Raw genomic sequence first — 132,762 nt, 5'->3', positions numbered from 1 at the left:
TCTTTCAAAAGAGAGTGTCTAGACTTCAATCACTTCTTTCGAAAAGGTGAGACACTTTTTCAAAAGAGAACACCCAGGCAGTCTGAATGCTCTTTTTCAAAAAAGTCCTGTTTGCATTCAAGAAAACCTTTTTTCGAAAGAGCACTTTCGAAAAAAGGCATTCTTCCTCGTAAAATGAGGTTTACCGTGGTCGAAAAAACTGCTGCATTCTTTCGATTTAATTTCGAAAGAATGCGGTGGCAGTCTAGATGCAGGGGAAGTTTTTTTTTTAAAAAAAGGCCACTTTTTTCAAAAAAAACCCCTGGGCTGTGTCTAGACTGGCCAGTTTTTCCAGAAAATCAGCCACTTTTCCTGAAAAACTTGCCAGCTGTCTACCCTGGCCGCTTGAATTTCCGCAAAAGCACTGACTTCCTACTGTAAGAAATCAGTGCTTTTTGCAGAAACACTATGCTGCTCCCGTTCAGGCAAAAGTCCCTTTTGCGCAAAACTTTTGCGCAAAAGGGCCAGTGTAGACAGCTGAGATTTGTTTTGTGCAAAAAAGCCCCGATCGCGAAAATGGCCATCGGGGCTTTTTTGCGCAAAAGAGCGTCTAGATTGGTCACGGACGCTTTTCTGCAAAAAGTGCTTTTGTGGAAAAGCATCTGTGCCAATCTAGATGCGCTTTTCCGAAAATGCTTTTAACGGAAAACTTTTCCGTTAAAAGCATTTCCGGAAAATCATGCCAATCTAGACGTAGCCCTGTAGTTTAGACACACCCTTGGTGTAGGCCAGGTTGGCAGAGCTCTCTCCTGACATCTAGTGATGAGCTGGGGGAAGGACTTCAGGAACAGACCATGTTTGCATAGACACAACTATTCTCTCTGGCTACATAGCAAGGTGGAACAGCTGTGCCAAAATGATCACTTTTAGTTTGTGGTGGGTAGGGTGACCAAATGTCCTTGCAGTGAAATGTTGCTGTCCCTGAACTACAGCCCTCCCTATGCCCCAAGGCCAGGGAGGCTGGGGCTGCACACGTACACACCCACCTACCCACCCTCCTCATGCTATCCCAGAAAGACACTGTGCCAGGTACAAGGAAGGCAAGTCTCTCCTGGAGGCCCAGTCAGGTGTGGAGGACAGAGAACACCAGGCAGACAGGGTTGAGTTGGTTGTTCACTCCTGTCATGTGAGAAAGGTGTATAGGAGTGTGTGTGTGAAAGAGACAGACCCCTCAATGTTTGAACCCTAACACCTTAAGGATAAGAAGATAACTAAAAAGAGTGCTACTATGCAGTGTTTATTTTTAACAGGGGCTCAGACAACTTACTGTTCATTTGTATGTTTGTATTTTTACCAGGTGTAATTTGGATTTATTCAGTATCAGGAAATATGGTCACCCTAGTGTCGGGTTACAAATAATTTTTACTGAGGAACAACCTATCCTAAATTTACAATTACTGAGGGATAATCTACATTCATTGCTATCTTTGCTTTCCACAAGCTACTCTTAGTATCCATTTTTATGGGTGATGTAGCTGACTATTTGGATGCTAATATTTAAAAGGTATCCTTAAATGTATTAACCTTAATTAGTGATATTGAAGATTATGTACTATACATATTTTATTACTTTTAAAACCAAACTTTTTACTTTTGGATAATTTAAGCATTATATTAAGATGTATAGCAACTCTTTTTAACCTTTGTATTAGATAATTTTAACATTAGCGTTAAAACAATTGTGCATGATCCCCAAAGCTGAAATTCTGATAAGCATGTCTCGGGGCCATGTGTAAGGTCTGGTGGAGGGACAGAGCGGAAAAGGAAGCTAACGCAGAGGCTGTACTGGTAGTGGCATGGAACCTCAGAACATGGCATCGCAGAAATGGCCAAAGGGGCATTGAGTGCCCAACCACGGCAACACGTGGCCAGCAGCAGCAGAGAAAAGCATCAGAGACAGCAGCAAACAGTCAGCTTTAGAAGCACACTGTGACCACATCTGACATCAGATGCATCTGACGAAGTGGATCTTTGCCCACGAAAGCTTATGCTTCAATAAATCTGTTTGTCTTTATGGTGCCACAGGACTTTTCGTTGTTTATGCAGATTCAGACTAACACGGTTACCCCCTCTGATACTTGTGACCACAGAGACATTACTTGGTGTCCCAACTTTCTGGAGTGGAAAGTGCAGCCCTGTGAACACTCCTCTGAACTCTGGGTCTTTACAATCCAAAGGGAGCCAATTGTGAGTGGGATGCAGCATGGAGCAGCATGTGAAATGGACGTACATTTGTTGGACTATCCCACTGCGTGGCAGGAAACTGAGGCAAAGGACACTGCCCAACACACCTCAGGATCAGGTTTTGCTCAGTGTTGTGTGGTTTTGAATGTGATTGTGGTGTTTTCCTCAGACTAATCCTTGGTTCTCTTTTCCTTGCATGATAAGTTCTCCTTTCATACACAGAATCAGTGCTTGTGAGAGAGGAAGTGTTAGTTTTTCCATATTATTGGCTGGGAGCTTGAGCCAGTTCTGTTTTGTGTTGTTAAGAGGAACCCCTAGATATTGAATCTGGCCTTTGTTGTTGCTGACTGCCCCTGGCAGAAGAGTGACATTAGTAAAAGTTTGATCCCTTTCTCATTCTCTACCTTATTGTTAAATGAAATCCAAGGTCACTCCAAGTACACCGTCTGCTGCTGTTAAAAAGGATGCAAATTGTCCAGACACCCTCTGCTGGGTGGCTCACCTGAAGGTTCCTGGCTTTGCTTAGCTAAAGTGCAGGTGCTGCTGAGGAGGCTGATGGGCAAGAGATTACAGTGGTTCTCAGACTTTTTTCATTTGCAGATCCCTTTGGGTACATCCACACAGCAGCGTTATTTCAGAATAGCTGACGTTATTCCAAAATAACAAAGAGTGCGTCTACCCAGCAAGCCATTATTTCAAAATAATGGCGAGCTGGAGGACTTCTTACTCGGACTCCTGTAACCCTCATTTCATAAGGAGTAAGGGAAGTCAGAGGAAGAGTGTTCTTCTTTCGGCTTCCTGCTATGTAGACAGCACCAAAAGCTGAATCAAGCTATTTTGACTTCAGCTACACAATTGACGTAGCTTAATTTGAGTTTTGCTCTGCAGTGTAGACGTGCCCTTGGGAATGACAAAGGAAGGTGTGGGAATCCTTTGGAAATCTATTGTCTGTATATGTATGTGGAGGAATTCCGGTCCTTCCATTTTCAGTCTAAGTCTTTAGCAGGATCTTTAGACATTGCCTGCAGTCCCCTGGGGGTCTGCAGACCACAGATTCGGAATCACTGCTGTATAAGACCAATAGAAGTTTTTGTGGTTTATCATGAGGAACTGGGGCTACAAAAGCACTCACTTGTAGCAGCGTGTTAGTGTCTTTCAGTGCTGGTGTGTCTTCTGCAATAAGCTGGTATTACAGTGATATCACACTGGAGTAGCTGTGGCAATGAGACGAGGCCACATTATAGAAAAGCCCATCACACTTTACTGCTACCAGAGCCCTCACCATGCAGCAGCAGCATCCCCTAGAGCAGGCACCAGGTGGCGCCTCCCACCACAAGAACAGTGGGTTTCTATTGTCATCCCCAGCCTCTATCTCCAAGCATACACCTACCTACACCCCAGAGTCCCAGCCACAGAAGGAAGGCAAGCCACTACATATACGTTTAATTACACTGACATATCCCTGTAATTCTTACTCCCCATTTCCCTCCCACTCTCCAACCCTTGACTGTTCAGTCTAATTTAAGCCATCATCCTACAAATACCTATGCCTATGAGTAGTCTTATTGACTTCAATGCCTGCTCTGTCCCCTACATATCCCTTCTTTTCCTTCCTGTCACCTTCCGTCTTCTCTGTCCCCTCAGGCTTTCCGTGTCCCCTCTATGCATTCCAGCCTCCTCCCCTTCTACACTCTCCTGTCCCTCTCACGCTCTTCATACATCCAGTTGATACTCTCCACACACCCTCTGCTCCATGATTCCCTTCCTTTTCTCCCCTGCCCATATTTCATGACTCACCAAAGATACAGCCTCTTCACACCAGGTGTGTAGCAAGGCTACTGAGAGATCTGGTGCAAGAGTAAGCAGGGGCCCCCTCCCTGACTTGACATTTTTTCTTATCTTAGCCACCTTGGAAAACTAGAACTAGGCATCTTAGCCTTCACATTGTGTATGAATATTCATGGGTATCTTCACACACAAAAATTCTGTTTACACATTTATACAAAATGTAACTAAAATATTTTTTTCCAGACTTTTAATCAGCAAACACATCAGTTGTTTTCGATGTACCAGTACTTGTCACTTGTTCATTTTCTGCCGAAATCTTAACAACATTCTTATTTGCTTTATTCACATTTTCATAATAAAATGGTGAAAAGCCTCTCTTTGAGAGTCACATGGGAATGGTCCCACTGGTTGACAAGGGCTGGATTTTACAATAAAATATTTCTTTTCTGAGTTGAATTTCTGAAGTAAATTTTGACCTGTCAGTGTGATTTTATTTCCTCTAGAACACTCTGTCTGAACTTCCCCGAAATTGGTTATTAAGATACAGTATCATGGGTTGCTACAGATACAGTAATATTTTTATTCTAAACAGAGTCTGCTCCTTGAGTGCCAACCAGTTTAAATATCAAGACTATATCAAGATGAAAAATATTTCAGCACCGTCACTGACAAAATTTTGCATGACTGTCTCTAGTAGCTGAAGATGAAAAGAGGGAAGCGGTTGATGTGGTAAACCTAAAGTTTAGTATGGCATTTGATATGGTCTTTCATGACCTTCTCATTTACAAACTAAAGAAATATAAGATAGATGGAACTATTATAAAATAGGTTTATAATGGCTGGATAACCATTCCCCAAGAGTAATTATCAATGGCTCACACTCATGCTGGAAGAACATAATAAGTGGGGCACTGGGGAGGATCAGTTTTGGGATCGGTTCTGTTCCATAGCTTCATCAATAATTTAGATAATGGCTTAGTGAGCATGCTGATAAAGTTGCAGATTATACCAATCTGGGAGGGGTAGATAAGGATAAGATTTGAAGAATAAGATTATAATTCAAAATGATCTAGACAAACTGGAGAAATGGTATGAGATAAATAGGATGAAATTCAATAAGGAGAGATGCAAAGTACTCCACTTAGGAAGGAACAGTCCAATTACACAGATACAAAATGGGAAAAAGGAAGGAGTTCTGCAGAAAGGGATACAGAGGTCATAGTGGACCACATAGTGGACTCAGCTGAATATAAGTCAACAGTGTGGCACTGTTGCAAAAAAAAAATCAATCTGGGATGTATTAACAGGAGTGTAGTAAGTGAGACACAAGAAGTCATTCTTCCGCTCTACTCTGTGCTGATTAGGTTTCAAATGGAGTATTGTGTACAGTTCTTGGCACCACATTTCAGGAAAGATGTGGACAAATTAGAAAAAGTCCAGAGAAGAGCAACAAAAATGATTAAAGTTCTGGAAAACATGACCTACAAGGGAAAACTGAAAGAACTTGGTTTGTTTAATCTGGAAAAGAGAAGCAGGAGAAGGGACATGATAACAGCTTTCAAGTACCTAAAAGGGGGTCATCTGTAAACACTTGGAAAGTGGCAAGGTGCTAGGGAACAGCCAGCATGAATTTGTAAAGAACAATCATGTCAAACCAATCTGATAGCTTTCTTTGATAGGATAACGAGTCTTGTGGATAAGGGAGAAGTGGTGGCTGTGGTATACCTAGACTTTAGTAAGGCGTTTGATATGGTCTTGCATGATATTCTTATCAATAAACTAGGTAAATACAACTTAGATGTGGCTACTATAAGGTGGGTGCATAACTGGCTGGATAACCGTACTCAGAGAGTAGTTATTAATGGTTCACAATCCTGCTGGAAAGGCTTAACAAGTGGGGTTCCGCAGGGGTCTGTTTTGGGACCGGCTCTGTTCAATATCTTCATCAACGATTTAGATATTGGTATAGAAAGTATGCTTATTAAGTTTGCAGATGATACCAAGCTGGGAGGGATTGCGACTAATCTGGAGGATAGGGTCATAATTCAAAATGACCTGGACAAATTGGAGAAATGGTCTGTGAGGGACTCCAAGAAGATCTCACCAAACTGAGTGATTGGGCAACAAAATGGCAAATGAAATTTAATGTGGATAAGTGTAAAGTAATGCACATCGGGAAAAATAACCCCAACTATACGTACAGAATGATGGGGGCTAATTTGGCTACGACAAATCAGGAAAGAGATCGTGGACAGTTCTCTGAAAACTTCCACACAGTGTGCAGCGGCAGTCAAAAAGGCAAATAGGATGCTAGGAATTATTAGGAAAGGGATAGAAAATAAGAGCCAGAATATCTTACTGCCCCTGTATAAAACTATGGTACGCCCACATCTTGAATACCGTGTACAGATGTGTTCTCCTCACCTCAAAAAAGATATTTTGGCCTTGGAAACGGTTCAGAAAAGGGCAACTAAAATGATTAGGGGTTTGGAACGGGTCCCATATGAGGAGAGGTTAAAGCGACTGGGACTTTTCAGTTTAGAAAAGAGGAGACTGAGGGGGGATATGATAGAGGTATATAAAATCATGAGTGGTGTGGAGAGGGCAGATAAAGAAAAGTTATTTATTAGTTCCCTAAATAGAAGAACTAGAGGACACCAAATGAAATTAATGGGTAGCAGGTTTAAAACTAATAAAAGGAAGTTCTTCTTCACACAGCGTGTTGTCAACCTGTGGAACTCCTTGCCAGAGGAGGCTGTGAAGGCTAGGACTATAATAGAGTTTAAAAAGAAGCTAGATAATTTCATGGAGGTTAGGTCCATAAAAGGCTATTAGCCAGGAGATAAAATGGTGTCCTTGGCCTCTGTCTGTCAGAGGCTGGAGAAGGATGGCAGGAGACAAATCGCTTGATCATTGTCTTCAGTCCACCCTCTCTGGGGTACCTGGTGCTGGCCACTGTCGGTAGACAGGATACTGGGCTAGATGGACCTTTGGTCTGACCCAGTACGGCCATTCTTATGTTCTAGGCCCTAATGGTATGTCCATTTGCATACCATTGAAATTACCTGACCTAGATCAAAATCCAGTCTTCACCAACACTGCAACATTGAAGTATGTCTGATATATACACGCAGGCTATGTCTACACAGCAGTGTTATTTCTGAATAACTAATGTTATTTTGAAATAACAAAGTCCGTGTCTACACGGCAGGCAGTTATTTTGACATAATGTCGAGCTGGAGGACTTCTTAATCTGACCCCTGTAATCCTCATTTTACAAGGATTTAGGGAAGTCAGAGAAAGAATGCTCTAACTTGGACTTCTTGCTGTGTAGACAGTGTCAAAAGCCAAAATAAGCTATTTCGATTTAAGCTACGCAATTGGTGTAGCTCAAGTTGCGTAGCTTATTTCAGCTTTAGCCCTGTTGTGTAGATGTACTCGCACTGTTCAGATCAGGTTTGAGCCTACCTCCATGGGGCAAGGTTCACTGGTATGCTCAACTCCATAACAAAGGGGTAAATGTAGCTGGGTGAAGAACTGATTTCTTTGGTTCACCTGCTCTAAGGAAAAACTGGAGGATGGGGAGAAGAAATAGTTGCAGGTTGACCTGAAACAAAATGAACCTTTTTTTGTTTCGGATGAATCCATGTGGATCTTGTGATTTTCTAGGTGCCTAATGGTTAGGCCCTGACATGCAGTGTTGCAGCACTTCAGTATCTTTGTGAAGCTCAACAGTGGTGCTCATCCTCTAAGGCCTCCAAAGAAAATTGACTTGAAATTGTATTCTGATTCAGGCCCACATACAGGAATTTCTGTGGGGAGGTGAGAGCTGAGGGAGGGGCCGGTGGCTGCTCTGCCCCTGGCCTCTCTTCTTGGGGAGGAAGGAGGGAATCCGCCTCAGGATTCCCCGGGCCTACCAAAGCATGGGGGAGGGAAGCTGGGCAGTGCACTGCCTCTGCTTTTCCCAGACCTGCTGGAATCTGCCCCATGGACCATGAAGGACTGTGAGGGGTAGGGGGTTTATTCACACCCTTTGCCCCCAGCCTGCATAAGAGCCTGTGACTACCATAAACCTATGTATACTTTAAAACTGATCCGTTACGGAAGAAATTGAAAATGAAATGGGGAAGTTAGCAGAGAAAAAAAAAAGATTCTTAATTTTCTTGTTGTTTATAAATACTTTGAGATTGATGCTAAGATGCATTTGATCCAGTCATTATTCATTTCAATCTCTTGATTTTTCTGCTTAATGTACTTTATTGGGAGAAAAGGGTAGAAGTAGTGTCGAACTTTATTGACAACGCTGATTTATCTTTCTAGATCTTGCTGTACAATGGTCTCTCCCAGCCAGCAGTAATAAGAGAGCAGCAGATAAAGAGAAGACAGGGTGGCTAAGAGAGGATTTACACCCCTCGGCTGTATGTTCTGGACAGGACAATTGGTCAGTGCACTGAGAAGCTTTGATTGTTCAGGAGAACTGTTTTAGAGCTCTGCTATCTGCTGTCTGGAAAGGAAAAGAGCAGTTTTGGGGAATGGTGTGCAATCTCTTGCCTGCATAAGGTTCTAGCAGCCATTTCTGGACATGTCACAGGATCTCACTAATGCTAGCTAAGGGCAAGGTACAGCACTACAAGGGTGCAGCTGCACCACTGCAGCTAGATGGTTTTAGCGTATCTGGTGAAGATGCACTATGCTGCTAGGAGAGAGCTCTCCTGTTGGTATAATTAATCCAACTCAATGAGCAGTGGAAGTTTATGTTGGCATGAGAGCATCTCCCACTGATAGCACCGGTGTGAACATTGTGAAATTTGTATCACTCGGAGATGGGGGGGGGGCTTTTTTGCACCCCTGAGTGAGGTAAGTTAGATCAATTTAAGCGGTTGTATAGACTTACCATAATCAATTCATCTATGCCACAGGCTACTCTCCTGAATGTAGGTTGATAAGAGGGAAGGTAGCCTTTCTAGACAGCTGATATGTTTTCACTGGTTTTGATTTATTATTTCTTAAACTATGGGGGTGCATCTAGACTGGCAAGATTTTGAATTTGCACAAGAGTACTGACGTTCTAATGTAAGAATTCAGTGGCTCTTGCGCAAATACTTTGACGCTCCCGCTCAGGGATAAGCGCTCTTGCGCAAGAATACTTGTGCAAGAGGGCCAGTGTAGACAGGCACCTTAATTTTTTTGCACAAGAAAGCCCGATGGCTAAAATGGCCATCAGAGCTTTCTTGCGCAAAAGCGCGTCTATACTGGGCACGGATGCTTTTGCGCAAAAGCACTTTTTGCGCAAAAGCATCCGTGCCAATCTAGACACTCTTTTGAGGAAATACTTTTAACAGAAAAACTTTTCCGTTAAAAGTATTTCCGCAAAATCATGCCAGTCTTGACGCAGCCTGGGTGTGGAATGAGTCCCATAAGAAGAGAGATTAAAACGACTTGGACTTTTCAGCCTAGAAAAGAGGACACTAAGGGGGGATATGATAGAGGTCTGTAAAATCATGACTGGTATGGAAAAAGTGAATTAGGAAAAGTTATTTACTTATTCCCACAATATAAGACCTAGAGGTCACCAAATGAAATTAATAGGCAGCAGGTTTAAAACAAACAAAAGGAAATTTTTCTTCACTCAGTGTCCAGTCAACCTGTGGAACTCCTTGCCAAAGGGTGTGGTGAAGACTAGAATTTTAACAGGGTTCAAAAAAGAGCTAGATAGATTAATGGAAGTTAGGGTCATCACTGGCTATTAGCCAAGATGTGTAGGAATGGTGTTCCTGGCCTCTGTTTCGATGGAGGTGGGTGACAGGGGAAGGAATCACATGATGATCACCTGTTGTGATCCCTTCCTCTGAGGCATCTGGTATTGGCCACTGTCAGCAGACAGGATACTGGGCTAGATGTACCTTTGGTCTGACCCACTATGGCCATTCTTATGTTTTTATGTTCTTACGTTCTTAAACTGTGAAAGTGGGAACACGGCAGCATCTTTAATTAGACACAGAAACTTTTAATGTTAGATATCCCAGTGTATAGTGATAAGAATGAAAACTTTTAGACCCATGTAATAAACCTCAGCCGATTAAATTCTTTTCTGGCAATTGGCAAATCCATAAGAAAAAATGTCCATGCCAATCAAATAGCAGACAGCTGGTAACCCTATTTTGGTAATATCCATATGTCAGCTGCATGTCATGACAGTTGTATTATTACAGATGTTTTTTGTAAACCAGTGTGGCATCATCGGGAAGGATTTACTCTTTGAAGAGTCTTTTGCAAGTGCTTCATTGAACCACTGTCCATGGAGCATAAGGCAGCTACTTGGTAAGGAAACCGACAATCCTATCATAAGCTCAACATTTGTGGGCCTGGATGGAGCCCAAGTGAAATCAATTGCTAGCCCTTCCCAGATTTCCCTGGTGGCCACTCTGGGCACCACCAGGGAAACTCATATGCCCCCCTCCCGACCCCGGACCCCTTAAAGGGGCACAGGCTGTCTTATTCAAAGTAGGAATAAGAGATCCTCCGGAAAAGGGCTTTATTCCGGAGGATCGCGCCAGTCTAGACGCTTTTTTCCGGCTTTTCCCCAAGCCGGAAAAAAAGCGGCGGCCATGTTTATTTAAATCCCGCGGGGGATATTTAAATCCCCCGCGGATTTCCCTATTCTGAAGTTGGAAATTAACATGCCTCTTCCAGAGAAGGGGCCAATGTAGATGTAGCCCCTTGGGTTCAGAAGCTGATTTAAAGGATATGTTACAAACCACAGTTAATAGTTCTGCAATTTCACATCTGAGTTCTTTCAGGACCCTTGGGTGAATGCCATCCGGTCCCAGTGATTTGTTACTGTTAAGTTTTTCTATTCGTTCCAAAACCTCCTGTAATGGCACTTCAATCAGGGACAGTTCCTCAGATTCATCACCCATAAAGGACAGTGCAGGTTTGGAAATCTCCCTAACATCCTCAGCCATGAAGACTGAAGCAAAGGAATCATTTAGTCTCTCCGCAATGGCTTTATGATCCTTGATTGCTCTTTTTGTATCTCGATCGTCCAGGGGCCCCTCTGGTTTTTTAGCAGGCTTACTGCTTCTAATGTACTTAAAAAACATTTTGCTATTTTTTTTTGAGTTTTTGGCTAGAATCCTTATGATTCTGAGCCCTGCTAACACAAGTCTCTCCTCCAGGTAAGGACTTCCAGATGCAGTGTAAACCTACCCTTAAGAGTCTGTCTTATTGCTTCCATTGGAAGAGTGCTTATTGACTTTCATGAGATCTGTGACTGTCTTTATAATGAAGACCCATCTGAGGGTAACCATCAACACTTTGAAAACATAACAGCACCAAATACTGTGTTCTCATCAAAACATGAGGGATCCTGTACCTGCCTTGAAAACTGGCTATCACTTTAAATAGCAGCAAGCAAACCAAGCATATAACCATATGCAGTTTACTGCACAACAAAACATGATCCATGAGTGAATCCATACTGACACTGCAACACAGAAGCAAAATACAATGATGGCTACGCCCCAAATAGCTTCTTTGGTAGAGGAGGGTCCTTCACCACTCTTCAGGGGAGGGGCGTAGAATGCTGGCTTCTTGCCTTGACTCTAGCAAAGGAGCCAAGAAAAGGTGAGCTGTGGCAGGGGCAGATGATCATTTTGCGGGGCCCAAGGCAGCACAATTTCGTGGGGCCCCTTTTTGCCACGGCGCATGCGCGGGGCTTCTTGAAGTGCGGGGCCCGGGGCGGCTGCCCCGCTCGCCCTGCCCTATATCCGCCCCGAGCTGTGGTGATGACAGACGGAGTGTGACAGGGGAATGCTTTACAGACGTCACGTAACAATGGCAGAAAAGCAAAACTCTAAATTCTGAATTTATTTCTTTTAGGTCCAGGAAAGAGGAAGATGTTATGAAACTGGACCAATGCACCATGAAGTGATTTTTAACCTTCAAAAAAGAGAAGCCCAGGGATGGAAAAAAACACCATACCAACTCTCAGAGGAGTAGCCATGTTAGTCTGTAACCTAAAAACGACAAATGGTCCTGCAGCACTTTAGAAGCTAACAAAAAAAAAATAGATTTTATCACGAGCTTTCGTGGGCAAGTGTTCTTCCTCCTTTATGCCAAATAGCACCGTCGCTCCAATTTTGCCCTTTCAATCTCTCTGTTTGGTAATGCATCTGTACGGAATAACCACTCTGGTAAGATTGTGCTGACAGCACTGTATCAATGACTGAAAAATTACATTCATCCTTATCCTGAAAAGACCTAAGAATATGTCACAGGTCTTTTAAGAGGGAGTAGGGCTACTGCACTTGTGCCTCATTAGCTGTATTATTCTTTTACATAGGGACTGTCCAGTTTGGCCGATGTATATAGCAGAGGAACATTGTTGGCACATGATGGCATATATAACGTTAGTAGACGTGCAAGAGAATGAACCAGTGACAGGATGGCTGATTTGGTTAGGTCCTGTGATGGTGTTGCTGGTGTATATATGTGGGCAGAGTTGGCACCGAGGTTTGTTGCATGGATAGGTTCCTGAGTTAGAGTTATTATGGGGCAGTGTATAGTTGCTGGTGAGAATATGCTTCAGATTGGCGGGTTGTCTGTGGGAGAGGACTGGCCTGCCTCCCAAGGCCTGTGAAAGTGAGGGATCATTATCCAGGACAGGTTGTAGATCACTAATGATGTGTTGGAGCAGCTTTAGCTGAGAACTGTAGGTGATGGCCAGTGGTGTTCTGTTGGTTTCTTTAACCCACGATGTTCATGTTGTTTTGAAATTATGAATGAAAAAGCTATAAGAAATATCGGGGTTATTTTTAAACTTCATGTATTAGTGAAAGTTATGTTTCCCCATTTGTGACATTACCAGAAAATACTCTGAAGTGGAAAAAAAAAAAGAAGTTCAGAACAAAACTATAACCACTGAGAACAGCAAATGTAGGAAAAAGCAGAAGTTTTCTTTATTAACAACTAAAGCTAATGTTATAGCTTATGTGAAATTAAAACAATATTTCTAAAATGTGCAACAATAAGAAGACTTTTTCTAACTCTTTATATGTGTATCCTAATGAGAAAATTAGGGAAATTTCTACCTTCAGAATCAAATTTACATTGGTTACATGGCTATATATCATGATCACTGCCATCAGTGGTATTATCTGCCTTTATTTGGTAACTCTGAAATATCAAGGGCAAATGCATGTTTATCACCCCCATGTTTGCCTGCTTCATGTGCATTTTTAATGATAGCCCCTGGATAGTAAGTAGTGTGTTCTTACACTGAAAGAGCAAGTGGAGGAAATCTGAGAGTTTGAGTTTCACATTAAATGTAAAGCCAGAAGGACTGAAAATCGGGCGCCCAAAGGTATTTAGATGCCTAAAGATGCAGCTGGACACCTAGGCACTTCTGAAAATCCGATTAGGTGCCTAACTTCCATTTTATTAAGCAGCAAATACCAGTGACTTTAACTGAAGAGTGCCTTTCACAAGAAAAGTGAAAGTCAGTTTGGCGATGCTTGTTGGATGTATGTTAGGATAGAACAGAAACACACTAGTTTTTATCAAGCTGTAATTTTTGTGAATTATTTGGGCACAGGTTTCTGGTGGTCTGTAAGGCTATTTCTAAATATTTGTATAATGAAAGTGTGTGCCTATCTCCTCTTAAAAATTCACAGGCCCATCCCGGTCATTGCCCAGTTATTTTCCAATTCCCATTTTTGTGCAAGCAGGGATACACAAGTCTTTGGATGACTCCTGGAGGGAGCCTACAACCCTTACCCATCTCCTAAGGAGGGTTAATGAGAGTGAAGCAGTTCTCTCCCCTTCCGAATTGCTAACCGGTAAGGAGCTCTGAGGAAGCTTAGGAGCTACTCTAGAGAGGTGATACTTTGAGGGTTTGTATAGTTTAGTTTATTGCTTGTGGCAATAATCCAGCTAGAAACCATTGCCAACCTTGTGTCAGTCTGGATTTCAGGCCCTTCTGAAACGGTTGGTGTGTTAGCAGCAGGCCTAGAAAGGAGACCAACAGCAGTTTCAGCAGGCCCAGATAACAGTAAGAACCGTTCCAGAAGTGACTATTTCAGGGGCACATCATTATGGACTCCAAGCAGTATTTCCAGTTCCCCCCTGTCTAGGTCCAGATGCCTATCTGATCAAGTTTGAGTGTGTGGCTACCATAACCTTATGTGTGTCACTACCAGGTCTTGAGTGGTCAGACCTCATGGTCAGAATAGTAGTCAGGCAGAGTTGGGCACCAGGCCATCAGAATCTGAAACAGGCCAGATGGTAAAGGAGGCAGGAGATAGGCATGCTCAGAAGCTGGAGACTGGGCTCTCTCATGCTCAGCATCTGAAACAAGGCAGCCTGGATTGTTGTTCATATTGTTCCCTATTGGCTTCCTAGATTAAGTACTAATGCCAGCCAGTGGGCGGTGAGGAGCTACCACTCATGTCTTGCTGGATGGTATTTCTTACTAGGGTTGCCAGGTGTCCGGTATTGAACTGGACAGTCCAGTATTTTTGCCTCCTCTCCGGTAAAAAAATTCAGAAAATACCAGACACCTAAAATGTCCGGTGCTTTCTGATTTTTTTTCCCGGCAAGGAGGTGAAAATCCCAGGCTGTCCGGCTCAATATGGAGGCAGCCTGGCAACCCTAGTGCTTACTGGGTTCCTCAGGGGAACTGTCTGGCCCGGCGCAGGAGGTATGATGGCGGGTGGCCACCGGCAGGCTGTTAGGGCCAAAAAGCCTCACCACGTAGTTTTTAAAGGGGGCCCTGGTGTGTCTGTTTTGTTGGTTGTTGATTTTTTCCTGGCGTGGGTTTTTTTTGGTAGGTTTTTTTTTGGGGGGGGGGGGGTTCGGTATTTTTTCTGAAACCATCTGGCAATCCTACTTCCTGCTGGTCCCAGCCTCACAAGGTCCTCTGGCAAGAGTCCAACATAACCCTTCTGTGGCCATGTGGAGAGGTCAGTGGTCTAGCACCCCCTAAAATCCCCACTTGTAACCCTCCAGGTTCTTATAATGCAGGTATGGGGAAACTTTTTTGGGTCAGGGGCCACCGACCCACAGAAAAATCAGTTGGAGGCCACACACAAGTAAGAAGCGGGGGGGGGGGGGGGGGGGGGAGGGGAATGTTCACTGTGGCCTCCAACTGAGGAGAAAGACATTCCCCACACTCCCCTTGCACACCAGAGCCGGGGGGGGGGGGGGGCTAGCCTAGAAGATTTTGTGTGCTCTAGCCCCCATGGAGGGTAGCAGGGAGACTGGAGCACCAGTGTGCGCTCCCCAATGGGGGAGGGGGGAGTGAGCCTCAGGGGCTAGATCCAAGCAAGATGAGGGCTGCATCTGGCCCCCAGCCTGAGGTTACCCACCCCTGTTAAAATGGGTCACTGAGCTATGGGCCTGACCCCCTGAGTGGGGAGGCCAGAACTGCTGACGGGAATCCGCCAATGACTGATGGCATTATCGTTTGGGACAAAACCTGAGTGATACTGGCATAGATTCCTCTCAGCACTTATCTAACATCAGCAAATAGTTCAGCATCTGAGATGTGCATTAGGGCAGAATTTTGCCCTTTAATTTTAGTTCTTAATCACAATCAGGAATTGTAAGATTCACTCATTCATCTCTCACATATTTCTTGACTACCATTTTATTTAAATGATACCAGTAAAAACTCCTGGTTTCATAATCATTGAAAAAGAAAAATCACCTTGGCCTTCCCATGAATCAATGTGTAGCAGGCAAAGCAACGGTAGCATCACTCACATATGCTAGCAGTAAAAAAGTGACCTTTTATAACAAGATGTCTCAATTTTCTGATGTCCCACTGTAAGTGTCCTAGACCTGATATTCAGAAATGCTGATCACCTGCTGTTCTCACTGGCTCAGCTAAAGCTCTAGGTATTGAACATTTCTGGAAGAATCAGGCCATTGGTATCTAAGGTGGACTCACAAGCCCAACTTCTCAAAAGGGGTGTCCTCTAATTTTAAGGCAATAAACTATAGTTTCCTATAGTTTTCTTACTGAAATCAATGTTCATAAGAGCTCTTTTTAAGCATTAGAACAAAGGAAGTCATGGGTAGCACAACAAGTTTTACTGGTCCCACAAAAACTAGGAACAATGCTCCACATTGTTGCGTGCCCTCCACCTGCATGTTGTCTAGTAACAACTATTTGCATATATACAGGTGTGACGGGGCAGAACCGCCCCGCCACTCGCTAGCGGTAGCTGGGGCCGCCGGAGAGAGGGGTGAAGACGCCGCAGCGCCGGAGGACGCGAGGAACAGTGATGAGGAGGCCGTGGCGCGTCATCACGGCGCGCCCGGGAGCATGGCGGGTGACGTCACGGGCGCGACAACGGAGGGGGAGGGGGGAACCCGGAAGTGCGGGGGAGTAAAAAGGGGCCGGGGCGAGAGTGGCAAAGGAGGAAGCAAGGAGGAGGAGAAGCGGGCCGGGGGCAGAGAAGCCGCGGGAGGAGCGGTCTCGGACGGGGAGGCGGAGGACGGAGCGGCCGGATAAGCGAGGCAGCGGCCGGCAGAGTGGAGAAGGACCCAGGGTGGGTCGTGTAGCCCGGGAGCAGGTGCGTTTGGGGTGCTAGCCCCCCTGCTATCACCGAGAGGTACGCTCTCGGTGTTAGGGCCCTGGGTCGGGGTCCGGAGTGAGGGCGGGCCCGGACCCCCCACTCCGCCGAGGAGGTACAAAAGCGAGCGGTGCATTGCGCACAACTGGATTACTAATAGAGCGGGGGGCGGCGGACTGTGCCGCACCCCGTGACACGTGGTGGAGAATGTGGGCAGTTACGCCCCTGTGACTTAGGGTGCAAGGGTGGTGGGTGTTTGTGTCCACTCTATTTTACTGCCATCTTAAACAGGCGACGGCACTATGGATGCCGACAAAATCGTAGAATGGCTGGTGGATAGCCAGCGCCAGCTTCAGAGACAACAGACGGAAGCGTTACGACAGCTAACTTCCGAGTTTAGAGAGCAACAGAAGCAGCTGGTGAGGGAGCTGAAGGATGGGACGGGGCTGATCGGACCCACCAGTGCAGGAGAAGAGGATGCGGCGGGCCCAGCGCGACTCCCCATCAGGCTCACCAAGCTGGGGGCTGAGGACGACGCAGAGGCGTTCTTGGTAACCTTCGAGCGGGTGGCCACGGCGGCCCACTGGCCCCAAGAACACTGGGCTACCATACTCGCCCCCTACCTGTCCGGCCCAGCCCAGCTCGCCTACCGGAGTCTGTCCGACCGGGATTCGTTGTGTTACTACAAGGTCAAGGAGGCGATCCTCGACCAACTGGGCATCTCTCCCGAAACATACAGGCAGAGGTTCCGGGCGGCCAAATATGCGGCAGGCAAACGGCCGCGGGCAGTCGCCCAGCGGATCCGGGAAGCTGGATTACGGTGGCTGGAACCGTCCACCAAGACCGCAGCTCAGGTGGCCGATTTGGTGGTGCTCGAGCAATACTTGCAAGTGCTCCCCGCGGAGGGCCAACAATGGGTACGTCGACACCTGACCGGAACCCTGGAAGAAGCAGTGACGCTCATGGAGCACTTCTTGGCTGCCGAGACGCCGGAAGGACACGGCAAGGTAGGAACGGGGACCAGCCCGGTGGGTCGAGGAGGCCCTAGCCCCAGAGGGAAGGAAGGGCGGGACAGCGCGGGACCAAGGGCTGGAAGCCCCCCAGCCCGAGGACCAGAGCGACGTTTGGCCCCGGTATGGCGCGGAACTGAGGACCACGGAAAAGGGGAACCCCGGGCCGACACGGGGAAGAAGGTGGAGGAGGTGCCAAGGGCCCAGCCAAAACCGACGTGCTACCAATGCGGCCAGGAAGGCCACATCCGCCGGGATTGCCCCTTGATGGACTGCACCTACGGCCAATCCAGACCCCGGAAAGGCCCACGGCAGGAGGTAAACCAAGCCCGTATGATAAGGCAGGTACGCCTGAACGGGGAGGTAGTGGAGGCCGTACTAGACTCAGGATGCGGACAGACGCTCGTGCGGAGAAACGCGTTAGGGAGAGCGGGGCACACGGGGGCACCGGTTTGGATCAAGTGCGTGCACGGGGACACCCGGCCGTACCCGACGACCCGGGTGACGTTACACGACGAGAGTCAGGGCGGGGAACTGCGGGTAGCAGTGATGCCCCGACTACCCTACCCCGTGTTGCTAGGCAGGGATTGGCCTGGGTTGCGGCGGCTGCTAAGCGAACGGGGCCCTACCGATCGGAGGGGCACCCAAGAGGCGTGGGCCACCCAGGAAGAGGAGGAGGGGATGACGCCCCCGCAGGGGTTAGACGGGGAGGAGGCGTGGGCGAACCTAGAGGTCGACACCGGCGACTTCCTAGCCCTGCAGCGGGAGGACCCGTCACTACGGCACGCCTGGGAGAACGCGCTAGAACCCCGGGGAGAGAGCGAGGGGGCCCAGCAGCAAGGCGAACAGGGGCCCCACTTCGAGATCCGAGGGGACCGGCTGTATCGGGTCCCGGAGACAGCAGGCGGGGAGACCCAGTTAATCGTCCCGAAAGCATACAGGTGGCGGGTGATGGAGATGGCCCACGACAACCCCTGGGCCGGGCACTTGGGGACCGAGAAGACCCAGCAACGGGTGCTCCAACGGTTTTATTGGCCAGGGGTAAACCAGGACGTCAAGAATTTTTGTAGATCATGTCCCCAGTGCCAACGGACGGCGGAGGCCCGGGTTCCCCGAGCAGCCCTAGTGCCCATGCCGCTAGTATCAGAACCCTTCGAGAGGATAGGCCTGGACCTCGTGGGGCCCTTGGAGCGGACTCGGACGGGACACCAGTATATATTGGTGGTGGTCGATTACGCCACCCGCTACCCGGAAGCTATCCCTCTGCGCAAGACCAACGCGGCCACGATAGCCGACGAACTGGTGAAAATGTTCGCCCGCGTCGGGCTCCCGAAAGAGATCCTGACTGACCAAGGAACGAACCTGGTATCGCGCCTAATGAAAGAGTTGTGCGAATGGCTGCAGATAAAGAAGATTCGCACCGCAGCCTACCACCCCCAGACGGACGGGTTGGTGGAACGGTTCAACAAAACCCTGAAAGCAATGTTGCGGAGGCTGGTCCAGGACGACCCACGAGACTGGGACAAGCTGCTGCCACCCCTGCTCTTCGCAATACGTGAGGTACCGCAATCCTCAGTCGGGTTCTCTCCGTTCGAACTATTGTATGGCCGACGCCCACGGGGTATACTAGACTTGGTGCGGGAGGGATGGGAAGAGCAGGCATCCACTGCGCTGGGGGCGGTCCAGTACGTAATTAAGTTACGGGACCGCATGCGGACTATAGGCAGGTGGGCGCAAGAAAACCTAAAAAGGGCCCAAGAAACCCAGGCCCGCCACTACAACTCAGGGACACGGCTAAGGACCTTCAGCCTGGGCGACCCGGTGTTGGTACTGTTGCCGGCAGGGGAATCCAAACTACTAGCCAAGTGGCAGGGGCCCTAACGGGTGACCAAGAGGATCGGGGAGGTGGACTACGAAGTCCAGGTAGGGGGTAGGCACCGTCAGAGCCAAGTGTACCATGTCAATCTGTTAAAACGATGGGTACCCCGGGAGGAGCCCCCAGTGGAAGCCCTTAGCACGGAGATTGAGTTCGGACCCTGGGGCGAGGAAGAGGTCACGTGGGCGGTAGCCCCGTGGGGAGGGAACTAAACCATGTCCAACAGGCACAACTCCGGGCGGTACTACAACAGGCGGCAGCCAGCTTGACGAGCCGACCAGGGAGGACGACCATGGCACACCACGAGATTACGACAGAACCGGGGAGGCGGATAAGGGACCCGGTACACCCCATCCTCCGAAAGTTGTGGGACACGGTCCAGAAGGAGCTGCAGGACATGTTATGGTGGGGAGTGGTAGAAAAATCACGGAGCGAGTGGCGAAGCCCCATCGTATTGGTCCCGAAGAAGGACGGGGCCATACGGTTCTGCATTGATTTCCGTAAGCTGAACGCGATATCAAAGTTCGACGCGTACCCGATGCCCAGGGTGGACGAGCTGCTGGAGCGCCTGGGGCGGGCGGAGTACCTATCAACGATCGACCTTACAAAGGGGTACTGGCAGATACCCCTGGCGCCGACAGCCAGAGAGAAGACAGCGTTCGCCACCCCGTTTGGACTATTCCAATTCGTCACTATGCCATTCGGGTTGCACGGCGCTGCAGCCACATTCCAGAGGCTGATGGACGAGATCTTAGAAGACCATCGGGATTACGCCACGGCATACATAGACGACATCGTCGTCTTCAGCAGGACATGGGAGGAGCACTTACAGCAACTGGGAGCCGTCCTGCGGGCGCTCCAACGGGCCGGACTCACAGCCAACCCCAAGAAGTGCCAGTTTGGAAAAAGGGAGGTATCCTACCTCGGGTATACGGTGGGGAGGGGTCGGCTAAGACCACTATTAGACAAGGTACAGGCCATTAGGGATTACCCCACACCAAGCGACAAGTACGCCAGTTCCTGGGCCTCGCGGGGTACTATAGGCAGTTTATAAAGCACTTCGCCTCCCTGGCAGCCCCCTTAACAGACCTGACAAAGAAAGAGAAACCCCAGAGGGTGGTGTGGACGCCCCAAGGGGTGCGGGCGTTTGAGACACTCCGCCAGTGCCTGGTGTCAGATCCAGTGCTACGGCCCCCCGATTTCGAAAAGCCGTTTCTCTTGCAGACTGATGCCTCCGAAGTGGGGCTCGGGGCAGTCCTCGCGCAGGAGGAGGAGGGCGCAGAGTACCCCGTGGCCTACCTAAGCTGGAAACTGTTCCCTAGGGAAAGAAACTATGCCGTGATAGAGAAGGAAGCGTTGGCCATTAAATGGGCCATAGACTCTTTACGCTACTTTCTTACAGGCAATACCTTCACGCTGGTGACGGACCACGCGCCGTTGAGATGGATGCAGTCCATGAAGGATAACAACGCGCGGATAATGCGGTGGTACCTGAGCTTGCAACCTTTCCGTTTTGACATTAAACACAGACCTGGTAAAGATAACGTGAACGCGGACTGTCTCTCGCGGCTGCCGGGCGACGAGCAACCGGGGGGCAGACAGACCGTTGGAAGGGGGGAGGTGTGTGACGGGGCAGAACCGCCCCGCCACTCGCTAGCGGTAGCTGGGGCCGCCGGAGAGAGGGGCGCAGACGCCGCAGCGCCGGAGGACGTGAGGAACGGGGATGAGGAGGCCGTGGCGCGTCATCACGGCGCGCCCGGGAGCATGGCGGGTGATGTCACGGGCGCGACAACGGAGGGGGAGGGGGGAACCCGGAAGTGCGGGGGAGTAAAAAGGGGCCGGGGCGAGAGTGGCAAAGGAGGAAGCAAGGAGGAGGAGAAGCGGGCCGGGGGCAGAGAAGTCGCGGGAGGAGCGGTCTCGGACAGGGAGGTGAAGGACGGAGCGGCCGGATAAGCGAGGCAGCGGCCGGTGGAGTGGAGAAGGACCCAGGGCGGGTCGTGTAGCCCGGGAGCAGGTGCATTTGGGGTGCTAGCCCCCCTGCTATCACCGAGAGGTACGCTCTCGGTGTTAGGGCCCTGGGTCGGGGTCCGGAGTGAGGGCGGGCCCGGACCCCCCACTCCGCCGAGGAGGTACAAAAGCGAGCGGTGCATTGCGCACAACTGGATTACTAATAGAGCGGGGGGCGGCGGGCCAGAGCAAAGCCTCAGAGGTGCGGCACCCCGCTGCCGCTGCGGCTCTGCTCCCCGTATCCCTGGTCTGCTGGGGGGGGGGGGGGGCGCAGATAGTGTGCCCTCCCCCCCAGCAGACCAGGTTTTTGTTTTGGACCCTGGGGCAGAGCAGGTCCTGCAGCGCCGCTCTGGGCACTACTGGACCAACCCGGCAGCACCCCAGCTGCTCTGCCCCAGGTCCTGATTCAGCCGCTGCTGGTCAGTTTCAGCAGTGGCTGAATCAGGACGCCTGGGGCAGAGCAACTGGGGTGCTGCTGGGTTGGTCCAGTAGCGCCGAGGAGCGGTGCTACTGGAGCAACCCAGCAGCACCCCAGCTGCTCTGCCCCAGGCGTCCCCAAGTCAGCCGCTGCTGAAACTGACCAGCGCTGACTACAGGAAGCCCGAGGCAGAGTTGCTCTGCCCCAGGCTTCCTGGAATCAGCCGCTGATCAGTTTCAGCAGCAGCTGACTTGGGGACGCTTGGGGTTCTTAAGTAGAATCTGTATGTAAGTCAGAACTGGCGGTCAGTTTCAGCAGCGGCTGAATCTGGACGCCAGTTCCGACTTACATACAGATTCAACTTAAGAACAAACCTACAGTCCCTATCTTGTACGTAACCCGGGGACTGCCTGTACTCATTTAAATAAGAAAAGCTCATAACTGATCCATGAGCCTTTTCCTTCAGACTTGTATTACTGTAAAAATGGCAGAGAGTGAGTCAATGGGGACAACACAAAAAATAACTCCAGGGGAAAAGTTCTGGAAAGGAAGATAGAGAAGAGGGAAATGCAAACGCATCATGATGCGCATCATGTTCTGCTTCTATTAAAATCAGTGACTACATTTTGTTGATAGTCAATGGGTGACTGGATCGATACCTTTGCATCTTTTAGAATATCAGTTTGAAAATCCTCTCATTACTAATGTCCGTCTTCGTATTTTATCTAAAATATAAATTGGCACTAGAATTTGTCTAGTCTGAGAAGTTTTTGCGTAACTGAATCATTGTGGAACAGGCTCGTGTGTTGGGTAAAGAGTGTAGAATTCAGTGGAATTTTAAATGGAATTTAAATATCTTTTCAGAACAGTCTAAAAACTATATGGGTTCTGAAATCTTTAACTGTTCTTAAATATAAATAAATGAGTATGGCACACAGTTCTAGCTGGAATTATCCCAGGTAAAATAGTTGGTAGCTATTAACTTGCTTTTGAGACCTGGAATTTTAGCTAATTGAGAAATGCAAAAATTAAAATCTGTGCCTAATGTTCTATTAATGTATAATTCCATTTGTGATCATATTCCAGCTCAGGCCTGCACAACATACGGCTCACAGGCTGCATGCGGCCCGAAGGGGCTCACTGTGCAGCCTGTGATGACTTTTGGAAATAAATCTACGCCCCATTCATATTATAACTTGTATCAGAGTTATTTCTTCTCTTTTTGTGTGACTGTGAGTCTTTCCCTTGTGTGGGAACAAAATCTTGACACGCGTGGGGGTGTTGTTGTTGTTGTTTTGTTTTTTTGGCTCGACAAAAATTTTTAGCCCGCATGTTTGGTATTTTTTTGGGAGAGTTGTGCAGGCCTGTTCCAACTCTTTGTGGTAAATATGTAAAAGTGAAATGAAAAAACTAAAGTTGCACTTCTCCATTTGTGATGTGCATGAAACATTAAGATTTAGAAGAGGCATTTTCTACCAGTTGCTGTGAACATTCCATTTGTGCCATTTCGGCCCTCGCATCCAAATGGATGGATCTGGCTTTGACTCATACTTACTTTCAGACATTTATGGGTATCCGATCTATGAGAACACGAGTGATTTTAATTACTCTGGTAACTCTTGTCAAATGGATGATCTCCACACATTTGGTGCCCATCTCACCACCATCCTGTACTCTCTGGCTTTTGTTCTTAGCCTGCTAGGAAATAGTTTAGTGTTATGGATCCTAATGAAATATGAAAACCTTGTGTCGTTAACAAACATCTTCATCATGAACCTTTGCATCTCCGACCTGGTCTTTTCTTGCATGCTGCCCTTCTGGATCATGTATCATTTGAATGGATGGATTTTTGGTGATTTTCTCTGCAAGGCTGTGAATGCTGTTTTCTCTATCAGCTACTACAGTGGTATTATCTTTTTGACTGTAATGACTATTCTCCGGTACCTGGCAGTGGTGAATCCCTTGTCAACCTTTCGTACTCAGACACGGCAGTGTGGCATTCAGATGAGCTTGGCCATTTGGGGTGCTAGCATGTTAGTGGTGATTCCTGAGATGATTTTCACTGAAGTGCAATTTGTTGATGATTCTATTGTCTGTGATTATGCTGACTTGGATTGGAAAATGATAGAAAGTTATCAGCGAAATGTCTTCTTTCTCTTTTCCTTTGCTGTTATTGTATTTTGTTATGTCAGGATACTGAAAATTCTGCTCAGAACAAGATCTCATCGAAAGCACAGAACTGTAAGACTCATCCTTATCATTGTAGTAGCTTTTTTCTTGAGTTGGGCACCTTATAATATCATCTGTTTCCTGCAATTTTTGCCAGGTCAGATCATCCTTTTGACCTGCCAGATCCAAAAGAACATTGCATATGCCTTCTACATCAGCCGCAAAATTGCCTTTTCCCATTGTTGCCTCAACCCTGTGCTCTATGTATTTGTTGGAGTCAAATTCAGAAGGCATTTGGTGCACCTGTGCAGTTACTTTTGGCCATGCAGCAATAGGCAAACCTCCAGCCCCAGGATTTATTCTCATGGCAAATTCCACTATGAAGATGCTTCCATTTACTGAAGGCTTCTCTGCAGAATTAAGAATGAATGAAATATTCAGATTTTAAAACCCATTAATAATTGATTTTTGAGGCATTCACCTGAAAGACCCACAATTTTTATTCTTTGTGAATATGTGAGACATGAGAAAATAGTAGCAAAAGTATTTCCAATGGGGAGGGGTAACAATCTATTTTTGTAAATATTACCTCTATTTTCTGATCAAGGAGCCAAATTCTGCTCTCCCTTACATTACTGCAATTCCATAATATCTTTGAAGCAGAGTAAATGAGAGCAGAACTCACTCACTGTCACTACTGGGGTTTAAACCAGGTCTTATTAATTTGACAGAAGATACAGAACTCAGAATATCTGAAGTTTTCCAGGTAAACTTTTCACTGTTGCTTTGTACAAATGCTATTAATATTATAAGTGTAAGACAACCCCTTTTTCTGACCCTCAACAGAAAGTGTTGGTGGCTGATGCATGGTAAAGAAATTAAGTTAATGAGTGTGTTAATACTTGTGAAATCCTAGTAAATCCTAGAAAAGTTTTTCCAAACCAGTCTGCTTTTGATTTTGATACTGATGTTTTGTTTTGATACTGATGAATAGCTATTTGTTTAAAAAAAAAAGTTTTTCTTTAGAAAGCAAGAACAGTAAACCTTAACATAAATGCTTGTTTTGCAGTTCCAGATGATGTTTAAAATACTTCATCTATCTATAGAAGTGTCTGAATCTGTGAAAAGCAGGCCCAGTCAAAGTTAGGCAGGCACATTCTTTCCGTCTGCTTAATTGGTGCATATGAATATGAGACATGCCTATGCATCTCAGATATTTGCATCTTCATCTGGCCACGCTAGGCACCTACCTGTGTGTGTGTGTGTGTGTGAATACCCATTTGGTGTGTGAGCTTTTTGATTATTTACATGCAGCATTTAGGAATGTGCAAAGATTTGCATGCACCCTGCTTTGACAATCTAGCACTTAAAGGCATAAGACTCTGTTGCAATAATCTCTTCAGACTTCCTGCAACAATCATTTTAAATGAAAGTATAATTTTAAATTCTTCAGGGGGTAGCTGAGTTGGTCTGTAACAGGAAAAACTTTAAACTACAAATAGTCTAGTAGCACCTTAAAGAGTAGCAAAACATGTAGATGGTATCATGAGCTTTCATGGGCAAAACCCACTTCTTTAGATGATTATGATGATTAGCTGAAGAAGTGGGTTTTGCCCACGAAAGCTCATGATACCATCTACATTTTGTTAGTCTTTAAGGTACTACTAGACTATTTGTTGTTTTTTTAATTTTAAATTGTTTGTTAAAATACACTCTCATAATAAAAACAAGACAAGGGAATTCAATACAAAATTATATATTATTGTAATGGGATTCCTGAGATACTAGACACATAGGTTAAAAAGTATTAACTAAAGATTTTCAAGAGAACTGAAACTGCCACATTTTTAGCCTATTTTTGTTCCCCTCCAAGCAACGAGTGTCACATTCGTTGCATACTCCCAATATTACTGCATTACAGATGTGCTGGAAACCTGTGCTTGCAGTTCTTGGTGTCGAATCTCAAACATCAAGCTGAATTAAAATAATTCTTTTCAATAGACTGTGAACTAGTTTTTATTCTATGTAGCCAATCCCCTTTCCCAATAAACCCTTTTTCAGCATTCCTATGTGGCCTACAGGAAGCCACCTGTTATTTCCTGAGAACGGTACTATGCAAAGGTGGGAAAATGGGGCCCAATTCATTCTTAATGTAACTCCACAGAAATCAATGGGGTTATACCCAGGATTAATTTGATCCCCTGAGTGTTGCCACCATACTGTAAGCAAATATTTAATCTGCAATTTAATCTGCTCTATAGTTAACATGGACACTTAGTAGGCAACAGATTCTGCTGGTCTTAAGGTGGTTATTTTAAGAAAAAGTGTAATTGTACATTTTTAGCCATTGATTGAATCCATCTACCAATCAAAATTCACAGTCTTCCCATTTGTCATGTGAGTGAGCTTCTCTATAGGAATCCATCCATCCTGTTAAACATGAGTGAGTTTACCCTTTTACTGCAGCTAACAACTCTGCGGTAAGCTGAGGTATTTTGACTTGTGGTGGAGAATTCCAGCCAAAAGACTCATCCAAAGACCACTGAAATCAATGGGACTCTTTCTCCTTACTTCAATAGACTTTTAAAATCAGTATAAAAATGCCTTCAACTATGAAAATGAAGATTACCTAAAGGCGAATGGAACTACTTCAGGAGTACCTTCAGAAATAGCTCTATTGACTTCAACAAAACTACCCCAGTGTAAACAAGAATAAAATAAAGTCCTGTATATCTGCATCATTCAATAGGTTTTGAAAACTTACGTGTTGTTAGGCATCCTTTAACACTTTTGTTGTGGTATTTCATATCCTATGTAAGGCTGAGCAATATAATAAAGGGATAAGATTAACCACCTGGATTGTTTTGGGGGCTCTGTTTGAGGGGAGGGGTTAGTTTTAAACATTCTAGTTAAATTTGGTTTTAACTTGTGTGTGTTTTGTTTAGGATATTGGTATGTCTGAAAATGAATTGTGTAAAGAAAATTGAATCTTATAAATGCAGAATAACATTTACCATTATGTGCTTTTGATTAATTCTATTAAACCAGTAACTGAAGGATTTGCAGTTTGTCATGTTCTCTCTTGGGAATGAACAGTGTTCTTTGGTCTCTATAGGGTGATCTGCAACTGGGGTTCTTAAGTGCTAGTATAGCTCTTATTTTTTATTATTATGAACATTTCACCTAGCTGTCCCAAAGTGCTTTGCAAGGAGGTTAATATCATGGCCTTCAATTTACAGATGGAGAAACTAAGGCACAGAGAAGGGTAACAACTTGTTTCACCTTACAGGTTAATGACAGATCTAGGATTAGAACCCAGCTTTTCAGAGGCCTAGTCTACTTCTCCAGCCACTAGGTCACATCACCTTCCTGTATATACGTTTATTATCAATAATAAGAACAACATGGACTATATTCCACTACGCATAGCATAGCTCCTAATGCTGTTGAACTTTATTTTGCAAAGTATAGTACAGTGGTGAGATTTGAGGCCTATTAATTCTGTGTCTGCAGTCAGTGGCAATTTTTTGCTACTGACTTCCACAAGAGCATGATTAGACCCATTTTCTATGTCAGTTTTTGTCAAAGTGGTTTGCAAAACTGCTCTGAGAAAGCTGCTATCAGGCTGTTCTGGTTTGTTTACTTACCGGTTCCACAGCCACAGAGCTTTGCAACTCTTATTGGCTGTAGTTTGCCGTTTGCAGCCAAGGGGAGTTACTGGAAGTAATATGAGCCAGGCCACTGCTTCCTGCAGCTCCTCTTGGCTGGAAACTGCAAACCACAGCCAATGGGAGCCACAAGACTCCATGGTTGTGAAGCTGGTAAGTAAACAAACCGGAGCAGCCCATTTCCAGCTTTCACAGGCTATGCCTACACTACAGGGACCTATCGGAAAAAGGTACGCAAATTGCCGTCTACGCTGGGCCAAATTTTGGAAAAGCTTCCTCTTTCAGAAGAGCCCTTCTTCCTCATGGGAGGAGGAAGACAGGTCTTCTGAAAGAGCGCATCTGCTTTTCCACACAAAAAAAGTGGAAGAGCCGACACATTCCCTGGACATGGTGGAGGTATCCCGGAAAAACCCTATAGTGTAGACATAGCCGCAGAGCAAATCAATAGACTACTTTGAGAAACACTGCTCTATGTTCATGGGTCAGTTTTCCAACTAAAATATGGACAATCTGGGCACCAAATAAAAATAGCAATGTTTAGAGACAATAGGTGCAAAAGCCACAGACAGATGTTTTGAATCCTGTGTTATGATATATATGTCTCTGGTGATGTCTGATATGCTGTTGATTTACATAGAGGGATGTGATTCATGAACTGCTCCATCTGTTGAACTTAGACTATAGCTGGGTTCCACAGTTGGAGGCAGTGTCCCATGTCTGTGTCACTAGCTTTGCCCGAAAAGTAACATTATAAGTAGAACTAATCAGGAATTTTTCGTGAAACTTTGTCTAAAAATGTTGGTTTGTTAAAATCAAAGCTATTCATGGGAAAGGAAGGGTTGGTTTTAACTAATTTCCCATTTTGAAAAATATTTGAAGAGAATAATTTTGAAATTATTAAAATGATCAGCTCTGTCATTTTCTAAACAAAAAGTTCAGGTTAAAAGTTTAGTTTTAAAAATGTAAAAAATTGAAACGAAAGGTTTTGAAATTATCAAAATGAAACACTTCAACCGACCCAATGAAATTTTTTTCAGATTTTTTTCAGTAAATTTTTGAAAATTTTGACTCATGATTCAGGATAGGAAATTTTTCAAAATCTTGAAAAATCTTGTAATATCAGCTAAGTAGGACTTCATAAAATAGTGCTTAGTAGTTTGAAACCAAAAGTAGTTTGAAACCAAAATCAGGAATAACAATACTCATCACATCTCAGTACCAAACTTGGATTTTTTCCTCTAAATTTCTTTCAAAATATCTGAAAATGAATATAATTTGATAGGTGCAGACTGAAGGAATCATAAAACATATAAGAGACAAAAGAAAAGAGCATACGGTGTTAAAATTACAAGCTACCACTTTAAATGTGAAAGTAGTTTCCTCATCAGGTTTGCAGGCTATATGGGCCTTAAGTACTGTAATCAGTTTGCAGGCAGCCAGCCTAGAGCCAGCAGGGTTGAGCTATAGCTCCATACATTAGGGAGCAGCCTGCTTTGTCTCCCTCTGAGGGTTCTTGTGTGATATGGTTCTGAATTTTAAGAAATAATGTACATTGCAACATTTCAGAAAGACATATAAACATAAAATACAGCATCTTCTCTGTGTGCAAACTGTAAACATAATACAGACGGTAGAATGCTATAGAGACAAGAGGAAGAGCTCTGTGTAAGCTCAAAAGCTTGTCTCTCTGACCAGCAGAAATTGGTCCAATAAAAGATATTACCTCACCCACCTTGCATCACTAATACAATTAAGCTCTTTGTTAAAGTGAGAACAGCCCATGGGAAATACTAGTGGGGATTTTCTATTACATGTAAACAATAGCTACATATGAAAATAAGAGGAACATGAATCATAGCAATCCAAATGGACAGCTGCAACAAAGATTGCTTAAAGGGATTAAAAGCTATACTAGAATATAGCTATACTATGGAAAAGTATCCTAGAAATTTACCGATAATCCTCAGTCACAGACACTTGTGTGAAAGCTTCCTTAATGTATTTCTACTGCTAGTTTGGAGTGTGGTCATTCTAATAAAAATACTTTGTCAAATTTAGCCACACCAAGAGGGACTGATACCATACCTATACTTGAGGTTGTGGGGCTTTTCATACAGAATGTTTGAAGCAAAGACTGGTGCAGAGTGAAAGCAGAGTTGATAGGCCAGGAGACACACATTCTTGTGCATTACAGAGAGGAAGGCAAGACGGAAAACAAGATACATCCTTATGCCATTATACAAAGACATGGAGATGCACTGCATCAAGCACAGAGGAAGCCTACCAGAACAAGAAAGTACGAATTTTGGGTAAGTCCGAAGTGCTACCTAGATGAGCAAAGGTATGCACTGCTGACTCTAGGTTTAAGTGATGTGATTGCTGCATTTCCATTGGTAATTTCCATATAACTGGCTAAGTTGCATTATTAGTGTTCTCCAGTAGTTTATTTACCAGAAAGAGTTTTCTTGTTGCATGTCAGGTAACGGGCAGGGCAGAAGGCTTTGGAGCCACATTCACATTCCCCTCCATTCCTTTGTTTGTGGGAGCAGTGGCTCATGTGATTTCAGCGCTTCCTGAGAGTTCTGCCACTAATACGCAAGCAATCTGGAGAGTAGCATGAGTGTAAAAAGATTTTTCATTGTTTTGTATGTGAAAATAAGTAAAATCAGTTCTTAAGGCAAATGCTGTATCAATATACAAAGGCAGATGCCCCTTTGGAAAGTGGTCCATGAAACCACTTTGGCTACATCTACACTACAAGTTTTCTCCGCAAAAAACATGCTAATGAGGGGCTCATTTTCATGAGTTGTGATCTCATTTGCATATTTTCTGCCAATTCGTTTTTGCGCTAGGAGTTTTTGTGCAAAAACAAGCAGGCTATGTCTACACTCGCAGCTTCTTGCGCAAGTAATATGCAAATGAGGCTAAGCGTGGAATATCGCCGAGCCTCATTTGCATACCTAATGAGCCACCATTTTTTTTCTGAAGAGGCTTTTGCGCAAGAAGGAGCATCTATACTGCACCTTCTTGCACAAAAAGAAACTACAGGAAATATGCTAATGAGATCACGACTTATGCTAATGAGTCCCTTATTAGCATATTTTCTGCCAGAAGAACACACAATGAAGATGTAGCAACCTTTGAGAAACCTGTTAACTGATCATTTGTTTCCCATGGCTCCCCTTGGCTGCAAACAGCGAAACGGAGCCAATGGGAGCTGCGAGGATCCAAGGCCATGGTGCCGGCAAATAAACAAATTGGTGCAGCCAGTTAATAGGTTTCTCAAAGTAGTTTGACAGACTACTTTGAGAAACACTGGTCTAGATGGTGCTGTGAGGGGAAGGAACTGAACTTGATGACTTCTCAAAGTCCCTTCCAGTCCTATCATTCTATGAAACTTTTTGATTTTGACTTGTATAGAGTGTCTGTTGACTGATAGATTTTACGGATTTTAAAGAAAAGACTATTAGATCATGACTATCCACTTTGCTGGGCTTATTTTATATAGTCTGTCAATAGCATTTTCTCATTCTCTCTCTGCAGGCACCGCAGCTGTGAATGCTCTGTGGCAGAGCCCGTCTTGTTCTGTTTGTAACACATAGGGGACCTGGTCTAAGCCCCTGGTTTCTAGGCACTATGGTAATATTAATAAATAACAATGAATAATGATATGTCATGTAACAGGAGAAAAAAAAGAGGACAGATCCCATAAAGGCTGGCTGGAAAGAAAACAATTCTCAGAAGCAGTGTGGATTTCAGAGTCCTGGGAGCTAGTCCCAACTTTGCCGCAGACCTGCGGTGTGACAAGCCACTTCTCCTCTTTCAACCTCAGATTCCCCATCTGTAAAAGGGGAGGGTGGGGAGGGAAGAGTGCTGCTCACTCCCCTTTGGGATAAAAAAAAAAGCAGGCTGGAAGAGCGAGGTTTGCCTGAGGGGCTAAGGGGAGGCAGGGACAAGGGGCTCATGGGAGATGTAGGCTAGAGGGAGCATGGGAGTTGTAGTAAAACCTGCTCAATGTGTTCCTATGTAATGGCTGCCTAGGCGGAGAGGTAACGTACTTTCCCCCCCGCTGTGCAAAGACAGCGCCCCCCAGACTAGTGGCCTGGCTGAGGGGCGCGGGCAGTGCCTGGCAGGAGAGGGGCTGGGAGCTGGGCAGGCTGGGAGCTTGGGGCAGCAGGAGAAGTAACTTTTGTATTCTTTGCCACTTGCCTGCTGGGCTGGTTTTCTTTGCTACGTGCTGGGGGGGAAGGAGGGGTGTTTGCAGGCAGATCCCCCTCCCCAGCCGGGACTGCATATGTCCCAGACCCCGGTGTGCGAAGGGTAGGTCTTCCACCCCGCACAACTGTGCCCATCTGCCGCCCAGCTCTCCCCGTCCGTTTCAGGGCTCGGCTGAGGTCTGACTTCCACAAGTTGGCCGGGGTGTGGGATAGTATTTCCCAGCAAGTTTCCAGCGCGGTGGTGTGCGCACATTTGTTCCCATGCGTGGTGTAACTCTTCCCAGGAAGCAGAAAAAAACAAGCTGAAGCTGCCAGGCAAGCCCATGAGCACGCAGAATGCCACCTCAAAGCTCTCATGAGTTCCCCTGTCTTCCTGACCTGCTGTCTTCTGTCACTACCAACTATTCTTTGCTGCTGCTTCCTGCCTTCCTCTGTCCTCCCCTGGTCACACTCTCTCTCGGCCCCTGTATGAGGTGCTCTGTAGTAGGACAGGACTGTAACCGATGTTTGGATTGGAAGATATGTAGGGCAAGGAAGTGTTTCTCTCTTTCCCCCAAATAGGACTGTGAAAATGTTTTGTGTTTCTCCAAAGTTTAAACTTGTCCTTGTTCATAATCTTCTCATCGTTGGACCGGGGTCCGCACATTTTCTGGGGAGCAAAGTTGTTTAGACTTTTTGTAGAAAATGTGCACACCAGACCTCTCCTAGCCCTGTTTTTCTAAAATGCTGATGTAAATATTCACTGACAGTCCTTGTGTAGGCAAATCTCTACAGATGACAGGGAGGGTTCTGTCTGCACAAAGTCAGCATAGTGTTGATGCAAAACGTTTAAGGAGTTAGCTGCACCACTCCCACTGTTGTTTACACTGTTGCATGTACCTGTTAGACAGGTATAAAAAAGTGATAGTTTTATTAAATTATTATCTGTTTTTATTGGCATACGCTTTACATTCTCCTTGACTAGATATACCCCATCGTGGCCAAGCAGCATGGTTAAGAGTCGTGTTACATATAAGAAAAGGGGAAAGGAATGATAAATTCGTTTAGGGTTGGTCCTGCTTTGGGCAGGGCACTGGACTTGACCTCTTGAGGTCTCTTCCAGCCCTATGATTCTATGATTCATTGCACTTTTAACAACATGTAAGGAATGTATTGCCTGATTCTCCTTCCTCATTGTTTTACTTATCATGTAACTACAGTGACTATACTGGAATTACTCTTTTCACACTGGTATAAATCTGAAGTTATCAGGCCCTCCATTTCTGATTCTGGAGTACAGAGCGTGGATATTTAAGTTTTTCAACTCTGATCCTGCCTGTCACTTCACCACCACAGATTGCAATTAACTTTCCTATCCATGCACAATGATTAAATGTATATTGTGTAGGTGGACTCCAAGCAAGGTAGTACCTAAAACTATCTTTAACTCAAGTAATTTTTATTACATTTTTAAGCTGACAACATTCTTTTAAGGGGAGACTGTTGAGTACAATTTTATGAATCTCCTAGCCTTATCAACTAATTAGTTGACTACAAAAGAAAAATTATGAAATCCAATGTAATTTTCACTATTTTCTATTCATACTCCTTATTCCATGGACAATGAAAATAGGTTAGTTCTTGCGATTCCTTTTTTTGTTGCTAGTCGGTTTCATTTTAGGGTGTCATGAACTAACTCAGTTGGTTTTGGGGCTGCAAACCCTGCAGATTATTAATTTAAATCTAAACATTTTTTTAAATTCAACAAAAAAGTCAGGGCATGATGGGGGAGGGAGTTAGTGTTTACACAATCTAAAATGTGGTTGCTAAATGAGAGTCTCTTATTAAAATTGTTCAAATGGATCAGTGTTTACAAACTTTTGTGACACTGATCTGCATTTTATATTTTTCTCCTTGCTTCAGTCTTTTCAGCCATTGCAGTATGCTGTGGTTGCTATCTCTCTATCTGTCTAATCTAAGGTATTTATAGAATGCCAGTCACCATAGTGTATAAGCACCAGGGTAAGGTCACTTGCAATGTGCGAGGGATGTGTAGTGCAATGCTGCAGTGGCTGCTGCAGAACTTGCTTAGTTTACCAAAAGCAACTTCCCTTTTGACAGCTGACATACTAGATCAGGATCACATTGTACAATAGGAGCGGGCTGGCTTAATACAGGGTCCTGTTATCTCTGTGTCTGTCTGTTCAAAAAGGATTAAGTGGTAACCACTTTTATTTCGTACTTGTAGCTATCTCATGCATTCCGCAACCCAAAGAAACAAACAAAATGGAGGGCTAAAACAGGCCCCCTACTGCAAAACAGTACTGTAGGAGCTCTCAGACAGTACTTCCTAGAGCATCCCATAAACCAGTGGAGCTGTGGAGTGGGGAGAAAGAAAAACATGAGGGATGCTCAGCCTCTAGGCCAGGTGACAGCCTTCATCACTAGGTGAGGTGGCAACACGTCAGGCATCTCTGTCCGTTCTTGATTTAATTCAGCTGTCTTCTGTCTGCCCCACTTGTACTTTGTGATGGTTTCCACGTGCAGGGTCCAAATCTGTGTAATCTCTTCACTGTCCTTTGGTACTGATTCTGTTAGGAGTTGTGAACAGCGTAAGGCGGTGTTCCTCACAGTGTTCCACGGCCCCGCTTTGGGAAAGCCACTTGTGGGCTCGCACCACTTTGTTTCCTAACAGGTCCATAGCCACGGAGCCTCACGACTCTCTTTCACCAATTAGGGTTGCCAGGTGTCCGGTATTGACCTGGACAGTCTGATACTTTCGCCTCCTGGTCAGTACAAAAATTCAGAAAACACCGGACACCTAAAATGTGTCTGATTTTCTGATTTTTTCCCAGCCAGGAGGCGAAAATCCCGGGTGCTTACCTGGTTCCGCAGATGGCCACCGACAGCCTGTAAAGGCGAAAAAGCCTCAAAGGCATTTCGGAAAGGGGTCACATTGTGGTTTTTGTTTTTGTTTTTTGCTCAACATCTTTGGTCTCCCCTTTTTTTTTTTTCTCAACAGAATTTTTTCCCCGGTGGTTTTTTTTTTCTTTTTTGGGGTGTGTGTGTTCAGTATTTTTGATTAAACCATCTGGGAACCCTATTCACCATTTCCAGCTAAGGAGAGCCACAGGAAGCAGCATGGCCCGTGCCACACCACTTCCCGCAAATCCCCTGACTGGAAACAGCAAACCAGAGTTGATGGGAGCTGCGAGGCTTCGTGGCTATGGACCTATTGGGTAAGCAAAGTGGCACAGACCTGCTAGCATCTTTCCCAAAGCGGGCCCGCGGAACACTTTGAGAAACACTGGCGTAAGGAGTAAGGGCGAGGGCCCATAATGTTCTAGCTGCTGCTGTCATTGTGATGGTCTAGGTCCGGGGTGGGGAACCTTTTATGAGTTAGGGGCCCCTGACCAATAGAAAAGTCAGTTGGGGGCTGCACACAATTAAGAAGTGGGGAAAAAAATCCCCTCACTGATGTGGCCCCCAATTGAGAAGGGGAAAGACACTCCCCACATTCTTCTCCCACACCAGAGACTAGGGGGGACCAGCCTAGTAGATTTTGTGTGCTTCAGCCCTGTGGGAGGGGGGAGGTGTTGGAGCGGAAGTGTGGGCTCTCCAATGCTGGGAGGAGCATTGGGCCTTCGGGGTCAGATCCAGGCAAGGCGGGGGCCAGATCCAGGCAAGCCAGGGACTGCATGTGATCCCGGACCTTAGGTTCCCCACACCTGGTTTAGGTGATGTAAGGCTGTAGGCTGACCTTTCTAAGAGCCCATCTACCAATATTTGAAATCTATAAATAGGGGCACTTCTCTTGTAACACCACTGAAATTCACTGGATCACAAGAGATTGTTTGGAGGGACTGTCTGTGTGAAGAGAAGATTTTTGAGTAAAAATCATAATTAGGACTGCTTTTCTAAATAGAGACAATGGTTATTTATATTATTGCTACTTATTACGTTGCATTAAAATATGCAGAAGTATGTAAGCTTCCTCGCACAGGGCAATAGGCCAAAATCTCAAAACTCGTAGCACGAGAACTAGGAGTACGGGGCGTACTGCAGTATCCATCCCCTGTTTTACACAGGACCCCACTGCGAGCTCTGCTGCTGCGTCTGTACCCAGGATTCCATCTCCTGGTCCCGCTAGGCTCCTGGCCCTGTGACTGGGGCTCCACTACCGGCCTTGCACCCGTCCCCAGATTTGGCCCAAGCCTTGTCCCTCTTCTGGTCCCTGAGACACAGCTCTGTTCCTGGCCATGTTTGGAGACTAAGAAGGTGTAAGGGAGCTGCCTTTAAGCACCCCCTACTGTACACTGGTATCTTTTGTTTAAAAACAAAAAATGATCAGAGACTTTCAAAGTGGGTTTCTAGTTGTATTCTTGTATGTTACTGAGCTGCTGATATTCAGCCTCCTATGGCTACGTCTACACTGCAACACTATTTCGGGATACAGGAGTATCCCGAAACAGCTATCCCGCATCTTCACAGCAAGCCCGTTATTTCGGGCTTGCTATTCCGACATCCCTGTAAACCTCATTCTATGAGGAGTAAGAAACGTTTCAGAATAGCACTTTATTTCAAATTGTGGTGCTGTGTAGACAGTGCCAAATTACGATATATGCTATTTTGAAATAGCAACGAAATAAGATATGCAAATTGCTTATCTTATTTCAAGTTACGGTGCAGTACTCTTTGAGAATAATTGCCCATTCTACAAGATCCCAAGCTAATCCTATTGTGTTACAGGTTGAACCTTTCTAGTCCAGCACCCTCAATTTAACGTCTTTGGTTGAAATTGTATAAAATTTGTAATTTTAATAAGTTATTTGGCGAGAAACAGTCTTCCGTAGAGGCACATTAGCTTGTTTACATACACTTTTATATTTGAACATTTAAAATGGCAAAATGTATACCTTGGATGAATGCATGGTTAGATATTGTGAAAAATCTCATTGATTTTGCTAGGACATAGCACTCACTCTGTTGTACATTCATTCATGTGGAATCAGGCCCAGATGGCTATATTTACACTGCAGCCCTATTTCGGAAGGTATTCCGTGTCTTTTGAACATGCCCATTACTTTGAAATATAATAGGCTCACTATTCCGATGTCCCTGTAAACCTCATTCCACAAGGAGTAAGATGTTCCAGAATAGCAATTTATTTCGAAACAAGTGTGGCGTAGACGGTGCCAAATTTCAAAATAAGCTACTTCAAAATTTACTCAAAATAAGCTACGCAATTTGCGTAGCTCAAATTGCATAGCTTATTTTGAGTTACGGGTGCAGCATAGACACACCCGTTGTGAGCAACAATACTGTATGTTATTGTATGATTTTCTAATTCTGCAAAGTGTTTGGTCTCCCTGGAATGCAAGATCCTAGCCAATAGAATAGTGTCTTGATTTAGTGTTCTAAGTTACCGTTCCTCTACCACGATTTTGTATAACAATTATACTTTTGCATACCTCATCAAGTTTCTATTCATTGATATGCTATGGTATTGTACTTGCCATGAATTTTATGTTCAATTATTCTGCAGTTTTTTAAATAAAATAAGTGATACTACCTAAGCCCTAGAATGAGACGGCAGGAGGGGAGAGTGAATGCAAAATCCAGCATGCTTTTCAGCTCACTCTCTCATAGCAGGTTTGCTTTTGCAATATTAAATGGGTGTGAAAAGTACTGAAAACTCTTTTTATATAATGCTAGTTAGCAAATACAAGTGTCTCAAGTACATGTGGGGAAGATTTATTCAGTAAGAAGGTACTTCTAATCATGGAACCATACTTTAAGGCTCTGGGAAGTCTTCACTGACATTCAGACGTAAGGCTGCCTCTCCATTCTGAACACAGGTTGAAACTCTTCTAACCAGGATTCTCTCATCTGGTAACATCCATGGTCTGGCATGGGTGTTGCATGACTAGAGTCCTGGCAGAGGGCCAACAGTAAGGAACCCTGCAGGCTTGCAGGGCAGTGGGCTGTCCGCAGAGAGCTGACACCGGGGCCACCCAGCGCAGGGCTTATGGAGCCCTGGGTTGGTGTGTGCAGCTGCCTGGAGGTCCAGTGCTGGGCTGCCTGGCAGAGCCATGGCAGCAATGGCTTCCCAGTGGATTGGCAGGGCAGCGGGGCCAGTAGGAGGTGGGGAGCTGACTAGGGAGACAGGAGGGCTTGTGGCAGGGGTCCAAAAATGACCTCCCCTGGTCCAGCAAAATCCCTCATCAGGGACCAGTCAGGTCCCAAGGATGCTGGACCATGGAGATCCAACTGTATGCCCTATGTAGCATAGGTATTTTATCACGCATTATTTATCTGAAGAAGATGTGATGAAAAACCATAATGACCTTTTAAATGTTTCTGTAAAAGGGGTCATGTTACTTTCTCTATATTACTCATTTTCTTAAGCCTAGCAAACAGCCAAAGAACAGTCAGAATTTGTTTTTGTGAGCATAGCAGCTAAATGAGCCAGTAACGTGTGAACTGAGGCCAAGTCTACACTAAAGGGGAAGGTAGGATCAAGATATGAAACTCCAGCTGGAATTGACATACCTTGTCTTGAGTTTCCCCACTGTCCCCACAGAGGGAGGCTGATGGGAGCAAATGAGGGTGCACTCTGAGTTTTAATTTAGCAGGTCTTTACTAGACCCACTGAATTCAACTCCGGAAGATCGATTGCAGCATCATTGATCTTCCCTGGAGTGAAGACCTAGCCTGAGGTAGGATAGCAGAAAAATACATTGGAACTGTATGCTTCTTGTAGTGTCAGTGTGAATATTTAACTTTTTAAAAAAGTATTAAAGTCTTCCCAAATGTATTAGAAACAGCAAACATTTTGTTTTTTATTCTTCAGCAGTGCAGTAAAATTTCTGTTCAGTGACTCTTCTACATTTCTGGTACCTCACTTACCCATGGCTTCTGTTAGTGTATGCAGCAGTGTATACAGCAGTCGCTAGACTTTTTCTGTCACCCTCCAAAAGTGTGCTTTGCAGTTAGTGGTCCATGTGTTCTATTATGGGACAGATCTTGCTCACTTTATTCAAGGGAACAGTACCTTTAAAATCAATGGGACTACAGCAGCAAGGGGAGTAGGTGGGCCGTAGAGCAGTGGTGGGCAATCTGTGGCCTGAGTGCCAAATACGGCCCATCGGGGTTCTTCATACGGCCCACAAGGTATTTTGTTTACCATTGCCCATGAGCAGGGTTGCCAGACTTTGCTGGTTTCCTTCCACATGGTTTTTTCCTACCAATATTACTAGCGTGACATGCACATAAAGCCATAGCTCATGAAGTGAGGTATGTGCTGATTGCACACAACATTGACTGTGAGAGCTGTGCACTCCTTCTGCATCAAAGCGCTGCTACAGTTCAATCCACCTCCCCTCCCCCCAAATTCTAGTGACCTAAGCACAGTTAGCAAAACTACCCACTTCCTGGAGACCATCTTGGTTACAACAATCTTGCAGCCCACTGAGATAATGGAGGGTCACTCATGTGGCCCAGTCACTAGCCGAGGTTGTCCATCTCTGCCCTAGAGTGTTTTCAGCTCTCTGCTGTTTTCATACAGAGAGCTATTGTAACCAGGTATTGAATACTTAAAGTTATGTAATATTGGTTGGGGATGTGTGTGAGGTTCCCCTGCTTCTGTGCTGCTCCCTGGCCAAAGCATAGACTAGATAATCAAGTTAGCTTAATTCCCTTCAGTGATCACTGTAGCAATACATTTTGTCCAAGCAGTTTAACAGTTTTATGTAATGAAAGCAGTCTGTCCGGTATAATTTATATAGCTATCTATCATATCATTGATTTTTTGAGGGAGGTATTGGAGGAGAAGGTGAATTAAGGAGCTGTCTTCAGAGAATGGTTTTTCCATATAAAATATACTGTGCATTTCCATAGTTGCTGTGTAACTAAATACTAAGTGACCTATAAGCATTGCTCTGCTTTGTTATTTTAATTCCCCATTGGGATAAACCTTTTTTCTGTCCCGTGGAAGGGTCTGAGCTGATGCCCATCTGTTTCCCAGTTTAATCTCACGGCTCCCCTCCCTGACTAAGCAGATTCAATCATCCACATGCTTGTATTTCAAAAGGAATGACAAGAAATGCAGCCTCCTCCCAGACGGACTGGGCACTGCTGCGTGAGTGTATGGAGAGAGAGGGGACATTCTTTACCTCTCTCTTTGAAAATCGTATGCCGGATTTTCAGTTGGTGTCAGTGAGTGTCGTTCTGTTGATTTCTATCAGGCCTGCGGGGGAGGGGAATAGGCAGGTTTGGTTGTTGTCCTAGAAAATCCATAAGAGTGCTTAGTGCTGGGGCTGGATGTAGCCTCCCAAGTCAGTGGGTGTCCTCTACTCACCTTCCGATGGGCACTGACCACCCACTGCAGCACCTTCCACCCCCACATCAAAACTGTGAACTGGCCTGTTAGAAAGGGGGAGGGTTCTTGTTTGTTATATGAGGTGGGGTAACCAATGAAGTCTGCTTCATTATCTTGCTGACCATAATCAGGCCTGCTGACAGGGCCTGATTATGCAGCTGGTGGAGCCCCAGACCCTTTACATTTCTGACACAGCTCCTTACGGCCTAATCTGGGCTTTGCTGTGGCTACCTGGGGAAAGCTAGCACCAGCCACACCTATGGTTGCCAGATGGTTGAAACTAAAATACCGAACACCCTCCCCCCCAAAAAAAAACACCTGGAAAAAAATTTGTTGAAGGGGGAAAAAAGGAGGAGGAGGGGAGACCAAAGTTGTTGAACAACAACAACAAAAAAGGACTCCAGTGATTTATTAAGCCAAAATAAAATGAAACAGCATTAAAACAGTGTGTCCCCTTTAAGAGTGAGTGCAGGGATAGGAACAGGGGAGAAGTTGAGCACTAAGACCCAGGGGAATCTTGTGCCAGTAGCCTTGGGGAACCAGGTAAGCATGAGGGCTGGGGTTGGGGGGCCGCGGGAGCTCGGGTGGGTGGGAAACCGGGCACTGAATGTTTGTAGGGTTTCCAGGTACCCGGCATTTTCACCTCCTGGCCAGGGAAAAATTCAGAAAATACTGGACATCTCAGTATTCTCCGGTATTCTCTGAATTTTTTTACAGGACAGGAGGCGAAAGTACTGGACTGAATACCAGACACCTGGTAACCCTAGCCACACCCCTTTTTCCTGAGGCCATGCCTCTTCTGGGACCACTGCCCCCTGTCAACCCCCCAACCATAACCAAACTCAACTTGTGACCAAGAAACACAGCTGTTGTATGCAACCCCTAGGCAGAATTAGAGTAGGAATCATTATAACATGAGGCTAAAGAGAGGGTATCAAAAGGAAAGGGGGTTGATTCTGATCTATCTTCCATTGATTTTTGCTGGTGTAATTTTAGTAAAGTCAACCAGTGTGACATCAGAATTAGGGATGTCAATGCGTAGTCAATTACATGATTAACCGAGAAGCCTGTGCTTATTGGTTAATCCTCTTTACTACATGCACTCCCCTCTCCTTGCTGCCTTTGCCTCCCCACAAGCATTGGCTCCTGCCAGCCCCCTCTGCGTGTAAATGTGTAATTACTCAAATTTCCAGTGCTTATATGTTTACACAATTACACAATAGTTGACATCCCTAATCAGAATTAGACCAGGGTTCCAGAATCCCAATAGATGTCAGTTGGAATAGCTCCAGCCGTGCACCTGTTCCAATTCACAGCCACGAAACAGCTGACTCGGGTTTTTGATGGTGGCATTTCATCCAGTGTGCTGCCTTGAGAACAAGGGCTGCTTTTCAGTTGCAAAGGTACAGGTGTATTTTGAGGGTGTGTCTAAACTACATGGCTCCATCGATGGAGCCATGTAGATTAGGCTGATCGGCAGAGGGAAATGAAGCCGCAATTTAAATAATCGTGGCTTCATTTAAATTTAAATGGCTGCCGCACTGAGCCAATAAACAGCTAATCAGCTGTTTGTCGGCTCAGTGCGCTAGTCTGGACGCTCCCGCGCTGATCCGAAAGCCCTTTATCGACCTCCCCATTATGCCTTGTAGGATGAGGTTTACCGGGGAGGTCGATAAAGGGCTTTCATGTTGACAGGGGAGCATCCAGACTGCCCCTATCTGCCGACAAACAGCTGATCGGCAGAGCGGGGCAGCCATTTAAATTTAAATGAAGCCGCGATTATTTAAATTGCGGCTTCATTTCCCGTGGCCGAACAAACAAATCTACATGGCTGTGTCGACGGAGCCATGTAGTTTAGACGTACCCTGACTGTTGTTGTTGATGAATTTTTTATAGCAGCAAGTGTGTCCTGGGAGTTTCACCAAAAGAAATGTGCTCAGTAGGACAGGGAGATCTAGCACCATCTCATAACATGCCCAGTAGACATCACAGTATGGCAGTGGACAGCAGCACATTGTCTAAATTTGGGTGTGCAGAGTAGTGCATTTGAGAGAACAATGCCAGCCTTTCAGTCATTTGTCTGTCAGTCTCTTTGCTAAGGTTTATTTTAATTACCTTTGCCCTGTATCAAAAAGGCCAAGGATTTGGTGGTGACAGCACACAGCCAAGCAGCACATGGGCACACAAGATTTAAAGTGCCATCTCCATGACTCCTTTGGTCTCTCTCCAAAACCTACTTGAGTGCGTCTATGTAGTTATTTAAATACAGGTTGGATCTCCCTGGTCTGGCACCCTCAGGACCTGACCGGTGCCCAATGAGGGAAATTGTTGGACCAGGGGAGGTCTCCTGCCACTAGCCTTCCAGCCTGCCAACCATCCCCACTGCTGGCTCCTTCTGGCTCAAGCCCCAACCCCGTTGCCACCGGACTCGGGCTCCGCTGAGCACGAGCCCTGGTCCCGCTGCAGCTGGGCTCAGTCTCCAGCTGGTTCTGGTCCTGCTGCTGCTGGTCTCCAGCCAGAGCTCCTCAGGGCCACAGCTTCTCCCTGGGGATTCCTGGCTGTACTGCAGGACTCCTAACTACACCTCAGCCTCCCCCCCGGTATCCTCACCTGACTGTGGTGCCAGTGCCCCCCTCTTCTTTGCCCAGCCATGATGCCGCCTCCCCTTTGCCCAACCATGGGACTGTCTGGTCCAGGAACATATGTGGACCTGCCGAGTCAAAGAGTCCCAGTTTAGGGAGGTACAACCTGTAGACGCATCCATCTCTTCCATTTATTAATCTTTTCGCATCAGTGCTTGAAAAAACTGTGATCATCGCAGTTACATGCAAAACTGTTGGGCTATTTTACTGTATTAAAACTTAGACAAGTGGGGCCAGATTTTCAGCAGATTCAGCATTTTGAGTGTGGAGCTCTTTTCAAAATCTGCCCAGAAGTGTCACAAGTGGAGCGGCTGGGTGCCCAGGGATTTTGAAAATCTGACTTCTTTTAGGGGAGCTGAGCGCTTTTGAAAATTGGCCCCCAGTTGTAAGCACCAGGCCCTTGAAAGTTCGGCTTTTACTGTTTATCCATCTTTGTAAAATATTTTGAAATCTATTGACGAGAAGGGTTACTCAAAGGCTGGTTATTTATTACGAATTAACTTGCCACTGTGACTGGTCAAAAAACTGAATATGATCCCTCAAAAGCCCTAACTATAGTCTACTAGAGTATGTCTACACAGCAAAGTTATTTCGAAATAACAGCCCTTATTTCGAAATAACTTTCCAAGCGTCTACACAGCCAAACTGCTATTTTGAAATAAATTCGAAATAGTGGAGCGCTTATTTCGAATTTGGTAAACTTCATTCTACAAGGAATAACGCCAAATTCAAAATAGCCATTTCAAAATAAGTGCTGTGTAGACACTTATATCGAAATAGGGGGCCCCCCAGCCTTCCCAGGGTGCCCCGGTGGCCACTCCGGCCTCAACCAAGAACACTTCTCTCCCTCCCCCCTCCCCAGAGCCCTTAAAGGGCTTGACTCTGGCCACAGTGCCTGTGCCAGCTCCAAACCTGCCAGCCCAGAGCCAGCAGTCACTGCCTCTGACCCAGTGGCCCCAAAACATGAGCCAGCAAGCCATTGGCAGCCAGCCCTCCACCGCTCCAAAGGAGCAGTCTGCCAGCTCCCAGGAGCCTGCCAGGACCCGGAGAAGGTGGGCGTCTTCCTGGTCCAGGGCGGAAATCACGGACCTTATTCAAGTTTGAGGGGGATGCCTCCAATGTCCATGATCTCCGCACTAGATGGAGTAACGTGGCCGTCTATGGCAGGATAGCTGGCCACCAAAGGCCACATGCGAACCCAGGAGCAGGTTTTCATGACAAGCAAGTTGGTCCGGTGAGACCCTCCCAAACCCTGAGCCCTGAGCTTTCCCTACCCCTTGCTTCCCCCTTCCAGCTGCCTCCTCCCAGGTTTCCCCCTCCCCTCTCCCACCCTCTCTTCTCCCCTCTCCCGCCTCCTTTCCCCAGACTCACCAGAGTTTCATTCCCTCCCCGCCAGTTTTGTTAAATAAAGAGAGTTTGTGGTCATGAAAATACGTGTATTTTATTTGACATCAGGAAGGGAGGTTAGGGAGGGGTAAGTGGAAGGACGTGAGGGAGGAATGAGGCACAAGCCCCCAGGGGGGAGACCAGGGAGGCTCTTAGTGCTCCTCAGGGTGGAAGCTCTCCCTCAGGGCCTCATGAATATTGACAGCCCCCCGATGGACCTCCTGGATGGCAGCCTTCAGAAAGTGCAGCCAGGCTCACAGCAACGCATCCAAGAGAAGCACAAGAGTGCCCAGAGGCAGCTCTGGCTCTGTGTTGCAGAGTGCTATAGTGTCCCGAGTGAAGGCAACCAGAGCACGCAGAGACAAAATGCTTTGCTGTCCCTCATCGAGGTAGACAAGCAAGCAGGGAAACCTGAGAAGTGGCTGTCTAGGGGAGGAGGGTCTCTTTAAGCATAGACCTCAGATAGCCTCAGGCAACAGCCCTACACAGTAAGTCCTGACCCGATACCCGTCCGGAACTATTTTGAAATGCATTTTGTGTGTTGATGAGTTATTTTGAAATAAGCTGTTTCGAAATAACTATTTTGAAATAAGATATTTCAAAATAACCCCTAGAGAGGGATGCTCTAACCACATCAGAGTGAGAATATCCACTGATCTCAGAAAAGAGAATCAGTCAGTACCCATTCTAGGACGCTAAGAATCATTCCTTGTACTCTGGCTATTAAGACTGTTGCTTTCTGGAGTGAAGGAAGTGTGCTTGTAACAATGTTCTGTGTCTATATAGAAAAAGCACAGAGCAGAGCTCTTGAAGGGGTGCTTTTATGATATGATACTTTCACTCAGGAACAGAGGTTTAGTGATGTAGAATCCTAACTTGGATTGGGCAGTGAAACTAGCTTGTGTCAATGCTCCAGTGTGGGAATGAAAAGTTGTCAAAAATCAATATGCTAAATTAGGAAAGGCGGGGGGGAGGGTAGTAGAAGGGAACAGGGAAGCTTAAAATATAAAGAAAATAGTAGTGCAGGGCTAACAGGAAATAGTTCGCTATGGAGAAAAAGTATTAAATGTAATCTGAAGTGCCATTGTTCAATGTGTGTGTTTATGTGTATGCCTGCATGGGGATCTTCATACCAGATTATATGTAAATAGATTTTTCTTCTTTCAGAATTGCAGGTGCTGTAAAGGAGACTAATCTCCACCCATTGAATGGTCACCAAAGATGTGAACTCTGCTCTTTTTCCTTCTAGCAGGATGGAAAGTTGAACAGCACGGGCTTGACTCTCCTTTGGCTTTCATGATGGCAGCAACTAGTGGAGAAAGCCAGCTACAGAGGATTATCAGAGATTTGCAAGGTATGGTGCCTCTTGGCAGCTTCATTGTCCAGGCTGGAATGCATCCCTCCTGTTTTCATTGAAGGGGAGGTTATGGGTGTGTGTGTTCTCTGATGTTTGTGTATGGCATTAGTGAGGGAAAATTGTACTGTTCTGCACAGATGTGACTCTGATTTCTAATGTTACATAAAGTTTAGGAAGTCCTTTTGTAAGATTTTACAAATAAATAAAAATTCTCCCTGCTTGAGATCTACTCTTTCTGTAAACGGTAGATTGGATTAGGAATGTAAGTGACTAGCTTATCGGGTAGTCGAGTAGTGACTCAATTAGTTGCTTCCCCCCCTCCCCCCCTTGCTGCCTCTATCAGAAAGAGGCAGCAAAGGGGGGCAGAAGGAGCTGATGCTGGGGGCAGCTGTCTTAAAAGCCAGTTCCCCACAGCACCATCTCTGCAGGAGGTAGGGGAGGCAGATGCACAGCTGGGAAACAGTCCCCACTCGCCCCGTGTTCCGACTGCAGCGCTTGAGCCTTTGAAATGTAGCAAGAGCCCCATAAGGGCATGACAGGGTCATTGTTCACTCAGACAAATACCTTGTTTGTAGTACTATGCGGCAAACAGTGATGACAGGCCTCCATAGGAGGGAAGGAAAGGGAAGGAGGATGTTTCCTTGGTAATCATAGAATACTAGGGACTGGAAGGGACCTCAACAGGTCATTGAGTCCAGTCCCCTGCCCTCATGGCATGACCCAGTTACTGTAATCAAATATGCGCCTGAGGAGGAAGATTCAGGAAGGATGGTCCTTATGGATGTTATATATCTTGATTTTGAAACAATCCCACGTCATCCTCATAAGCAAATTAGGAAAATATGGTCTAGAGAAAACCACTATAAGGTAGGTGTATAACTGGTTGAAAGACTGTACTCAAACAGTAGTTATCAGTGGTTCACTGTCAAACTGGGAGTCAGTCCCGGCTCAAGTTACTATTGACTATTTTCATTAATGACTTGATTAACAAAGTGGAAAGCATGCTTATAAAATCTGCAGATGAGCACCCACGTCTGGAAGGGTTGCAAGCACTTTAAAAACATGGTAAGTATTCAAAATGATCTTGGCAAAGTTTGGTGTGAATTCAATATAATGAAATTCAATGTAGACAAGTGCAAAGTGTACTTAACTTGAGAAGGAAAATTCAAATGCATAACTACAAAATGAGGAATAACTGGCTAAGGGGTAGTTCTGCTTAAGAAGATCTGGGGGTGATAGTGGATCATAAATTGAATAAGAGTCTATAGTGTGGTGCAGCTGCAAACATGACTAATACCATTCTGCAGTGTATTAGCATCTATGTTGGACGTAAGACACAGGAAATAATTGTTCTGCTCTACTTGGCACTGTTGAGGCTCAAGTACTGCATCCTACTCTGAGCACCACAGAAAGAGTCCAGAAGAAAGCAACACAAATGTTAAGATTTAGAAAACTGGACACATGAGGAAAGGTAAAAAAACCTGGTCATGTTTAGTCTTGAGGAAAAAGCCAGAGGGGACCCGATACCAGTCTTTAAATATGTTTAAGGTTGTTAATAAAAGGACAGTGATAATTAACTGTTCTTCATGTCCACTTTAGGCAGGACAAAAAGTAATCACTTAATATGCAGCAAGGGAGATTTAGATTGTTAGGAAAAACTTTCTAGCAATAAGGGAATTTAAACTCTGGAATAGATGTTCCAAGGATGGTTGTGGAATGTCTATCACTTGCGTTTTTAAGAACAGGGTGGACTAACACCTGTTAGGGATATAGTCTAAGTTTTCTTTAGTCCTATCTCAGCACAGAGGTGATAAGTCTCAGAGGGATAACCATGTTAGTCTGTATCTGTAAAAACAGAAGTTCTGTGACATCTTAAAGGCTAACTGATTTATTTAGTCATCAGCTTTCATGGGTAAAACCCATTTCCTCAAATGAATTGGAGTGGAAATTACAGAGATAGAAAAGAAGGGCGTTACTTATCTAGTGTAGGATCAGTGTTAATGAGGCCAATTCAGTCAGGGTGGATGTGTCTCACTCACAACAGTTAATTTAGAAGTGTGATTTAGCAGGCTCTTAATACATTTAAAAGGCTAAAGTGCAGTGAGGGGACCCAGAGCAAGCTGGGAATCAGCTGTCCTGGTTCGCGCTGGATACCCCCCAATTACGCATTGGCTTTTTAAATGTATTAAGAGCCTGCCAGCTCTTAATACATTTAAAAGGCAGAGTGGCAGCAGGGTTAGCTCCCGCGGCCGAGAGCTAACCCCGCTGCAGTTACCCCGCTTATCGACTAGTTGATGGAAAATCCATCGACTAGTCGATTAGTTGATTAAACTAAATTTAACACCCCTAGTAGTAAGATAACCAATATAAATTCTTAAAAATAGCCATTCTTCTGCAAAATACTTCCAAACCAGATTATAAAGAGTAACAGCAGAACTGCAATTCATTTGCAAATTTAATACAATCAATTTAGGACTGAATAAGGATTTAGAGTGGTTATGGTGGGCAACAGCCTGGGAGACGGGCGATGGAGTTGGGGAGACTGACAGGTCGTTCCAACTCCTGCCACTATGGCGAGTGCAGGAGGCTGATCCCTACTGCTGCCTCATGCCAGGCTCCTCGGGTAATTCCCCAGACTACTCTGGGCCCCACGGGTTCTGTTCATAGGATGGTTGAGGCAGTCACTGTGGGGCCCCTCAAAGCATGGGGTTTGCGGTGGTCACCCCAAACCATCATATGGAAGGGACAGTTCTGCTATCAACAAGATCCTGCGCTGTCATTAAGGCTTGGTCTGCAGTACAGAGTTAGGTCGACACGAGGCAGCTTACGTTGACCTAATTATGTCAGTGTACACACAATAGCCTTGCTCCCTCTGATGTAAGTGCCCTACCACAGTGACATAATAGGCCTGTCTCCCTGAGGGGCCTATGGCTTATGTTGGTGGTATTACACCTGTGCCACATCCCTGTGGACACTGTGGCTATGTCTAGACTACAGGCTTTTGTCGACAGGAGTTTTGTCGACAGAATCTGTCGACAAAGCTTCTGTCGACAAAGAGCGTCTAGACTACATCCAGTTCTATCGACAAAGCAAGCCGCTTTGTTGACGTGACAGTGTAGACGCAAAGGACAGCGTAGATGCAATAACACCTTCTGTCGACAGAACTCTGTCGACAAAAGGTGTTATTCCTCATAGAATGAGGTTTACAGCCGTCGACAAAACTGCTGAGTTCTGTTGACGTTATGTTGTCAGCCGACGGTCAGGGCAGTGAGTCCCTTATGACCGGCTGAAGTTCTTTTAAATTGTGCTTGGTTCTGTTCCAGCAACTGAAGGAGTCAGGTTAAAGCTTAAACAGTTACTATTTTATTGTTATAGGATAAACTTAGTTGTTAATTGCTACTACTGTGTTACAGATAACACAGTCACTACAAAGGACAGGACAGAAATTACACTAATAAGTCACTTATAGGTACCATGAAACCCTTTTGGTTCTCTGAGCTCTTATTAAATGCATGCAAATAGACACATAGCAGGTATATATTCTCACCCCTGCGTTCCAGACTTGGCATGGCCAGCGTCTTTCTCTCAATCCCTCGGGAAGAAGTAGGACGAGGTTGGGTGTCCCACGGACCTCGGGAGACAATCAATACCTGCCAGCAGGTATAGATGATTGGAGCTCAAATGGGGTGGGCTACTAAACCCTCTTTATACCCCTTGGGTCACATAGGCTTCTTCCTGGTCTCAAGTGGCCAATTAGGAAAAATGGCTTTGAACACCAAGTTTCCCACAAAGGGTGCAAAGCATAATTCACACCTGGGAAAATGCAGACAATGGGCACCTCTGGTATATGATGGGCGAAGATTCCTCTTCTGGGACAGTGCAGGCGTGTCAATTACTGGTACTAGCCATCAGGGCGACAGGAGGCCCCTGGTCGTCAGCTAGCCAATTTACTGTCTGGTTTCTGTTTATGGTAGAGTCAGGGACAGGCAGCACACCTGCGTTCCCAGGGCATCAATGACTGCCTTTCTCTTGCTCTCTGGCGGGGGGGAGGGGAACAAGACGGGGTTCGTGTCTGGCTACATATGTCGACAGAACTCAGTGGCAATGTAGATGCAGCTATAGTTATGTCAACAAAAGTCCACTTTTGTTGACAAAACCCTGTAGTCTAGACACACCCTGTGTTATGTTCTTCAGCTGTTGGCTCCAAATTGATAAGAAGGCCAGGGGAGGAGAGGCAGGCAGTTCAGCCTCCTCTGTCCCATATTCTTGCTCAGGGAGGTGAGAAGCCCAGGTGGCTACTCCCAGCAGAGGTGCAAGAAGCCCTGAGAGGGCAGGTGGGTTCCCAGTGGGGAGCTGCCTGGAGCTCTCAGCCCCCCATAATATCTGAAGAAGTGGGCTGTGCCCACAAAAGCTCCTGATACAATCTGCATGTTTTATTACTTTATAAAGTGCTACTAGACTATTTGTTATTTTTTAAGTTTTTCCTGTTACAGACTAACTCAGCTACCCCTCTGAATCTCTTCAGTCAGTGAGGACACGCATCATCAACAAAGGAGAGTAGTGAGGACATCAGTCGCTGCAGTAATTACCAAAGTGGCTCTAAATTGATGTAGCGTAGGTCAACTTCAATTTATAGTGTAGACATACCCTTTAAGAGACTTTGACAGAAAGTGAATACATACACACAATGCAAAGAGAGACAGCCCATTTATTTATTTCAAAATGTTTGTGTATTCAGACCAAAACATCATCTATCTTTAGTCCTGTATTCTGGTGTTTTGTTTTAAAGATGCCGTGACAGAGTTAAACAAAGAATTTAAAGAAGGAGGGGAACCAATCACAGATGACAGCATCAACTTGCAAAAGTTTTCCTACAAACTTGAGTACCTTTTACAGGTAAGTGACAGAACAATGTACAGGTTGAACCTCTCTGGTTCTTGGGACCTGAGTGGTTCTGAACAGGAGAATTTGCCGGAGCAGGAGAGTCAGGCGTCCAGGCTCTCCTGGGGCTCCCTTCTGGCTGCAGCCCTGGGAGAACCCGGAGGCATGAGCTCCTCTGGCCCACCTGCTTGGTTCTGTTGCCCCCAGCCTGCTTGGTTCTGTTGCCCCCAGCCTGCCTGCAGAGCTCTGCTCCCAGGATTCCCCAATCCCGTGAAAGGTGGTAGCTGCTCCCAGGGCTCCCCCAGCCTTGTGCTGGCCAACCCAGCTCAAGGCGGCAGGTGCTCTCAGAGTTCTCCCAGCCCACATGGAGCAGCAGCGTCTCCCAGGGTTCTCTGACCCCAGCCACCTTGCCCCGCACAAGGCAGCAGCCACTCTTGGGACTCTCTGCCCCTGTCCCCCACAGAGTGGCAGTGTCTCCCGGGGCTCTCTACACCCGGGCCATTGGTCCTGCAGGCTGCACGCTGACCAGACCAACTGTGGCTCTCAACCTCTTTGGCCAGGGCTCTCTGGTCCAGCAACATCTGTGGTCCTACCGGACCACAGATGTTGCCAGACCACAGAGTCCCAGACAAGAGAAGTTCAACCTGCATAAGGACCTACCAAATTCACTGTCCATTCTGCTCAATCTCATGGTCATAGAATTTTAAAAATCATAAATGTCATTGTTTCAGATACAATACCATGGCATTTCATATTTAAGTAATTGTAGGGATCCTGGTCCAAAATGGGCTGGAGGGGGGGTCACTAGATTATTGTAAAGGGGTTGAGGTATTGCCACCCTTACTTTTAGTCTGCTGCTTGCCAGATGCTGCCTTCGGAGCCAGGTGTCTGGCCAGATGCTCTCTCACCACCCAGTTGTAAAAGCAGCGCATAAGCAGTGGTGGCAATACTGCCACAACCCCTCCCCATAATAACCTCGCAACAACGCCCCTTCTCTCCTCCCCATGGCCCTCTTTTGGGTCATGGCCTCCAGTTGGAGAAATGCTGTTTTCCCCATGACATCTATATAGCATAGGGTAAAAGCACACAAAAGACCAGATTTTATGGGGGAGACCAGATTTCATGGGCTATGATAACTTTTAATGACAATAAATTTGATAGGGCACTAATTCTGAGAGAGCTGGACTATCCTTCATCCATAGTGTTCTCTTATCTTTTCAGTTCAGTATTCAGTTTGGATGTTAATAAAAAAATCAGAATGTATCATAACTAAGTACTATGCAGACCTCTTTCCTTTAGTTATTGGGCTTACATGTGTCAGTACTTGTTGCATGTATTTCAACAATATAAATATACTTATATTAAAAAGCAGTGTATTGTAACTAGTAGGTGGGCTTTTGAAAACACTAGAATTGTTGAGTTATATGGGGAGCTTTTATAACTTGACTTTGAAACATGCCATTTTTATTGTCACAAAGGCTCTTTGGTAATAAGAATGATGACATGTTTTAAGGGGAAAATAATTGTTTATAAATATAATTACCTGTATAATATATAGGTTTTTGCTGAACATTATTTTGCTTTGAAAAATAGTTTTATAACATCAAAAATATAATACAAAAAGTAGCGTTTCTAATTTAAATGTCTGTTTTTTTATTCTCTATCAAAAACCAAGTAAAAAGAAAGTTATTTTGCTGTGAATACCGTCAGCCTGCTTAGAGAGACAAGATAGTTGAGATAATAACTTTTATTGGACAATCGTCTGTCAGTGAGAGAGACCTGCTGAAGAGCTGTGTGTGACTTGAAAGCTTGTCTCTCTCACTAATAGAAAATGATCTAATAAAAGAGATCACCTCACCCACCTTGTCTCTAATATCCTGGGATCCACACAGATACTATGAATAGTTATTTCTGAATCATTGGCTCCCAGATCACTGCTCCATGAGATCTGGATTCATTTCATGATTCTGCCAATGGTTCACTTGTGACTTCAGGAAAGTCGCTTAACCAGTCTGTGCCTTAGTTGGTCTGTAAAATAGAGGTAACAGTGTGTGTATACCCTCCTTTTTTAAAGCATTTTGAGATCCATGTTGAGTTCATTGTATGGATTTAGGTACCCATTTTTCAGTACCTTGTCTTCAATATATTGACCTACAATAGTGCAATGCATTGGAAGTGCTGTAAAACCCAGGGATCATTTTGAAAATCTGAATAGATTTTAATGTCTATTCCTTAATTAAGCTGACAATTGATATTTTTCTTTTGAACTGTAGAGTAGCATTTAAATCCATCAAATTATATGTGCGCCCAAATCTCCTGTTCATTAAAATGAATAGCCACGAATGTGAATATCAGCAGGAGAAAAACATTGTTTCATTGGCTTAAATTTTTTAAGTGTTTATTCCTTTTGAAGTTTGACCAGAAAGAAAAGACCACACTGCTGGGGAACAGAAAAGACTACTGGGATTACTTTTGCGACTGTCTGGCTAAAGTCAAAGGAGCTAATGATGGGATCCGCTTTGTTAAGTCTATTTCAGAAGTAAGTAAATCAGACTGATTATCATTGCAGTAGGCGGTTTGTGTTTCTGCATGTCCATTAGGAGAGCTACAGAACTCAAAAAGAAAAGTGCTGGGGTTTAAGGTAGAAAGAATGGGACTTTTTGGTCCGTCTATGCAGAATGTAAAACCAAAAGGTAAGCAACGTTTATTATTCATCACATTTCTCAGGGTTAGATTGTACAATCTATATGCATGCTGGTATAGTCTCTTTGACCTCGTCAAGTCCTGAATTATTTTAAATTACATTGTCTTATCAGTTACACTTTAAAAATATGATGAATGCTAGGTAGGGTCTTTGTTTACAGTTAGGCTGTGTCTACATTGGCACCCCTTTCCGGAAAAGGGATGCTAATGTAGACTTCGGAATAGCAAAATCCGCGGGGGATTTAAATATTCCCCGCGGATTTTGCTATTCCGAAGTCTACATTAGCATCCCTTTTCCAGAAAGGGGTACCAATGTAGACACAGCCTTAATGTATATGATTTAACAATGGGGATAAAACTGATATAGAATTAAGGGGGCAATTCCAGCGCCCGTGTGAACAGGTTTCTTGAGGGCAGGATTTGATCCAATTCCAGGGGAGAAAATAGTAAGATTTTACCATTCTTGTCACTTGGTCTATGGAGTTGATTGGGAGTCACTGAGCATGGAATTTGGTTCCCTATCTCTACTCATTTAATGCTTGTGCAGTGTGTTGGAAATACAATACCATATGACTATTGAGAATTATGATTATTGTTATAATCTGTGGTGAGCTGACATGAAAGAATACAATGTGATATGGTTCTTGCTGGGCTAAGCAAAGTACATTTTAGTAAGTAACAATAATAAAAACTAAAACCACTATCAACTGAGAAGAAAGCCTTAGTCTCTAAATCTATTAGTCAATGTGGTAAGCACTGCAAAAAGTTTTTAAGGTTGATCCTTTCTGAGTCATTAGAATAAATATAAATCACTTAAATAAGGACTTTTGGTATGGTAAGTGGTGCGCTGTTGTTGGCTATGCTGGTTGTTGCCCTGGTATTTGGTTTTGATGATTACAGGGCTATTTATCATCTAGTCTATCAGGACTTCCAGGTAACACCCTTACTGCTGCTATCATGCAGCTTCTCTGTACGATTAGAGAGGCAGCCATGAGACTAACATGGCTGCCACTAGCGCACCCAGCCCTTGTGTTCCCCAGCTTTCTTCCTTCTCCTCATCCCCTTCCTTCAATCTTCCATTTTGTTTTAGGGAACTCCCCCCACACTCCACTCTGCTTTCTCCCTTGGTTTTGTGGTATGAAACATTCCTTTTTCTCCAGCTTCTTCATTTAGCCCCAAATTGATCATCTTCCCTTTGGTGCTTTAAATAAAATCTCAGTGTATTTATATTGTACAGCTAGATACACATCAGATTTTGATGCATCTGGTTTTGCTGCATATAGTCCATGGGGCAGACACACCAGATACCTTCCATCTCCACTTGTGTAGCCCAGGGGTTCTCAAACTTTGTGATACCACGACCCCCTCTAAGTTGCTTGTGACCCCCCCAGAGGGTCGGGACCCACAGTTTGAGAAACGCGGGTATAGCCCAATGAGCCCAGTGGATGCATCGCGTTTTCCAGGCCTGTGGTACTAGTTCTTGAATTTTGGTTTGACAAGAGACAAAACTAATTATACTTCTCTCTCCTCTCTATCCACCTGATATGAAAATCTTTCTTGTCTGCCTGAAAGATTTTTGTCTTTTTTTAAAAACTATGTACAACATTCTTAAGTGTCGGCATTCAAAAATATGTATTATTTTCTTTAATTTCATAGGAAATGTATGGTGTTATGATTTGACTGTGTCAGAAATTTCCTCTTTCACTTTCTGTGGAGCCACAGAAATTTGCAGGAGGAATGAGTTTTTAAAATAATTTTGTTTACTTGTGGTTGTACCTTTGGGTACTTTGCTATTAAGATATTTAGAGAAGGTGACTCTCAGGGTCACCCCTCACGGCTGGGGAACCTTTTTTGGATTGGGGGCTTCTGACCCACAGATAAATCAGTCAGGGGCTGCACATAATTGAGAAACAAAAAAGAAAAACCAAACCTTCACTGACAGGGCCCCCCGATTGAGAGAGAGAAAGACTCTCCCCACATTCCCTTCGCACACCAGAGCCTCATGGGAGGGGGGACAGGCTAGTAGATTGTGTGCTCCAGCCCCATGGTGGGATGGGGGGGATCAAGGGGAGGGCTGGAGCACCAGTACAGGCTCCCCAGTGCTAGAGGGAAGCCCCGAATCTTGGGAGCCAGATCCAGGCAAGCTGCAGCCTTAGGTTCCCCACCTCTGCCTTATATCATTTCCAAGAGCCCAGTTGCTGTACAGGTTCTTGATATGTGTGCCCAGAAATATTAATAACTGGTTTGTCAGTGTGCCATTGACAGAAGTTTATAATGAGTGTCTAAAGTTTATCTTCCTGTGGTTTGTTTTTCCCAGCTGAGAACATCTCTTGGTAAAGGAAGAGCATTCATACGTTATTCCTTAGTACACCAAAGGCTGGCAGACACCTTGCAACAATGTTTTATGAATACCAAAGTAACCAGGTAAATGCAAAGGTACCGTTGTGATGCATGGGAGATACCTGGAGACAGACAAACAGTGAAACTGGGACTGATTCAGCGTCCCACGAATTAAATGGAAAGCCTTCCACGTGGTTGTCTCAGAACACTGGTTGTAGGGAATAAAGCCTGTGTAATCTAGGTCACAGTTTTGCACCCATATTAGGTCAGTAAATATGAGCAGCTCGTCATAATGCAATTCCTCCTCTTAGACCAGGGTCAATACCAGGGCCGACTCTAGGTTTTTTGCCGCCTCAAGCAAAAAAATGTTTGGCTGCTCCCCCTCCCTTTTTTATCTGGGGAGGGTGCGCACACAAATGCAGCTTGCACGGCTTGCTGGAGGTGCGTGCGCAAATGGAGCTCGTGCGGCTTCCTGGGGGGTGGGGCGTGCGCTTCAGGGGGAGCCCAAACCCTGGGGCATTTTCATCTCCTAGGATAGCACCAGGGACTCTCCACGTGAGGACAATGGGAGGGCAGGTTCACCCACAGCAAGTCAGTTAAAGACTTCCAAAGCAAGCAGCTGTTCACATCAGCTAGTGCTGGAGTCCCGGTCCCACTCCTCACTCTGTAAAATCATAGAATCATAGAATAATAGGACTGGAAGGGACCTCGAGAGGTCATCGAGTCCAGCTCCCCGCCCTCAAGGCAGGACCAAGCTCCGTCTACACCATCCCTGACAGATGTCTATCTAACCTGTTCTTAAATATCTCCAGAGAGGGAGATTCCACCACCTCCCTTGGCAATTTATTCCAATATTTGACCACCCTGACAGTTAGGAATTTTTTCCTAATGTCCAATCTAAACCTCCCCTGCTGCACTTTAAAAAAAGAGGTTTTATTATTGGAAGCCTTATAATCACTCAGACTCCAACCCCAACACATAAGCTGTCCAACTCTTGGTGTCCATGGACAAGAATCAGCCTCACTATACAATGAGACAGTTCAAAGAGATTAAGAAAACTTTTGTTTCAATTCCCTAGCTCAACTGTCCAAAAGAAGACAGGCACCAGACAACAAAACCCCACTAGCCTAGGACCTATTCCATGAGCGCAGCCCTGTGCTTTCTCCTTCAGGGACAGACCAAACAGCCTCTGAAGCAGGGTGGATTGATTTAAATAGCTTTGATTTAAATCTCTAATTTTAATCATGATTTAAACCAGCAAGCAGAAAACCTTGGTTTAAATGAGCAAATAATCATTTAAATTATACTTTTAAAATATTTTCCTAAAGGATGGTTGAGTCTTATTGATTAGCAACCTTTAAAACATGTTGATTTACAACTAAATATAACCTTTATGCCAAATTTGGTGCTTCTATTTACTAACCAGGAGAATACACTCAGTACAGCTACCAACTAAATAAATGCCTAAATAATTGTGTAACTTACATGTAATAAGATTCTTAATTTTTACATTTTTATTCTATTACAAAATGGTGTGTAATAGGAACACTTAAGAGACAGGTTTTATCCCATTTATTATTTGCTAAGTTGTGGCTACCTTTTTAAAAACATATGATTTGCATCTGCTTCTGTCTGGACAGAAATTCTATTTAAAATAAACAAATCCAGCATTTAATTTTTTTATGAAATAAAACTACCTTAACTGTGAAGGACACATAACAAAAAAGTATCCAAACACATTTTGCATCTAAAATTCATTTATTAAACAAAGGAAATATCCATAGTGAATTTAACAGATCGAATCTAGTCATCATGTTCTTCAAGATGTTAGAACGCTCTCATAGCCAGTTTTTTACTGAGAGAAGAGGAAAACAAGTTTTTCTGCTTCGTCAACTCTCAGTTTTGCAGCAGTGAACGAACTAATCATTTAATAGAACTAGCTGAATAAACCAAAGTGATAAAACCATTCTCTCTTTACCTGCAGAAGAAGCTACTGCTGATGTAAACACTGGTTCTGGGTACTTACATTAGTGAACTGGTAGAATTTCTTTAAAAGATTACAGGAGATATGTTCTATGTAATTTTTAAATTTAATTCATAAGTTATTTAACTAGGTTATGATAAATTTAGGCCATAACAATTTTTAATTTAATTTTAAAGGTATATTATTTAAAACAAAGCCTCTTTAAATGGGATCACAATTCCAATTTTAATAAAGCTCTCCTGCCCCAGACAGGAAGGGACTTCGGGACACAGGCACTGGGAACACCAGAGTTCCCCTTCCTCAGACAAAGGGAGAGGGAGAATCACCTGGGTCCGAGGCAGGGGTGAGGTTGTCAGGACCCAGCACAAGGGGACTGGGTTACTGGGCAGGTGTGTGTGTAGGAGGGGAGGGATCAGGGCCCAGAGTGTAGTGGGAGGAGGGATTGTTTAGAGAGCCAGACAGGAGATGGGGATCCAGATGGGAGGTGGGGCGGGGGGAGAGAAGAGGAGACAGGGTCCCAGCAGGGTTGCAGTGGGCCAGGAGGTGGGGTTGCTGGGCAGAGACTGAGCTGGGGGAGGAGAAGAGAGGAGGAAGGTGGGGGATGGGTTGCGGGACAGTGGGCAGGGGCACACAGGCGGGGAGAGGAACAGCCAGGCAAGGGAGGTTCACAGGCAGGGGAGTTGTGGGGGAGAGAACACAGGCAGGGGGGGATGGGGAGGGGTGTGACGGCACGTTGGGGGTTCCCCGTCTCCTGCACCCCGAAATGGCACAAACAGACTGCACCAGCCGGTGGAATTGAGGGTGGTTTATTGCTCCTCCAGCACAGCGCAGCACAGATGTAATCTGGTCACAGGAACTGGGCTAGGATGCCTCAGGCCCCCTTGAGATGGGGGAGACTGGGCCCCTAAACTCCAGCTCCTCTCCCTAGGCTGTCTCATCCATGCCCCCCGACAGCCAGCAACCAACTCCCTAACTTCCAGCCCTGCCCCCCAGCCAAGGCAGCATTCCACCTTCCTTTGTTCCTCTCCATGGGGGGTGTCTGGCCACTGGTTTGCATAGTGACTCATCCTGTTTTGCTGGGTCGTGGTACCCACAGCAGCCAGTGGGGGTTCCCCCAGAGCCAGCAGCATAGAAACCAGCCAGGTACCCCCACTACGTCACAAGGGGAAGTTGTGGGGAGGGCGCACAGGACGGGGGTGGCCGGCCAGGGGGGGCCCACAAGCGGGGGGGGGGCCGCACTCACGAAGGTGAAGCGGCTGCCAGGCTCAGCCTTACCAGCCGCGGCCACCCCATGCCGCCCTCCAGGAAGCATCCTGTCTCGGGACTGCCCACGCAGAGCTCCCTGCGCCCCGGGGCCAGGCACAGGCTTTGAGCAGCTGGGCGCGGGGCTCCTTGTTTGGGGCGGCATCTGTGGGGCTCCCCAGTCAGGGGATGGGTCCCCGCCACGGCAGAGCCCCAGCGCCCGCTGAGCCCCTGAACTCTGGGAGCAGCCACCATGACCATGGCCTACCCTGCCTGGCTCAGTGTTACCAGCCGCAGACGACCTGCGCCGGGGCCAGGTGCCCCGCCCTCCCAGCGCCCCATCCCACCCTGCCCTCCCAGCATCCCAGGTCCAAGCGCAGGCTCTGAGTAGCCGGGCACGGGGCTCCCAGCTCGGGGTAGCCTCTGCTCCGCCGCCCTGCTCCTCCTCCAGCCGGAATGCCACCTCTGGCAATGTGCTGCCCCAAGCACCTGCTTGTTTGCTGGTGCCTAGAGCTGGCCATGGTCAATACTGCAAACTATTGTTACAACTTCTACATCTTTATTAGTATTCTCAGTAGAGGGGTCAAGGAACATTGAAACTAAACTAACCCTTTCGTCTTCTAGAGGCGTGAGGGTTGAGGCAAAATCGCAGGGGAAGTTGGCTTTGCTGCTGTCCCTTTTTATAATTTCTGAAGTATGGTTGTCTTCAAGTCTATCAAAATAGCATCTTTATAAAAGAAAGAAAATCATTGGCATTTAATACCCAAACACTTGCTCTGGGACTTGTTCTTCTAAGTTTTCTGCCTCTCCATATTTGTTGGTCAGAGCAACGTAGTCCTTAAACATTAGACTTTTGCATCTATAACTCGAGGAACCCTACAAAGAGGGTTTTGAACCCCTAGTTCACTATAAAGCAGAGTGTTGTATGCCAGAAACATTTAAAAACTATATGGTGTTTTGTGTATGGAACTTGCACTCCTTAAATTTTCCAATCTTTACCAGTGCAGGGCACCTGGATTCATATGTGGCTACAATTATATGTGGAACTGAAGATGGGGGTGGTGCACAGAGCCCCAAATGATAGTTCTGTATAACACTATCACACAGTGTGGTATAATGTAACATGTTGTCTTTCTGATCAAGAAAAACAAAAGACTGGAATAGCATGAGAGAGCTTTCATAGAGCTTTCACAGAAAAGTGTTCAGTTTCTATCTTCCTTTTCAGTGTATCTAAGCCTCCATCTTCCCTGCACGGCTATTTCAAAATAGAGCATCCACACTACAGGGAAGCCTCAAAGTTAGTCTGTGGCAGGTTACCCTAATATAGATGTACAATCTCGATTTAGAGCCCCAGGAGGCATTGGGGAGGAATAACTTAGAATGGCCAGGAGCTATTTTGAAATAGTAGCAGTGGAGAGTCCACACTGCAGCTATTTCGAATTAGCTATTTCAGAAGAGGAGCTATTCCTCGTGGAATGAGGTTTACCAATGACAGAAAAAGCTGTCTGTTATTTCGATTTTCTTTCAAAATAACGCAACTGCTGTGTAGATGCTAGCATTCTTTTTCCAGAATAATGGCTGTTATTCCGGAATAACAGTGCAGTATAGACGCACCCTAAGTCTAGCAGCTGCTGCCCACCATTCATTGTCATGAGCATTCAGTTTACTCATATTCCAAATAAAGAATTTTTTAGAACATAAATGTGAGCTTGCTGAATACCATGTGATTATCCATTATGCAGCAAATCCTTCACCTTCTCCAGTCACCTATGCGAGCCCAGAGTGAAAATGTTTTGTATGGAATCCTTAAGCTTCATTAGCTCCTACTTCCACCAGGAACCATCCTCGCTCCCATCAAGGAGGCTGTAGGGGTGGGGGGGCAGTGGATCTGACTGATGTTAATTGCATTTGTAGTGAATCCTTGTAGCTTTTCTGGGAAGTAACAAATAATGCTTTGTTTTCTTGAGAGTGTTGCACGCGCTCACCTTGTATTGATTGTTTCATGCAATCTGATTCTTCTTTTAGTGACTGGTACTATGCAAGAAGTCCATTTCTGAAGTCTAAAATGAGTTCTGACATTGTGGGTCAACTGTATGAGCTAACTGAGGTTCAGTTTGACCTGGCCTCAAGAGGGCATGACTTAGATGCTGCTTGGCCAACATTTGCCAGGTAATGTAATACAACTTTATTGTTTATATACAGCTAGAGCCATAACACACATTCTGAGACTTTCAAAAACTTCTGCACCTTTTCTGTTTAAGTGTAAAAAGGAGGCGTGGGCCTTCACCTTGTAGCCCATCTGGATCTTCATGGTCATGACTGTGTTGACCACCAGGAATCCGACCTGATGCTCATTCAAGTCTGAAAAATCTTTCCACTAACTTCAGTGGCCATCAGCTGAGACCCCGCAGGGTTGGCTCCAAAGTCTGTGGTCCCTCGCAGCTGAACTCACTGTGAATCTCTCTCCTTTGAACAGTCAGATAATTCATGACACACACCTGTTTTAGCAGGCCTGCTGACAGAGGGTAACCCTGCATGTAGGGCCTGATCCAACTCCATTGAGGTCTATGGGAGTCTTCCCTTTGGTTTCAATGAATGTTAGATCAGGCCCCATGAATGCTAGCATTGCCATATAACTAATAGACTCATTCAAATCAGAGCGGACTATAATGCGCGTGTGTGTAGTTAGCCATTATTAAGATGTCTTTTTTTGTTTGTTTTTGTTTTTTCTTATGGTTTACAGGAGGACGTTGTCCTCATTTGGCTCTTCGGCGTATTTGTGGAAGCCTCCAAGTCGAAGTTCAAGCATTAGTAGTTTAGTGAGCAACTATTTGCAGGTAATTGAATGACAAGGAAGTGCATGCAATGTAGATCATACTTTCTTGACACCAGAGGTCTGAGAGCTGTATAACACCTGGTGCCTTCAGAGGGAAATTACAAAAAATTACAATAACTATAAAGGAGAATTGTTCAATAGCTGTGTGATGGGGTGGATAGACGTCACACTGATGAGGAAGGTGCCAGAGAAGACCCTGTATTCAGAGCTAGTCCCACCCATCTGTCTCTGTCACTCATGGGTAGTAGGGAGAAAGCCTTTAAAAAGGAGGAAGCAGTAGGCAGGAGGGGTCACCCTGAGCAGAACACTGCCGGAGCCATTCCTGATACCACATGAGGAGCTCCCAACCAGAATATCTCCACCCTGGACCCTGTGGGAAGTGCAGCAAACTCCCAGTGTAGGCCTGACAGAGTGAGCCCAATTCAGTGGCCCAGACAGCAGGACTCCTTGAAAACTGCTGCATGGACAGCATTGCAGCAAGAAAGTGCTGTTTGCCTTTTTCCCTTTCAGTTGAATCAGGGGAGAAGTTATTTTTGGGACGCTGAGATATTTAATTTGCCTATCCTCCACCAGAAGAGTCTTAAGAAGGCCTGCAAAGGGTGGAGTCTTCTCTTTGCAAGGAGTAAGAAACTGGAACATGTGTATAAACCACTAGGTGTGGCCAAGGTCTCCCATGATCATCTGGGAGAGAAACCCAAGAGGGCTCATTCTACAGGTTGATTAAACCTAACTTTTAAGTCTTCAAAAAAAAAAAAACCACCAAAGTTCACAAACTCTCATGAATAGAAAGGTTTTCATTAGTGTCATTGAAAAGAGCCCTCTTTCCTTAAGTTTTCCCTTTGCAGTTTTGTGATCCTAAACCCAACAGCGCTGTGCTAGCATTGGAGAAGCAAAAAGTGAAGTTTATTAAAGACCCCCAATACAGCAAAGCACTTTAACTCTGTATTAAAGTCAACCGGATGTATGTGTGCACTTAAATGCTTTGCTGACTTGGTCCATGAATGCAAGCTGATCTATCATTGCTGGCAAAAGAGCAGAATTTACAAAAAGTAAATCAATAACTAATAGAAGTAAATTAGAACTTTAGGTTTTTTTAAGACGTCAGTCACAGGAGTGCTGATCCTTATAGAAATGCTTATAAATGAATACAAGTCATTAATAAGCAAGAGGACTAACAGTAGCATGGATTAGGATCTTTTTACACTGATTTTTATCTTGACAGCATCCCTTAAATATTCCTTTTACTGATATCATGTTTTAATCAACAAAAACAATTAAGCTATAGAATCGTAGAATACTAGAACTGGAAGGGATCTCGAGAGGTCATCAAGTGCAGTTCCCTGCCCTCACGGCAGGATCAAGGACCATTCATAATCTTTCATGTATATAAATATAACTATTTCCAATTTAATTTTTTTATTCTTCCCTGTCTTCACCTCTCCCCTCTCTGCCAGACACAAGAGTTCCCCTGTAGCCCTGATGCACATAACTCACTAAATGCTGAGCACCTGGAGGGCTTTGAAGAGCTGCGCATGGAACTTGACCAGGGAGAGCTGAGGCAGAAGGAGCTGCGGGATCGGATTAATCAACTAGAGAAGGAAAACCAGGCGCTGCAGGAAGCCATTAGCCTGCAGAAAGAACTGGTGCAAGTGGAAAAGGAAAAGAGCAGCAACTTCAGTGAGGAGAACTCCCGACTGACCAAGATGATAATGGAGTTAGAGAAACAGTGTGAAGTTTCCCACTCCACTCAGAGCACTGTCCATGACCTACGGAAATGCGTGCAGGCATTAGAAGTGAATGCATACGAGCAGCAAAAGGAACACCACACAAGGCTTGAGCAACTGGAGTCCTGTAAGAAGAACTATGCCTTGAATCAGGAGCTCTTGAATCAGGAGCTGGAAACCACCAGGGCTTCCATCAGCATGAAGGATCAATGCATCAGTGAGCTCCAGACCAAGCTGAGTTCAATGGAGCAAAAGAATCTGGAGCTCACTGCAAAAGTCGATGCTGTCTTGGATGAAAAAGGGCAACAACCCTCCACACAGTATGATCCTGCCCTAGAGATCCAGGAATTGCAAGAGAAACTTCACCAGGCAGGAAAGGAAAAAGCTGACATCCAGAAACAAAATAATGAACTGCTGTCTCAAGTCAAGGCCGCGAGAGAGGAAGTGCAGCTGAAAGAGGGTGCATGGAAAGAACTAGAATCCAGATTTAATTGCCTTACCATAGATTCAAAGAAGGAGAATGAGAAACTGCTCATGAGCCTGGAAATGATGGCAAAAGAAATGGATACAGTCCAGGAGGCACTGACTGCCAAGGGGAGGGAGGTAGCTGAGCTCCAGGTGCAGCTGAAGGGCTCACTGGCTCGTGTGGGGTCGCTGGAAAAAAATCTTGAAGAGAGCAGAAGAGAAAAAGAGGCATGTGAGGAAGAGTTGAGTGGCAGGGAAGGGACACTGAAGCAAGAAGCCAAAACCTTGGCAGAGCAGCGCGAGCTGCTGAATGATCAGTTATCAAAGCTGAGTCAGAATGTGCACAGCCTAGAGGAGCAAAACCAGAAACTCCTCTCCAGCAATGGTCATCTCCTCCAGAAGGTAAAGGACATGGAGGAGCTCACAGGGCAGCAAAGTGCAGAACTGAACGAACTTGGTGACGAAAGCAAAAAGCTGAAATCTGAGAACGCAAATCTGCACCAAACCAAGGAGAAGATGAAAGAGAAGCAGAAAAACTTGGAGGCATCTAAAGGCTCTTTGGAAGCTGAGGTGGCCAGGCTGAGGGCATCGGAGAAACAGCTCCAGAGCCAGATTGACGACGCCCTGGTTTCGGTGGATGAAAAAGAGAGAAAGCTCCGGGAGCAGAACAAACAGTTGCACGAAGACTTGCAGAATGTCACGCGGCAAAATCAAATCCTGGAAGAGAAGCTACAGGGTCTGCATTCTGAATACCAAGAACTGAGGCAAAGAGAAGATGCCATCAACGAGTCTTTAGCTGTACTGCAAACTGAGCACAAGAGAGCCAAACAGCATGGTGTGCAGATGGAAAAGGTTCTGTTTTCCTTGAAGGAATGTGAAGAGTCTCTGAGGTCACAAGTGGCAGAGAAAGACCTGGCACTGCAAAACGTAGAGAGCCAATGCAAGCAGCTACAGGGAGAGATTGAGAGGTACCAAAAAAAAGCAGAGTCTCTTGAGGTGGAAAAGCTAAACATGGAAAAAACATGCCTGCATCAAGTAAAATTGATTGAATCCCTTACTGGCGAGAAGGCCTCAGTGGAGAATGCCCAGCTGGAGCAGGCAGCGTGTCAGGAGAAAGAGGCGCAAGAGCTGGCTTCCAGGCTAGCTGTGTCTGAAAAGCAGCTGCACATCAACCAAAGCGAAGTCTCCAGGTTGCAGGCGGAAGTGATTGACCTGCGAGCCAAGCTTCAGCAGATGGCTGACGAGAGAGAGGGGATGCAAAGCAAGCTGGATGTCACAGAGGCGGTTCTGGAAGAACAAAAGACAGTGGTCCAGCAGCTGAAAGAGCAGAGTGAGTCACTCAACAGAAACCACGTGCAAGAGCTGGTGCAGTGTAAAGAAAGAGAGGAAGCTCTGAAAAAAGAGCAGGAATGGGAAGCCCATCAAAAGGCTGAGCTGGAGAAGAACATGCTGAGTCTCAGGGAAGAACTGTCTCAGGTTAAGCAGTATTTGGAGACTGTTAAAATGGAAAATGTAGAAACCAAGGACCTCCTCCACAGAACCAACACTGATATGGCTGAACTCGGCATTCAGATCTGTACCTTGACCTCTGAGAAGGGGGCTGCAGAAGAGAAGCTGGCCCAGGTCTCTGAGAGGCTCCGGGAACTGGGTGAGCAGGCAGCAAAGGAGCAGGAGAGGCTGCAGCTTGACATCACCATGCACCAGCAGGAAAACCAAAGCCTCCAAGAGAAACTAAAGGAGTCTCAAGTATGTGCTGCTGCTGTTCCCAGCCTGCAAACGCAGCTGGAGGTGGCAGAGAGACAGGCCCAAAGCTTCCAAGAGACCAGCAAAGAAGAGCTGTCTGCAATAAAATTTCAAATGAGCACAGAGATTATAAATTATCAGACAAAAATCAAGGTAAATTAATATATTCTACATGCTGGGCTGGACAGTGGGTCAGATAACCGTAATAGTCCCTTCTGGCTGCCAGTATATTCATGAATTTAGAGGGGGGTTAGTTCCTAACAACAACTGAGCCTGCTTCTGCAGTGTGCTAAGCAACCTTGATCTCCATTGACTTCTAACACTGAATCACTTACATCCTTTTAACACTGCTTCAGTAGAACAAGGCTATGGATGTGTGCCTCCCCCTTTTTCCGCAAAATATTGAGAACTTGAGTTTTCAGACCCAACTTGAGTTTTCAGGGTGCTCGACTTTCATGAATATTATTTGTCAACTTACAATAGTTCAACTTACAATTTGCCATTTTTCGAAAATACCTGTGATGCAATAGGACCACTATTGCAAGATGCTGCATACCTCCTGCACAGGGGTGATTGCCCTCAGTTCCCATGGATTCCCTGCTAGCGGTAACACCCATTCTGGTACTCTCCCAAAATCCAGGTACAATCCAATAAACACCCACTCCTGAAAGCAAAAGAAGTTACTCCCAGTAGATTGTGCAGCTCTGAGCATATGATGCCATCCCATCCCATCTGGAGTGGTATTTTTATTGTACCAAAAACAGCTACCGAGATAAAAATCTAGTTTCAGGAAGCAGTCACGAGTCACCCTGATTCAGCTTCGATCATGTGGGGAGAAATTCCTTAAGGATAAAGAACTGTGTGTCTGTTAGTGCAGCTCCGAGACTAAGGCTGCCAGTTGATCAGTCGTACACACTTCTGTGTATGCTGGGAGTCTTTGAATGTCAGAAAGTTTTGGTGTGTTTACTTTGTACTTTGTCCACAGAGTATCTCCTAATTCCCAGCATGATTTGTGCTCCCTTTGTACTTTCAACTTAACATATAGGGTATGTCTAGACTACAGGGTTTTGTCGACAAAAGTGGACTTTTGTTGACAAAACTAAACCTGTGTCTACACTACCGCTGAGTTCTGTCGACATAATGTCGACAGAACTCAACAGTTTTGTCGACGCTGGTAAACCTAATTTTACGAGAAATAATGCCTTTTGTCGACAGAGTTCTGTCAACATAAGGCATTATTGCATCTAAACTGTCCTTTGCGTCCACACTGTTATGTCAACAAAGCAGCTTGCTTTGTCGACAGAACTGAATGCAGTCTAGACACTCTTTGTCGACAGAAGCTTTGTCGACAGTATCTGTTGACAAAACTTCTGTCGACAAAACCCTGTAGTCTAGACGTACCCTTATACGTTGAGCAAATTGGGCCATTTTTAATGCCCATAGTAATTGCAGGAAAAATATCATCTAACTACCACAACATGGGACATTTTCATGAATTAGGCTTTCCTGGGATGCCCATGTGAATTGGTCTGCCATCAGCTATGCAGACAGCCAGATGTATGCCCATTGTAATTCCATTATAAGCAGTGGATTCATTTAATCCAGCATATTGTAACTGTCCATGCTGCATCAGCAGGAGACTTCAAAACTGGGTGATGATGACTTTTAAGTGAACACTAACAAAGGTTTTATTGACTCCTCCAGGCTGTCAGTGAAGAATGTGCAAAAGTAAAAGAGCAGCTTGAGGAGCAGAAACGACAGCTGTGTGCTGCAGAGGAAGAGATTGCAGAGCTTCATGTAGGTGGCTAATCTGATTAAAATAAGGAAGCATGCTAAAGATCTTGAATCAGTAGTTCCTTGTGTTAGAATTCATAAGATACGTGATTTGGATGGGAGCTTGATAATGCACATGAATAAATAAAACACAGAGGCCAAAACTGTCAAACCAGAGGGAGAATTCCAAGGACACAAATAGCAGCTAAACACCAAGGTTCTTACCTCTCGAACCAGTCAACTTTTACTCAGGTGCCTGAGTACAGATATAGGAGAGTACCCAAGTCAAAAATTGTTACCTCTAAAGTTTAGCTATGAAAGGTATTTTTTTCACTTCCTTTCACATTGAACTCAGGGTATGGCGACATTATGCAACTTTTAGCAACATGGTTGTGTGGCTCCATGTCGCTAAAAGGCACGCAAGGTAGATGCCGTTTGTTGGTAGGGAGAGGTCTCCTGCCTACAAAAATCTTCCATCCCCCTTTGAGCAGCAGTGGCTTTGTGTCAGCATTGAGAGTGCTTCTGGTGACAGCACTGTTCACACTGGCATTTTTTGTTGGTAAAACTTTTGTCGTTCAGGCAGTGTTTTGTTAAACACCCCCAAACAATGAACGTTTTACAGTTGAAGTGCCAGTGTAGACAAAGCCTTAGTTTTAATGAAGAAGTCATAAACTTGACATTTTCCCCTCACCCTCACAATAATTTAATTTATTTTAAACTTTTTATTTTCCTATTAGAGTATTATTTCAGATTGCAAAGTAGTTTTAAATACTTATATGGTTTATTCTTTCGTTGTTGGCTTTGGGGCTTTATTCTTTGATAATGACACAAAAGCCATTCAAAACCCCTATGCCATGGCTAATAAGAATTACTGGCATGGTTTAATGCTGTTTTACTTTTCAATTTATCCCTTATTCAATGTGACATAAGTAACCAATCCCCAGTACACAATTAATTAGTATCTGATTATTCAATAATAATGTTTTAATTAATGGTTAGACTTTTTTAACTCCCCTTTCAAAGCGTTGTATGGGTGAATAGCAGCCAAGTTACAGTCAATATAGTGATGGGTTTTGTATATGAAATAAAAATGTTTTCTTATTTTGCTAGGTGGTAAACACGGATCTGTCTAGTAAACTGGAGCATGCAACAGAGAAATTGACTGAATATGAATCCACGAGGCTAAAAAAAGAGGAGGAGGGAATGTTGCTGAAAAAGCACTTGGAGAGGTTTGCACATTGGTTATTTCACTTCAATTGTTTGTAAGAAGCCAAACAGGAGAAAAGCCACCATAGTGACTGTAAACCATGTTGTTTTGTGCCATATGTGAGGCAGGGGAGAGAATTCATAACTACCGGTATTGAGTAAGAAGCACTGTGTGGCCTTTCAGATGAAAAATATGGAAATTACACAGACTACAACTTCCCTTTGCTCTCTTAACTGATGTTCTGTCTTCATCGCAATTCTTGCTTCCTTTGTGAAACTAGTCTATATGGTGGTAGGCTATGTGTTGGGGGTTGGATGCAACATTCAGATTACAAAAGTGTTAACTACTCTTTAAAAGAGGATTGGAAAGTTTGCACTGTTTTACGCAGCGGGCATGTTTTAATTTAGTCTCTCAGTGGTGTCTCAAAAGCAAAGTGAGAATTGCTGTTGAAGGGGACAAATCCCACAGTTCTTGCTCAGGCAGATATATTGAGTTCAATGGGCACTTTGCCTAAGTAAGGACCTGGTGACACATACTAGCACTAAATGGCTTTGCAGCACAGACCTGGCAAAACCAGTGCAGCCTGGCCTGACTCCAGGGCTGTGGCTTACGAAGGAGAGCAATCCTTTCAGACACAGCTGCATAACACCAACATGGCCATCAAAGGAGTCTGTGGCTCTGTCTCATTGGGCTGTGTGAGGTGTCTCATTGGGCAGCTGTGGGAGGGCAGGTCCCCATGGTTTTCAATCAGCTAGATGAGTAGAGAGGAGAGTCATCTATGGAATAGAGCTTTCAGCTGAGGAGCACAGTATCCATCAGGGCAATTGTCTCTCCATGGAGACTGGAGGGAAGGCTGGCAGGACACAGGACTTTCCAGAATGCCTCGCACCCCAACAAAAGGACAGATATTGGGCCTTACGCTCAGCTGGGATCAATCAGTGTGGCTCCATCGGGGACTGAGTCTGCAGACTCGGGATCCCACTACAGCACTAAAAATAGCCATGGAGACATTTGGGGGGTTGGAACTTGGACTCTGAAACCTGGGGTGCAGGGTGGGCTTCAGATCCTCAGCCCCAGTCCAAATGGCTACACAGCTATAGTGCTGTATTGTGAGCCCCACGAGTCTGTAGACCTGAGGTCTAAGATGCGCTGCCAAGGGTTTCTGCTTGCTTTGTAGATGTGTCCTCAGGAACTTCATTTACATGGAGACTCTGCTTCTCAGCAGCTTGATGAGTGCTGGGCACGGAGCAGATCTGCACTGGGCCTCAGCATCCTTGGGCAGAGCTGTTTTGGAAGTAAGGTGCTAACGCTCATCTTGTTCCCAATGTAAATGAAGTTTGGGATATTGGGCTTGAACGAGGACTTCAGAATCAGGGCCTATAATTATTTTTTTAGATTTCTGTTTCTAGCCACTCTACTTTCTTACAACTAGGTGTGCACTAGATTTGTGTGTGTGTGTTTAGCTCTAGCCAAAAGACAATGCCCTTTGGGGAAAGGGAGAAGATGTCCTTGGTGATCCATCTTGTCAGTAGTGCTGGCTACTTGCTCATCAGGTATTAACTGAACTGAAATTAGTGGACACTGATTTACAGTAATTGACTGTCTGATCCTGTCAGTTCATCCCTTGTGCCAACTGGGAGTCTGTTGATTCAGATAAGTAGATTGAAGGCTGTCAGATTTACCAGTGAGACTGTGAGTAATTCTCTACTTTCATGTTGCACTGTTGACTGAATTTAATACAGTAGAAATCAAGTCAAACCTCATTAAGTCTTTTCCTCTGTCCACCTAAAATCTGAGGCAAATTTGTCCGGCTGAGACGCAAGTGAAGAAGTCATAATAGCGGGGCTTGTCAATATTTTTGGTTTTAGAGCCTTTGTTAAGGGATTTTTGTTTTGTCGTACTGCAAATAATGAATGACATGCTTAATAGACATGCTGTGAACATGTAACCCACTGATCAGTGTGTGCTAGAGATCTTCCTGTGCGCCCAATCTGAAGGGAGGCTGAGTCTTTAAAGACCCACCCGGAGAATCTTGGCTCTCAGCGATTCTCAACCTGTTTGTTGCTTGGCCCACAAAGCATTACCTCAGCCGCAGGTTAAGAACCACAGTGCCCCTATCCATAGCCCCCTGGTGCCCAGTACCTCCTGCTCTGAGACCCCTCCACAGAGTGGGGTCAGGGTTGGAACCCTGGGTGGGGAGAAGAGCTTTAGGGACTCCAGACTCCACCATACAGGGTGTTTGGCAGCCCCCACGTGGACCCTGGACCTCAACCCCGTTGGGGAGCCTTCAGATTCTGTGAGGCCAGCTAGCAGCCCTGGATCCTGGGGGCCTGTCAGCAACCTCTGACCCTGGATTCTGAAAGCCCCAGACTCTTTGGGGCCTCACAGCAGCACCAAACCCCATACTCTGTGCGGTGGGAAGCATCCCTGGCCCACATGAGGCCTGCCAGCAGCCTAGGACCCCACCACACGAGTCTGGCTGGCAACTCTGACCCACCCCCACTCTCTGGACCACCTGAACCTGGGTCGTCCAGGTTCCCAGCTCAGCGACCAAACAGCTGGGAACCTGGCCTGGCAGATTTCAGTATACAGCTGGGTGACCAATCTGTGCTAATTGGGTGGTAAGCAGCCCATGGGCCGCAGCTTGAGAATTGCTGGCACTGTAGCAGCTCATGCTGCCTGGCTCAATCCCTGGTGTGCAATCCAAAGGGCAGACATCACAAACACAACTGTGGAAAGGGAGCAGGAAATAGGGCCCCCATCCCCAGAAGTTACTGAGGTACCCACAGGTAATGTATCTAGGCACAGCTACAAAAGTGTCAAAAACCTAAAGCCCATGTGCTATAAAGTACTGTGTTTACACTGAGAGAAAATTCACTCAATCTACAGATTTCATCAAGATACATGGCAGATGTGGCTTCTTCTAAGAACACTTAATTTGCATTTAAATAGGACCCAAAGAGAAGCTGACAAAGCAAATGAGCAAGTCAAAGAGTACGGTGACAAACTCAACAAAGCGCTAGCAGAGAGGGACAGCAATGATCAGAAGCTGTTGGCTGAGCTGGACGATCTAACTAGAACAAAGCAGTTCCTTGAAGAACGTTTGATAGAACTTCTCAGGTTGGTAGTAAAAGAATCTGTTTTGTGTACATTATTATGTTGCGGAGGATTTTAAGTGGTGCTGCATGGAGGAATTTATCTCCTATTAATAAAATAAATATACTGGCCAAGTTCTGTGACACAGCATTGACAATGAGGTTCAATTGTTAAAAGACATTATGAAAAGTAAAATAGCCAGAATGCCATCTAGTTCTTTTCTTAGCTTGCATCTGTTTTGCAGAGTCCATGGCATTCTATAGATGGCATATGTTCTTCCCCCTCTCCCCCAAAAATGTTTCAATCCTTTTTTCTAGCAAATATTTCTCACCAGTATCCATCGCTTACAGAGAAGCTTTGCATTCTGCCCTGGATCTGGGGCTCAGATGGGACCAGATTGTTATTCAGAGACCTATGCTGACTGGTGCATTGTGGGGAAATGAATAGTGAAAATGTGTTAGAGGCTCTACCCAATTGCTCACTCATGGCCAATTCACCTGTATGGGTGTAGGTGTAATGGCTTGGCAGCAACTGCCATCCCACCTATATTCTGATTCATCACCTAGGTAGCCCACGCAGGGGAACATCTCATCTCCGCCTTCCCCTAGTCTCCTGTCCTGGTCCAGAGGCTGGCCCACAATTATGCCCAGTGTGATCAGTTTTCCAATAGCAAGCAAACTCAACAGACAGATTTTCTGCTGCTGTGCATTGATGCAGGTTCATTAAATGAATGGGTGATGACGTCTCTTGAAAATCTGGTCACAAGTGTCACAGTGGGAGCTACTGGATGCCTCCCTTTAGGAAATCTACCCCTTATTTAACGACCAAAGAAAAACTTAGCAGTTTTGAAGAGGTGGCTCCAAGTGATTTGACCAAGGTCATGCATGCAATCTAAGCAAAGCTGTAAACTGAACTCAGCTTTCTTGAATCCCCATCTTGTGTCCAGCTGAGCCGAAAGCCACCACAGGCCGTGGGGGAAGGTGTGGGGGGTGGCCAACTCTGTACCCCCAAAATGGGCGGAGCTATGGGCCGTCAGCCCTTAACACCATCCAAACCACAGCTTGCTCCCCCCTGACTCTGAGAGCTGCACAGAGCAGTGCCCCAGTGGCATTTCAAATGGGGGGCATCCAAGACTTTGAATCTCTAGCCCTGGAGCAATTGCTCCTCCCCTGCCCAGGCCTGCCTGTGTTTTAACTACAGAAGCATCTTTCCTCTTGAAGGCAGACTCCTGTAAGCTGTGTGTATGTATCATAACAATTCTGGAGTGAACAAGACAAATACAGATCGGGGTTTATGTTAAAAAATGGAGGATTTTGGTTTTTAGTAAGTCTCATGTTGGATCTTATATAACTTGCAGATATGCAGCAACTGTGGTTAATGGTGTTAAATTACGCTGCCATTACAACACACTGACAATTTGTTAAGCAGCGGTAAGGCACTAACTGTGGTTCCTGACACCTGGTCTGTGTATTCTTGCCTTCACACAAGTGTGGATGTGCTGCAGAAACCTCTTCGTCTTTTCTAGACATTAGCTTTAGACATTAACTATTCATCAGAGGATCCTTCTACAAAAAGGTTCCTTTGACTGGGTTGTTCCTTTCCTGGGCAACTCTATGTACTTGAAGCTTTGTCTACACTAGAAAGTTGGAAGAGCAGCCACGGCAGCACTTTAAGGTGGCCGTGTGGCCATGGTAGGAGTGATGGGAGAGCACGCCATGTAAACTACCTCCACAAGGGGAGTAGCTAACAGTGCTAGGAGTGCAGCTTCTGGAGCTATAGCCTGCTTCATACTGGCGCTTTTCAGCACTAGAACTTGCTGTGCTCGAGGGGAGCGGGGGGGGGAGGGGGAGATTTACACTCCTGAGCCAAAAAATTGAGCACAGTAAAGTGCCAGTGTAGACTTAGCCTGTGTCTGGTTCAGGAATAGTGATAGAAATGTAGCTGTGTTAGTCTGGTGTAGCTGAAACAAAAAACTGGACTATGTAGCACTTAAAAGACTAATAAACCATCTTGTTAGTCTTTTAAGTGCTACATAGTCCTGTTTTTTGTTTCTGGTTCAGGAATAGGAGCTATTACAGTAGACTTCCGATTATCCGGAACCTATGGGACCTAAATGGTGCCGGACTATCAGATATGCCAGACTATCTGGAGGTACTATAAGCTGGTTATATATATACTGTATACATTATATACTGTATATAAAATGTTCTTAACTCTTTTTATTGTACATACTGTATATAGTATACTATAATGTTTTATAGTAATAGAAATGTAGCCGTGTTAGTCTGGTGTAGCTGAAGCAAAATACAGGACTATGTAGCACTAATAGTCTAATAAACCATCTTGTTAGTCTTTAAAGTGCTACATAGTCCTGTATAATGTTTTAGTTTTTTTAAGCCTTTTTTACTCTTTTTGCTCCGTTCAGCTGCTGCCACTGTTACCTTGTGACTCATTTTTTGCCGAAGCTCACTCACTAGGCTCTTAACATTTTGTTGCCGGACTATCAGGAGTGCTGGACTATTGGATGCCGGACTATTGGAGTTTTACTGTACTTGGATTCTCGCCTCATTTTAGTCTGAGAAACCTATGTCAGTCATTTCTCTTTGAATACTGTCAAAACTTTTAAGAGTTGATTAGCTCATTGGACCCAGTCAGGGCATTAGCACATTCTTCAGGAGGCACACACACTTTTGGTATTGTTCAGTCAGACAAGAGGAAGTGGGTTTTCTTATTGATGTCGGTTTTCTTAGCCTTAGTTGTGTTTTTAAAGTGCATGAAGGCATAAATCTGTGAAGTTGCTGAAAAAGATGAAGCCCTTTTTTATTACTTTTTATTGCCTTTCCTGTACCTGGTGGTGTTGGTGACTAATCTTTCCCACTTGATTCTGGTTATGCATAAATGAAGACTTCCTTATGCAAGTTTAGAATCCCTTTGCTCTCCTTATAGCAATTTACAGGTGCCTAAGAGTCTACATCGGTGTATCTTATACAGTGAGGAGCTGGAAGAAGATGTAATCAAGGGTAAAGTTTGGGTCTCATACTTAGCTCTTGATATCACTTGATATTTTCAAAGAGTGTCTAACCACTTACGCAATCCTCATTAACCCTGTGCGGTGGTTTAGTATTACCATATTTATTTTACAGAATAGTAAATTAAGAAACAGTGATTAAATTATATGACCAAGACCTTGGTGTAATTTAGTGCCAGAGCAGAGACTAACTCCTAACTCCTTGTCCTTCCCTTTTTCAAATATACAGTGGAACCTTCCTTGGAACTAGGGCATAAGTTTCTGCTCCTAAGCCTAGCTGCAAAGTTGAGCTAAGATGTCAGGTAATGAGGGGTGACATGAGATGGTTAGCTCTCTGTTGTTAGCCTTTGTGGTTTGAAGTTACACTTGACAGTTTCCCTCAAGTTCTGCAAAACTTTTTTTGCTGTTGATGCACCTCCACTTCAGCCTGAATTCCATCCTCTTCTGACCTTTAAGGGTAGGTTAATGCCAGCAGGAGCAGGGCCGTCCTTAGGCATACTCGGAGTATGCGGTCGCGTAGGGCACCACACTTTTGGGGCACCACTCTGCCAGCCCGGCGTGGAGGGGAAGCATACATGTACGCTCTGCACCGGAGCCAGTAGGGGCGCTGACAGCACTTACGGCCCCACCAGAAGACCCCACTGGGCTGAGGGACTCTAGCGAGGCAGCCAGCAAGCTGGGGAAGGGAAGCTGTCAGCCCGGGCAGCAGCGTCAGGAGGAGCCAGGGCTGCACTGGGGAGCGGGGTCACACGCGGACTGGCGCTGCGGCACCGTTTTTAAAAATGGCCAAGCTGCGCTTCTATAGGAGACGTGCTGAGCGGGGCGCAGGGGAGCAGAGTCTCGCTAGGGCAGGACTGGCCGTGCTGTGATGGGCCGGGGCTGCGAGTGCAGAGCGGCCCAGCTCCAGGTCCGGCACGTGGTCTGAAGCCCAGGCTGTGGGGACTTCTGGGGCCCGATCGCAGCAGACTCCAGCCCTGCAAACGGGAAGGCAGAAGGGAGGCAAGGCAAGGCGAAGTGAGGGGGAGGGGTGGGAGAAGAAGGGGCTTGTGCTGAGTGGGGGGGAGAGGGAGCAGGTCAGGAGAAGAAAGGGGAAGGCACCAAGGGACAGGGTATAGGAGAGACTAATGCGGGGGGCAAGTGGAGACAATGAGGAAAAGGGCAGGAGGGGAGGTGTCAGTGGGAAGGGGGACAGGGTGATGCTGGGAGAGGAGAAGAGAGAGGAAGGGCATTGGGGGCTAGAGGGGAAGGGGGAGGCTTAAAAGAAGGGGTGGGCATGAGAAAGGTGGGGATGGAGCACGGCATGTGTGAGGGCACAGAGGGGCAGGAGGGGAATGGGGCAGAGAGTGGTGAGGGGGTGGGCATCAGGGAAAAAGGGGGCAGGGGCAGTAAGGGAAGGGGGAGACACCAGAAGGGTGCAGGGGTAAGGGAAGGTCCAGGTGCCAGGGGATTCTGGGGGTGAAGCAGAAGGGCAGACACCTGCAGGGGAGAGACCAGCACCAGAGGAGATAGGCAGGGCAGGTGTGTAGAGGGAGGTGTTAGAAGAGGGGATGAGCAGGGGTAGCTCATGTGATCAGAGTGGGGCTACTGGAGGAGTGGGCACAGGGGGGAGAGAAGGGCTGGTGGAGGGGGGCAGGTCTCAGGAAGGCTGAGGACAGTGAGAAGGGCAGGAGTCAGGACAGCAGAGGAGGGTGGGGGGTTGGGGGCAGCAGGCACCTGGGGAGCTGATGGAGCAAGGGGAGGAGACATCGCAGCAGAGGGAAAAGGTAGAGGTTTATAAGATATTTATTAATAACTTGGGTGCCACAGTGGCACATCCAAACAAGCCACATGAACTCAGTACTGATGCACAACACAAAATTCATTTTGCTCATGGGAGGAAACTCTTAGGCTACGTCTACACTGGCATGATTTTGCGCAAGAACTCTTTTGCGGAAGAGTTTTTGTGCAAAATCTCTTCCAGAAGAGAGCGTCTACACTAGCATGTGCCTTTGCGCAAGAGATGTGCTTTTGCACAAGAGCATCCATGCCAGTGTAGACGCTCTCTCGCGCAAGAAAGCTCTGATGGCCATTTTAACCATCAGGCTTTCTTACGCAATAAATTCATGTTGCCTGTCTACACTGGCCTCTTGTGCAAGAACAGTTGCGCTAGAGGACTTATCCCTGAGCGGGAGCATCAGACTTCTTGCACAAGAAGCACTGATTTCATACAGTAGAACGTCAGTGTTCTTGCGCAAGAACTCGTGGCCAGTGTAGACAGGCAGCAAGTTTTGGAGTAAATGCAGCCACTTTTGCGCAAGATTGTGCCAATGTAGGCACAGCCTGAGATGGAACACTTCCCCCAGCCTCTCCGCCCCCCGAGTTAATGTCACACACATTGGGTTGATGCAATTGCAGGATAGTTGCATGAGTGGGGTTTGATGAGGGCCAAACTAATCCCTATTGGTAGGAGGATGGTGGGAAAAGTCCTTGGGGGGAGGGGGAGTGTCACATGACACCTTTTACTTTTGGTTATGTGTCCATCTTGCCCTGAGAGTGTTGCCTCCAGAGGCATGGCTAACGGGGGCCAGGGGTATGGCTAATGGTGGGGTCAAAGAGTACATTTTAAAAAAATTCTTTGGGTGCATACCCTAATGAAATATGCTGCGCATGCCTATGACAGGAAGCAGTAGAGCATGTAACAGCAAGGCTGGGTCCTAGAGAGCTGAATGCACTGTCTGCAGCACAGTCTGAGGGAAGGGATTGGCTGCTGGGGTTTCTGGGAAGGGGAGGGAGTAGGGGTGGAAGAGCATGTCAGTCATAGGGGCACCAGTTTAACAATCTCGCGTAGGGCACTATAAATCCTAAGGACGGCCCTGAGCAGGAGTCTCCACTATATCCTTTTAAATGATGACAGATCATTTCTAGTAACATGCAACCTCCCAACCTAAGCCCCCATCAGAATTCTGAGTGGGTCAGCTGCAGGGCAGCTCTCTTCACTCCCACAGAGCATGCTAGGGCTTATAGTCACAGCAGGATCCAAAAGTGCTTCTGGGTCTTTTTGGTAGAACTCAGTGCAATAAATGCCTTCATCTGAAGCCTTCTCAGCATTGCTCAGTGATTGCACCACGGGCTCTGATTCAGGAAAGCACTATGACATGTATTTAAAATTAAATATGTATTTAAGTTCTTTCCTAACTAGGCATGCTTTCCTGAACTGAAGCAAGGGTACTGATCCAGTATTGCAATACTTACATTTTGAGCATCTGTCAGCAAAGGGCAATCACACCTTTTGGTGGTGGATGTACATTTGTAAATTCCAGTGTAAGTTACTTTAAAGTGCAGGGGTGGCCTATTTCAGACTGGTGTGCTCCAGAGTTAAACAACAATGCTTTGAGTTTTCTTCTAGAGGGAGAGTTGAGATTAGTTAAAGACAAGCAGTGATGTTCTTATAATGTATTGCTTTTCTTTGCATGTGTCTCTGTAGGGATAAGGATGCCCTTTGGCAGAAATCAGACGCTCTGGAATTCCAGCAGAAGCTTTGTGAAGAGCAAAGATGGCTCGGTGACACAGAAGTAAATCAGTGCCTGGGCTGTCAGAGAGAGTTTTCTTGGATGATGCGCCGACACCACTGCAGGTCAGTTTGTTGAACTATGACAGGATGTGAAAAACATGGAAATAAATATGGTAGGTTCCATTGAAAACATCCAGGCTACGTCTAGACTGGCCCCTAATTCCGGAAAAGTCATGCAAAGCAGGTAAGTCAGAATAGGGAAATCCGCGGGGGATTTAAATATCCCCCACGGGATTTAAATAAACATGTCCGCCGCTTTTTTTCCGGCTTGGGGAAAAGCCGGAAAAAAGCGTCTAGACTGGCGTGATCCTCCGGAATAAAGCCCTTTTCCGGAGGATCTCTTATTCCTACTTGAAAGTAGGAATAAGAGATCCTCCGGAAAAGGGCTTTATTCCGGAGGGCTTTATTCCGGAAAAGGGCTTTATTCCTCCGGAAAAGGGCTTTATTCCAGAGGATCGTGCCAGTCTAGATGCTTTTTTCCGGCTTTTCCCCAAGCCGGAAAAAAAGCGGCGGACATGTTTATTTAAATCCCGCGGGGGATATTTAAATCCCCCGCGGATTTCCCTATTCTGATTTACCTGCTTTGCATGACTTTTCCGGAATTAGGGGCCAGTCTAGACGTAGCCCCAGTGTTTCAATATTTCACACTGTTTCCAAGAATGCATTATTAGAATATGTGTGTTGAATGCTGTCTGCACTTGAGATGCTTGCTTTAAAAATTGTTCAGTGTGATGGTACAATTATTATTATTATTTTATTACAGTGCTGAAGATTGATGCCCTATTGGATTAGGTTCTATGCAGTCAGAATTTTCACTAATTAAAAGATATGTTGAGAAATAGTGACATTAAATAGCAAGTTTTTATTTTGATGTGGCCTGTTCAAAAATATGACAGCTGATTGAATTATTTGCTCTACTTTTTTACCCTTTTCTGTTTGTGAATTAATAGTTACATGTTCATGATTTTTCCAGATATAGTCACAAGGTTTGGATGAACAAATTCCAGGCCAATGGGACGGGGTGTGACTGTGGGTTCTTTATTCATGATATGGGATTAGTCACTTAAGTCACATGGGACTGTTTCTGTTCTCTGAATCAATGACATTTTAAAGTTCAGACTATTGTTTGGTGATTAGTTAATAGCTAATAATTCACACCCAGTATAATTTTTTTAAATGAAGAATGATTTCTATTAATATTTGTGGAACTTGCAAATGTTTTCATCAATACCCAGTGGTTATCTGAATAATTCTGCAAAACAGCTCGTATTAAACTGACTGAATGGCAGCAAACTGCACTGGGAGGATTCTTTTCATCAACAAACTATTAACACATCAATTTAAAAAATGATTTGACTGATTCTAATAATGACCAAATAGCCTTGTGTAACTTTCTGATGGCACAGAAGCCAATATTTCATATTGCTGTTTCTTCCCCTTTTTGGAGGCTGGGCAGCTTATGTGGTGAAGGATTTAGGTTAGGAATGGTTTGAGTGACTATAGATATGTGGCCTGTTTTTACTCTCATTAAAATCAGTGGGTGTTTTGCCATTGACTTCGCAAGGAAATAGATCAGGCCCATAGAAAATCACCGTATGTTCTTTACTTGCAGTAGCCTTGTTTGTAAATTGATTTTTAAATTGTTTGTTTTTCCCCCTCTGGAAACTTTTGTTCCTGTGTCACTTACTTTTACTGAGACTATAAATGAAAAATGTGCCCCTCTGGACACACACAATCCAAGAAGCCTTTTTGAACCTTAAAAGGCAAAAGTGTCTTCATCGTGAATTTTGTCAAGTAACTTACAAAAAAAAATTCCCAGGGTACACAACCTTTATCACCAGGGCCCCAAGCACTGTTAATGCACACCTTAACTAATTCTATTTTTAAGCAATAAATGTAACATTCTCAGACCTTTGCATTTGTTCTGAATTTCTAGACTGTGTGGTCGCATTTTCTGCTATTACTGCTGTAATGACTACGTGATGACCAAACACAGTGGCAAGAAGGAGCGGTGCTGTAGAGCTTGCTTCAATAAACCAAGGGTGACTGTGGATTACACGGATGATTCTGGATCCCATGCCAGCCAGCAAGAACCACCTGCTCTGCTAAATTCACCAGTGTCTCCAATCCAGGGAGTTACTGGTTAGTCCCCTTCATGTGCAAATGTGAGATACATGAGATTGTTTGTACAGGGTTCATATGGTCAAATCTTGCCTGGATTAGGCTCGGTACAATCCCAGTGATATTAATGCGGTGAAAGTCAAGGCAGAATTTGCCCCAGAGTACTTGTGCGTCTTGTTAGTATATGTTGATAATATTGAGAGGTAGAGACAAATGCCCCATGTATATTTTAATTTAGGTGAGTCACCCTGGAGAATCCCCCTAGCACTTGGCAGAAGGCTAAAACTACTATGCCTGCAGAATAATGGCCATATACATAAGCTCTGTTTAAAAAACAAAAAAACTGATACTGCCTGTAAAGTTGTGACTGCATTTCTTTTGATGTACTTTTATGGTACAGTTACAAATGAAACCTCCAAACCACCAGATGATGCAGTGTTTGATATAATCACAGATGAGGAACTGTGCCAAGTGCAGGAATCTGACTCTATCCAGAACGAAAGTCAAGCGGAAGTAGAGTCTCTGGACCAGAGCGTGACAGATCTGTGAGTAGAACCGTGTTTAATTTCAAACTGGAGCCTCTGGTTGTGTTTTTTTTCTATCCATAAAGGGAAAACAGACACTCTCATTCATACTGACCTACATTTTAGTTGTAGAGAACGATTCAGGGAAAACCCCAAAGCAAAATACATTGTTTCTTCTATGCCAATCTTTATTGAACTGAACAAAGATTGACTACCTGGATCTGCAGACAGCAGTCTGTAGAGTTACAAAGATACAACACCCAGAAAACAAAGGAACAGCATAGTCATATAACTAATCTTGTACACACACACTCCAAAGAAAAGCATGTACTTCACAGTATAGATTTTTGTCACTTGTTTCATCTACTTCTGCATAAATCAGCAGTAGAGTGATTCTCTGTTTAAATATGCAAACTGAATGTTGCATTAATATATTTAATGCACATTTCCATATTAATTAAAAGTTTCTTTTTGCAATTTGTTTCAATCATTTTAATATTAAGAGCAATCTCCAAAGTAAAATATGTTCTGCCCCAGAAATAAACATAAACAATGATACAGGTTGTCTCTTCACTAATGCTTCTTCCTGACAAAATTTTGAAGTCTGATTTTTAGACTTATGTTTTTTAGATTTATGTTTCAAAAGAAAAAAAATGTATGTTACCAGGCCCGCACGCAGAGGGCGTGTGAAGGGTGCAAACACACCTCCCATGGTCCCCCCCAAATAACTTTGAGGGGGCTCTATTAGGGCATTGATTCTCAAACTGCAGTCCACTGCCTTCCAGGTGGTCCGCAGCTCAAGCTCAGCTCTCCCCTTCCATCCTTCTTCCCTCTCCCCACAGCAGGGAACCCACGCTGGCACTCCAGCCTCCCCACACTGTGAGGTTGGAGCACCAGCACTGGCTTCCCTCTGGGGAGGGGGAGCAGCCCTGTGCCTTCTGGCCGGATCTGTCTCATGGGGAAGAAGCAGAGCCAGGAGCAATTGCCACTTTCTCTCCCCCTTCCCTGGCTGGGGAAACAGCAGTGCACTGACACACTACCTGGAGGCTTTCCCCGCTGCTCCCATTGGCTGGAATCTGGCCAATGGGAGCAGCAGGAGACCATGCCTGAGTTATGATGTCTAAGAGAGGCGTGGGGCACAAAAGCAAGTAAATGCCCCCCACATCCCCATGCCCTGATCCTATACCCGTACTGTGCTCCTGCACCACCCCTCGCTGAGACTCTGCACCCCCAACCTTTGGCCACACACCCTATCCCAACCTGCTTCTGAACCCACCCTTGCTCCTGCATCCTCCCTCCTGGCCAGACAGCCTATTTCCAGTCTGTTCTTGCACCCCACCTCCTGCCCAGACCTCACCCCCTCAGCCCCTCATGCATCCTGTTGCCTGGCCAGATCCTGCACTCTCACCCCTGTCCCACACACTGACCCCCTCATTTTTGTTCCTACCCCAGAGCCTGTGGGGGGTCCACAAAATCCACTAACCCTGAAATACCAGCCATTGGGAAGCCCTGAACCTCAGTACTACCTATCCCTCCCCCTCTGCCTATAGGGCTGGAATGCCAGAGGAGTGAAGTGTCTCAGTTGGAGGCCACATCAGTGAGGGCTGGGAGTTTTTGTGGGGTTGGGTTGTTTTTTGTTTTTTATTTTGGTTTTTTTTTTGCTTCTCACTTCTGTGGTCCCCAATTGATTTTTCTGTGGGTCAGTGGCCCTCTACCCAAAAATGGTTCCCCAGGCCTGCCATAAACAAAGAAAACACTGATTTGTGTTGGATATAAATTAATATTTTACTTTATTTAAAATGAAGTTTGATAAACTAACATGAGAAAGTAAAAGTAAATTATCTGTTTAATAATTTAATATTTCTTTTCTTACTGGTTAAATTAAACTGTTCTCCCTAGCTGCAGCATTAGCAAAATGGCTTGGGCGAAATTATGTAATTAACAGCGAGTTTCCATTAGCAACTGGTGGGCCACAGAAAGGTTTGCATTGAGCCAGGTGGCTACGGGCCAAAATGTTTGAGAACCACTATGTTAGGGGGATGGGAGAGTGCGGTGTTGCAGGAGGCTGGGTGGGTGGTGCTGGTGGCAGCACAACAGGGCCGGGGGAACAGTGCCTCCAACCCTGTTGGGCAGACGCCCCGCCCGCACCCACCTAGCGCTGGCCTCGCTGAGCAGGTAGAGCAGCAGGAGGCAGAGGCGGCGGAAGGGAGCGGGGGACCGCAGCAGCCGCACTGCCCACCATGATCCCAGAAGGTAACTTCTTATAAAACCTTTATTACTGAATAAATTTTTCGTATATTCTAACAAAATAATTTGACGAATCACTATTTCCACTCACATAAGCTCTCGTACACATACTCATTGTGTGACTGTTTTGGACTCCTTTATATACAAAAAAATTGCAGTCCATATTTACAAAAAAAGAACCCTTCCCACAGAAATTCCTGTGTATGAGCCCGGTTACTGTAACCATGCTACATGTTGTTCCCTAGTGCCAGGGAAGAAACATTATGGTGACAACCTTCTAAATGACAAGTTAAAAGCAATCTTAAAATAACCAGCGTGTGGTTGAAAAAACAGAGCTTAGATTGGTATGCCCCGCCCCTTCATTTTGTGATTGGTTCCTGTATAAACCACAATGTCTTGCTTCTTGTGTCTAAGGTAGATTATACATGCTTGCTTATCTGGAACAAAAATGTGTTCGCATTCTGGCTTTGGTTTCTCAGCTAATATACTTTGTATATTGTATCTATGCTAGTTTGTTAATTACCTGCCACCATAGCCTCTAGGTATCTGTAACACCTCAAAGGATCTTGAAGCCCTTAGAGATCTAAGTGAATTAAGCCTGTCTGTGTGTTTGGCATTGTCAGCATTTTACAGCCAGGAAAAGTGAGGTAAGGAAACTTCCTGAGCTCAGGTGGGCCTTCAGGGGTTGACTGCATCAGATGCAAGGCTTTGAGATGGGCCTAGCCTCTGCCTTCTAAAAAAGGCAGCCAGAGCGAACACAGAGAGCAGCAAACAAAGCAGCAGCCAACATGGGAGTTTGCCTGGGAATTCACCCTGGGAGACCCCCATAGTGTTTTGTGCTCTCTTCCTTGAAGACCATTTTTTTTCTCTCTCCTGCCCTTCAAGGAGGCATTTAATAACATCTGAGGAATCTCTCAGAAGGAAAGCAGGTATCGATAGTGATAGATCTGCTATTGTTACCTGTACAGCATGTGCCATGTTTGTCTTCCTCCCAGAAGAAAGAAGGGATTTCATCTGCATGAAGTGCAAACTGGTCGCCATTTTGGAAGAAAAAATTAGAGGACTTGAGGCCCAAGTATCGACCCTACGTTCCATCAGAGAGCATGAAGATTTCCTCAACAGAAGGCAACGTTTAATCCTGTAGGCACAAGAGGCTGAAGAACCAGTCAGGGCAGTACAGGACAAGAAAGAGGACTGGCAGCATGTAACCCCTAGAAGAAGAAGAAGGCCAGCTCAGGTATCCCCCATTCCTGTAGAGTTAAGTAACCACTTTCAAGCTCTCTCCACGGGTACTGCGATGGAGAATGCTTTGGCAGGGACCTCTCAGGGAAGAAATCAGAAGGGAACACCATATACTGGAAGGAATGGGATGCGTAGTCCTAGGGATGGGGGTTCCACAACCACCACCCCCAAAAGATGGAGATAGGTGGTTATGGTCAGGGACTCCTTCCTAAAAGGGACTGTGTCATCCATCTGCCATCCAGACCTGCAATCTCAAGAAGTGTGTTGCTTACCGAGAGCTCGCATTCAGGATGTGACCAAGTGTCTTCCAAAACTGATCTAACCTTCAGATCACTACCCCTTCTTGCTTCTCCATGTAGGAACTAACGATACAGCCAAGAATGACCTTGAGCGGGTCACTGCAGATTATGTAACACTGGGAAGAAGGATAAAGGAATTTGAAACGCAAGTGGTGGTGTTGTCCATCCTTTCAGTTGAAGGAAAAGGTCCGGGTAGGGATCGTCAAATTGAGGAAGTAAATGTGTGGTTGCGCAGGTGGTGTCACAGAGAGGGCTTTGGTCTCTTTTACCATGGGACTCTGTTCCAGGCACAAGGATTGTTAGGAAGAGATAGGATCCACCTAACCAAGAGAGGAAAGAGCATCTTTGCGGGCAGTCTTGCAAACTTAGTGAGGAAGGCTTTAAACTAGGTTCATTGGGGGACGATGACCAAAGCCCTGAGGTAAGAAGGAAAGTCGGATACTGAGAAGAAATACAAGGAGGCACGAGCAACAAAGGAGGACCTCTGACTCAAATGGAGAAGGTAAGGCAATCTACTGGTTATCTAAGGTGTTTGTCCACAAATGCAAGAAGCCTGGGAAACAAACAGGAAGAATTAGAAGCCCTGGCCCAGTCAAAGAACTATGATTTGATTGGAATAACAGAGACTTGGTGGGATGACTCACATGACTGGAGCACTGTCATGGAAGGGTATAAACTCTTCATGAAGAACAAACAGGGGAGAAAAGGAGGAGGAGTTGCATTGTATGTAAGAGAGCAGTATGTTTGTTCAGAGCTCCAGTATATAGAGGGAGAAAAGCCTGTTGAGAGTCTATGGGTTAAGTTTAGCGGTGGAAGCAACAGGGGTGATGTTGTGGTTGGTGTCTGCTATAGACTGCCGGAACAGGTGGATGAGGTAGACGAGGCTTTCTTTAGAAAACTGAAAGAAGCTTCCAGATCACAGGTCCTGGTTCTCATGGGGGACTTTAATCACCCTGACATCTGTTGAGAGACCAATACAGCAGTACAGACAATCCAGGAAGTTTTTGGAGAATGTTGGAGATACCTTCTTGGTACACGTGCTGAAGGATCTGACCAGGGGCCATGCGCAGTTTGACCTGCTGCTCACAAACAGGGAGGAACTAGTAGGGGAAGTAAAGGTGTGTGACAACCTGGGAAGCAGTGATCATGAGATGGTAGATTTCGGGATCCTGAAGAAAGGAGAGTAGCAAAATACATACTCTGAACTTCAGAAAAGCAGATTTTGACTCCCTCAGAGAACTGATGGGCAGGATTCCCTGGGATGCTTACCTGAAGAGGAAAGGAGTCCAGGAGAGCTGGCAGTATTTTAAAGAAGCCTTATTGAAGTCACAAGAAGAAACCATCCCAATGCACAGCAAGAAAAGCAAATATGGTAGACGACCAAATTGGCTTACTGGGGAAATCCTTGGTGAGCTTAAACACAAAAAGGAAGCTTACAAGAAGTGGAAATTTGGACAGATGACTAGGGAGGAGTATAAAAAAGCATGTAAAAGAAGCAGTGAGGGTCAAAAAGGCATCTTTTAAGAAGTGGAAGTCCAATCCTAGTGAGATAAATAGAAAGGAACATAAACACTGTGAAATCAAGTGTAAAAATGTAATAAGAAAAGCAAAAAAAAAGATTTTGAGGAACAGCTAGCCAAAAACTCTCAAAGAAATAACAAAATGTTTTTTAAGTACATTAGAAGCAGGAAGCCTGCTAAAAAACCTGTGGGTCCCCTAGACGATTGAAATATAAAAGGAACAAACAAGGACGATAAAGCCATTGCGGATAAACTAAATGATTTCTTTGCTTCAGTCTTCATGGCTGAGGATGTTAGAGAGATTCCCAAATCTGCACCGTCCTTTGTGGGTGATGAATCTGAGGAACTGTCCCGGATTGAAGTGTCATTAGACGAGGTTTTGGAACAAATAGAAAAACTTAATGTTAACAAATCTCCGGGACCAGATGGCATTCATCCAAGGGTTCTAAAAGAACTCAAATGGGAAATTGCTAAACTATTATCTGTGGTTTGTAACCTATCCTTTAAATCGGCTTCCGTACCTAATGACTGGAAGGTAGCTAGCCAACGTGACACCAATATTTAAAAAGGGCTCTCGAGGCGATCCTGGCAATTACAGAAAAGTAAGTCTAACTTCAGTACCGGGCAAATTAGTTGAAACAATAGTAAAGAATAAAATTGTGAGGCATGTAGAAGAACATAATTTGTTGGACAAAAGTCAACATGGTTTCTGTAAAGGGAAATCATGTCTTACTAATCTATTAGAGTTCTTTGAAGGGGTTAACAAACATGCAGACAAGGGGGAATCCAGTAGATATAGTATACTTAGATTTTCAGACAACCTTTGACAAGGTTCCTCTCCATGGCCAAGGGATAAGAGGGAAGGTCCTTTCTTGGATTGAGAACTGGTTAAAAGACAGGAAACAAAGGCTAGGCATAAATGGTAAATTTTCAGAATGGAGAGGGGTAACTAGTGGTATCCCCCAAGGGTCAGTCCTGGGTCCAATCCTTTTCAACATATTCATAAATGATCTGGAGAAAGGGGTAAGCAGTGAGGTGGTAAAGTTTGCGGATGATACCAAACTGTTTAGGATAGTCAAGACAGAAGCAGACTATGAGGGACTCCAAAAAGATCTCACCAAACTGAGTGATTGGGCAACAAAATGGCAAATGAAATTTAATGTGGGTAAGTGTAAAGTAATGCACATCGGGAAAAATAACCCCAACTATACGTACAGTATGATGGGGGCTAATTTGGCTATGACAAATCAGGAAAGAGATCTTGAAGTTATCGTGGATAGTTCTCTGAAAACTTCCACACAGTGTACAGCGGTGGTCAACAAGGCAAATAGGATGCTAGGAATTATTAACAAAGGGATAGAAAATAAGACACAGAATATCTTACTGTCCCTGTATAAAACTATGGTATGCCCACATCTTGAATACTGTGTACAGATGTGGTCTCCTCACCTCAAAAAAAGATATCTTGGCCTTGGAAAGGGTTCAGAAAAGGGCAACTAAAATGATTAGGGATTTGGAAGGGTCCCATATGAGGAGAGGTTAAAGCGACTGGGACTTTTCAGTTTAGAAAAGAGGAGACTGAGGGGGGATATTATAGAGGTATATAAAATCATGAGTAGTATGGAGAGGGCGGATAAAGAAAAGTTATTTATTAGTTCCCATAATAGAAGAACTAGAGGACACCAAATGAAATTAATGGGTAGCAGGTTTAAAACTAATAAAAGAAAGTTCTTCTTCACACAGCGTGTAGTCAACCTGTGGAACTCCTTGCCAGAGGAGGCTGTTAAGGCTAGGACTATAACAGAGTTTAAAGAGAAGCTAGATAATTTCATGGAGGTTAGGTCCATAAAAGGCTATTAGCCACGGGATAGAAATGGTGTCCCTGGCCTCTGTTCGTCAGAGGCTGGAGAAGGATGGCAGGAGACAAATTGCTTGATCATTGTCTTCGGTCCACCCTCTCTGGGGCACCTGGTGCTGGCCACTGTCAGCAGACAGGCTTCTGGGCTAGATGGACCTTTGGTCTGACCCAGTACGGCCATTCTTATGTTCTTATGTTTTTATAAATATATTGCTCGAGAATGCAGGGGAGTTATCAGGAAGGCGAAAGCGTAATTGGAATTGCAGCTAGGATGTGAAGGGTAACAAGAAAGGTTTCTACAGGTATGTTAGCAATAAGAGGGTCATCAGAAAGGGTGTGGAGACCTTACTGGATGAAGGAGGTAACCTAGTGACAGATGATGTGGGAAAAGCTGAAGTACAGGCAGTCCCCGGGTTACGTACAAGATAGGGACTGTAGGTTTGTTCTTAAGTTGAATTTGTATGTAAGTCGGAACTGGTACATATTGTAGGGGAAACTGTAGCCAAACATTTTTTTTAGTTTTGGATAGCATAGGGAAAGGTTAACTCCCCTCTAATGTTTGTTTTGCTGTCTGTTCCCCTGTTCAGAAGATTTCACATCTATTTCTGTCCCTGTGACAAACTCAGGACTAAAGGAGTAACTCATCAAATACCAAACAGCTCTGCACCATGCTTTGAGCTAATAGCTTTATTTCCACACACCACCCAGGGTTCTAGGAGGAGGGTCCTTTTTTTGCTAACACAATGAGGCCAGCACTTTGTTTGTTTTGGTGGAGTCTTTGTTTGCCCAGGGAGCCCAGCATGTATAGGGGGAGGAGGGGCGGAGAGGCTGCTTTTGTCTGCTGTTCGGCAGCCTGTTGCTCAGGGGAGGGGGCAGCCTGTTGCTGGCAGGGGGGGAGGGGGAAGGCGTGCAGGATGCGAGGCCGCGGGGGGGGGGGGGCAGCGGGCCTGGGGAGGCACTTTTCCTCTGCCCCGCAGCTCTGCGGGATCCCTGTCCCTGTGGCCAGCTGCTGCAGGCAGAGGCCAGTTGGAGCCGGCCGAAGAGGAGGAGGAGGTGGATTCTAGGACCCAGGTGAGCGAGCCCCGGGGACTCTGCTGCGCTCCGGAAGCCGGGCATGTATAGAGGGGAGGAGGGGCAGAGAGGCTGCTTTTGTCTGTTCAGCAGCCTGTTGCTCAGGGGAGGGGGCAGCCTGTTGCTGGCAGGGGGGTGGGGGGGGGCAGCGGGCGTGGGGAGGCACTTTTCCTCTGCCCGGCAGCTCTGCGGGACCCCAGTCGGAGCCGGCCCGAGGAGGAGGAGGATCCTAGGACCCAGGTGAGCGAGCCCCGGGAATGCTGCTGCGCATGTGCGGGAGTTGCCTCACCCCGTTCGTATCTAGGGATCTGACGTAAGTCGGATCCACGTAAGTCGGGGACTGCCTGTACTCAATGCTTTCTTTGCCTCTGTCTTCACGGACAAGGTCAGCTCCCAGACTAACGCACTAGACAATGCAGTAGGGGAAGGACGTGGACAGCCCTTGGTGGGGAAAGAACAAGTTAGGAACTATTTAGAAAAGCTAGACATACACAAATTCATAGGTCCAGATTTAATGCATCAAAGGGTATTGAGGGAGTTGGCAAATGTCATTGCGGAGGCTTTGGCCATTATCTTTGAAAACTCGTGGAGATCGGGAGAGATCTCGGATGACTGGAAAAAGGCAAAGGTAGTGCCCATCTTTAAAAAAGGGAACAAGGACAACTCAGGGAACTACAGACCAGTCAGCCTTACCTCAGTCCCCGGAAAAATCATGGAGGGGATCCTCAAGGAATCCATTTTGAGGCACTTAGAAGAAAGGAAAGTGATCAGGAATAGTCAACATGGATTCACAAGGGCAAGTCGTCCCTGACCAATCTGATTAGCTTCTATGATGAGGTAACTGGCTTTGTGGATATGGGCAAGTCAGTGTGATATACCTTGACTTTAGCAAAGCTTTTGATACGGTCTCCCACAATATTCTTGCCAGCAAGTTAAGGGAATATGGATTGGATAAATGGACTGTAAGATGGATAGAAAGCTGGCTAGACTGTCGGGCCCAATGGGTAGTGATCAATGGCTCGATGTCGGGTTGGCGGTCGGTTTCTAGTGGAGTACCCCAAGGATCTGTTCTAGGACTGGTTTTGTTCAACATCTTTATTAATGACCTAGATGAGGGGATGGATTGCACCATCAGCAAATTTGTGGATGACCCTAAGCTAGGGGGAGAGGTAGATATGCTGGAGGGCAGGGATAGGGTCCAGAGTGACCTCGACAAATTGTAGGATTGGGCCAAAAGAAATCTGATAAGGTTCAACAAGGACAAATGTAGAGTCCTGCAGTTGGGACCAAAGAATTCCAGGCTGGGGACCAACTGGATAAGTAGCAGTTCTGCAGTAAAGGACCTCGTGATTACAGTGGATGAGAAGTTGGATATGAGTCAACAGTGTGCCCTTGTAGCCAAGAAGGCTAATGGCATATTAGGGTGCATTAGAAGGAGCATTGCCAGCAGATCTAGAGAAGTGATTATTCCCCTTTATTCGGCTCTGGTGAGACCACATCTGGAGTATTGTGTCCATTTCAGGGCCTCCCACTATAGAAAGGATGTGGACGCATTGGAGAGGGTTCAACGGAGGGCGACCAAAATGATTAGGAGGCTGGAGCGCATGACCTATGAGTAGAGACTGAGGGATTTGGGTTTGTTTAGTCTGCAGAAGAGAAGAGTGAGGGGGGATTTGATAGCAACCTTCAGTTTCCTGAAGGGAGGTTCCAAAGTGGATGGAGAGAAGCTGATCACAGTAGTGACGGATGGCAGAACAAGGAGCAGCGGTCTCAAGTCACAGTGGGAGAGGTCTAGGTTGGACGTTAGGAAAAACTATTTCACTAGGAGGGTGGTAAAATACTGGAATGGGTTACCTGGGGAGATGATGGAATCTCCATCTCTAGAGGTTTTTAAGTCTCAGCTTAACAAAGCCCTGGCTGGGTTGATTTAGTTGGGATTGGTCCTGCCTTGGGCAGGGGGCTGGACTGGATGACCTCCTGAGGTCTCTTCCAGCTCTCTGATTCTATGGGTACATCTACACTTCCTCCCTAGTTCGAACTAGGGATGCAAATGTAACCGACCGAAATTGCTAATGAAGTGGGGATTTAAATATCCCACGCTTCGTTAGCATAATCTCGCCTGCGCGCTCTTATGCTCGCCAGCTGATTTGAACCAGGAAGTACGCTCCGGGACACGTTAGTTCGAATCAAACCCTTTGGTTCGAACTAATGTTACTCCTCAAAAAAATGATGGCAAAAAAATGAGGAGTAACGTTAGTTCAAACCCAGGGGTTTGATTCCAACTAACATGTCCCGGAGCGCACTTCCTGGTTCAAATCAGCTGGCGAGCGGAACAGCGTGCGGGCAAGATTATGCTAACGAAATGCGGGATATTTAAATCCCTGCTTCATTAGCAATTTCGGTCGGCTTCATTTGCATCCCTAGTTCGAACTAGGGAGCAAGCGTAGACGTACCCTTAGAAAGGTTTTCCTAAAGCCATAGGATGACCTTTATCGCGAGCCAGCAAAATAGGACTGTATAAGGCATCTTGAATTAGGAACCCAGGAGCTTTCATTCTTATTGGCAGAAGGCGTCTAGGGATGCAAAACGTGAGTCAGCTCTTGGGAACACAACCATGAGAGAGAGCATGTGAGCTCTGGGGTTAGGACAGGGCTCTCTGCGCATTTTGCTGACAGCCTCTTTCTGAGGAAGACACCAAAACTATCAGGACTATTGAAGGCATCTGGACATATCATTAGAATTCTGCATGACCCTGTGGTGGTTATTCTGTCCCCATTGTTCACAATCTCTAAATAAGAAAACTGGGAAATAGTCTTCATTGCTTTCCATTGGCTAGTCAGAGCCATTTCCTATGCATTGCTCTTCATTCTTTAATATCGTGAACTTAAAAAGGGTCCCAGAGTGGTTCTACTTTGGTCTCAGGACCATTTCAGTCCCTCCTTTTACTCTAGTTGCTTACCTCTGTTTTGTCACCCTTATGAGGCCAACGGACAAGGATGGCATATCTCCCCTGTGCCCACATGTAACTGGGATATAGAGGGAGACAGAGATCTCTCCTTTGTCTGCTTCTTTCCTGTGGGTATTGAGAGAGAGCCTGGAACTGCGGAATAGTAATAGAAATGTAGTCGTGTTAGTCTGGTGTAGCTGAAGCAAAATGCAGGACTATGTAGCACTTTAAAGACTAACAAGATGGTTTATTAGATGATGAGCTTTCGTGGGCCAGACCCACTTCCTCAGATCAAATAGTGGAAGAAAATAGTCACAACCATATATACCAAAGGATACAATTAAAAAAAATGAACACATATGAAAAGGACAAATCACATTTCAGAACAGAAGTGGGATGCGGCGGGGGGGGGGGAGGAAGGTAAATGTCTGTGAGTTAATGATATTAGAGGTGGGGAAAGGTAGATGTCTGTGAGCTAATGGTATTAGAGGTGATAATTGGGGAAGCTATCTTTGTAATGGGTAAAGTAGTTGGTGTCTTTGTTCAATCCCCCCCCCAGAGAGTGTCGAATTTTAGCATGAATGACAGTTCAGAGGATTCCCTTTCAAGTGCAGATGTAAAAGGTCTTCATAGCAGAATGCAGGTAGTTAAGTCGTTGAGACAGTGTCCTTTCTGGTTGAAATGGCAAGAAACTGTTTTTTCTTTGTTTTTTCTTGGAACTGCGGAGTAGCTCTAGTATATGTAAGGTCTGCTGATCAGCTCCATCCACGTACCACCTGCAGTGACGTGTACTAAATGTTAGTCAGACATGATACATTTTGCTACCTCTGGGTCATTTGCGTTTTCTTCATTATTTTATTCTGTGGTTTCATGTTCTGAAAAGATACTATAAATTATAGACAGTTAAAATGTTGTGTTGCACCCATGGTGCACTCTTGTTAATACATGCACACACAACACTACTTTTTATAGCACTGGAGATTTTACTGCTAGTTCTGTGGTGAGTGAGATGCATGCACCAGAAGTATAGGTACCACAATCAGGCCTTTGCAGCTCAGCTCAGCAAACATAAATCCACACAGCATATAAATACAGGGGGAGTTGAGACAGGAGAGGCCAAATCTTTTATGTAAATTTGCACAGCTTCTTTGATTTCAGTAGAGCTGTGTCGATTTATCCCAGCTGGGAATCTGACTTTTGAACATTTTCTACTTTGAATATTTTCTCTTCTTTATAGAAAAGTTATTGGTAGGACTGAAGGAGTAAATAATACATATCCTGTAAAAGCGGTCGAGAGACATACTATGAAACATACAACCCATTTGTTTGTTAACACCTTCTTGACACTAGCATTTGTGGTTAAGACGAGATCTTTGAAGGCCACATCTGCCCTACCATTATAACTTCTTTTTAACCAGTTTATGACACTTTTTCCTTTCCTGATTACAGCCATCATGACTGACTTGTGCCCACACAGCAGCTTTATTCAAAGCCTGACCATATATCTCCATCCACAGCACTCTCCAGCTTTGTTGGTATCACTGTTTTCTCACTGCATTCCGGAAAAATCTGAGCAGTGATCTCATAGGCTATGGCTACACTATGAGTTTTGCCGCACGAGCCAATGCAAATGAAGCGTGGATTAGCATTTTCTCATGGTTCATTTGCATACTCAGTTTCATTCTGTTTTTGCGCTAGGGGTTTTTGCGCAAAAACAGGCAGTGTGGCCATGGCCATTTTGCACAAAACCCCCTTTTTCCACAAGATCTTTATGCCTCACGCTGCCTGTTTTTGCACAAAAGCCCCTAGCACAAAAATAGAATGAAAGAGAGTATGCAAATGAAGCACGAGAAAATGCTAATCCACGCTTCATTTGCACTGGCTCTTGCAGCAAAACTCATAGGCTAAGTCTAGATTGGCATGATTTTCCAGAAATGCTTTTAACAGAAAAGTTTTCCATTAAAAGCATTTTCGGAACAGAGCACGGATGCTTTTCCGCAAAATCACTTTTTGCTGAAAAGCGTCCGTGCCAATCTAGACGCGCTTTTCTGCAAAAAAGCCCCGATCACCATTTTCGCGATCAGGGCTTTTTTGCGGAAAACAAATCTGAGCTGTCTACACTGGCCCTTTTGCGCAAAATCTTTGCGCAAAAGAACGGGAGCAGCATAGTATTTCTGCAAGAAGCACTGATTTCTTACAGTAAGAAGTCAGTACTTTTGCAGAAATTCAAGCGGCCAGTGTAGACAGCTGGCAAGTTTTTCTGGAAAAGCAGCTGATTTTCCAGAAAAACTGGCCAGTCTAGACACAGCCCCTGTGTAGCTGTAGCCATAGGGAACAGAGTCCCCTCAGTACATGCACGAAGTGGGGCATTGGTAGCATGTAGGGAAGTGCATTCTGGGGTGCACAGAGAGTTAGGAGGAGAGACTAGATGCTTATATGGGTTACAAGGCTCTCTAGAGTTACAAGAGTTAATGCTAAAAGAGTATTGAAAGTGATTTAAAACCTCATGCTTCAGGATATAGGTTAGGAGATGACCTTCCTGGAGGCAGATTATCCCTTATCTGCCTACATAGGGTTTATTGGGCCTTCCTGTGGATCCTCACTGCTGTTGGAAACAGGATACTCAACTAAGTGGACCCATGAGTTTAATACTGTCTGTTGAGACCAATATCTTTGTGTAAGAAGTGGAACCAAACTGGCTACAACGAAACTGTTATAGGGTGGTAGGTGCTGTTATGTGTGTCAGAATCAGGTCTTTTATAGGTTTTTTGGGGGGGAGGAAGGTTGTTAGAGAGAGTTGGTATTTGTTTGAAGACTGGTTAATATTCTGCTGTGACCACAGAAATATCACTCTGCCTCTGAAGGCAGACAGGAATTCAGAGGGATAAAGAAAAGGGAAAACTCAGACCAAAAAAAATCAAGTGAAATCACAATGGGAAGATTGAGTATGAGCATTTAAACAAATTACATTTTAATATAAAAAGCTAGGTTAAGTCACAACAAATCACAGCTGTTCTGTTAGCATCTTTAAAACAAAGCTCTTAAATATCTTTGCTGCTTATAGCCAGCCCTTCTGGGAGAGTGACTTGGCTAGAACTTTCCTTCGCTATAACCCTGAGTTCAAACCCAGTCTTAGATCACCCATGAAAGAGTTTGATGAGCTCCTCCTCAAATCTTTATCTGTGCCTATGATAAAACTACTGCAGAGTTACACCCAGTTACCAGTTTTTGATCAGGAATCGCAGGAGTGCTACAATGTCAGGCGTGAGATGCACTGGGTGTGTTGGGAAGCTTGCCTGGAATCTGCTTGTACTACACTAGTCTCATGTGGCTGTTACACAAGCCCTTCACTTTCATGCCAGTAACAAAGCTGCAAATAGTTAACCGAGAGCCCTCTATGCGGTTTTTATAATGGATACATGCTTGTTGCTTCTGCATTCTGGGAAGCAGTGCAAGTTTTTGAGCCTTCCTCTTCAGTGGTTTGCCATTGCTTCATGAAGCCTTGGTGCTTAACATGTCTGATGTTCTTCATGATTTTCTGAACGTTCTTTCTGAACTTGGCCCCAATAAAGAAATACAGAATAGGGTTGAGACAGCCATGGAGATAAGCAATTGCTTCTGTTATGACTACCGCAGCATCATAATTGTAGTCCAGGTAGAATTCTAAGTATATATTGCGTAAGAGTATCAGGAAGTTATAGGGTAACTGGGTAAGAATGAACACCACTACTACAGAAAATATTATTTTTAAGGATTTGTGCTTTTGGAAACTCCTGGCATGTAGTAAAGTTTTGATAATGATCGAGTAGCAGATAATCATTGTTAGCAGAGGGATAAGGAATCCAAGAGTCATTTGAAGTACTTTAAGAACCAATTCTACGAGACGGGATGGGTACGTTGCATGACAAATTGACTTATCATATGTGGATTGTGTACTATATATAAATTGTGGTATTGCAAATACTACTGACATCACCCAAACTAAAATGCAGATAACTTTCCCCCACACCATTCTTTTGGCTTGATTCACATGGGCTTTGGTGGCTTGGACAATAGCGATAAACCTCTCAATAGTTATACAAGTGAGGGTTAGCATTGATGTATACAGATTCAAAGTGTACAGGCCCCGTATAATTTTACACGTCACAGAGCCAAAAATCCACTCGTGAGCAGCAGAATATGCCCAGAATGGCAAGGTAGAAAGAAAAAGCAAGTCAGCTGTAGCCAAGCTCACTAAAAATACATCTGTCAGTGTCTTCAGTTTTTCACAGAAAATGTATATGATAATGACCAAAGCATTTCCTATCAGCCCAAAGACAAAAGCTAATGCATACATACAGGGCAGAAAAATTTTGCTGGCCCTGAGAAAATCATCACTCTCACTATAATCGTTGCACGTGAGGTTAAGCTCGGGGTAATAACAATCCAGATCCTCCATGTCGTCTTCTTTTTAAAGTCTACCTGTAATCACACACATCCAAAATTATTTTCTCAACAAGTAAAACAATTATTATAAACTCGCCAGCAGACAGGCACAATGCTGATAAGCTGTAATATAACAGTGAAGAGATAATTGTTGTGGTAAAAACCAGTACATATTTATTTGTCTGATAGAAACCACATTATCGCTATGGTGTGGTGTAATCTGAACACTGCTTCAGACAGAACAGCTAGTAAAGCTGTATGTTCTGAAAGCCAAGACATTGTTTTTAGGTTGACTTACTGGGACTGAGAGATTTATCATTTCAAATGCTTCAGATTTCAGAGTTGTGGTGATCAGGGACTTGGTGTAGGCCCATCTTTAAAACTAGATTTTCCATCCTACTCAGTTTGATGGTGACATACCTTGGCACAAGCATGGCAATCTCTGTCCCTCACATCCCCACCCCCTCCAACACTGATTGTCACAGTGGACTATACTTCCTTAAATTCAGGGAACAAAAGCCCCTCCCAGCTGCCACTGAGCTTTGATTGGAGACAACTCCTCCTTATCCCGATTTTCATGTGTCATTTGCAAAAATATCCACTGATTTCATATAAATATCCATTTGTTCATCAAATCCCACCCACACCTAGTCCATGCTCTAGATATAACTTCCTGCAGAACAGGTTAGATTGTAAGTTCTACAAGGACGTGGCATGTTGTGCCACTACCAGAACACAAATAAATATATTTTTTAAAACCCAATAAATACATAAATAAACAACCCAAATAAACATGGCTGTTGCTTTTCATGGGCTCATATGATTCTTTATGAATATTCAGGGGTATGCAAATTCTGATAGATATTTTCACCTCAGACCTGTGTGATTCATTGTTTGCCATTTGGTTTTTCCCATACTCAAATGTTTTAGGCATCCACTTAAAAAGCAGAAACAATACTATGTGACTTTGGTAACCCATCACACACCATGCACAGTATCTCTATCCATGAAATGAGATCCTATTTGGCGTGATTAAGAAGAAAAGAATCTGGCCCCCATTGAGAGTATTAGTGTGAATTTAGCTCCTTTCTCTGTTCGTGAAACTGTTTTGATTGATTTTCTATAAATATGTTCATTATTTGTCAGTGCACACTGGGAAGTTTGGCCAAACAATTTTCAGCCTGTGATATTTGTAAACAACTCAAGTAAATTATTCCTGTCAGGTGATTGTCATGTATGTCACCTAATATTGTTTCTTCTTCTTGAGTGGATAACTAAAACTTTTTCAACTCAATTGTAAATCCTTTTGAAACATAAATGGCAGTTTTCAAGAAGATTTTACTCATGCAGCAAGATATTTTTAACATAAATGAGTTTGGCAGAATTCAACCCCGAATGATTTGATCTCATGGATTAGTTTATAGCCATCTCTTATTTAAATAATAACATATAAGGCATAAGATGGTGTTATCCATAAGTCTGGGATGTATGTTGAGGCCGGTAGGCAAAGTTAAAGAGGCCTTCTGCCATCAGAGAAGTGTGGGGAATTTCTGACACTTCTTGTATGGCTTTCACCCAATAGTGTCTGTTATCTTTTCAAATTATTAAATTTTAAAAACAAAATAATAATCCTCCTCATAATAGAATTGTTGCATATCTCAATATATTAGGTCAGTGGGGAGGGAGGAAAGAGGCAGCAAAATAAAATCATGTCCAACAAAACTAAAACAAGATATATTGAAATAAACTGTTAAGCCTTATTTTACATACTGTTCCAGGCCCATAACACTGAGCAGATGATGTTTCAGTAGCCTCTCGGGGAAGAAAGCTTTTTTGTTTTTTTTTTCCTGAGAGCTGAAACAAAATAATTTTTACATAGTGGATTATATAATGGGACAATATAGCCCTTTTGTAGGTAGCCATATTAAAATATTACAGCATCCTAATGTATCGAAGAAAAGTGTTGCATTTTTCAACTGAATTGTTTCTCCTTTTAAAGGCTTGGAAGCATTATTTTTAAGTTAAAGAATTTCTTCCTATACATGCCATAAGGTAGAACATTGATCCTCTTTAAAGCCTAAAATATTTAATGTCTAAAAACTCTTTTCTGCAACTAAGTTGTGTGTGTTCTCATTTTTGGTAACTTACTGTTAGAAGAAAAGTTAAAGTGAATTTTGAATCACACACACATGTGTGTTTCAAAAGCTAGTCTCAATTATATAGTAATAGTATGAATTAGTGCATAATTTCTCATGTACACCTGGCAGATTTTGGCTCTCATTATTCTTGCATCCCTCCATGTGTTGGATTCTCACTAGAGTTGCCAGATGGTTTCTGAAAAAATACCAAAAAAAGGACCCTGAGAGCTGTTAAGAAAAAATAAAAATTAAAAAAAAAAAAAAAAAACCAGCGTGGCACCTTTAAGAAACGCTTTTGAGGCCTTTTGGCCCTAACAGGCTGCCAGCACCTGCCCGTCATCTTGCTTCCCTGCGTCAGGCCAGACAGCTTCCCTGTGGAACTTGGTAAGCACCCGATATTTTCACCTCCTGTCTGGGAAAAAAAAATCAGAAAATACTGGACATTTTAGGTGTCCAGTATTTTCTGAATTTTTTTACTGGACAGGAGGCAAAAATATCGGACTGTCTGGTTCAATACCAGATACCTGGCAAACCTAATTCTCACTGACATCAGTAATCTGCACATACAGAATGTTGGAAAAGAGATTTTAAGTTGATCTTAGAATTCCATCTGGACCTTAGAATGGGCCATAAATTGAGGCATTTCCTTGTTTAGTTAGTTTTACTGGGAAGTATTATTCTTTATATAAATTGGATGATTAAAATCATTAATCAGATAAGAAATGATTAACTGAGGTCCTCAATGGTGACCTTTACATTTTTTTAAAAATTGCTGATTTTGATTTTTTTTTATAATGTCAAAAGACCCAAAAATTGTGGGTCCCCTCCCCCCCACCACCTCTTTCTCATTCTCTTAAAAGAATAGGGGGGGACTCTTTTCTTTGTTTGTTTTTACCCACAGAAAACCCACACTCAAATGACTGGCAACCACAAAAAAGAGCCCATGTACATGAGAATAGGGTGATTTAACAAAACCAAACATTCATCTTTGCTTGAGATCAAAACCACTTTTTGCAAATAATTAGTGAACTATTGAAAAGGAAAGGTGAAAACAAAAAACTACTGCTTAATCTTAAGTAAAGTATTTCCTGCCTGCTGGGGACATAATATTAAATTATTAGAGGTGGGTGTTTTAAGGGTTAATACTTCATCATCATTCCAAAAGAAAACAATTGCTGAAATATTTCAAAATGTTTCCAATCTATGCTATTGAAAAAGTGATGGGAATATATATAAACAATGAAGACTATCTGTTATTGCAATGAAAAATACTGGGCCAATCTTTGACGGCTGTAAATAGGCAGAGCTCTTCTGAAAACAGCAGAGCTATCACATTTAACACCTACTGACGATCTGGCCCATTCAACCCACTAAAACTCAGACAAGTCCGAGGTTCATTTATTTCCCCACGTAATGGAAACTTGTAGAAAGGAAAAAAGGATAAATAAAAGTTATGATTTATTCTTGATATATTTTTGCAAATATATTTGATAGAATTTTAATTACTAACTCTTATGTTGCATGTTATTTTTTTAAAAAAACAGTACTTTTCATTTAATTAAGCTATTATCCACAATGTTCATAGTCTCTAATATTGGAATTGCTACCTTTTATCAGACCATTGACCTAGCTGTACCAATTTTCAAAAAACAACAAAATAAAAGACAGAGAAACACTAAGATCTTGGTAGTAACCATCCTGGCAAGTATAAATAACAACTATTCTTGATGAAATAATGAAAGAGATATTAAGGAAGTAGTGGGGACGTATTGAACATCTTGAGGACAATAGAAATGTCCATGAGCAGTGTAAGTTTATACATGGATGTGATTATTTTGGGGACAGATTTACAAAATTACTGCATGAATCAGATGCAATATATTTGGATTTTAAAAGTCAGGAAACTTAAAACATGAATTTACATTGGCTTGGACAGGAACAAATGATGTGGACTGAAAATTATTTAAATACTATACATTTGAAGTGGTGATGAATGGCTGTGTAGTCCTGGTAGAGCAATGGAGGGATCTGCTACATATTAATTAATTAGAAAAGGGAGGAAATAATGCAGGGCCAAATCCTATCACACTGTTCTGTGCATGGACTAGACCTCTGGCCATGGGTCTCACCTCTCCTATAAAAAAAACAGTCATTTCCATTATCCCCACTTCTCACCACCATCTGGGACCCCGGAAGATCCATGAACGGGGAAGCCTCATATGTCTTTTTGATCTCTAACTCCTATTTTTCCAGTTCGCTATCCTGCCTCAGCAAAAGAAGTAAATTAAAGAGAACCATAATACTTGTGACTAGTTGTCCTGTTCTTTCCTAGCAGGGATTGAGAAACAATAAAACCATCCTGCTATTTAATAGTTCTTACCCTGAAGCAAAAAATGCTCAGTGATTTTTCTGGTCAGATATACTCTGAGCTCAGTTGGCCCTTTGGCATATAGAGATATAATTTGTACCCACTGATACCAGTGATAAATTAGCCGTGTCAAAAGTATATACTCCCTTTCATCTGACACCGTCCCAGTGATTCTAGGTCAGGAAAGCTTTAGACTGCAACTAGAGCCTTCTGGGGTGAATCGCATCAGCACATCCCACGGGGTGCCTTGGCCATACTGTCTGGTTGGTCATTCTCATCCACTTTCCAGATTGTGTGCATCACCACTAGTTCCCTAGCAAAGTGTGACTAAATTATACATCATTCAGCATGAAAAAGCAAAACCCGGCAAAACAAAAACAAAACCCCACCACCTGTTATGTGATAGATTTAAATGCATATTTTCCAATTGCCCCCATTATATACACCAGAATGATTCCAGTACCCTGTAATTTCTATAGCTATAAAATCGGTGTCTCAAGCATAGCTTTTTGAGCTATTACTGTGTCTGCTATGAACAGATGAAGGTGAAACTGTTTTACATCCTCCTCTTGTTTCTGAGCAAGCCCTAGCTGGAAAAGAGAGATGTTTAGAAGGATGTTTTGAAAAACTACTCTGTCAAGCATCTGTATCCAATACACTTGAGGTAAAATATTATTTTTTTAAAATAAGAATACATTTAAAAGGAACAACAAAGTTGAAATATTGGCCAGAGGTTTGAAAGACTCTGGCTATTCTGATAGAATTCCTATTTTAAAAATAGGGGAAACCTCTGGAAATAACTCTTTCAAACAAGTGGTTTTTAAAGAGATTTAAGCTGGCCTATATTCTGTTCTACTCTACATAGGTGTTCCTCTTCCAATTTCAAGAAAGAGAAAATAGTCACTTACTAGAAGATGGTATATGGTGGCGGAGAGTATTGTAGCCTGCATTTCAAAGGAAGTCTAAAGACGGCAGTGGCTTTATATATTTTTCATTTTTTCCCGTCTACGATGTTTCCTGTGGGTATTCAGCATGTTGTTTTTCTTATCAAAAGAAGCAATTTATGCTACTTTTCTTGATGACATCTTTTTCTCTAAGGGTACGTGTGCACAGCAACATTACTTTGAAATAACCAGTATTATTTCAAAATAACTTAGTCCACGTCTACACAGCAGCAGTTATTTTGAAATACTATCAAGCTGGAGGACTTCGTACTCCAACTCCTGTAGCCCTCATTGTATCAGGAGTAAGGGAAGTTGGAGGAAGAGTGCTCTATTTCGAAATAAGTGCTGTGTAGACGCTCCCAATTTTGAAATAAGCTACGCAACTGCTGTAGCTCAATTTGTGTAGCTTATTTCAAGTTAAACCATGCTGTGTAGATGCACCCTTAGGGTGTGTCTAAACTACATGGCTCCGTCGACAGAGCCACGTAGATTAGGCTGATCGGCAGAGGGAAATGAAGCCGCGATTTAAATAATCGCGGCTTCATTTAAATTTAAATTGCTGCCACACTCTGCCAACCAACTGATGATCAGCTGTTCGTCAGCAGATCAGGGCAGTCTGGACGAACCGCGGTCGACAAGGAAGCCTTTGTCGACCGGCGCAGGTATGCCTCGTGAAACCAGGTAGCTTGGCATGGGCGGCAATGCCTCCCCTGGGTTTTAGTGCTACCCCTCCCCTTCTACTATCTTGGTTCTGACCCTGCAGGCTCCTACAGCAGGCTGTTGCAGCTTGGTAAGAATCTTCCTAATGTGACTTCTGCATGTCAGATCGCAACATTGTATCCCGAACCTTATATGGATAATAGGGAAGCCATCCTCCATCCACTAAATGTGAGAAGAGCCTTTGCCTTTTATTTGGACATGACAGAGTTCTTTAGAACCCTCTTCCATCCCCCTTCTATTCTGAAATTTGATTTGTCCTTTTCATATGTGTTCATTTTTTTTATTTGTATCCTTTGGTATATATTGTTGTGACAATTTTCTTCCACTATTTGATCTGAGGAAGTGGGTCTGGCCCACGAAAGCTCATCACCTATTAAACCATCTTGTTAGTCTTTAAAGTGCTACACAGTCCTGTTTTTTGTTTCAGCTACTTAATCTAGGGCTTACATACTTTCCTTCTAACACTTTTCTGTAGCCATTCAGGCCTGATCCTGTCACACCACTGTACTGTCAATTGAGCACAGAGATGGGGTTATTTAAACCACTTGACTTTGATTCTACAGATATGCAAAAACCATCTAAGGCGGTTTGAACCCCTCATTAACCTTTGGCAAGCAACATCATAACCACCAAACAGTCTCATAGTATTCATAAAAATAATACAGATATCTCTCTCCTCCACAAAAGTATTGACTAACTCTCAGGACAAAAGAGACAACAATAGATTGATGAATATACATAAATCTTAGTCAGATTTCTGGTACAAATAGTTGCATTCTGAAGCTCAAATACTCTGTTCATTAATACTAAGTGTAACAGATTTAGTTCAGATTACATAAAACAGATGATGTATTTATGTGATGCTCCAGCAAAGAAACAGAAAGCAATTTTTTTAAACAATAACTGTGTGGTGGGATCTCTAGGGAAAGATCATTCAAGCTAATTTATCAATTTAGCTACCATACGCCAATTAATCTGATTCAAACCATGTCGGCAACCTGCTTGCTATCTAACAGCCGAAGAGCTCTCTCCCTCAGATCACAGATGTTTTCCTTCTCCTGAGAGGAAACACTTCTGTATTACCATTGTTGGCCCTATTTCACATATGAGCACCATGCCTCTGGGATTCCTCAGGGAATCCATCCCTGTGTGACTTTTGGTAAATCCTTTTACAAATGGAAAGCCAACTATTAACAATATAGAAACCTGTATTGTTGCATCAGGAACAGTGAGAAATTTATCACCCTGCAGTTTCAATCACTCTGTAGCTGAACCATAGAATCATAGAATAATAGGACTGGAAGGGACCTCAAGAGGTCATCGAGTCCAGCCCCCCGCCCTCAAGGCAGGACCAAGCTCCGTCTACACCATCCCTGACAGGTGTCTATCTAACCTGTTCTTAAATATCTCCAGAGAGGGAGATTCCACCACCTCCCTTGGCAATTTATTCCAATATTTGACCACCCTGACAGTTAGGAATTTTTTCCTAATGTCCAATCTAAACCTCCCCTGCTGCACTTTAAGCCCATTACTCCTTGTCCTGTCCTCAGAAACCAAGAGGAACAAATTTTCTCCTTCTTCCTTGTGACACCCTTTTAGATATTTGAAAACCGCTATCATGTCCCCCCTTAATCTTCTTTTTTCCAAACTAAACAAGCCCAGTTCATGAAGCCTGGCTTCATAGGTCATGTTCTCTAAACCTTTTATCATTCTTGTCGCTCTTCTCTGTACCCTTTCCAATTTCTCCACATCTTTCTTGAAATGTGGCGCCCAGATGATTCTAATCTGTTTCCTCCTTAACTTGCAAACCACATTTCCATAAATCACCTTTGATCTTCTATTCTAAGAAGCATTCTCAGCATAAAAAGCATGGAAATTGACTGCTCAGTGCTATCTGCTATATTGACTGTTCTCTGTATGATTTGTCTGTATGTTACTAAAGTATGATGGAATGGCTACTGAATCTCAGGCCTGCCATTGAAAATAAGACATTTGTTCCATGAAACTGTCCCATTAAGAAAAAAAATTAATGTTAAAAATTAATTGTCATAATTGCATCAATCAGTTCAGAGGATGTTTAGTTTTGCAGTCATTAATACTTTCAAGCTAGGAATTGTGTTCTTTGTTCAACGAAGAAACTAACAGCTTCATAAAGGATGGTGGCTGCTGGCTGCTGTCCATTTTTGCCGGTGTTAAATGATCGTTATCCTCCGGAAGCTGCTTCCTCCTGCAAGTTCTTGGCTCTGTGGTGATTTGTGATCTATGGGAGAAACAACTCATGAGTGTTCATATTGTTCTAGCAATTTTTTTAACCATATAGATATACTCTGTTTTTTCCAAATTGCCACTTTCAGTAATTACTTTTCATGATTTTCCATGCCATGTCCACAATTCAGCTGCAATTATTCGAAGATCACCCTGCAATTAAAGTAGGGTTACTAATAATAATCATGCCAGGCAAATTTTTTTTGGACAAGAAATTCAACAATAATTTGTCAGAAATTTGATTGGCAGTATTCCTTAATTTCTTTCAGATGGAATTGCAAATGCGTGTGAAAATGGGAAATGATAGTGGGAAAGTTAAACAAGCAATTTTTTTTCCCTAGTTTGGCTTCTAGAATTAGCAAAAGCTCACTTGTTTCCTATTTTTGTTCAACTGGGGCACTAATTCTCACTCAAAATGCTGTCATGAGATTATCATAATATTTCTAATTTAATTTCAGGGCGGTTGTGAAAAATAATGTCCATTATTTAGTTCTTTATTCTTATAAGGCATGTCCTTTGTTCCAATCTGCTTTTAAAAGAAAGGGAAGCAAAACAACCTGAATATTCTTATATGGCTGAGAAAGAGTTATGTACATCATGCAAACTGTAGGAACAGTCTTGATGAGTGATGGACTGCCACCTAGTGAAGATAGATAAGTCTATAGAGCTAAATTCTCTTGTAAAATAATGGAACCCTGCTGACATCTACAGGCCACATTCATGCTCGGAATTCACAGTGGAGTTCTACCAGTGATGAATTTGTTCCATTGACTTCAATGGAGTAGCATCACAGTAACTGAGATGAGAATTTGGCCCATGAGTTAACTTGTGCTGTGACAGATATAGTGGGAAAGATGTCAGCTTATGTGCAAGTGGGACAGAAAATGAGTCAACATGACAAAGTAGTGTACCTAGCACTGATCTGGTACTCCGAGGGTACACAGAATTAGTTGTACTTAGTTAAATTGCATAGCACGTTGAGGAGAGGGCCTAAATGAGAAATTGCACAAGGCCAGCAGCCATAAGTAGCCGGGACCTCAAGAGAATAGTAAAAAGTGTGTTTCATCAGGGGATGGAACACTCCTCTACATGTGGTTTAGTTTATAGTCTGGGGCAGTAAAGGGTGCGGGATTAATGAGGGAGTCGGAATATCATGACACAAATCATGATAGGCGAGTCTGAGACACTTACAGCAACACCAAAAGAATGATTTGTGCGGTGGCAAATGATTTAAGGGTGTCCATGCAGTAAAACTAGAAGTAATGGGAAGAGACAGCATGAAGGAAAACTTAAGACTGAGTATAATGGAAAACAGTCCTGATGGGAGGGCATGGAAGCCGCATTTCTTGAGCTCATTAAAACTAGATTGGGAAAAGTACTACAAAATATACTGTAGGGGAAGTATTACATTGGCTGAGAGCTGGTCTAGATGATCTAATAGATCTTTTCCATCTCTAATCATTTAGGCACAGCTTTGGAAGAGGCAGCAGTAGGCCAGGGAACTTCAGAAAAAGGTGAACCGTAAATCTATAGATTAGAAACCATTATAAGATTATATGGACTAAATGATCTAATAGATCTTTTCCATCCCTAATTACTTAGGTACAGCTTTGGAGAGGGCAGCAGTAGGCCAAGGAACTACAGGAAAAGGTGAACCATAATTCTATAGATAATCCATGAGATTATGTGATTGATTATATAATGTGTGTTGTTTGTAACACACTAGCTGTAGGTGGTCTGAGCTAGAGCTCAGAATAGAAGCCTGGACTAGTGCTCAGAGCAGAATCAAAGGGCAGAACCAGAGGTGTAGTCAGGAATCAGGAATTAGGAGGAAGGCCGGAACTAGGGCGGGGCAGGAACTGGTACGGGTTGGAGCAAGGACGGGTACAGGAAGCAGAGAGGAAATGCATTGAGCTGACACACTGTTGCTGTTACTGCCAGGCTTAAAGAGGGATCTTTTAGCTCTTTTGTCCAATCAGGGAGCATAGTCACTGAGGGTTCAATGGGTCCAGCCAAGCTCATTTGGGTTGCTAGGCAACTGTTCAAGAAGCCATCTGACATCCTGACAGTGTTGTCCCTCTAAGCCAGGGATGGGCAATAATTTTTTATGCAGGGGCACTCCAAGAATTTGATAAGTGGTCAAGGGCTGCACTCTTCCGTGTTATTAATGTAGGGGTTGTGGGGTCTGGGATGGCTGTTGAGTGCAGAAGGGAGCTCGGGTTAGGAGACTGGGGTGCAGGAGCAGGTGCGGAGTCTGAGGGGGAATTTGGGTGAAGGATGGGGTTGTAGCCTGGGGCAGGGGATTAGGGTACAGGAGGAGGGTGCAAGGTCCAGGAGGGAATACAGGGTTTGGGAGGCATGAGTGCAGGAGAGGATTCTGACCTGGAGGAGGGGTGTAGGAGAGGATGCAGGGTATGGGAAGGGGGTTGTTACCTGGGGCAGGAGTACAGGATGAAGTGCTGAGGGTTGGGTTTTGACATGGGGCAGGAGATGGAGGTGCAAGGTCTGGGAGGACTTAGGGGTGCAGGAGCTGGGTGCTAGAACTGGTCTATAATGTGACTGAAAGAATGAAATCCTGGCCATTCAGTTCTGTAGGCCGGGTCAGAGAACCATAGCAATACTGGGCTCTACTACATTTTTTAGGTTTTGGCAGAAATTTCTATAGAACCTTGTTTGTCTCCTGCATATTAAAATCTATAGGACTTTCCCATGAAATGGCAGCATAACTGGCTCAGCTGGCACATTACTGTTAGTTCCTGCCACATGTTGGATAGAGGCTATGGAGCATGTAGGGAAAGTCAGTACAACTTAGAGTATCGTTAACTTAAATAGGAACTGTCCAGGACTATGTTCCAGGACTTTCTGTGGGGAACATGCTGCAGTCAGGCTGCTTTTCAGACTCTGCCTTTCTTCAGCCCCCAGCCCTATATTGCAAAGGCTACTCGAGTGTGGAAAGTTGATGTGGAAGCTGTACTTCCCCTACAGGCACTACTTTTTCTATAGAGGATAAGGCCTTCCCCGCCTGTAGCTTGTAATGGAGAGAAGCATATCGGGAGGTGAGGGGAGCGGGTTGAGTCTAATTTGATGTTCACTGTGTTTCTGGTTGACCCACTATTTCCAGGAGGAGCAGAAGATTTAATTTTTATCATGAAGATATTTCTTGTTAAAGTATTCCCAGGTGGAGCAGCAATTTGTATGACATCAGAATAAGGAGCCATTGGTGGGCTAGATCAAGTATGAATTTACTTCCCTGTGCCAAACTAGCCCCATAGGCTGGAGAGGGAAGTTGGACCACGTTGCTGCTGCTGCTGCTGCTGCTGCTGCCCTCCATCAGGGGCTCAGGGTTAGAAGGTGGCTTCGAAATCTGCTATCGTCTCTACAAGAAACCTGTGCCTAAAGACTACTGAAGGGATGCACTGAATCTGTGTGGTCTCCGACTGCCCTGGTCTCACCTACTTTCTGGACAGTGGCAACCACTTTTGAGGCTTTGCTGGGACCCTAATTTGGGGAGTTTGTCATCACCACAGTGTTCTCATACTTCGGCCAACTTTGTATCTCAGGGGCTTTCTTCATGGCAACATGCTGACTACTGGCCTCAGCAGGATTTAACCCCACACCTTCAAAGCCCAGAATTAGTACAAACATGACTAAGGAAGTGGCATTAGAATGTTTTTATGACCTCGCACTTAGTAGGGAGAGCTGTGGTGGAGGGATATCCAGATAAGGGGAGCTGGTATCAGTACAGCAGAAGTGAGAGAAGAATCTGACCTATACAACATAGCTCACCTTTTTATCCCTCACCATTACTGAGGGGAAGCAAGTGTAGGATATAAGGAATAGGTTGGGGATGTTGGTTTGAATTGATTCCTGAATCTGGCCAGTCAGTTAAATCTGTCTGTTCCTCAGTTTCCATCCCTACAAATTCAGTGAGGCAATGGGTAGGCGAAAGGAATGTTTGCTATCTTCTCAATTTACTCTTTGGGACAGGAATTGTCCCTTTCTGTATGCATATATGAGGGTTAGCACAAAGGGGCTGCAGTCTTGATCCGGGCCTCTAGGTGGTACTGTGTTAAAACAGTAAATATAATCTAGTTTGGCCCACAGTAGCTGAAATGACTCTACAGCAGGAGGCAAGTGTACAAGGGTTATAACTGTGATTGCTTGTCTCTGTGCTGGGCTATTTTGGAGAACATATAATAATATTTTTTCTTATTGTCATAGAAACAGCACATGTAATTCTTCGACCTGTGATGACTCTGAAGAATTGCAAGTGGCCCAAGATGCTGAGATATGTTTGCTGAAGTCAGGAGAACTGATGTAAGCAGAATAGCTTAAATACTGCCTGGTTAAAAGAATAAATGGTAAAACATCATCTTGGATATCATCATGGTCAACTCTCATTGACCTGAGTGGAAGCAGCCTGCAGGCATCTGAGGGCAGGTCTTGACCCTAAGAACAGCATCATGGGGATATGCCTAGGTTACATAGTGAGCGTGGGGGGTCAACCAGCTTGCCCTGCTGGTTGCCAGTCCATTTGGGGCCAGATAAGCCTGCTGACAGGGGAGAGAAAAAGGGACAATTGCCACGGGGCCCAGCAATACAGAAGGGTCCAGAGCTACCAGCTGCCACTACTGCTGCTGTTGTGGCAGTGGCCAGAGACCTGGGCCCTTTCAATAGCTGCATGCTCCAGGGAACGCTGAGGGGTGGGGAGTGCTACAGTACAGACAGCACTGAGGGCTGGCTACCCATGGCCCCACCCTTTTTGTCCAATGCCACGCCCTTTCCAGGGGCACAGAGCAGGCCACCCTGCTTTGCCCAGGGACTTGGTGAGGCTTTTAGAAATCTTCCCTCCCACTCTTGCTACAGTTCTGGGGCACTCTGAGCTGTGGACAGAAATTGGACAGTAGTCTTTAGTGCTTCAATACCTGGAAGAAGACATTGCATTAGAGGCAGGGGGCAATGCTCAATTAATCATCTGTGGTTGGTCTTCGGGGGCCGGGCTTATTTCCCATTAACCGCCTCTACCCAAAATGATTACAGCATAGCTACTGTTGTCCATGGCTTCTGTCCACAAGGGTGAGTATTTGCCACAATTGGAGTAAATCTTCAAAAAAGCCCCAACCAAGCCTGCCCTTGTATGCCCACATACAGTTCTTGATAGACACAAAACCCATCATTCTTGTTCCCACCCATAAATTCCACTTTTTGGCTTAGCTGCGAGAGAGGTTTATACTATGACTACAATAAGATGATTTGTTCTGTACTGGAATGTTGTTGGTTTTGTGAGAGGCCATGCAAAGGCAGCAATAACAAAACACATCCAAACAACAGATTTAGGGCTGAGGGAAAGAAGTGTCATTACCTACTTAAAATGGAGGTTCACCTGCGAGAGTTTAGCTGTTGTTTCATCTAAGGTAAGAACCAACATTGTGAGTAAAGCTAAACATTTCTCCTAGGTCTAGTTATCATTAGTTATCATTAAAACTTTAGTTATCATTAAAACTCACTCATCATTTAGTTATCATTAAAACTCACCATTCACCATCTCTTATTGACACTACACCTACACTGCAGAGTTTTTGCGCAAAAACAGACACTTTTGTATAAAAACTCACAGAGCGTCCACACCTCAAGCACATTTTTGTGCAAGAAAATTTACAGTGAATTGACAGAACAGAGGGGGGTTTTGCAGTATAGTTATTCCTCTTTCTGTGAGGAATAACTCCTTTTTGCACAAGAGCTCTTGCGCAAAAAAGGTGTGTATGGATGGGAAACGGGGGTTTTGCGCAAAAACAACCTATCAAAAGAAGCACAGGTACCGTGGTGGCCATTCTGTTAATGGCAATCAGAGCTTTCTTGTGAGAGAGTATCCAGGCAGTCTGGACGCTCTCTTGAGCAAAAGCGCACCACTTTTCCGATGCACTTTTGCTGTGTGGACATGCTCTTGCACAAGAAGTTTTTGTGGAAGATCTCTTCCACAAAAAGCTTCTTGTGCAAGAAGCCTGCAGTCTAGACATAGCCTAAATGGATAGCTGAAATACCTCAGTCATCCTATACAAAAACAGGAAATAACTATGGGAATTGTGTGATATCTGCTGGCACATGTTGATTTTTGATGGCAGACAATGAATTTATTACAGCATACAGAGATCACAGTTAGCTCTTTGCTTAGATGATTTTTTCTGATTCTAAATAATGAGATCAGACCAAATTCAATGTAGATGCTGTGGATTTGATCCTCTTCAGTTGGTATTAAATGGTAAAACTTCCCCATTGAAGACTGTGAACTAAGTAAGGATCTAATTATACCTTGTGAAATATATCACTAATAGTGAGGCAGTCTGGCAAAGTGTTAAAGGCTGAATCTCCCAAAGTCCTGCAAAGAATTCAGTATAATCTTAGATGCCCAGAGTTGGAACTTACGTAGTTTGCTTGTTCACTGACAATATGAGCTTTTGGGTTAGTTACCCCCAATGTCCCAGAATAGAGCACAATATAACATTTAGTAGAATGGCTCCTCACGTTCACTCTATATACATTGCCTTAAATATCCATTTCTCCATAAGCACGATGTTAGTACAGGCAGTCCCCGGGTTACGTACAAGATAGGGACTGTAGGTTTGTTCTTAAGTTGAATCTGTATGTAAGTCGGAACTGGCGTCCAGATTCAGCCGCTGCTGAAACTGACCGCCAGTTCTGACTTACATACAGATTCAACTTAAGAACCCCAAGCTTCCCCAAGTCAGCTGCTGCTGAAACTGATCAGCGCTGATTCCAGGAAGCCTGGGGCAGAGCAACTCTGCCTCTGGCTTCCTGTAGTCAGCGCTGGTCAGTTTCAGCAGCGGCTGACTTGGGGACGCCTGGGGCAGAGCAGCTGGGGTGCTGCTGGGTTGCTCCAGTAGCACCGCTCCTCGGCGCTACTGGACCAACCCAGCAGCACCCCAGCTGCTCTGCCCCAGGCGTCCTGATTCAGCCACTGCTGAAACTGACCAGCAGCGGCTGAATCAGGACCTGGGGCAGAGCAGCTGGGGTGCTGCCGGGTTGGTCCAGTAGTGCCAAGAGCGGCGCTGCAGGACCAATCGGCAGTGCCCTAGCTGCTCTGCTCCAGGGTCCAAAACAAAAGCCTGGTCTGCTGGGGGAGGGGCACACTAGCCGCGCCCCCCCCCCCCCAGCAGACCAGGGACACGGGGAGCAGAGCCACAGCGGGGTGCCGCGCCTCTGAGGCTTTGCTCTGGCAAAGACTCAGAGGCGCGGGACCCCCCCGCGGCTGCGGCTCCAGTCCCGGTGCCTATGGTCTGCTGGGGACCGTCCCCAGGCACCGGGACTGAAGCGGCAGCAGCGGGCGGGTTCCCGCGCTTCTGAGGCTTTGCTCTGGCAAAGCCTCAGAAGCGCGGGAACCCGCCCGGTGCCCCTGGTCTGCTGGAGACGGTCTCCAGCAGACCAGGGGCACCAGAGCAGCTTACGAACTGGGCTTTCTCGCCCCGGAGCTCGCAGGTAGCAATCCGCTACCTCGACCTCTGGGGCGAGAAAGCCCCGTTCGTAAGTGCGGATCCGACATAAGTCGGATCCGCGTAAGTCGGGGACTGCCTGTATTGTAAGTGACGTCAGTTTATCTATAAAGGAGACAGCAGAGGGCAGCAGTCTTTTCCATGACATCTTTTATCACAAATATTACATCGTACGCTTGCCAATTAAGAGAAACTACAGTGGTAAGTGACAGTGAAGTCAAGTGTCAGTACCACACTCAATATTGCTTCTTTTTAACTACACTGGAATAAATGACTGTGTGAACCCCTGAGCGCCAGCCACAGTGAGAAGCACTAGGCTGTGATCATCTGATCCTTGCTTTCATCTACAGTTGCATAGCTGCATCTTCTAGACATGGCCAAAGGCACCAGGGCATCTGCATGAAGTAGGTTGTGCTAAATAAAATATCAATGTCCAGTGTCCAGATGTCTCCAAAGTCTAATTTGCCCCTCTCCAATGGTTATGTTTGTCTTTCAGGATAAAACTACCCCTTACCGTTGAAGAGATTTTAAATTTTGGGGAAGGCAACAGGGAGCTGTTCATTAAGTCCAGCACCTACAGCACCATCCCTATCACTGTGACGGAGTCTGGCCTCACAATCAGCTGGGTGTTTTCATCCGATCCAAAGAGCGTAGCATTCAGTGTTGTATACCAAGAATCAGAAGAAGCATCACTGGATCAGTGCAAAGTAAGGCAGTTACTTCAGGATGGGCTTTTTTTTCCCCCTCATTGAGCTGCCTGAAGATTTGCATTTTGCAACATGAGGCGAATGAGTCTGTCTGGAGGAACCAGCAAGTTCACTCATCATGGCCCCAACCAGGCCTGCTGACCTGAGGAGGGGGGGAAGGGCAGCAGGGGCAAAGGCCCCAGGGTCTGGTGATTCAAAGGGGCACGGGGCTTCCAGCTGCCACTACTGCAGCAGTGGTGGTGGCCAAAGCTCCAAGTCCCTTTAAATTGTTGCTGGAGCCCCATGCAGCACGCTGCAGAGCCTAGGGTGGTGTATTCCAGATAGTAGTGGGGGGAGGGCAGCCTGGTCCCAGCTGAGGACTAGTTTCCCTGGCCCCCCTCTCCCCCGCCCCCGGCCAGGAATGCAAGTCACTGGAAGTTGCATCACTATAGTAACAAATATGAAAGTGTCAAAATGTCTCATCAGGAGAATGTTCCTTGTGCACAGTCCATTGCACTGTTTCAGTGGGAAGAAGTACACTTTTAATTACTTAGCATCACCTATGGAAACTGAGTGACATTGCTCTGAGTGGCAGTTTAGTTTCTGGTGTTTATACTTATAGTTAGATCAGTGTCGCTGAGCTAAACAATCAAGTTCCTTCAGCTCCAACCTGCCAAATGTCTTATGTTTCGGGGGTGAGGGCGGGAGTTGCTTAATATGTATATTTTTTATTAAATGTACTTGTAAATAACATAGGCCTCAGTCCAAGACAGCTCTTAAACACAGGCCATCGGTTGAAAGATCAGGTAATCAATGGGGCGACTCGTGGATTTAAGATTAAGCATGTGTTCAACCATAAAAAAATATAACCATAAAGATAAATGTGCAATTAAATTCAGAGTCACTAGGAAAACTCAGTTACATTACATAGAAAGCATTATATAAAATTCTGCTACGTTACACAGAAATTAAGTTACAATTTCTTGGTGAAGTTGCTCTGGATTTTCACTAGAATAAGTGACATCGAGATTTGTTCATTTCATTCTTCAGTGGAAGCTTATATCCCAAGGTATTTCTATATCTCCTTACAGCAGTGTGTGGGGTACGTATACTGCATGGCCCCTAGCATAGGTTTAAACAGTAGTATAAATTTTGAGGAATTACATAGGTGAGAAGAATACAGACATGACAGAATATTAGGGTATATATACTACCTAGCTCTCTACACACCCATGCCAGTGTACAACTGCTAAAGTCCTTCTGCCTCCCCACTGCCAGAGCCTTTCACTGCTGAATGTACTAGTCCTGGGGGAATTTGGAGCCATAGTAAAATTGCAGAATTTCCCTAAACTGAGGTACTACTACACTGCAGCTATGAATCGCTTACATGCTGCCACCATCATTGGTGTGTATGGTAGATATAAAATTTGAACCCCTCTAGTCTGGAACCCTCGAAACCTGACCAATGACAAACCAGAGAATTTGCCAGACCATGGGAGGTCAATAGTGTTTAGCAGCATTACCAACACTTCCACTGCTTACTGAGCTCTTAGAAGTCGTTTAGGGGTAAATTAGAGCAAAATAGCAGCACAGAAGACTGAGAGCCAGGACTGGTGGCTGTAAATAAACTTTATGGAACTGCAGGAAAGTTGGCCATACCTATGATAAGTGGACATTTGGCTAGCTAAAATCTTGCCAGACCACAGATGTTGCCAGACCAGACTGTGCCCAACTAGAGAAGTTCAATCTGTACTCCAAATATAGATGTCAGAAGAAGGTTGTCACAGGGAGATAGTGTCAATATGATCTAACATCCACTCACAAGACTAGACAGTGCAAAGGAAGAGGGGGAAAACACACAAGGAGACACTCTTGTTGCTCTCAAGAAGGTAGAAGTCCAAATATCTCTGCCAAAGGTAAAGAAGAGGTAGAGCTTTTAAACCAAGTTCAGTTCTGATATTTCAATTCTAGGTACTTATTCCTATGACACGCTGCAATTCTCATAAGGAAACCATCCGAGGGCAGGTGAAAGTAAGAAACTGTGGTATCTACATACTGATATTTGACAACACCTTCTCTCGGTAGGTAAAGTTTGAGTATAGACATTTAAATAAAGAGTTTTTCCTCATTTGTAGACTTATTAGACTGCCCATTAAGAAAAAAGCTCAAAAAGTTTTAGAGTTTGTATGTTTCCCTTGATTCTGTAACATTGTTCCATCCTTTGATGTTCTTGATTTCTGAGATGGTAAACAACAGAAACTTACCATTTGATTATTTTCAGCAAATTCAGAATCAGAATTGTTTTTTGTAATCAATGCCCCTACTGCATCCAAACTCAGGCAACACTTCCCAAAGTCCAATGGATACATTGCCTGAGTAAGGATTGCGGCTATTATGATCTTACTTTTACCTGAGTTAGACTAACATGATCTTCTGTTTGTTTTGTACAGGTTTATCTCGAAAAGAGTATTTTATCACTTGACTGTTGAACAACCTGTGATCTATGATGGAAGTGATTTTCCATAGCCTTGAATATATGGTGTTATTTTTAAATTATATTTTTAAGAAACACTATTATTTATATGTATGTAAGCACTAAAAATATTGTTGTTTGAAACCAGCTAAAACTATGCAATAGTTACAAAACAAAGCACTTACAGTATCTTTACACAAAAGAAAAAAAAATCTCTTCACAGGAATACTAATTGTACAGTACAGTGTAGAGATTGCTCAAAAGCCATGTTTTTCTGTATAGCAGGTCAAAAAATGTTCCTTTTTGGGGGCTTTTGACAAAATTAAAATTTTAGATGTTTTTATCCAACCCTCCCCCCAAAAAAAATTAGTTGGCTGAAATATTGGAATATAAATATTATGTTGTTACATTTTTCCTGGAAATTTTTGCTAAAAATAAAAAAATGCAATTTTCAGTTGAAGAAGAAAACATTTTGATCAGCTTATAAGTATAAAATATTTTAAAAATGAAACTATGCAATATTCCAGACATTATAGCTATGTATCATTAAAGGATCATTTTTATCTTTTTTCAGACTTATAAGCAACAAATATAGTTTTTAGATATGAAATTTTGGTTTAAAATGTCTAATTGGTTTTTTAAAAGGCTCTGACATTTAATGTCAATTATGAAAAGTGCTGCAGCAGTTGTAAAATTCAAAACTATTTCTTTCTCTCTTCTCTGTAAGGAGATCCACTGAAAGCAGTGGGAGTTCTTGCAGAGTCAGGTATCTCTCAAAATAACTACCAGTGGCAGAATCGGGTGTGCAATTTGCAGCATAAATCAGCAGTTCTAGTATGTGACACTAACAAAAGGAACATGGGCATGTTTCTATTTTCGGCACTGGTCCCTTTTTAACCATTGCAATCACACAAAAATAAAAACTCTTTAAGGATGTAAATGATGCAAATGATTTCTTTCTGTAGACTGAGTGGAAGGTAGCAGTTGGTGAGCCTCATCAGGGTTGAGCCAGTCTAGTTAAGTCCACTCAAAACTAGACTCATCCATACCTAGGAAAATCCTTACCCTTGTCTTCCTACCTTTCTTTTTCCTGGTACCAATTTAGATCACTTTGGGTATGTCTACACTACCATCCTAGTTCGAACAAGGGTGGTTAATGTAGTCATACGAACTTGCAAATGAAGCCCGGGATTTGAATTTCCCGGGCTTCATTTGCATGTTACCGGCGCCGCCATTTTTAAATGTCCGCTAGTGTGGACTCCGTGCCCGCGGCTACACGCGGCACGAACTAGATAGTTCGGATTAGACTTCCTATTCTGAACTATCTAGTTCGTGCCGCATGTAGCCGCGGGCACGGAGTCCGCACTAGCGGACATTTAAAAATGGCAGCGCCCGGCAACATGCAAATGAAGCCCGGGAAATTCAAATCCCGGGCTTCATTTGCAAGTTCGTATGACTACATTAACCACCCTAGTTTGAACTAGGGTGGTAGTGTAGACATACCCTTTCTTTCTACTTTCCTTTTTTCCTGCATTCTCTGCCTCAGCTTACCTGCTCCTCTGCTGCTTCTCTCCAAGGACAGATGATTTCTTCCCCATATCCTGGCCAAACATGGTGATATCCTCTCCCCCATTACCATTCTCCATTGTCCACCCAGCCCTCATGCATCATTTTCTCCATCACCTCTCCCCCATGTTTATTTCTTTGGACAAACCAATGGCTTTCAGTCTCTGTTGGGCCCAGGGCGGCTCCTCAACTAAAATCTCATGCACTTTTGGGCAGGGCTGGTTAAAAGTGTTTAATAAAACTGGTTTTGGTGTAGAAAAATGGGATTTTGATTAAACAGAAATCTCCATGGAAAGTGTCTGCTTTTGATACAACGTTTCAGGGCTTGGGATTTTTTGAACAAGTTTTTTTGGTTTTCATTTGAAAAGGCATCAGTTTATGAACAAAAAAGATGATTTTTGAGGGGAAGAAGCAGAAGTTGGGAAATAATATCTGACCCTGATCTCCTCAGTGATCAGATTTGGGGGTTTTAGTTGAAAACCTTTCAGTTTATCAACAGAAAGTTAAATGTTTTTGAGGGGAAATAGACATTTTCCAACCAGATCTCCTCTTGGGTCAGAAGCATCTCAGAATGGATTGGATATCACTCACGCAAGGAGGCCTAGGACTGTAAGGAATAGCAGCTGAGGGAGGGGCCCCCGTGAGGCATTAGAGAAGGGAAAAGAAATCTGGGGGAGCGAATAGCAAATGTGAATTTCCAAATCTAGGTTGACAAATTTGGGTACAAAAGAATATGGATGAGGGCGGGGAGACTCTTTGTCAAAGACTCAGTTCAGTTTGGGAGAAGAATTAAGGTTCGAATGGGTGTATGTATTTTTCTGATCCTGTTCCCCAGCCCTACTGGATTCCATTGAACTGATAGCACTGGTGCCAGGAGGGCATAGGTTGTTCATGATGATTATGGGTACTGAAGTGCTGGTCTCTTAACCAATAATGATAAAAGCCTAGGCCATTTCCTGGGGCTTAATGATTACCTGAAAGGAGAGGAACCCATGGCCCAATAGCTGAAGGCAAGTCATCCCTATTGCTGAGTCATCATTGCTGCTGTTAAATGAAAGGGGGTGGATGTCGTTTATGGGTGATGCACTTTTTAATTGGCTTATTTGGATATTTTTAGACCATAAGTCCTCACTGTGCCCTCAATCCAAAGCCACTGAAATAAATGGAAGTCCTCTGATTGCAGCAGGCTTGCACTGGGCCATCTGTTAACTTTCCAGAATCCTGACTCATCACAAGACACTCCCTTTAGTTGACAATCTAGTTCATCTTTCTTATTCTGTCAGTACTACACGCAACGTGCCATTGGAAGATGTGTCAAAGAAAGATGTAGGCTCCTTTTCTTTGTAGGAACAGACAGGTCAGACTGTCAGAACTGAGATCTATGCTGCTGAAAATATGACTAAATAGAAAAGATTCTAATCAAGGTGGAAATGAGATTCAGGTGAATAGCACATAGGCAATAAACAAGTTATGCACTGGCAGTTTCATTATTTACCAGCATATTATTTTAGTGTTGAGGTTATGTTTTGTTTTTATTTAGGCAATGGGAGTTTATTTAATGTTTAAAAATGGAATACTATGTACTATACACTACGCAATATAATGGACATTTAACAGAAGTCTACTGCAATCTTCCTTAAACTTTTAGGTGTGATTTTTAAAAGCATTTTGCTACTGTTTAGCTGAATACTAATTTCACTAAGATATTTTTCTTAAAATGCCAAATATAAGTTAAAGGAACACTGTCAAGTGTTAGGCCAATATATTATAAATCATCTGGTGGGGGGTGACCTCTAGATTTACTTTTTTTCTGTCTCGTTTTAAAATCTGTCACTCTGTTCCCAATATGTTTCTTTTAAATGCACTGTTCATACAGGGCCTAGATTAGCTCTGCTTTTGCAAAACCCAATATTGATAACCTTAGATATTCAAAAACATTAATTGCCCTGGAAAAAAATCATGACATTGGCTTAGAAATCTTGGACTTTTTTTAAAATGGGCTTTCATTTCTCTTTTTTGCTTTTGAGTCTTTACGGTGCTTTTGTTCAACATTTTCTCACTTTTCTGTGCAAGCATGTGGGATAAGAACTTACTTATTAAAAAAGGAGCACAGATTCTCCTAGAACACCATGACTCCAGCAGCTGGGGCTTAGTAAAACACACTGAAAACCAGCCATCCAGCATCAAAAGCACAAGTTTATTATCAGAACTTAAGTATCAGAGCTGTGCTTATAGTGTCAGTTATGTTATCAATAAAGCTGATACACATTTGAGGTAATAAATGTAGCAGTTGTGCTACATCAGAAATGCCAGAAGTTTGGTATGTGTTTTCTAATTGAAAAAAAGCCAATATCCCAGAGTGTCAGCTAAACCAGTATACCACAGTACCAGGGGCTGGTTTGGTCCGTAATATAGTTTAGAGAGACTTTGGGCTCTTTTAAATTACTTGGGCTTCTTACAATTCCTCGTGAGCTGTTATGCCAACAGGGAAGCACCTGAGAACGCCCTATGCTGTGGCCATACCCCCTATGTCAAATGGAGATGTGGCTAAAAGGGACTGCAGCTCCACAGCAGTTACTTGGGTAGTTCCCAACTGCTCCAGTAGGGTGAATTGCATCCCCTGTGATCTGTCATGTTGCAAAGACGGGGCTCAAGTCCTCGTTCTAAATATGTCATTTTAAGCCAATGCAAGGGTTTTACAAATGATTGATTGAAAAAACAGATTTATACGGTTCAAGTACAATGAAATATTCTTTATTAATGTGTATGGTGCCATTTAAACTGAACAGCTCCAGCCATTCACGCCACGAGGCTATAGAGTTGCTACATATTATTCCAAAATACAGGACAAAGAGGATAAGGACAACCTGTTAGCCTAATTGGTTTTCCATTCACACACTAATAAATGGAGGCAAGGTAGTCCCTCATGGGAAATCCAGCAAACAGAAAACAAATAGTCCAGAAAAATGTAACCGGCACAGCCATCATTCAAGTGTCATAAGCCACAATTCAACACAATACTTGCCCATATGCTTAGATTTAAAGTGGTGGCTACTATAATCAAGGATTTATGCATCTTTAGTTAGCAATAACAGTAATGTGCAATCAGGTGCTTTTTGCTTTGAGTCAGAGGCTGTTGCTAACGATTCTCTCCCATGAGAGATTACACTGCATAAAGTAGGATTTAATTGTTTTTGTTTTGTTGTTGTGTTTTTGTAGCTTGACAGTGTTCCTTTAAATTTCTATGAGTGTTACTGAAAATTGGTTCATGAAAATTTACCAACATGAATTGCATTAAGAGTTTACAGCTTTGTAAAATGACCACGTTGTAAAGCTGCAATCCATGATTGCTCCATTTTGTTTTAAAATTGAAATTGCACTATAGTTTTAATAATGCTCAACAAAATTTATTGTAACTTCTTCAGAAATATCTTGTGGTCATAACTGCCAAAGAATTGCACAATGGATATGCACCACCTTCAACTTAACTTTCACAGAGGAATAGAACTTTTTTTCAATACTGAAATCTGTACATTTATGGGGATGTAGATGGCTTTGTACCGGAATGTTTCTTGATGCTTTTTTTACCTCAGGAAGTAAATAAAATTCTATATAATTAACGTGAGTGAGCATCCTTAGTTTTCTTTGAGCTCATAGATACAAGCCTTGTTTTGAAGATGAAAAATTGAAATACCGTGCAATCAGAAAGAAAAAAAGATTAAGATAAAATTTGAGGCTTGCTTATATCATGTAATAAAACTGCCGGGTGAAATTCACCCCTCTGCAAATACTTACATGGTCATTGTCTTTGTGCTGCTGTGAATTTAAACCCATGATGAGTTGTATTGAATTCAGTAAAAATACACTAAGACACTGTGTAAATTCAATAAGTCAAATTTGTAGTGAGCAAATAGTTATTAGATCAATTAGAAGACCAAATGCCTCTGGGCCGTAATCAGCATTACTGACACCTGAGCAAACAAACAATGGAAAAAACGTAGATGTAATTTAGATCAGAATTTCCTTTCTGGTAGCTCTCAGTTGATTTAAAAGCTCTGACCCATTGTTTTTAATTAACCTTTTTCATCTTTCATGGTGTTGGGATTTTGCGGTTCCCAGAGAGTCAGGTGCTGGACAGAATCAAGGGTCTTCAATTCAATTCAACAAGACTTTATTCAGTGTGCACAAAGGGAGAGCCCCTGGTACTAAAATCAGCCAGAGCCCCTCGAGCAAGGAGCCCCTCCCCTTGCTGTTTTATAGCACATGGCAGTTACAGGTTACATAACATAAAACCAATCAGATTCAACCTTTCCATATATGGCTTTGTTTGTCACATGCTTGTACTTCTTTACTCCACATGTTGAGTTCACCCTCCTCCCCTTGGCCTTTTCTAGGCTGTTTCTAGGGTGGTGAGCCACAGCATGCTTCTTTATGCATATCTACAGGCAGTCCCCGGGTTACGTACAAGATAGGGACTGTAGGTTTGTTCTTAAGTTGAATCTGTATGTAAGTCAGAACTGGCGTCCAGATTCAGCCGCTGTTGAAACTGATCAGTTTCAACAGCGGCTGAATCTGGACGCCAGTTCTGACTTACATACAGATTCAACTTAAGAACCCCAGGCATCCCCAAGTCAGCTGCTGCTGAAACTGATCAGCGGCTGATTCCAGGAAGCCCGGGGAAGGGGCTTCCTGTAGTCAGCCACTGGTCAGTTTCAGCAGCGGCTGACTTGGGGACGCCTGGGGCAGAGCAGCTGGGGTGCTGCTGGGTTGGTCCAGTAGCGCCGCCACTCCTCGGCACTACTGGAGCAACCCAGCAGCACCCAAACTGCTCTGCCCCAGGCGTCCTGATTCAGCCGCTGCTAAAACTGACCAGCAGTGGCTGAATCAGGACGCCTGGGGCAGAGCAGCTGGGGTGCTGCCGGGTTGGTCCAGTAGCTTCCAGAGCGGCGCTACGGGACCAACTGGCAGTGCCCCAGCTCCTGTACCACAGGCGTCCGGAGCAAAGCCGCGGAGCACGCGGGCAGCGGGACAGCCCAGACACGCCGTGGCTGTCCTGCTGCCCTCGGGCTCCGCAGCTTTGCTCTGCTTTGCTTCCCGTCTCCCTGGTCTGCAGACCAGGGGGACGGCGAGCAAAGCGGCGGAACACGCGGGCAGCGGACAGCCCAGACGTGTCTGGGCTGTCCGCTGCCCGCATGCTCCGCCGCTTTGCTTCCTCTCCCATGTCTGCTGGAGACCAGGGAGACGGGCCCCGTTCGTAACTGCGGATCCGACATAAGTCGGATCCGCATAACTCGGGGACTGCCTGTACTTTCTAAATCACATTTTGTTTAAAATGAACACATGCATACCCTTCAGCTCCCCCATTTGGTTTTGGGGCTAAGAACAATTCTTAGACCCTACTAACACCACTTCCTTGTATTTATTAGGAGCTATAAGTGACCTTATCAACACTTAACTGCAGTTTTGGTAACAGAATTAAACAATATATTCAACCTTTAATACATAATGATATTTACACTAAAAGTAATAGTAAGTCCCCATATCCATTGCGAAAACACAACTGAAATCCATCCCCAGGGTATCTCTGTTCCCACAATAGCAAACTCTTCTATCCACTGAATCACTGCAATTGCCTTACCGCTTCTTTCATAATATCTTCCACAATAGGAAGAACGAGATGTTTAAGCCAGGCTTACTTTCCAAAGCTAAATACCCAAATCCACACCAGATAGTGGAGTCTTTCTTCACTGTTATATCATCCATTAAATTAAACATTACATGCACCATTAAGTCAGGTCCCAACATTTGAAATAGGGCTTGTGTCTAGACTACAGAGTTTTGTGAACAAAAGTGGACTTTTGTCAACAAAACTATACCTGCGTCCACACTACCGCTGAGTTCTGTCGACATAACGTCGACAGAACTCAGTAGTTTTGTCGACGCTGGTAAACCTCATTTTACGAGGCATAACACCTTCTGTCGACAGAGTTTCTGTCGACAGAAGGTGTTATTGAATGTAAACTGTCCTTTGCGTCTACACTACCATGTCGACAAAGCAGCTTGCTTTGTGGACAGAACTCAATGTAGTCTAGACGCTCTTTGTCGACAGAAGTTTTGTCAACAGTATCTGTCGACAAAACTTCTGTCGACAGAAGCCTGTAGTCTAGACGTACCCCATGTTTCTTATATGCAAAACCCATCCTCACAGGATGGAACACTGGTCCCACGGGAAAGCTATATAGTTATCTCCAGCCATTATTACGTACTCAGCTACACAGGTGTCTATGACATGAGAATGGGAGTGGGTGGAAGGACTGAGCCTCCAATCCAGGAGACCAACCCACAGGAATTAACACCCCTCCAAAGATGGAATGATCATTCCAAAATGCCCGTTATCAGCAGAGACCACTCCCCTGCCATCATCCAAGGTGAAGACATTCAGTCTTTGAGAACTGTGGCTCTCACCCAACAGGGCACCTGTGACAGGAGCAAGTCTCCTATCAGGGCTGCAACTTTCATGTTAATACCATGCCAGTATGATAACACCATTCTAGACCAATGCTTGCTCATACATTTTAGTAGTTTTTAATAGATGGCTGAGTACAACAGTGAGGACCTAACCAACTATGTTGCTGAGTAAAGGTGATATCTAATTAATTAGACATGAGCCCTATTCTCACCACAATAAACTGTCATCCCTGCTACTAACAAATTTTCAACCCAGTCCCTATTATGAGATTTGATAGCTTGAGTAATGGCATTTACAACTGATCCAGTGGCTCCTCCCCAGGTGACTACATCAATAAAACACTTAACAATACTGAGAATGGCTTTCAAGGAGTCCATAGGGTAAACAGAGATTATTGTGCCCTATGTTGAGTGTCACCCTTGTATACTTGTACTCATGACAGGTGCACCCAAACTGGAATTCCAGTGACCCGGGCCGCTGAAGGAGTTACCAGGAGAACCATGTGAGGTCCAGTCAAGACTGGTTCAAAGGTTCGTTTTCTATAGGCTTTCACCAGTACCTGATCACCGGGCTGCACCTCACATGTGTCTTCTTCGCTAGCCTTTGGGTCTGGTTCAGTTTGGGGGTCCTGTGAGACACACTGAGATAACAATTTGCAATATTCAGCAAGCTGGTCACCCATGACATACAATTCCCCCGCTCCAATGCATAGATTTCCTGGCATCCTCATCGCCCGCCCTGTCAGCATTTCAAAAGGAGATAAGGAATGTGGATTAGTAGGACTGGATCTCATAGACATGAGAACCACTGGTTAATTGGTGACCCAGTCTTTCCCTGTAGCAGAAAACATCTGTTTGGTTAGTTTGTTTTTAATGGTTCGGTTAGTTCTTTCTACTAATCCCGAACTCTGGGGATGGTAGGGACAGTGGAATTTCTGTTTGATCCCCAGTGCCATGCATACCGTTTTCATCACCTTCCCTGTAAAGTGGGTACCTTGGTCACTATCAGTGAAGCATGGAAATCCCCATCGGGGAATTATTTTGGTCATCAATATTTTAGCTACATCAGACGCAGTGGCCTTGGCCACTGGGAAAGCTTCTACCCACTTAGTAAAGTGATCCACGATCACCAGAACATATTCTTTCCCTCTGCACCTTGGCAGGGGTCCAATGAAATCTATTTGTAACTGTGTGAAGGGCTGTGTTGGTCTTGGCTGATGTCGCATTCTCATTTTCACTGTGGGAGCAGAATTACATTGAGCACGTTACACACCTCCTCACATAATCATGTACATTTGCATTAAGCAGTACTTAGCCTTTTTTTCAATGTGGTAAATGCCTGTTCACAGTCAAGTGTCCATTCAATTGCCTCATGTGGTCCACCAGCACCCTTCAGGAGATTATTAAGAGGCTGGACGATCCTTGAATAATTGGGGATTTGAGTTTGGCAGAAATTGAATAGCCCCAACACTTTCCTAACTCCCCTGACCATAGTTGGTCGTGGGCATGCATTAATAGCCTCAGTGCGGTCAACAGTTAAACGCCTGTACCCTTTGGATATTAGGTACCCCAGATATGATACTTCCTCCTTTGCAATCTGAGCCTTTCTAGCATTACATTTTACCGCACTGTCTGCCAAGTGCTGCAGGATCACTTCTAAGTCTTTCATGTGCATTTGGCGATCTGGTGAGGAGATAAGAAGATCATCAACATACTGTACAACACAAGAAGCCATGTCTGGCAGCTTTGCTAGCACATCAGCTAATGCTCTATGAAACAAAGTAGGTGAGTTATGAAAACCCTGGCTTAGGCGAGTAAAAGTATATTGCTTCCCTTTAACAGTAAATGCAAACCAAAATTGACTGTCAGGGTGCACAGGACATTTTGCTTTTACCATGGTGAAAACATCAAAAGCATGCAGGCCTCCCACGGCCATCCACTCCTGCACCTTTTCCCAGAAGGGTAGGTTTGGGTTATTAAGTTGCAAAGATAGCAATTCTTTTAACATGCTCCGCAAGTCAGATGGACTCATAGGAGTGTGCTCTAGGCGACTAACAGTAGCAGGGTCCCCTTCCCCTTGATTAGGATTAGGGACAGTGTGCACTCTCACTGGAGCCATAAAATCAGACTGAGATCCCCACATTCCACATGGAGGGTCCAAAGGTGCTGAGGGACAAGATCTCTTTTCCTGCAAGGCTGCTTCTTTATAGTTTTTTGCTTGTTTGCAGTTTTTCTACCTCTGCTTCTAACTCTCCTACCCTTCCTTTTAGCATATCACACTTTCTAACCAGCTGTTCATAATCAACAATTAAACACATACCAGCCAATTTGTCCTTTGATAAATATTGTGGTTTATGCACAAAATCAGTGTTGCCCACTTGTAATGGGGGTTGGTCATCCTTCTTTCTTTCAGTCATACAGCCAAGATATCTCAACAAGAAAACTAATAAACTTACTGCTACAATAGTTATAAAAGCACTAATTGAACACTCTTCATATTGGGGATCACTAAATCCCTTCATCTTACCCTTTTTTTTTAAACCTAAATATCCTCCAATCTCAAAATCTTTAAATACAATTCTGTTTACAAACTAATAACAATTTGCAATTAGGAGATCTGGGCCAGCCATCACATTAACTAGAGGTACTTATGGCTATACCTGCCCCTACACTAACTGTTGGTCCTTATGGCCTCTTTGATTTCCCACTTCAACAACACTTAGTCAGAGGAACTTACAGCTTAACCCGCCCCCACACCAAGTACAGTGTCTTAAGACTGCAACCAAAATGTTACAAAACTGCAACAAACCCCTTAAATTCCCCAACACCCAGATTCACTTACTACAAAAAGTGTGAGAGTCACCAGTCAGGTGAGGGACACACAACCAAATGAAAAATGAACAAAATCACCCTCTAACTTGATTGTAGGTCTTGATCCTGAAGGATATTTCTCACCCTGCTCGCTGCACCAAGAAACTGTTGGGATTTTGCAGTTCCCAGAGAGTCAGGTGCTAGGCAGAATCAAGGGTCTTCAATTCAATTCAATTCAATTCAATTCAACAAGACTTTATTCAATGTGCATAAAGGGAGAGCCCCTGGTACTAAAATCAGCGAGAACCCATCGAGCAAGGAGCCCCTCCCCTTGCTGTTTTATAGCACATGGCAGTTACAGGTTACATAACACAAACTTCTAAACCAATCAGATTCAACCTTTCCATATATGGCTTTGTTTGTCACATGCTTGTACTTCTCCACTCCACATGTTGAGTTCACCCCCCTCCCCTTGGCCTTTTCTAGGCTGTTGCTAGGGTGGTGAGCCACAGAATGCTTCTTTATGCATATCTACTTTCCAAACCACATTTTGTTTAAAATGAACACATGCCTACCCTTCAGTGGTCAGAAGTACGAGAAAAGTGGTATAGGTAAAGATTTGGAAAGCTGGATGCCAAAGGTGGCCTCTTAGGATAAAACTATACAAACTGTGGGAATGAGCCTCCTAGACTGGGTCAACAAACTTGGCCTTGCAGGGCTCATACCACAGTGCTAAAAATAGCTATGTAGACATAGCAGTTTGGGCAGGAGCGCATATTCTGAAGGCCACGACTTCAAAATACTGCTATGCAGCTATTTGTAAGGTCAGCCCAAGTCTGTCAAACTGGGCTTAGAGGCTTGTTGCTGCGGGCTGTGTAGATGTACCTTACCTGTAGTAAGTGGTTTGATTTTCAAAAGCACTGAACACCCAGCAGCTTCCATTGAAATCTTTTCAAAATCAGGTCATTCTGTGGAATGTAGGTGCCCATCTGTGGAAGCAGGAGCCTAACTTTAGGCACCAAATTTGAAAATTTTGGCTTTTTCCTACAATGAAGCATGAAGAGAATGACGATGGTATGCGGGGGTAGGTATCAATTTGCATGGATAGAAATGCAAGATTGAAGAGCCATAAATGGGATGGAAAACACCTGCCTCAGAGATTTTTTTCACTTTCTCAGAGAAATATTGTCAGACTGTTACAGGAGCATGAACTTGTGAACCTGGCTGTGACTGATGAGTCTGAGGCAAATTTAGGTCACATGTTTTTTTTTATTTTATCTGTGCTGTGTGAGTCCTTACGAATCAAGCACGTACTAAAACTACACAGGAAGCAGCCTGGATTTCGAGTAAAGCCCATGAGAGAAGCAAAAAAATCACAATGCAGTGAACTGAAACTGCACCAACCAAGTGAACGTATATGTTGGCCACATTCTCCCACATGTGCTGCATTTGGCCCATCAGAGGGAAATGTTTCTTTCTGTAACACTAGGTTGTAAGCAGCTCATTTCCTGCAGATTATTTTTAATTTTTCTCTTTCCAATTCTGTCACCTCGAAATTCTGTGCAAAAATGCTTCTCAGAATGATGTCCTACTGCATTACACTAGTGTAAATCTGGGAACTGATACCAGCTTTCTTTTGCTATAACTGAGAGAAGATTCAAGTTCATCGTGCTAACCTGTCTTTATCCAGGCAAAAATCCCAGTAAAATCAATTAAGAATCCTGGGTGAGTAAGACTTGAAGTTATGACACAGTTATTATATAATGTGCTGGATAGGTTCCAAGGCAGAGAAGATTTACACTTTTGTACCCAATTTATGGCAAAGTCACATACCCTGGAATCTAGTTCTATTTCTGTACATCCCATTAGGCCACCATTGATTCAGAAACTTTCTGGTGACACTAAAAAGAGATCCCAAGAAGTAAATCATAGACTAAGTAGCATGCCCAGGTCACAACCTTTCAGTATGAGAGAATTCAGATTAGGTTTCAGAAGGAACACTCAAAAAGCTTTATGTATCAATTAACCCAGGGCTGATAAAAGACAAATAATACTGAAACTGACATACAACAAGCCTATTTTGAAGTACAGTCTTTCACTTTTTTCCCACGCTGTGGGACACTTGAAGACAGCAGTAAAGAGCTGATCTGTGCCTAACAGGGAATTATCTACATCGTTTGCTGGTGTAGATTATTTTTGATTGGCAGATGTTAATGTGGTTTTCTTGCTGTTTGAGTTCAAGCTTTGGTTAAAGCAGTGGAATTGCTACCTAGTAATAGTCAGACAATGAGAACACGTCTCAATGTGGTTCTCACAGCTGAGCTAAAAAAGCCAGGCAAGCAAGCTCTCTGCTCACAAGGTGAATCTTATCAGTTGCTGGCTGGAGTTGGGGCTGGAATCCGTGTCAGAAAATGGAGCATTTGTCCTGGACTTCAAGTCAGTGCCTAAGGTTTGCTTGTCTACTATTGAGGGCTAAGACTTAAGGAAGCAGCTTTTAAGGGAAGTAAAACTTTAACAAGAATTTAATTAGCAGAAGAACAATGCTATATGATTGCTCATTTCTGTCCCTTCCCTGAGGTAGATGAGTCTCTACAGGGGATCTATGTAACACCTAGTTGTTTGTGGTTGTTAAAAACTAAGCAAATTATTAGAATGTTTTAACATGATATTTACATTGTATAGAACAACTTTAATATAAAAGCCTCACAAAGAGCAGTATGGTTTATAAATGTGTCCATTGGCTTTATTCTAATCTCCAGTGTGGAAGTCGTCTCTCAAAAAGACACGAGCTCAGGATTTGTTTTCTATAACAATCTTTGCCCTCTCATGTTCTAAAAATGGCGACTCTATTAATGTTCTGTTCGTGCTATTTTATCTCACGCTAGAGTTCCATCCTGCAAAGCGCTGAGCACGCTTGCATGGTGCTAAGTGCACTCAACACTCACTAAAATCTCTGAAAGTTGAGGGCACGCAGAATCTCTTAGGAATGTTCAGCGCCTTGTAGGTCCAAGTCCTCAATAAGGTAATAGATCCTACACAGTTTGGACAAATATTGTTGCTTTTACTTGCAATTTGAGGTTTTGTCCTCAAACTCTTACGCACATAAGTCCTGTCTCAGGTCCCCCTTTAGGAATTCTGCTTGCTATTGACTTCAAAGGGTTATCTTTCCTCCTTAGGACCACATTTTCCAAAGCACTGTAGAAACTTGTATTATCAGAACTGCCTGTATATGTCCATTTGCCTGCACACATGCTAATCAGGTCATTGTGTGTCTAGCTGCCTCATTTCTGCTTTGTATATGCCGATGGGTCAGTGTGAAAATTTCCTCAGAATGGAGACTGGCTGAGAACATGGTCCTGAATTCCAATCCTCCGTGTGCTTGTTGCCCTCATCCTTGAGCCATGATAACATGGAAAGATCTCCTTCCAAGGGTGCTTACTGAAACTAAAATGGCTACCAAGGGAAGTATAGTCGAGAGCATATAGGGAGCAGAAAAGAGTAGAGAGCAAAGATGTGCACCACTTAAATCCAGACCTCGTGGCTAGGAAGGATGGTCTTATGCTTAAGGCACAGAAGAGTGAGACAGGAGACCCTGACCTGGATTCTCTTTCTGACTCTGCTGCTGTTGTCTTGTGAAATTGGAACAGTAAGAGGCTAAATTCGTTCATGCTTGTGAGATGCTTTTGACACCCTTGAGCAGCAGATGTGCAAGACATTATAATTGCATAATTAGAGCCTGGCGATACCATGGATATCTGCAGCTCGTATTTGTGGATGTGAATAGAAAGTTTGTATCGAGAACCCTGTAAATTTGCAGCTTTTGTATCCATGGGTATCTGCATCTGCGGATATTCGCAGACCATTTTTTGCAGCTGTGGATACCAATTTTGTATCTGTTCCTGCGCCTTAAGTTCCATTCCTTTGCTCTCTCTGCCTTTCAGGCCTCAGGCTGAATACACTTTCTATACCAGTTTATGATGTTCGGCATATAGACTTGTTTATCATCCAAGCTTCATTCAGGCATCAATTTGTTACATGCAACTTCACCAGAGGCTACAAAGCAAATGCCATATTGTTAGGAAAAATACAAATATAACTCTCTAAAATCATGCTGTACAAAGCAATTTTTATTTGTGTATATGTAAGGCGTCTAACATCAAAGCATTACAGTACAAACTATGCACATTGCTCCAGCTTAAAATCAAAGGCCTAAAAGAGAATATAAATCAACCCTGTTTCATAAGGCTCACTTTTCTGATAAAAAGCTTGATTAAAAAAATCAGCTTTCCATTATTCAGGCAATGTAACAGCTTTGCAAGTGGAAACAAAATGAAATCTGCATTCACTCAGGTTACATTTACAAATCAGACACTGAATGCAAAAGCATTGTGGGAGCCAAATTCGGTTCTCGTTTATACTAGTGTGAATTTGGAATAGCTCTGGTAAAGTGACGGAAGTTATTCTGAATTTAAAATGTCACTGAGTGCAGAAATTGATTCTAGACGATTCTGGGGCTGACCCTGAGAAATATTGCAACTCTATTAAAACAGCTTTCGCATTTTACAGAAAAGGGACTAGTGATGTGACCGTAACAATCTATAGCATTTTTCCTTTATGAAGCATTATACAAATATCAATCAGTTAAGGCTAGGGCTGTCACTTAACCTGCATTAATACCTGTGATTAATGCAGGACAGGATTAACGCGTTAATTTTTTAATGCGTTAATTGCAGGCATTAATGATCCTTTGCCCTTTTGAAGTGCCGCTCCAGCACTTCAAAGGGGCAGCGCAAGAGGAGCCAGGTATTAGCTGGAATCCCCAGCTGATCCCGGGCTCTGCTGTTGCAAAGCCCCTTTGAAGCCCTGGAGTGACACTTCAAAGGGATTTTACATCGCGAAGCTGGGGATCAGCAGGGCACTTCAACAGATCTCCAGCTCTGCTTGCACTGCCCTTTTGAAGTGCTGTTTTGGCGCTTTAAAGGGGCAGCGCATTAGGAGCCGGGGATCAGCTGGGGACTCCAGCTGATCTCCAGCTCCTGTGTTGCAAAGCCCCTCTGAAGCGCCAGAGCAACACTTCAAAGGGGTAGCTCAAGCAGTCCCCAGCTGATCCCAGGCTCCTATTGTGCTGCCCCTTGGAAACACTGCCGTGATGCTTCCAAGGGGCAGCACTGCATGGAGCCTGGGGTTAGCTGGGGACTCCAGCTGGTCCCAGGCTCCATGCAGCACTGCCCAGTTGAAACGCCACTGCAGTGTTTCAAAGGGGAGGCGTGTGCGATTAATTGTGATTACATTTTTTAATTGATTGACAAACCTAGTTAAGGCTGAACCTGACAAGGACTGAGCACCTGCAACTCCCATTGAAAACAGTACTGGCCTGACTCTTCAGCTGGCTTCAGTCAGTCAGTATGGATCGGACTGGGACATAGTGTGAAACAACCGCTGTGTCTGTGGCTATAGTGCCTGAGCTCCATGACCATGACCATGTTTCTCCCTCATTTCTTACTGACTACACTGGATGTTGAGACTGGTCAATATTCTGCAAGATCCAGCCCCCTGTGAAGATGCTAATTCACTTTGTTTAGAGGGATCTTTCTTTTTTCTCCCATAGTGTAAGTATCACCCAGGGCTTGTCTACACTAAAGAGACGATCGACGCAGCCGCAGTGAAGACACGCTAATTCGAATTGAGAGGGCACTCCCATTGATGCTGGTAGTCCTGCTCCTACGAGGAGTAAGGGAAGTCGAAGAGAGAGTGTGCTTACATTGACTTTCTGCAGTGTGGACAGTGCCCAAATTTGAGTTAAGATACTTCGACTCAACCTGTGCAATTAAGATAACTGGAGTTGCATATCTTAATTCAAACATATGCCCTAGTGTACACCTAGCCTTACAGAGCACTGCATTCACTGATTCTTCCTCTGGCCAGGTTCCCAGTAACTTCAAAAGGAGCTTGGAATAAGTTGAGTGTGAATGAGGAATTTGGTTGCGTACTCAAAGTAAGAGAGTCCCTGACTTTAGATCTCCCCAGCAAAGCAGAAAACCATCTTGCACTCCCTCCTTGGCTATCATATATGGAAGAGCTCTGTTCTTGGCTCTTGCCAGTACGGTGAATTGTGTTGTCCAGAATTTCAACGAGGGCTTTACGAAATCTCTCCCCAGCAAATACATAGAGGAAAGGGTTCAGGCAGCTGTGAAGGAAGGCAATGCTCTGAGTTATCTGGAATGCAAGGTCAATGTTGTCCAAGGTGTTGCAGTCATATATGACCATGGTGTAGGTGTCGATAGTTTTAAC

The 132,762-nt window shown here is 44.4% G+C and overlaps 3 protein-coding genes and 1 pseudogene across 13 annotated transcripts; 2 read left to right on the top strand and 2 right to left on the bottom strand.

The window, feature by feature from the left end:
* Window positions 1-22,279: 22,279 nt before the first annotated feature.
* Window positions 22,280-27,429, top strand: XCR1 (X-C motif chemokine receptor 1). Its single transcript, XM_075921895.2, has one exon. The coding sequence runs from the start codon at window positions 23,425-23,427 to the stop codon at window positions 24,469-24,471; it is 1,047 nt and encodes a 348-aa protein (XP_075778010.2). The 5' UTR covers window positions 22,280-23,424; the 3' UTR covers window positions 24,472-27,429.
* A 4,297-nt stretch (window positions 27,430-31,726) lies between these two features.
* Window positions 31,727-116,796, top strand: FYCO1 (FYVE and coiled-coil domain autophagy adaptor 1). 10 transcript variants are annotated; one of them, XM_075921885.2, is made up of 21 exons: window positions 31,753-31,786; window positions 35,051-35,172; window positions 45,591-45,695; window positions 50,488-50,594; window positions 52,993-53,118; window positions 55,600-55,706; window positions 60,874-61,017; window positions 61,592-61,685; window positions 63,139-65,769; window positions 67,321-67,413; window positions 68,500-68,618; window positions 71,549-71,716; window positions 78,184-78,333; window positions 80,207-80,412; window positions 80,846-80,936; window positions 106,426-106,473; window positions 106,562-106,609; window positions 109,181-109,276; window positions 112,964-113,174; window positions 115,125-115,234; window positions 115,604-116,796. In XM_075921885.2, the coding sequence occupies exons 2-21, from the start codon at window positions 35,160-35,162 to the stop codon at window positions 115,677-115,679; spliced, it is 4,743 nt and encodes a 1,580-aa protein (XP_075778000.2). In that variant the 5' UTR covers window positions 31,753-31,786; window positions 35,051-35,159; the 3' UTR covers window positions 115,680-116,796. The 10 variants fall into 10 exon arrangements, with proteins under 10 accessions (XP_075778001.2, XP_075778000.2, XP_075778005.2 ...); XM_075921883.2 differs by having other exon boundaries at window positions 31,754-31,786; window positions 45,594-45,695; window positions 80,792-80,936; XM_075921882.2 differs by having other exon boundaries at window positions 31,754-31,786; window positions 80,792-80,936.
* CXCR6 (C-X-C motif chemokine receptor 6) lies at window positions 94,180-101,980 on the bottom strand. Of its 2 annotated transcripts, XM_025189691.3 has the most exons (3): window positions 101,939-101,980; window positions 98,295-98,378; window positions 94,181-96,560 (listed from the first exon to the last, which is right to left on the bottom strand). In XM_025189691.3, the coding sequence occupies exon 3, from the start codon at window positions 96,535-96,537 to the stop codon at window positions 95,506-95,508; it is 1,032 nt and encodes a 343-aa protein (XP_025045476.1). In that variant the 5' UTR covers window positions 96,538-96,560; window positions 98,295-98,378; window positions 101,939-101,980; the 3' UTR covers window positions 94,181-95,505. The 2 variants fall into 2 exon arrangements, with proteins under 2 accessions (XP_075778008.1, XP_025045476.1); XM_075921893.2 differs by having other exon boundaries at window positions 94,180-98,378; window positions 101,939-101,974.
* A 14,890-nt stretch (window positions 116,797-131,686) lies between the features above and the next one.
* Window positions 131,687-132,762, bottom strand: part of LOC102459422 (C-C chemokine receptor type 9 pseudogene) — a 2,696-nt pseudogene continuing 1,620 nt past the window's right edge.

The sequence above is a fragment of the Pelodiscus sinensis genome, chromosome 2 (genome assembly GCF_052426305.1).
Source record: "Pelodiscus sinensis isolate ZL-2025 chromosome 2, ASM5242630v1, whole genome shotgun sequence".
Taxonomy (NCBI): Eukaryota; Metazoa; Chordata; order Testudines; family Trionychidae; genus Pelodiscus; species Pelodiscus sinensis.
Note: the sequence above shows the minus strand (reverse complement) of the source record. Positions and strands in the feature narration are given on the sequence as shown.

Coding starts and splice junctions, on each gene's coding strand:
- FYCO1 (XM_075921882.2), top strand. Junction 45,696..50,487: donor GATTATCAGAGATTTGCAAG/GTATGGTGCCTC, acceptor TTTGTTTTAAAG/ATGCCGTGACAGAGTTAAAC. Junction 80,937..106,425: donor GACCAGAGCGTGACAGATCT/GTGAGTAGAACC, acceptor CTAATCATTTAG/GCACAGCTTTGGAAGAGGCA.
- XCR1 (XM_075921895.2), top strand. CDS start 23,425: ATGGATGGATCTGGCTTTGACTCATACTTACTTTCAGACATTTATGGG.
- CXCR6 (XM_025189691.3), bottom strand. CDS start 96,537: ATGGAGGATCTGGATTGTTATTACCCCGAGCTTAACCTCACGTGCAAC.